The 110,945-nt window shown below is 44.3% G+C and overlaps 2 protein-coding genes across 14 annotated transcripts; one reads left to right on the top strand and one right to left on the bottom strand.

Annotated features, from left to right (window-relative positions):
• Positions 1-6,722: 6,722 nt before the first annotated feature.
• LOC110477800 (uncharacterized) lies at positions 6,723-91,324 on the bottom strand. Of its 13 annotated transcripts, none has more exons than XR_013340787.1 (11): positions 91,111-91,321; positions 66,297-66,418; positions 62,101-62,268; positions 42,178-42,288; positions 40,492-40,580; positions 24,590-24,729; positions 21,971-22,074; positions 21,614-21,732; positions 13,266-13,569; positions 12,433-13,160; positions 6,723-8,612 (listed from the first exon to the last, which is right to left on the bottom strand). XR_013340787.1 is itself a non-coding variant. In XM_077786490.1 (11 exons), exons 3-6 carry the CDS (start codon positions 66,371-66,373, stop codon positions 24,663-24,665), a joined length of 330 nt encoding a protein of 109 aa, XP_077642616.1. In that variant the 5' UTR covers positions 66,374-66,418; positions 73,558-73,635; positions 91,111-91,324; the 3' UTR covers positions 6,723-8,612; positions 12,433-13,160; positions 13,266-13,569; positions 21,614-21,732; positions 21,971-22,074; positions 24,590-24,662. The 13 variants fall into 13 exon arrangements, 9 of the variants coding, with proteins under 9 accessions (XP_077642616.1, XP_077642612.1, XP_077642611.1 ...); XR_013340786.1 differs by having other exon boundaries at positions 42,188-42,288; XM_077786490.1 differs by lacking the exon at positions 62,101-62,268 and adding an exon at positions 73,558-73,635 and having other exon boundaries at positions 40,496-40,580; positions 42,188-42,288; positions 91,111-91,324.
• A 991-nt stretch (positions 91,325-92,315) lies between these two features.
• On the top strand, positions 92,316-95,410 carry POU3F4 (POU class 3 homeobox 4). Its single transcript, XM_021543905.3, has one exon. The coding sequence runs from the start codon at positions 92,342-92,344 to the stop codon at positions 93,452-93,454; it is 1,113 nt and encodes a 370-aa protein (XP_021399580.1). The 5' UTR covers positions 92,316-92,341; the 3' UTR covers positions 93,455-95,410.
• The last annotated feature ends 15,535 nt before the right edge of the window (positions 95,411-110,945 follow it).

The following is a 110,945-nucleotide window of genomic DNA, read 5'->3' as shown; positions in this document are numbered from 1 at the left end:
TGTGACACTGATGAACATAACAGACTGAGCGGGTAAAAAAGTCATTTTTCCAGACAATGAGGCACTTTGCAGGCTCAGGGCTTGGCCACATCTCTTCTGGGACACTCACTGTCCTTGTTCTTGCCAAAAAACAGCAGCAATGCTGGTCCTTAAGGTCATCAAGGATGAAATTTTGTCAATCTTACACTTAAACTGCAGGTGCAAACATCATCATACTCCTGGGATAATCTCAAAAGATTCCTTCCTGTCCTTTAAAGGGTATGAAAAATGTCTAAACCCACCTAAATACAAAAACCTTCCCATGGTTCAGCTATCCCAACCTCCTGGTACAGTGGCTGAGGTTAGCAAGTTATCCCTGCTACAACCCCTGTGTTTTATCCCAAATATATAAAGCATCCTGCCTGGTTTTAACTGGAAGAATTCCAGTCCCCACCTGCTCTTTTCTCACTGTCCTAAAGCCTGGACACAATTATTTTGGATGTTGCTCCTCGCCAGCACACTCAGCTTAAATTCTGCCTCTTCTCATCATGCACTAAGCAGGAAAACTACTTATTCCAAATGTGATTCCCGTTCTCTGACAATTAATAATAACATTTTTTGAAAGCAAGATGAGCAATGCAACAGAAGGCTCCCAGGCTCAGTGCAGGGGCTGCCACTGAGGCTTGGAGAGAAACACATCCTCTCTCATCAGCTGAAAACCTGGGGAGCCAAAGCATCAACTACAACAAGCTTTTCTTTTCCTGGTGCTTTACTTGATGTTTTTTCAGACCAGCTGCAGTGCTCTCCTCACTGAATGGGAGGTCACTTCAGCACTGTTTCCGTAAAAGAGGCTGGAATCTCAAATTGGTGTTAAAAGTTCAAACTCATGACCCATCACATCCACAGCATTTTGTTGTTATTGTTGTGAGAGTGACAGGGTTTGGGATTTAAAAACTGCAGCTATATTTGTATGATCCAAGTGATTTTCTTCTCCTGTGATGATTTCATAGCAGAAAGCTTAAGACAACATTCCAGATTTTCCACCCTTTGGTGTGCATGTGTCTATGTACATGCACACATACACAGAAAATAGAAAACATTCCCCAGTAAGTTTTCCTTTCTGAAAGAATTTTCACCAGCCTTGCAGAGTAACAGCATATGCAATATGTGTGTCACTCAAACATTTCCCTTAACTGCAAAGTTTGTGTCAAAATCTGTTCTGGAACAACTCCACAACATGCACTTCACATAACCCTGAGCTGCAGGTTAGGCTCCACTTTAAGTATGAAATATTAAGTGAGCTCATAATAGCTAAATCACTCCATTGTCATTCCAGCACTAACCCAGGTTGGCAGAGCTCACGCTCCATGATGTCACCATTTATACCTTGCTGCAGTTGCCAGCAGAGCCCAGTTTGCATAAATTAGCTTTGATCGATGAAATGTGTTAACATCTTTTATTTTTACCTTGGAGCACACTTGGAATGAGCCTTTTTAGTGTTTTAAAAATGCATATGGGTGGCTTAAGTGCCAGGTTAGAATATACTGCCAGCTACAGAACAGTCAGAGCACTGGAAGTTGGAGGAACTGGGGACAACCAACACCCCTGGCCATCAGCAACACCTTGATAACATCCAAAAAGCCACCTTCCAACGTGCAGGTTGGAAAGACTTTTGAAGCCAGCCCTGAAATAGCAAGGACAGATGTAGGATGGATTTCACCATCCCTCCACACATTAAACCCCATCCCACCTTGCATCAACTCCCACCGAAATAAATAACTCAAGAACCATATAACATAAATAACAGCAGAATGGCTTGGGGTGGGGGGGGTAGGAAATCATCTCTCCATTTCCTAAAAATAGCTTCCTTTTGGCTACGCTGCTCCTTTATGCCTTTCCTTGAGAAAGCAGGGATGAACAGAATACTGATTGGGATTCACTGGCAGAGGCAGCCTCAGGAGCTGCATTAGAGGCACATTTCCCCCCCAGCCTGCTGGTTTTCAGAAGGAGAGGGTATTTTCCATCTCCTTTTTCCCTAGGCTGGCTCTGTGACTGCCATTCCCTGCTCCTCTTCATCTCAAGGCCGTCTCTGCCAAAGAGGTGCTTTGAGATTCTGAGCTCCCACACCAAAACCAGCACAGCCCCAAAACTCCCTCTGGGCTTGCATGGAACTCTCAGAAGGAGCTACAGACACACGTGGAAGTGCAGGTTTATCCACCCAGCCTTCCACAGCCCTTCCCTGGTCAGCTCTTACCACCCATTCTTACATTCACAAATGTAGCTGTCAAACCCTGACCAGGGTTAAGCTGAGGACTCCCGTCCTCGCTCTCTTCCATTTCCAAATCCTGGTGGATCAAGTGAAACCTCCTTCACATCAACGAGTTCAAGCTTGGTCACACTGAATTCACATAAATCATGGAATCAGAGAATGGATTGGGTTGGAAGGGACCTTAAATACCAACTAATCCAGCCCTGCCATGGCAGGGACACCTGCCACCATCCCAGGTTGCTCCAAGCCCTGTCCAACCTGCCTTGGACACTTCCAGGGATGGGGCAGCCACAGCTTCTCTGGGCAACCTGTGCCAGGCCTCACACCCCTAAATAAGCTCTACTCCACTGCTCAAAGAGCTCTGCCCCAGAGCAGAAGAGATTGTAAAGAAATCTTTCATTTTTTCTGTTTTTTACTATGTACTCGATTCCAAAGGCATTTGAAAGAAGAAATCCTCTCCCTCCCAGGGCTGAAGCCACAAAGACCTGGGATGCTGCTGGGATTTCACCCAGAGGATGTGAGCAGATATAAAGTTTGCTTTCCATCCAACCCCTCCAGCTCGTCTGGGGTAAGAGCTCAAGCACCCAAACTTCCTTATTTTCCCACATTGCCATGTGTTTGAAAACCCCTGACACACATTGAAACGAAGGGAAAATACCTGTGCTGGTGGTGTCTGAGCTGTACAGGCTGAGGGGAGCGACAGGAGTCATACACACACAGCCAGATGAATGGAGAAGAGGTCAAATCAAAGGCTATCCCCATCCAAGGTTTATTTCGGGACCCCTTCTCCAGCACTACGAGGGGAGCCCCAGCCCTCTCAGAACCAAGCTGTTCCTGCTATTGCTGGCTTGGGACAAAAAGCACACTGCTGCTAACCTCTTACATAAAGTGAGCAGGCAAACAGCTGAATTGCTGACCCCGCGTGGCCTTTTCCCCAGGATTTGTGGGTTTGCACAAAGAAGCCAACATTTTACATGCAGCCCTTGATGGAGTTTGGAATTGTGCAGAAACCCTGTTTGGAGTGCACACTCTTAACCCAATTGTTTGTGTACAATGTTCCTCCGCTCTGATGCCAAACACTGGAGGTCTCTGGGTTATTTTTTCTATTTTTATTTTATTTTTTTTTTAAAGCTGCTTGGTCATACACAACTTTGAGTGCCTGCATATACCTCCACTACCATTAGTATTGCCATATTATACAAGTCTGCTGTCAGGCATGATTTTTTTCTTAAAATCTATCCTTTCTTTCAGCTGAGCACTCAGAGCTCACTAGATATGAGCTCCAAAATTATTAAACACTTCTTGGCTCTGAGTTTTCTGTGCAGGCAGAGATACATATCAGGTTTATTCTATGAGTGGGAGATGCTTAGCAAGAGCAGTTGACTCAGTCTGCGTTTTGAGTAAACAATTCACTTCATCTTTACACGCAAATTGATTGATTTAAGATTTTTGGAGGCTTTTGTCAATCGTTAACAGATATAAAACATTCATAAGGAAGTGCCACTTCCCTTTGAGTGGGCAAAAAACCTCAGGCACGAGGTGCCAGCAGCTCCTTTCATTGAGCCAGGGGCTGCACTGACTTTCCCTGCCCAGGAAATCCTCCAGCACTGCCCCCATTAGATCCATGAAAACCACTCGAAAGCCTGTGCTGCAGCAGGGGAGTTCAAGGACCACACACTCCCCCTTCCCTCTGCTCTGGATGTTTAAATCATCCCCAAGTAATCAAGTCTCACACCTCGGAGGATGAGAAAGTGCCAGTGATCCGAGAGCCCAACTGGTGGATTACACAAGGGAGGGTGAAAGCACGGAACGCCACAATGCCCGAATTCAACAACAACAAAACAGCATTGAGGCATCCCAGCACAAAAATCCCCATTGTACGTTGGATTTCCAGCCATCCCAGCTCCGAGCTGCTAAAAACTACAGGATAAACCATTCCCTCCTCCCAGCTATCCCAAATCCAACCTTGGTGTTTTTGTTTTAATTCAAAGACACATTAATTGTTGTGAAGGTACAAAGTATTACCTGGAATAACACTTCAAATGCAAATTAAGGGCCATGTAAAATTATTGTAGTGCAAGAGTACCATGGTTTATTAACAGCAGATTTGCAAGGTTAATTTTCAATTATGTATTTCTTATTAGTTTTCTAGCTGTCTTGCTATTATTAAATTTAAAGAGGAAGATACTTTCAATGTGTCCAGCTTCTGTGGTGTTATTACTGATAATTATTCCTATTTTCCAATTTGTGTTACTCTCATGTCTTGCAAAATTTGTAATTAATGAGCAAATAATTATAGCAGCACTTACTAGAGCTGCTTTAGTTAAAGCTGTGTCAGCTTTTGTATTAGGATCCCCATTTTTCAAGGGTTTATAACTCAAGCATAAAAATTCACTCTGGGCAGAGCCTTGTCATAAGAGCTGTCTGCTGAGCATGATTTTTTGTTTTTAAATATTTCTAAGCAGCATTATTTTGTTCTTTTTTCTGAAAGTTATGGACATTTTATTATAGCTGAAAACTTCTGAGCGCATTAAATTTACAGCACTCTGTTTTCCTATGCTCCAACGCCTTGGAAGTAAAGACATTTTATTTTAAGGTGAAGGCATTCACTTTTACAAATAGGAAACGATGCCTCAGCATCTCCAAAACCCAGAACTGGGTTTTTAATGCCTGGTGGTCATTAGCTTTAGAAAACAGACACAGAAGAGAGCTTGACATTCAGGGATGTTTGTGCTGATCCCACCCAGTCAAAGCATTCAGGCACTGCCTCAATTAAGGCACACGAGTGGTCCTTAGGAGTCAACAGGGCTGGCCAGGCTCTCTGCGATGCCCAAAGCATTCACTGCCCAATTCAGCAGAACAAAGCTCTGCTTTTGAGGGAGCTTTGGGCTGTCCCCATTCACTGCCACGGCTGTCCACGTGCCTGGGAGCACCACAGGGATCTCTCCTTCAGGATGCTCAAACAGCTCCGCACCTCCTCAGCGAGGTGCTCAGAATCACACAGGGGCCTGGCTGGCACCAGTTTACAATTTAGCACAAAACCAGTGCTTCTGTTTTTGTGTGAAAGGGGAAACCCCAAGGGAAAAGCAGCAGATCCCGACACACCCAGGTTTGCTTTACACACTTGGCCACAAAATGAAATCGGAAATTGGCAGCTCTAGAACAAATATTCTGCAAAATTAAGCTCTACCAGACAGCCTGTCACAGCTGCCTCCTCCAAGAATTCCATGTGGTCACTCGTCCAGAAACACTGGGCACATTCCTTCATCACTCCTGCTCTTCTGCACCCTTCCTCCTGCAAAGGGCTTTGGAGCAGCCACCCAGCTCCCGGAGAGCCACTCTTAGAAATCTGAATCACAAGGGTGGGAAAAGATCTCCAAAACCATCAAGTGACTCTTGGAGTGTTTGACCTTAATCCTGACCCTGTTTGACCTTAATATTGAGCTTAATTAAAGCAAGACCACCATTACTCAGCAAAAACATCAGCAGTGCTGTGGAAATCAGCTTTAGTGCACTTTACAGAAGCTTTGAAGAGCAGGGTGAATTAGACATTTCCAGCAGCAAACGACCAGCACAAAACCCCAGTTTTACTGGGAGCCATAATCAGAGATGAGGTAAAACCAGAGAATGATGAGGTGTATCCATATCAGGCACAGCAAGTCACAGAATGCAAGGTTTGCCCTCTTGAGAATCCAGGTAACTTTTTCCTTAAGCCTCTTCATCAGGAAAGGAGGCTGAGCCTTCTCTGCACCTTTTATTTACTCTTCTATGACTCCCATCACATAGGTTTTTCACACCCTCATTTGGGGTAATTTTCTCCTCATGTTTGAGTTAATTGCTGATGAGGGGGACTCAGTTTTTAATCTGTTGGTTAATCCAGATCTGCAGTATTTGAAGCCTTTTACTGTCTAAGGAGCCCAGACAAGACTGGGCAAGGCCAATATTCCTCCTCCCTGGTGCCATCCTCATGGCCAAACCATATTTATGAGCCTGTACTTCATAGGCAAACCCCCCCCAGTCTCTTGCAAACCCCCTGTGTTACAAGAAATCTGATATCCTTACTTAGCATATATGCAGAGCCTGGTCCAAACACGGCTAATAAATATATTGTATAAATAATATAATAAATATAATAAACCCCTGTCATCTAAACCAACTGTTTCTCCTCATTTTAGGGAGTGTTTGTCTTGCAGGTAAATATTTTCCCTTACCAACCTGTGCCATAAGTTTCTCCCAGTTCAGATTAGTCTGCAAAACCAAAGGAATCTCCATGTGCTGATATTCCCTGGTTTGTGATGGCTTCCCATTTTGGCTGTAACCATGGTGCTGCTTGATTTATCATGGTTGCATGGCACAATGTGTATCTCATTATTCTCTCCTGGAAGCTTTGTATGGCTTTTATTTAGCTGTAAAAATAATTTACATTTTTTGTGCATCTGAATTAAAGATAGAATAGAACTATGACATCGAGAGCTGGCGATTTTATGCAAATTTATTTATAAATATAAATCACATTTAAAATACAAAATTACACAAATGTCTTCTACAGATCACCCATCTCAAAAGAAATTATTTCTTTACTTTTTCAAGGATAATGCCTAAACATGTTATCCATATATTTGCAATGGGAATGGAAACTTGGTTAAAAAATTCCAAGTGAAATTTGAGAACCTGATCGGATCAGTTATGTGACAAGGATCGTTTCAGCTCTACATCAGTGACTTGACATGGAGTGATGGCTCCATGTCACCAGCCTGTGTCACTCTGGGGTGGAATTCCAGCTCTGCTGAAGCCACTGGCAGATTCCAGGCTGGATTTACCCAGACCACGATGCTCCAAGGTGACATCCAGGAAGAGCAGTGACACCCCGAGTCCACCTCACAGTGCTCCTGTAGCCACATCACCCCCAGCACCTGTGCCAGAGCTTGTGTTACCCAAATACTCCAGAATAACATTCCCGGGAAAATCCAGCTGCTTGCATCTAATTCCAATACTCCCAAGCATCAGAAATCCAGGAGTTTTCACTGTCTTTTGGGATTTCAGAATGGAGTACACTGAACTTTTGAAAGTGGGATACAAGAGGTGAGGATTTTCTGACTAGACAAATAATGTGTCACAAATAATTTGACAGTAGTTCCTTGGATTTCAAAACAATAATGGATTTTAAATACAATTAGGACTTTATCAAATTTCTTTTACAAATTTTGATACCTTTCCTCTGCTCTAATTTCAGGTTTTCCCTTTTTCCCTCTTTTGGAGCCTGGTTGTTTTCTCATTTTCTCCTTTAACACAAAATCTCTGCCCTGGGGAAAAAAAAATCAGTGGTTGTTTTCGTGACTTTCCAACAAAATCATCCGTGAGGTCTCAGATTTGATGAACAGTTTCAGCATAACATTCCTTCTACTTGATGGAGGTGACATCCAAACCATCTCAGAAATCTCCATGCTGCTCATCCTTCTGCCACAAGGAATTCTCCACTGAGAATTCTTCTATGCCCATTGCACTTTATCCCCTCAAAAAGGGAGAATTGTTTCCTAAGGAAGAAAAAAAGGCATAAAATATTAACTGCCAATGCACTGCTCTTTCCTTAGCTCTGCTTCTACACTGAGGTTAAATACAACTCTGGAATCAAAATTAACGTAGAAAAGGGCTTTTCCCTAAGTCAGAGCAACTCCATGGGCTATTTGCTACCCTGAGCCTCTGTAATCCACACAAGAAAATTACAAAATCACTAAGTTTGGAAAAGACCTCCAAGATCATCCACTCCAACCTTCAGCCCAATTCCACCATTCCACTAAACCAAATCACCCACATTTCTGAGCCTCTTCTCACTATTTTACCTATAAAAGCTTTCAGTTGCATCTTCCTGTCATTTGGGTTTGTTTAATTCCACCTTTTGAAAAACTGAAAAGGGAAGAAACTCCAGGATTACAATTGAAAAACTCATAAAATGATCCTCTGAAATTTACCATGTTAGAAAATTCCTGTCGATGTTTTTAACCATGCCACAAAAATCCCTAAAAGACACAAAAGTTTTGGCTCAGTATCATGAAAAAGTTTTAACAATTAATAAATAAATTCTGGTGGATGAACACTGAGGACACATTTCCAATTTTATACATTTAGGGTGACAGAAGGAAAATACCTTTACTAGCTAATTATTGCTCCATCAGCATACTCAGAATTTGCCAAGGTGTTGTGGGCAGAATAAAGTCCCATTCCCCAAAATTTCCATTATCAATGAAATCTGGATATTTGGAAGACGGCAACATCTGCTGCGAAGAGCAGGAGAGTGATGGCTGTGGATGCTCAGCTTTGCATCCTGGCTGGTACTGGACCAAACACATCCAGCAGGGCATCAGAACTTTGGAGCAGAGATGAAGAAATGAAAAAGGAAAAAAGGAAGGTGTAAGAATGAGAAAAGTTGTAAGTAAGAAGAGCTGAGTTAACTGGAGACTGGTTTAACAGATGTAGAATAGTTTTACACTTCAGGAGGGAATTGTGCTGGTACAACCTCCAGTCCCACCTCAGATAATTGGATTTAAGCACGAATTTAAGGACAAAGCTGAGCTGGGATAGTTTGTGAGAGCACTATAAAAGCACAACCTTCCATTCTCCCAAACCATATGGGTTTGACTTCCCATATGGAGTGACAAAATAAAAATGTAGTCTAAAAATAGCTCTCAAAAGTGCACTGGCTGAAGGCTGCTTCCCGTGCCACAATTTGATTAGCCTTGTGTTTTATTTCTTCAGCAGCGATTTCCATTTATCTCTGATTTGGAGCATGAAAAGCTGCTTTTAGAGTTGTAAGCAGAGGAGAAAAAGGCATCCTAGAAACAAATATAGAGAGAGCTCTTCTGGCTTTACAGGAGCTGCAGGAGCAAGGAAAATGATTTCAGAGCAGCACAAAAGAAAGTGATGCAGGGAGAGGATCCCTCCTTGCAGTCTGCACTCGAGTTCCCTGTCAGCCCAGTGCAGGGCATTATTTATTCTGTGCAGCTCTGGAGGAACCCAAAGGAGCCAAAAACTGTCAGAGCAGAATCGCCCGTGCGGAGGGAGCGGTGCCAGCGCGGCTCGCCCGGCGCCCGCCCCGACAGCTCCTCCTGGGCACCAGCACAGCCCAGGGATGGATGGCACAGGGCACAAACAATCCCACTCAGGCTCTGCTGGAAGGTGCCTTCAGAGATTTGTTTCGGGGTTTTCTTTGGAGTGAGAAAAATCTAGACTGAAGTCCAGGAGCCTGTACTGGGCACTGGGCAGGCTCTGGACACCACATCACACCACGGCCCAACATCTGCGACAGTAAAGTTCTTCTATTTGATATTTTTTCTCTCTCTATCTCTTGTTTGTTAAAGCTCTAGGAATGATTTTCCCAATCTGAGCAAAAGCTCTGCACTGCCCCTTAAAAGAGGTTTTTGTAATATCTAAGAAATATTAAAATCTAAAGAGGGGAAAGAAATCAAGAGCGGGGAAAGGCTGAAATAGCATTGGCAGAGAAAGGATTAGAAACTAGCTTTTCTCTACAGAATTTATAGAGAGAAAAAAAAAAAATCCAGCACTTCGAAAACAATTATTTGCAAAGTTCAAAGAGTTTGGTACCCTTTGCTTGGGTAAGATAAGGGGCAACAAATAGCACCCACAGTCGCGAGGAGTTTAACCCAATTACTCCTGTCAGCAAAACTAATTTTACAAAGCACATTTGTGCCAGGAAGAATACTTTCCTTGCTTCCAATTCTTTTTTACATTGCTAATAAGTCTCTCAGCAGTCGATTAGAAGTGCCTCTTCAGCCAGGAGCAGGCAGATTGCCCTAAGAGCAGGAAAAATCCTGATTGCAGCCGAGGGGAATTTCACCCGAGGAGTTTCCCTGCAGGTGCCTGGTGCTGGGACTGGTGTTTTACAGCTGCTGCTGATGCTTTCTGCACACTGACAGCTTCCAGGAGCAGCATCTGGGACTGCTCTGACCCCTTTCCCTCGCTGACACCCAGAAATCAGAGGGTGTTTTAGGGCTACGTGTCCAGAGAAGGGAAAAGGCTCACAAAAAACCTTCGAAATCTCTCCCAAGCGATGCAAAATCCAGCCGGAACATCCCAAATCCTGTCACCTGCTGAGTCAAGGCAAACCCTTTAAGGCAATGTAAGTTCAGAAGAATTGAATTTCTTCTGAATCTAAATTCTGCTGAATCTAATAGGATGCAGCACCCCAACTCTTCCATCCCTGTTGGATATTCAGGATAAGGTGGAAAAAGAGGAAAACTCCTCCAAATAGCACTGCAGGCACAACAACAAAACATCAAATCCTTCCTCAACCACAAGCCACTTCCCTATGGAACGCCAGGATAAAATCCTCTCAAAGTGCATTAATGCAATAGCTAATATATTAAATTTCAGTTTAAAAAATGAGGCATGAGAGGCAAGGATGATCAAGGACAGCCCTCCCCGGGTGGGTGCCACTTTTCCAGCTCCACAGATGGGGAACATTTCCCGAGGAGATGCTGAAAACCCCTGGCTGTGTTCTCTGCAAGGAGGAGCACCAAGGCAGGAAGATGAGCACTGGATATGGGAGACAGAGAATTTAAACTTTTCGACTCATCCCATAACAATGTGAAAAAAAATTCAGTCTCTTTGTGGATAAATGCAATTTTATCAACTCTGCAGTGAAAAGCCCCAGGCAGCCCTTGGCACCTCACCTACACCTGGAAAATTACTGCAGTGTCTTAATTCATCCAGAGAAATGCTCTTATGCAAAGAAAATATTTAGAAGATTGAGAAGAGGATCAGCTTCCAGTTTTGTATATTCTGGGCAGCTCTGTGTTCTGTGTGTAGGCACCTCGCTGAAGAACAGGGATTGGAGGTGTCCATGTCCATCCCAAACATTATAAGAAATCTTCTGACATCTAAACGCAGCACACAGAAAATAGGCTAAATTCATTAAGTCAAGTTACTCCATTTTAATTCTTACTTTTTGGTTTTTGTTCCAAAGGCTTTGTGGCAATTCATGTCAAAGAGTCAAGTAAATATTTTCTTGTGCTGTGTGGAAAACAATGTCAGGCAGTGATGGGAGTGAAATACTGACTTTGTAAAACTCTTTGTACATCTGATAGGATTGACTGATTTTGTGAGATTATAGAAGATGCATTCCATGATTATATACACCCCTAGAGACTTCGTGGAGGTGAGATTCTGCATCTCACAATGTTATTTAACCAGGAAAAAACAGACTAAGTAAATAAAAAATCTGCAGGATGTGACTTCATCGTGCACTGTTGCCACCTGCTTCTATGATTTAAAGGATGTTACTAAGAATATCAGGGTTGCTAATGTAAATGATGAAGAAATCAGAGGTCAATCAGATAATAATAAATATTAGCATAGGTTTCCAAAGGCCAGAAGTGCCTGCAATGGTAATTGGAATTAAGATTTTACTCTTGAATTATGTGATTCTGAAAACACTTTGTTCTCTGCTGCTTTCCTGGAACTGCTCCATTAAAACCAAGAAGACAAACTTTCCAATTTTATTTAATCCAAGAACTGATGTCCCCTTTTCATGAGGATGCTTTTTCTTTTATGTAGGCACCCCCTCACCCTGTACATGAAGTTGTTGTGGTAGAGGGGTCCCTTGTGTTCCTGTGCTGATCTCAGGATGCAGCACCCCAACTCTTCCATCCCTGTTGGATATTCAGGATAAGGTGGAAAAAGAGGAAAACTCCTCCAAATAGCACTGCAGGCACAACAACAAAACATCAAATCCTTCCTCAACCACAAGCCACTTCCCTATGGAACGCCAGGATAAAATCCTCTCAAAGTGCATTAATGCAACAGCTAATATATTAAAGTTTATGAAAGACTGGTCCCAACAATATGGGTAAAATTGACAGAATACCTGAAGTTCATGGCACTATTTGCAGCATCTCTGAATTACTCTGGACACACAGCAAACACCCAAAAAATGTGGCTGCAACTTTAGAATAATTCCTTTTGGAGTTATTCAGCAACACCTTGTGCAGCAAAAAAAACAGCCCAGAAGCCAGGCTGGTGCTGGGAGGAAATTCCAGAGGGTGAGGGGCTGGCAGTGGCTTTAAAGCACCTCTAGACACCCCTCCTGCACTGCTGTCCCAGAGGAGTCTGAAAGTCAGAAGCATGAAAATATTTTCACTAATAAAGTTGCTGGGTGCTGCCTGTCTTACCTGGGGATTCCTGCCAGCACTGCAGAAGGCTTTGGAAATGCTGCTAAATCATATTTTTTGCAGGGCAAACCCCCACAAACTAATCTTCTAATGCTGCCTGAATATTGTTGGGTTGTTTTTCTCTCATGCCTGCGACTCCTGGCTGACAGGCAGCTCACAGAAGTCGTGTTGGAGCTGGTGGCTGAGGCTGGAACACTCCGTGTGAAGAAATCAGGATATGCCACGAGTGTTTCAACGCCATTACACAAAAGTCTAAAATTAGGTCATAAATTATATAATCTTGCAAGGAAACAACAAATTTAATGACTGTGCCAAACCAGAGATAAAAGCTGAGGAAGGAAATAGCATCTTTCTCATTAAATATTAAGGATCAGATCCTTCAAACATTTTCCAGTGATGAACTCTGTGGGAGCCTGGCATCTGTATTTGTGTGTGTTCTATAGAATGTGCTTATACATCATATACAAGTGCTGGGTGTGATTTATGGAGCACACACACATAGTAAGTGTATTTATAATGCATAAATACATTCCATCAAGAGCAGAGAGGTGATTAGTGAGAGTTTCCTAAGAGGTTTAATCAGATATTTTGATGGCTTATTTCCAGTGTTGCTCCAAAAGCATTTTTCATTATTACAGGGCACTGGGAGGGAGCAGGTAGAGGCATCTCCTTTCCCCACACAAAGTCTGTGTGCTTTCACATCACATCCTCAGTGGGATTGAAGAACCCTGTGAAGGAAGAAAGATTACCAAGATGCAACAATGGATTGGAAAATTCCCTGCAACCTTTGAATCCCTCCCCTAATGCTGCTGTGCCCCAGCCTTTCTTCTCACCTTACACGAGGCAAATCTGGTTTGATCTGTCTGAAACAACGCAGGGGCGAGGTCTTGTGCACATCCCCTTAAAAGTTGGAAGCGATTCCCTCGGGCTGTGCTGATGTCCTGAGGATGTTAATGAGAGGGAATGGGAATCTCTGATGGAAAAAGGCAGATAGCACTCCCGTCCTTGCTGTCCTCAAAGCCTCTCTGATAACCATGCCCTTTTCTTCAAAGATTTGAGTCATTTGTGGATTGACTACATAATCCTTGTGCTGGAGCCTGGGAAAACTGCTGTTGATGCCCTTGGCAAATTCTTAGCCTAAAAAAGCATGAAAAAGAGGACCAAGTAATTTCAATTCCATAAAATACATTAAATGCAGCACACAGGTATGTAAATGGGAAACTCCATAACTGTAATTTGCCCATTTAGAGTCTGATCTAAAGGCTATAAAAGTTAATTTGAAATCTTTTCATTGATTTTAATGGCCTTTAGATCAGGCCCATATTATGCACTGCATATCATGTTTGTTTCAGTGCAATAGTGTATTTATGTAAAATGTGAGTTATGTGGATTATAACACATGCAGATCGGCTGCTTATTGTGCAAGGACAAATCTTGTGAAATTTACTGGCTTTGGCAACACACATAAAATCCAAAAAACAAAATAAAGTCCCAAATAATGATTGGTCTTTTAAAAAGTGAGATTAAAAAAAAAAATGAGGAGGCCTTATTTCATTATATACTAATACAACCTAAATGTATTTTAAGGATCATGAAATCCAAATGGAAATTTGCACAATTCCTCATTTCTGACTGCAGCAGTTGAACAAAAAAAAAAAAAAAATTACATGTAAATGATTCAAAACCTCTCAAAGAAGCAGCACTTTTTTTTTTTTCTAATTTGGGGAGAAGAAAAAAAAGGGTTTCAACCCAAGCTCAGCAAGGGATAACAGCATTACAGGCACTGCATGGAGAATTTAGCCACTCATAATTCCAAATCCTTCTCAAATGCTTTATTGCTATAAGGTGGCTCATAGCAGCCTCTACACAACAGGACTCCCATAGCATTAACCATGAGAGATAGGCTTCCAGAAAGAAACTATAGCAAAGTAATTGTAAATCTCTAATGATGCATAAAACCGAGCTGAATTGGTCCTGAATTCTCAGCATAAAAGAAATGAACCATCAGAAGAACCAATTCTGGTGGCAGTATAACACACCCCAGTGTGGAAACTGTTTATGGTGTTTGCTGCAGTGGAAATATTCCCACTAATATGCAAGGATAGGAATTCATTAAAAAGGCCTGAATGCTGCAACTTCTTGGGATGCCACATGTGACACTGAAAACAAACTGTTAGCCAGAAAGAAAACCTCATCTGTACCAAAACAGACCAGGCTCAGGCAGTGCCAGTTTGCTGTACAATAAATTCTGTGGGATTTGTGGGGTTTTAAACCCACCTGGTAAGGGCTCCAGGGTGGTTTGGTGCATCTTGTGGGGTTTGGCAGCACCAGGCTGGGTTTTGTTGGAACTGTGCCCACCAAGATGTCCCCTGGACTGCTTGGACAGACCTGACTGAAGCCTCGTCCCCCTCCAAAAAATCCTGTGCCCAACAGGATGCCTGACCTGGGTGATGGCCCTCAAGGGACATGGCCATAGGCAGCTCAGAGTGCTGTCTGCATTAAAACCCAAACTCTCCATTTTCCTCAGAAAGTTTAGCCCATTCCCACCAGATAAGTACCCAATAAAATATTTAAAACCATAATTAACGATTCCATTTAATTAATTAACAACACAATCCACAAACTCTACTGACTGTACTCGGCTCATTCCGTAAACCTGGACCCTCACCAGTTGATCCCTCACTGTCCAGGGGCACCCTGCTCCATGAGCAGATCAGATGGATTATCTGGGAGCCCAGGAACGCAAGAACAAGAGGCTGCACCCATTTCCCCACACAGCCTCATCCAGGAGCTCCAGTGTGGGCACAAATCCCATTTTTTGAGGTGAGGAACTGTCGCGCTTTTGCATCCAGTAGATCTCTGGCTTTTTTTTTTTTTTTTTTTTTTTTTTTTTTTTTTTTTTTGGCACTGCCAAGAGGTGTGGGATCATGGGATGAAGATTTTCTGGCACCAGGGCATCTGTCCACTGAGAAGGAGATTGACAGGGCTGGAATGGTTGGGTTTGTTTGTTTTCTCATTTCACAACTCGGAAGAGCCAGACATCTGAGAGCTCGGATGCTTCATTGCACGGTGTCAAAACCGGCGGAGGCACAGATTTGAAATCTGCATACGTGGACAAAAAGAGGGCATATTTGAAATTAATTACAATTTCTAGGCACTACCCAGAGAACAATATTTACCCTTAATAAGCATGCACCAAGGAACGGCACATTTACTGCACAGCTTTTAGTGAAGCTGCAGTTTTCCACGCTTCCGTGTAGGACTCCAAGGCTTAACTAGGACTTTTCATTTTATAAAAACATTTTTAAGAGTTCTCTTATAAAAAAGAATTAAATGTCACTGATTTAAAGTCAAGCTAAAATGAAATGAAATGCAAGTGACCCACTGGGACTTCCTATGCTTGCAGTTGCATTTATCTGCATCACACACAACACATCAGTTGTAAAACATCCCATAACCCTGGATAGGTGTCACAGCCTTACCTATAATCCTCCTGGAAATTCTGGGAAGAAAAGGTAAACAATTTTAAAAGGGGAAAAAAAAGCACTGGTCTTACTCTCTTTCAATGGTAGATAAAGAAATAGGTGAAGAAATTAATTTTTCCTAATAAATAACCTCCTTGTGCATAAATAACAATAAAGGAATGGGAAAAATTAGAAAAGAGGGAGTGACCCACTGCAGGTGTAAATGAAAAATGAATTAATTCACACTGCTACAAACTTCCTTCTCACTGGTGAGGTGCTGGCAGTGTAACCATCTTTTTATTTACCTCTGATTTAGGGGTCTTACCCTGCGAGATGTTTATGGGTGTTCATTGTGGAAATAAAAATCCAAACTAGTCAACTTATTTTCTGAGGATCCCACAGCAGGAAGGGCTGTCCAAGATGCTCCAGCTGACACCTCTCTATTCCAAGGTACCTCCATTTTCCCCAATCAAATCAGAACAACTCTAATTAAAGGTAAGCAAGAAGCTAAAGTGAGATGAATGGTTTATAGGTGCTTCATGCTTCCCTACATTGATTAATAGATAAAGAATTCATCCCTCCACCAAATTAGTTGACAAACCCTGCTGTAATTACTCCCTGTACACGATGATCTGTAGGCACAGGGAACTCCAGCAGGGACCGAGCTCCAGCTCCCTCCAAAGATATTTTGTGCTGGTTGGCTGCACCCACCAGGTATTTACATCCCACAAATCTTGTCTTAGGATTCCAAGTTTCTCAATATGGTTTTAATTTGAAATTAAAGCAGGGGTGGTCACCCTTTCATGGAATGCCATTACTTGTGAATCAATTTTGCATCACAGGCAGTTGCCCTGGACTCTGCTATTTCTTGGCTTTGGGAATTTAATTTTTCCTTTCTTTTCCCTTGTTGTCCTGCATGTTACTCTGCTCTGTGAGCAGCAAACACACTTTTATTTCACCCATGGAAGAAATTTTGTGAAAGCAGTGCATTTGCCACCTCAAAATCAACCCCAAAGTTGATGCAGAAGACACGTGACCACTCCTAAAGCAGAGCACTACAAGAGAAAAACACTTCAGGCCTGCACCAAATATTGCCTGGCCACCATGGACCAGGCTGGAGGCATCTAGAGATGGGCTCCAAGTCCTGGAGAATGCATTGAGTTATTTTTAAGGAGTTTGCTATTGGAATAACTAATGGTTGGTAGGGTAGGAACTGGGGAGGGTGGGTACAGAGTTTAGTCTCATTCATTGATTACTTTCCAGTTCAAGTTTTGCAAGGATGATCCAGCCCTTGAGATGGAGATCCCCGTGCTGGAAAAATGGTAATCAATAAATCTATTGGGAAAAACATAATTTCATTTTCCTTCTTAACCAGAAATTGAGATACACACATTTCTCCCTCCCTGCTTTTCCCTGACTTAAATATATCCTGTGTTATGTAAGTAATTGCTTTGAACCCACTCTAGGACACAGCCAGAGACATGACTCCAATAACACATTATCAGTAAAACAAAGCAAAACAGTTTCATGTCCCTGCTGGGTTTGTATATCCACTCTTAAATGAGCAGATTGTCTCATTATTCACCCTGATCTGGTCATTGTATGCTTAGTCACAGCTGTCACAACAGGTGCCCAAGCCTCCCCCTCCGTGGCACTGCCTTTGCTCTCTGGAGTTTGTTGTCACATTCCTCTGGTGGCTTTGCTGTTCCTTCTCTGGCTCTTTCCAGGCTCACCTTCACCATTCCTGAAACCATCCAGGGGTGGCTAACTCAGGATATAACAAACTTTCATCATTCCTGAAATCATCCAGGGATGACTAACTCGGGATATAACAAACTTTCATCATTCCTGAAATCATCCAGGGATGACTAACTCGGGATATAACAAACTTTCACCATTCCTGAAACCACCCAGGGGTGGCTAACTCAGGATATAACAAACTTTCACCATTCCTGAAACCACCCAGGGGTGGCTAACTCAGGATATAACAAACTTTCATCATTCCTGAAATCATCCAGGGTGGCTAACTCAGGATATAACAAACCTTCACCATTCCTGAAACCATCCAGGCTGGCTAACTCAGGATATAACAAACCTTCATCAGTTCTTCACAAGCTGATGTTCCTCATGCCATCACACAAAACAAATTTATTGATCAACTTTGGCCATGGTTGTCTTGCCTGGACTTCTCCCATCTCTCTCAATATCTCCAGTGACCACTTCTCATGGCATTAGATATTCCAGGACAAGGCAGGGCTAGAGTCTGATTCCTTCACTAGACCAGATCATGCCAAGTGACAGCAGGAGTCTCCAGTGAGTTGAGAATTACTGTAGGCTGTTGTCCAACATTATATTTAACAAGAAAATTCTTTGGAAACGGCTTTTATGCCCCAAGATATCATCTCTTTCCTTTTATTTCACTTTAATGTTCTTTGGTGGTGGTTTGGGGTTCCCAGGGTTGAGTGCAGAGCTGCTCCCATCCTGTTCCTCTGCTCTCACTGCAGATTTATACATCACATTTTCCCACTGAGCTTAGCACTCACTGGGGATCTTTTACTGCCGAAAATCCTGTGAGTTCTTCAATTACCAGCACTGTGCCACTGTGCACTAACAAACTTTATCTAATACAGCAGCATATCAAACATTTTTAGCTCTGTAACAAATGTTTTCTTAGCTGGAAGCAAATCTCCTCTGATATTAAAGTACCTCCAAATAAAGAGACCATTTTATATGATTTTTTTTTTCTATTGTCTTTAAGGAATATATTGTGGGTTGAGGGAAAATATACACAATTCCAGCTCTTTTATGTTTTGTAGACATCAGAATTTAAGGCCTAATTCCTGAAATGATGAAATCCATCAGTCCCACTGAATTCCAAAGGCTGGTGAGGGAGAAACTAGACTGAAAGCCAGGAATGTAACCTGAAAGTATCAATCCCCTGAAGCACTAAAAAGACATCTATGATTTTCCTTCAATAAAATTACAAAGGAGCAAGGAAAATATCCAGCTCTTGATTTACAGAATAAATAAATTCAGTCTACTACTACCAGCACCACCACCACCATTTGTTTTATCTCTAAAATACAGAGTTAGGGGCTAAACCAGCCATTTCTATCTCAAATTTCATCCATTTGGGATTAAAATCTTCTTTTCTTCCTAATTTACCCTTCCTGCCCTGCCTTCCCTGTCCTGCAGCACAGGAAATCTCTACAGAAACACAACTGCCTACAGCTGAGAACAAAGTTTTGCCAAAATCTTCAATACATTGCCACCATTTTAAATGCAATTTTTTGCCTGAAAACCAAAAGTAGAGGCAGTATCATGTTCATCCAAATTTCTCTTGGTCACTTCCACTTTAAATAATTAATCTTCTCTGTTGTAACATTTTACAGCTCTTTGGGAGCATTAATTAGCACAAGGAGCTAAATTGACTTAAATTCTTGCTGCCTTAAAATCGAGTAGGGAATTAATTCCTCTCTTATTCTCCCTCTCTTCCCATGTTACTTAAAAATTAAAATAATTATTTCTGGTGTTTGTGACTTGAACTTTTCCAGGATGGTGAGTGCCCCAGGCTGGCATTGGGTCACCTGCTAAACTAAATGGGAGCAGCAGTACCTGAATGCAGGTATGGCCTGGTGGTCAAGAAAACATCAATCTGCAAAAAATGTAAATGAATTTGGAGGGAGGAACAAACCTGAGGGGTGATTTGGTGGGGAACAAACCAGAACAGAAAGCTGATATCCTACAAAACCATCAGTGTAAAGGATCTGAAGTAAAGTAGCTTGGCAACTGCCTTTTTTTTCCCTTTTTGTCTTTACTGTTTGGTTTTGTTTTTTTGGTTTTTTTTTTTTGGTGCTGGTGGTGGTTTTGGGGGATTTTGCTTTACCTTGTTCTGATTGCTTTATTTCATGGCTTTGCTTAACACACTTTCTCCAAAAATCACTGACCAAGCATAAAAGAAACCTCGATTGCTCCAGAAATCCCTTCACCAAAGGGAGCAGGACACAGCAAGGAAGCAGGAGTTTTGAACCCACTCTCAATTTCAGCATTTCTATCCTTACAAAAACTTCATCTTCCACATTATTTCCATATTATTAAGATCTTCCTATTCAAAGATCCCAAAAAGGTGGCTGTGTCAACTACCCAACCTGGAGTTCAAGGCCTTTATGGGTGAGGAGACATTTGGGAGCATAACAACAGCACAAAATCTTTATCAAAGATTGTCGGAGAGTTGGAATTACCAGTGACTATCAGTCAATAATTGTTGGAATAAGTGCTGGGTGAGGGATAACCCTTCCCAAGCAATTCTGCTGTGGGAATGAGAAAAGCAGCTGGAAGGAATTCATGACTAGAACGTCTCAGAGCTCAGAGAAATGTGATGTATAAAGAGATTATTATTTCCTGTGGATATTGATGATAAATGAACTGGATTTGGTATGGCTGGGAAATATCACCACCCTCCAAGCCACCACAGCTCCCTATGGCTGAAGGCAAAAACCTTCCCTGTAACTTATGAGGACTTGGGAAAAAAAGAAAGCACTGAGTAGTTGGGTCGTTGGAAATACAAAAGTTGCACATTCCTCCTGCACATTTTTCATTTAATTAGTATTTCCTGCGGGCTTTCAGTGTAATGAGTCATTGATTATTGCAAGGAGTGCTTTGTAGGGTAAATTAATTCATTTAAGAGAAACGGTAAGAAGTGTTAAGTAGCTGGATAAATAAATAAAAGGCAAAGTGTTTTGGTCATTTGGTTGCAAGTCGGGCCCAGGGGACCCCCATTTCTCTAAATCAGCTACTCAGTGAACACACCAATACCTGCCCTCCTCTTTCCTTATCTTTACCTGTACCTGCAGCTTTTATAAATCATGGAAAATCCCTACAGATAAAACAAAAATAAAGAAAACTCTGCTCCTCTACTGAAAATCAGATTCCTTTTACCAACCTGATAACAATTACATGAGAAAATATATGTAAAAGATTGAGTTTCCACCTAATTTAGAGAAAACTTCTATTTCTGCATGTTCATTTCAAATAATAAACAGAATTTCTGAAAATAAAGCAAGAAGAGTACATTAACATTTAAGGTCAAAAAGAGAAAAAGGTGATGTTTGGAAGAACTGGTTGTACCTGAGACGTTGATCTTAAAACATAGACCTGGGACAGGACGAAGGATATGTAAGGATATTACCTGGCTTTTCACAGGGATTGCAAAAAGATATTCTAAGGAAAAAGTCTTTGAAACAAGGAACATCTTCAATGCAAGCAGAGATGGAAAAGGAGTTAATTTTTCCTCCTTGGGACATCTCTGATTCTTCTTAGCTGAAGATATATTGGTATTTATCAATATATTTATGCAGGATGTGATTTACCAACCCAGTTAGCAACTGGCTTTTGGGAATTCCATACAGGGGAAAGAAAGAAACAATATAATTCCTCATGACCTTATCTTGAGCCCATTCCCACCACAAATGAGCTTGGATCACAAAAGATTTGGCACCAGTAAAATCTGGTTATAGTTTGTGAAGATCCCAAACTCCCTGCAGTGTTAAACTCCATAAATCCAGGGGAAAGGTTGCCTCATATTTGGACTGAACAAGGAGCTACAAAATCCACAAACATCATAGTTCCTCTGGTGGATTTTATTGTTGAGAAGGGTATCCAAGGTGCTGGGAGGAAATTTCTTTCCATTGGTCTCATTTTGTCTTTACAAAACTTGCCTTTTGCTGCCTCCTGCCTTGGAAACTGAATTTTAGGTGTTGGCCAGAAACACTCCGTGAACACCCAAACACAGAAAGGTAACAACCACCTCAGTTTCCAAACATTTCTTCAATTCACACTGTGAAGAAAGAGAGAAAAAAAAAAAGCCTTTATACAGGAAATTATTCATAGAAATCACAATCTAAGCAGGGGAAATGCTAAATTCGAAAAGTAAATTAGTCATTTATAATATGCAGTCAGATCTAGCCTGAGATGTGCTATTAACTCATTTTAAGCTGCAAAACTCCAGGGACAAGAGCCACATTTTCCATGTTGGAACTTGCAGAGTCAAATTTAAACCCATTAATGGTACTCACCAAGCACCAGCGCTCTGAGGTGGCCTCACTGAGCAAGGCAGAGCAAATTCCATTTATCCAAGGTTCTTCCTCCAGTGAGGAGCAGTTATCAGGCTGCATGAAAGCTGAATTAAAAATCTCAACTTAAAATAGGGTGTGTAAAAAGTAGCAGGGAGTCCTTCCCTCCCTGGAGATCCCTGTTTTCCCAACAAGCAGGCGGATTGTAAGGAGCCATTGTCTATTATTTTCTGCTGGTAAATGACTTAGTTCCCATGTCTGCAACGCTGTCGGGGACTCCAGCTTGGGGACACATCTCCAGCTGGCCCTGTGCAGGCACGGAGCCTCTCCCAGGGAACACAGGGAGCTCAGGGAGTTTCACTCCTTGGCATGGAAAAGAGGGGAAAGAAAGGTGCCTTTCCAGCATCAGCAGCCGGGTGAGTAGGAATGTATTTACAGACATGGATTTGGGGGTGACTTCAATGACTGAAATTTGCTTACTGGGAACTCGTGAAGCTGGGGGTGTCTCTGGGAAGAATGCAGAGGTGGGGAGGCTCTGGCACAGGTTTCCCAGAGAAATTGTGGCTGGCCCATCCCTGGAAGTGTTCAAACCCCATCTGGCTGGGGTTTGGAACAACCTGATCTGGTGAAGGTCCCTGTCCACAGCAGGAGGGTGGGAGTGAGGCGATCTTTGAGGTGCCTTTTAACCCAAAATCTTTTGTGACTCTATGATTTAGATTTTTGACTTGGGACTGATGATGCTGATGTTGAAATGGCTGATAACATCAGGCTTTTTTTCCCCAGACCTGTTTGGTTACTAAAAATAGCACAGAATCTTGAAATAAATAGTTTGGGTTGGAGGGCAGCTTAAGGATCACCTAATACCAGTATGCAGTGAGAATGTTCACAAAAAGAGCTGAGTTCTGCCCTATTATTATCTTCGTAAAATATTTTTTATTTTCTAGAAATTGCATAAGTTGATCCTTGCAATGCTTTACAAATAATGCATTTATCCATCATTTAAACTGTACATTATAATTTATAGGTTAGTTATTTTATTTTGGTGTCAATCAAAGTGGCAATCTGTATGAAAGAGCTTAGATTAGGAGAGAGATTTTTCATGGTAAGCTTTAATAAACTAACGATGACATTATAAGAGCTATCAAATAAAAACCTGCCATCTAATAATAAGCTTGTTCCTGTTTATTTAAATGTTCCACTTTGTGCTTGTTTGTAAAAAGTTAACCATTACAGCAAAGTTCAACCTGTGGAAATAGGTGAGTCTGTTTTGGCCAAAACCTGCAGCACTGAGCAGTGGAAAGGGAGTTGAAGATTTCAGCCCTTTTTATTGCAGAATAAAACCTCCTTCTGGAGATGAACAAGAGGTTTTGCCCAAATAACTCCTGTATGAGGCAGGGTGAGGGTTATCCCTGTCCTAGCACAGCCCTGTGCAACCTGACCTTGAATATTTCCAGGGATGGGGCATCCACCCCCTCCCCTGGCAGCTTGTGCCAGTGTTTTGTAAAGGAATTTCCTCCTAAATCTGTCTTGCCCTTACTCCACCAGGCTGGAAGCTCCAGTGGCTCCCAGAGATGACCCTGCTGGGCAGCCACCTGCTCCCTTGCATTCCACAAACTAAAACACATTCAAAATTTATTCATCAAAGTTATCCTTGAGGAACCAGCTCTCCCAGCATCCTGAACCCCAAAACACACCCACATTCTCTGATCCCAGGGGAGCACGTTCATCCTGGCTGCTCCTCTCCCATGTCTCCTAGCAGGGACAAAGCAGGATGCCCTGACTCCTGGGGGCTGCTCAAACACTCTGTGCCTGTGCCTGTGCCATGGAGGTTAAACCCTGACACTCCTGAGCACATGGCAGAGCTCTGCCAGCTGCTGAGAAATGAGATTGCAGCATGGGCCATGTTCAGTCATGGATTTTGGACTTGTTACACCCTCTCCTGCTGTGACCCAACCAACCACAGCCATATGGAGTGGTGGGAGCACCGCTGGCCACACCTGCTGGTGGCCTCAGGTCAGCTTTGGCAGCAGCCCTGCCCGGAGCCCCTCCATAAATCACACACTAAACCCGTGTCTCTGGCCATCTGGAGGCTCCCAGCTGGACCACGAGCTCGGATCTTACAGCTCTTGGCACTGCAGTGGTGGGCAGTGGCAGCACAGGATGCTGAATGTTCTCCACGGGAATGGGATGTTCTCTGTGGGAATGGGATGTTCCCTGTGGGAATGGGATGTTCTCCATGGGAATGGGATGTTCTCCATGGGAATGGGATGTTCTCCATGGGAATGGGATTCTCCATGGGAAAGGGATGTTCTCTGTGGGAATAGGATGTTCTCCATGGGAATGGGATGTTCCCTGTGGGAATTAGATGTTCTCCATGGGAATTAGATGTTCTCCATGGGAATAGGATGTTCTCCATGGGAATGGGATATTCTCCATGGGAATGGGATTTTCTCCAAAGGAATGGGATGTTCTCCAAAGGAATGGGATCTTCTCCATGGGAATGGGATGCTCTCTGGGAAAGGGATGCCCCCAGAGCAATGCAGGGCACCAGCCCAAATCACCCCAAGACCTAAACAAACTCTGCTCTTTCCAGCACCCTGCAGAGGAAGGAATCCACCTCACCTGCATTTCAATCCATTTCAGCATACAGGTGCCTGGAAAGCAACATTTCTTCTTTTGAAGGAGAAAATCCCTCTTAGCCCCACCTCTTCCACTTTTTTTCTGGTCCAGAGCAAACTGTTGTTGCTGGTGGTGCTGTTTTCCTGCAGAAAGGAGCAGGTTAACCTGTGTCATTTGGAAATACCATTTGCCTTCTTCTCTCCAGATGGAAACTCTTTGCTTTCTGCTATCATTAAACACACAACTAAATCAAGATATGATCTGCTAACATATTCAAAATAATGTTTGGCCTGAATATTTTTTTCACTTCAAACATCAATTTCATTTCATAATGAATACATGCTTCATCTCATAACATTTCATTTTTCATACATTTAGCAAAATTGCTTAACTGATATTTTTTCCCCCAAACAGCTTTATCCCTTCACTAAAGACATGCAAATCAAAGACTTGCACTCTTATATAATGTGCAGAATTCCCTACTGTTGGTTCAATTGCTAAATTCTAAAATATTCATAATAACTATATTTTTTTTACAACATTAACTCGGTATCGTGATTCTCTTTTCAGTGAAAGCACATTAAGATGCACAAGCAGAATTTTACAGGTATCTCTGTGCAATGTTTTTTTGGTTTTATTCACTCCCCTCTCCAGAGGGGAGCCTCCCCAGCACCCACCACGTGCTCCACATCCCGGGAGCGTTATCAGGAACGCCGGCAAGGCACATCCAGCCTCCCTTGCTAAGCCTAAAGCCCTTTGCAATTCTTGTCTGAGCAGTTGTTAGCTGGAGACAAGACGACTTATTTCCATTCATTCCCCGCATAATCCACCTTATGAATTTCCACTTCACCTACCCGCACAGCCAAGGAGCCAGAAATACAAAATATTTCCTACTGTGTTTTAAACCCACATCCTCCTGGATACACGATAAGAGCTTAATAGCTTTGACACTGCACTGTTTTCATATTCATGCCTAAGTTATGGATACAGCAACAGATCAGCACTTCTTTGTGCTTGGCATTGGCTCTGCTTCGCTGCCTTAAACTGTGTGAGTCAAGGCCACGTTTTAATGCCATAGAGCTCTATTCAAATACCAGTATGACCACATTTTAAAAGCCACCCTGTACCACTTCATTGCCGCAGATGTCCTTTACATCTGGCAAGGGCCGTTTCTCTGCGTGTCAACAGTAATTCAGTTTAACAGCTGTCTCTTTTGACAAGCTTAGTGTCAGACTCTAAAATGACAGGGTGACAGTTTTCCTTTTCTTTAACAGAACATAGTGAAAATTAACTGTTTGAATGCAGGAGCACCAAACGCCTCCCAAATACAGTTTGGAGTCAAGGGAATGGGGTTGGGAATTGTTGGTATTAACAACCCGAACTGGAAACCTGCACGGTCTGACAAATCCTGGCACTGTCCCTGGAACTGAGATTTTTACCTGAAATCAAAGTGATCAGCAGCCAGAAAAACTTAAATTGGGTTGAAGTAGATGTTGGAGAGAAACCCTGGGAATTTGCACGCTGGCATGATGAGAAATTTTCCTGAATTGCATAAAGACACAGGACGATATTTCATTTATTTAGTTAAAGTGCTTCTTAACACAGCAACTAAAGGTACCCCATGTACCTTTACATGTACTCAGTACATGTAAAAGTACTCAGCTTTCCAAAATTACTCCATACACACAAGTTTTCCACAAATTTCAGGTCTCCAAAAACACCTCAGCATAATTTCTGTAGAACTACAACTGTGCCTGGAGTAATGCTGTACATCTTCATGATTGAAACCTTTAACAGCAAAACCAGCTTGTGGACAGTCACAAAGTGCCAGCACGATTTATAAGCCACCAATAAATGCTACCAATACACTGCTTTAATCTGGTTTAAGAGTGAGCTTTACGAGGCTGCTTGTATTTGGCTCACATAAAAGCGAATTAAAAATATATAAACCTCACACTATCTGTGTTTAAACCATGCACTGGTGGCAGCTGTACAATGGGTCACCTCCTTGTGTCTCTGTTCTCCAGGACTGAGCATTGAGAATGGAAGATGCCTCCCCAGTTCAGTTCTTGGCCAACCTCAGAGTGGCTGCAATGACACTTGATTCCATCTCACACAATTTGTTTTAAAGAATTACAGAAGATTTTCTGTTGTCTGTTCCTGGGTAAGCAGGTACAGCTAAAGCATAACAGAATAAACAACAAAAGCCAAACAGGTTGAAAGGATGCAAAAACAAGCATAATATTGAAGCTCCTTAAGTAATTGCTTTTGTTGGCTTAATGTTGCCATAAGGAAGAATTTTCTCACCAAGGTGACAGAGCAGTGGCACAGGATGCTCAGAGAGGTGAAAGGTGCTCTGTCCCAGGGAACATTCAAGGTTATCTTGGACAGGGCTCTAAGCAACGTGTGTAGCTGAAGATGTCCCTGCTCATGACAGGGGGTTTGGACTAGATGGCATTGAGGGGTCCCTTCCACCCCAAATCATTCTCTGATTCAATGATAAATATTTATATATAATACCCATGACTACAACATGTGGCCACCTCATGATATTTAGAACAAATCACACACAAATGCCCACAAATACCTCTAAAAGCCATGCTCATTTTTCTGAGCTTGGATGGAGATTTCCCATTTCTCAGTCTCATAACACAGCCCAGCTCTTCCTTTTTTATTCCACCTTTTAAACACAATTGGTCACGACCTGCAGAAGTCACTGATTGTCCACCACTCTGTATCCAGGCCTCTCCTACAGCAAAACTTTGTCCCTGTGCTGCAGGGGTGGGACAGAGATGCTGACAGTGCCACCTCCCTCCCCACTCCTTCCCCACCCACACACCCTGTGCACACATTTCCATATCCCAGAAATTCATACTTTCATAGCCAGAGGTGAATCTCTGCAAAGGGAACACATTGCTGGGGTTTTATTAATATATCATGAAGCTCAGTTAGCTGCAAACACATATTTTTAGCACAACATCAGCCCCATGGGACGTGCAGGTCGCTGCCTTTGGAAGGGTGGGCTGTTCTTAGAATTGCACTCAGAGCTCAGCTACACAAAACATAGAGCATCACTTTAAATACTTCATCTCCCTAAAACCTCTCACATGCCTGGAACACTAATAATTCTATAACTTAAGCTGAACAGAGTACTATTCAGCTGTAAATTTTATGGCTACCCTCTCCACCTCTTATGAAGTGTGAAAAGAGGCTTCATATCTGTCAGTCTTTGCTCAGAAATGACTTTCGCTGATTACTTAAACTTTCGTTAAATAAGCTTTCCACAAGCTGTAAAAACAGAACACAGTAGGGAAAAAATTGGCTCTCCTTTAAAAGTGCTGTAAAGTCTCTTTTTGAATGAGTAATTAGAAATGTGTAAACTCATTTATGGATATGTGAGAAGCACACACAAAAAATTTGACATTCCATGGAAGTATTTCTGTGTGCTATCAAATTTCATTGTATTTCACAGAGACCCAAACTATACAGACCCAAAATACACATACATTAGTGGACATGGGTTATTTGCCAAGGAGGAATTTACATACAGTACAAGTAAAACATCCTCATTTAAATATATGACAATGGATACTCACATTCTTAAAGAGAAATCACAGCTGTTTGTCTTTCCTCTCATATTTATACAGATTGCAAAGCTGTTGACAGAGCATGATTTGAGCTGGGCCTTTCCAACTGCTTACTGTTATTTTTATTGCCATTGTCAGCTATCTTTTCCATATCAAGATTAAGTTTAGATGAAGAGGTTCTGATATCCCAAACCCATACAGGAACACCCAGGTGGTCAGGCAGGGAGTGGCAGTGACAGATCCCAGGTCCCACTGCTGGTCCTCATCCCCCTGAAAACCCCAAACCCTTTTAGTTAAACCAAGTTTCCATCTTCATTTCCCACGCACAGACAAGCTGCCCATCCCCAAACCAGACTCTGCAGACGCTCTGCAGCCCCCCTATACCTTCAGCTTTTGAGGCCCTTTCCCTCTTTTAAAACTTGCATTTGTGCTGAAAACTTGCTTTGCCTCCGAGCCTCGCGCTCGTGGCAGGGGGTGAGCATCTCATCTCATCTCATCTCATCTCAGCAGAAGAGAGAGACAGGCAGAGCTGAGGGTGATGGGTGGTGTCCCTGTGTGATTTCCCACCTCCCTGGGAGAGGGGACAGGCCATCCCGGGGCCAGGGAGATGGAAAGCATCCCACCTCCAGACTGGTAGGACGTTTGCTGGGGGATGTCCCGCTGGGCACACGTACTGTGCACTATAAATAGTAATGTCTTCCATGCTCCTCTCAACAGAGGAATCTGCAGGAGGGGAAATAGTCTCAAATCTGTGTCATTTTCTAGGCAAACAGAGCCAGCCTCATTCCCTCCTCGGCAGGGAGGCTGGGGGTAGGGGGTGCTCACCCCCAGTCCTGTGGAATTAGGAAAAGCAGGGCCCAGCTGATGACTCCGGGGGTGAAGAGCTGCCCCACCACCCACTGCCAACCTTCCCATCCCACTTGGTCCCACAGGTATTTTCCTTCCCCTCCACGGGCAAGCTCAGCCCCTCTCCCAGGAAGGTGCTGGTCACCCTGAAAGGTTTAGGGGGTGACATGAGGAGGTGGCATTAACTGCTTCCCAAAGCACCCCTGCTGGAAGGGACTGCCAGATGCTGCTCCCCCTCTGAATCCCATGGATTTCCAGCATGGAAATGGTGCTGAGGAGAGCAAAGAGCACTGCAGTGCTCTCTGCCTAGAATATATTAGCAAAATACCTCTCCCAGTAAAGATATTAGGTTTATTATTATTATTATTTTAATCCCCCAGAGTCCACCTGCAAAGTCCAACAATCCTGTTGGTAGCAGAGCAATGCCCCTGCTCCTGCTTCCCACCACTGCTCAGAGCCAGTTCCCTGGCAAAGCATCCCCAGGCCCAATTTGGTGCCAAGTCTGTTACAAAACCAACCACAGTGCAAATGTTTTCAAGGAGAAGAACAAAAGTGTGAGAAAGGAAAAGGCTTCACACATCTGCACTGTGGAGAATGTATTTAGTGCTCCCAGAACCTATTAGATGGGGTGATCCAGGCAATTTATTGTTTTGTCAATAGCTTTTATTTTGATTTAATAACTTACAAACCCCACGGTCTATCTGTAGCGCAGCCTCAACTTTCTTTATACAGCCCCACTTAACTTCCAAACACTTTAACTTTCAGGTCAAATCTCTGTCATATTGATAAATGGGTCTATTTAAATTTTTATCACCGAAGAATTCTCCCTGGTGTGTTTTTCACTATCAGATTTCACGCCCAAAATAATAGGATACTTATTATTTTTGTTATCCACCACACACACAAGAAGAGTCACTGCAGAAAGCCCAGATGTGGCAGGGAAACAGCTGTAATTTGTCTGCAATTATCTCATTCCTACAGGCATTTCATATGGAGGGTGGTACAATATTTGCAAGAATTTTGTGGAAAAAAAGGGGTGGGGGGGAGTCCAATATGGGGTATATTCACTAAATTCACTGTGCTAACAAATAATATTTTACCCTCCCACAGCATTTCTGTGCACAATGTAAAGGCCCTGGACAAAGTTTAATCTGATTTGGTCATTGCCTCATTAAGCAAACAGAGAAAAACTGCTACAAAAATCAATAAGTTTTTAAATATTATTAGAAATAATCACCTGGTTTTCTTGCCAATAATCAGGACCAAAACTACAATCCTTATAGCCCTAAGTAGGCTACAGATGTGCTTAACCTCTCCTTTAAATGACATTAAACGCTGAATTCTGTGGCTACTGTAAAGATAATAAAAACAGATACTGCAGGAATAGAGAAGTGTTTAATGACAAGTCACAAAGAGTTCTACTGAAAGGAAAGCAAGAGCAAGAAAGGTTAAATAAACAGAAACCACAGTGCCTCCCATCTTTCTTACATTACCTTTCAATAACTCTAAGGGAAAATTTCTACTAGCCATGATTTGATTTCCCAGATCTGCGCATTAAATATTTACTTCTAACTATAAACTTATAGGAGATGCAAACAAAAACTAATTTGCATTATTAATGATGCAAGAAATGTGATGCTTAGTCCCTTAAGATTCATAATAAAGCAGGAAATGTTAGAGATTTACTTTCTTTTTCATTTTAAAAGGCAAGTTAAAATGATAAAACTTATTTAATTAACAGAGAGTCTATTTATGAATTAGTTGTTTCTGCCAGCAAGAATGTTTTTTAAAAAAAAAACTGTCTGAAATGAGGCTGAGACTACAAAGAGTCCATTTTCAGCTTGGGAGTCTCAAGGGAAAAATCAAAGGGTTTCTTTCTTTCAACAGTTTGGGTGAGATGATATTTTGAGATGTTGACAGCTGCCAAACTGCAGAACCAGTGAAGAACTACCAAATTGAAGTAATTTTTATCTTTTTGAATTTTCCTCAATATTCAGCTTGACTTGCTTTAACAGCTCACAACTGAAATTTCTGCTTGGTTAAAGGGTTTTTTCTCTTCCTTCAGCACTCATGTCAACTGCTCTGGGATAAAAATGAACTCTCTCTCTTCTAAAATCAACCATAAATAATAGAGAATGATTATTATTACTTCTAGTTGTGTTTCTCTTTTAGTAATTCATTAATTGGCATTCTTTTCTCCCTTATATGCCCAGTGTGGAACCAAATTTCAGTGGTTCATCATCTTTATCATCTCTATCCCACTGAATTTCCTCACTCTGTTTACTTACAAGATATTAGTAAAACAGAACTAATGGCCCCTAATAAACAGGGTAAAATTAAAAGTCAACATTTAAAACTTGTTTTCTCCTTTTCTGACAGAAGCTGTTTGTAAGATTCAAGTCAGCCTTTAGTTAATACAATAATAGTAATAATGATACTAACAAAAATTAATAATAACAATAAACAATGCTTTCCATGTGGTTCTGAGTGGTTTTAATTTTCCTTTTTTTTTTTGCTAATTCCTGTTTCTACTGCTGGAGCCACCCCTCCTTTTCTAACCCTTTCATTTGTGCCAGGCCCATGACCAAGCTTCTGGTGGTTTCTCCTCTGCCTCAGACATCTGCCTCGTGTTTCCTCTTCAAACCTCCTCCTCCAGATAATCAATCTGTGCTTCACCAAACATTCATCGACCAAACCAAGGTGGAACAAACCCCTTCCTCTCATTGTTCAAGGTCTCAGCCTCAGCTGCAACCTCTACTTCAGCTTCCTCACCTGCTTCTGCCTTCTTCTCTCTGTCACCTCCGTGTCCTGAAGAAAAGCACTTTCATCTTCCTCCAAGCCACCTTTTCTTTCTAAACTTGTCCTTAAGGTCTGTCCCAGGTGTCCCTCTGTCCCCTGTCACCTCCTGGGCACCTTGCCTTGGCAGGACTGGGGTGGCCTCAGCTCATTTCAGTTTGTTCCCACCAAAACCAGCTGAGGCCACCCCAGCCTGAGCAGGGAGCAAGTCCAGAGCCGTGTCCCAGGAGGGGAAGGGCAGAGCCTCTGGCACTGCTTTAGCACACCCAGTTCCTGATGTATTTTGTCTTTCCTGCACCGAGCATGAATGAGCATCATTTGTGCCTGATCCCCACTCAGGGACAGAGGAATTTCTGGAATTCTGCAGCCAACCAAGCCCTGCTCTGCTTCCTGACATCTGAGGCAAATATTAATTGGAGATATCAAGAGTGACTGCTGCTGGCACTAACACCTCAGAATTTGGATTGACTGAACTTTGGATTAACTTTCTTGTAAGTCATATTTAGTTTCAAAAAGTTTCAAGAATAGAGGTTCAAGTACTGATCACTGCAGGCGTCAGCTTTAAAAAAAGGGATTTTTATGAATTATTATAAAAGCTTAATGTCCAGCAAAGGTAGTGGTGTGAGAGAGAATTACATCCCCAGCTGTACCACAGACCTGTTCCCATCAATGACCTAAGGACTAATTTACAATTATATTAGGAATTAGAATGGATTTCTATAATTTTTTTTTCACATTTTTTAGTGCAAAAAGCAGCACATAACTTTTACTGGGAGAGCTCCTGTCAACACTAAAGAAAAACATTCTCCCCTTTCCAGGAGCCCTTCCCACACCATTCTGCTCCTGAACTGTTGAGACACAATACACAACGTCTTCCTTAACTCAGAAAATAAGAAAAGTATAAATACAAAGATTACTAATCCAATGCTTTTAGGGTTAATAAACCACATGAAGACTCTCCAAATGATGGCTCTAACTCAGCCAACACAGATCCAACTGGGCAGCCCACACAAGCCAGGTGGGTGTCCAGGGATGAACCCAGCCTTGCCCTCTGCACTCATTAATTAATTTTGTGAATATCCTCAGAGGATGATCCTTCTTTAGCACAGACTCAAAGCAGAGCAGTGCCTGCATCTCCCCAGGGCCAGGAGAAGCTCCCCATGGCCAGCAGCAGCACAGACCACCACTGGATCCCAACATTTCACATCCACAGGAATCCAAGTTTTGTTCACTGCCCCTTCATCCCCGCCCTGCTCTGAACATTTCCATTTGAAATCAGGATCTGTCACTCCTCCAAACCTGGTATTTTTCTTTTCTGTCTGAACCTGAATAAAAAATCCTGAATCCCTGGGTGCCTGACATCAAAGTGGCATAGAAGGGAGCTACTGGGATGGTGTTGTGGCATTAATGCTGCACTAGAAAGGAAGAGCAGATGGGCAGCAAGGAAGCAAATCCTGTTGAAATATGATTAAGTGACACTGAAGATAAGGAAAACCATGAAAACTAAAGGGCAGGTAAGGAGATTTTAAGTGCAATATAAAAGGGGATTTGTGGCACGTGTAATTCTTCCTTTAAATGTTTATTAAACACAGATTTTTTTCTGTCTCTCAGTTATAGCTACAGAACATTTTGTTTCTCTCTGTGCTGTCTGCAGGGATTAGCCAAAGCTGAAGGTTCTTGGTGCTTTTGTATCTACTGGATGTTTGTTTTATTTTCTCTCACAAAATACATTTCCAATTGCAGATGAAAACAGGATACAGAAAGGGAAGAATGTGCCACAAAGTATCTCTCAGATTCCCAGAAAAAAAGCCGATGATTTCTTGAAAGATGATGGCTTCACTTTAATCATGCTCCAAATCAAGATTTATCCATCTCCATCTTTGACCAGACAAATCTAGTTGCTGATCATCCTGTTTCTTACCTGTTGTTTGCCAAATTAGAAAGTCTCTTGTAAGTATTATGGGATGGAGAACACAGATTTTTTCTTTTTCTATTTTTTAATTACTTGTGATGATGCAATCAGTCACACCTTTCAATAAATTACTAATTGTGGGCGAATCCTTGTTCTCAGCACCAACAGAAATAGGTTTTGTTCTCACACCCCTGTACATGCCCATGGCCACCAACCCCAGCCCTCGCTGTGCCAGTTTTCCTGGGAGCTCATTTTTAGCCCTAAGTGACCCAGAGCCTCCAGCCCTCCTGCTTCTCAGTGGGACAGCCTGCTCCAGAGGTGGCCTTTCATCACGTGGAGCTGCTTCATCTCAGCATCTCTAAGTTTTCTTCTGCCTCCCAGAGAAGATTTAATTGAGCTTTTAATTCAACTGGATCCTTGGTGGAAGGGGAAGACAGGAAGGGAGCAAGCACAAGATGGAAGGATGGATGGAAGGAGGGATGGAAGGAGGGATGGATGGATGGATGGATGGATGGATGGATGGATGGATGGATGGATGGATGGATGGATGGATGGATGGGAAAAAAACCACATGCCTTTTTTTGGCCAATCCTATGTATTCTCCTGTACTTTTCCACAACCATAAATCCAATGGGCTCTTTCAATCCCCTCTCTAAGCTGTGCTCTAGCACAAACTTGGGATGAAGAGGAACAGGGAAAGGCAGGTGAGTGCAGATCCAGCACTTGGGAAGAGGAGACCTCCCCACCAACCCTCCCAAACCGACACTGAACTGAGATAAATATGCACCATTCCCTGCATATAAAATCTGCATTTCTTTTTTATTTGCATTGGAAATCCTGGCTCAGGCATGTGGCTGGGATTGGGGTGGTGTGTGTTCCTCTCATATTGCTTGTGGCCAGTTAAAAAAAATCACATAATCTACAGCAGGTTTAAAACATAATTTAAACCTGCCAAGTCTCATAACTTCCAAGAAGGCAAATTTACCATAAAAAAAATGGTTTCCACTTACTTGATTTTATATTCACATCTCTGGCACATGGGCCTGCCACCAAAGAAGCCTTTTATGCAAGCACATAATCAACGGAAGCCTTCATTTTCACTGTGGTTGCATTTAATGTGATAATGAATATTCCAGTGTCAGCTCTGGGTAAATGGATGGGGTTTCACCTCAGATTCCCTCCTTTCAATATCTCACGCAGGCACACGCTTGCTGAGTGGTAAATAATTCAGCAGCACCAGCAGAAGGACACCTGAGATGCGTTCCTGAGGCGGGCGGATCCGCCGCGCTCGTGTCCTGCCCCGTGTTCCTGCTCTTGTAAACAGCAGCCGTGGAAAAGCTTTATTACCTATTTATAGCTGGCCCTTGCAAAGGAGAACTCCTGGAAAAATGCATGGCTTCAGCCAGCTGCCTGGGGAAGGATCTCCCTTGGGTGGCCCATGGGCACTGGGAAGGTCCGTGGGGCAGCACACAGCTCTGGGCAGGGAAGTTTGGTAGTGCATCCCAGACCAGTGCCACAGCCATGAAGAGTGCACGAAACATTTATTTTATTGTCATTTGCAGAGCTACAGCTGATATTTCACATTCATTTGAGAGTGTCTCTGCAGTTTGCAAACATTTACCCACCCCATATGAGGCAAATCCTTTCATGCTCATTTTCCAGACATGGAATGTGATGAAATTAATGTTGCTATAAAACGCTTCCATTCCAGATTCCCCAGGTTGTCCCCAGATCTAACCCTTATTACTCAGCCAGGCATGCCTGGGGGAGCAGCTTTCCAACAAAATTGTTAGGGATCTGCTCTTTCTTTGGGCTTCTCACCTCTTTCCCAGTCATTGGCTGATGTTTTTCCTCTCCCTTTTGCCAGTTTCAAGTTTCCACTCCGACACCAAATGCTTCCCTCCTTTCCTACTGCTGTTAACACGAGGCAGATCAAACAAACACAAAAGTGTTTTCTCAAAAAATAATCATTAAGCTTATCGTGGAGTTTGGTTCCAGTGACAGCTGAATATTCGTTTCATTAATAAGTCATTTGCAATTAATTCCCAGAGTCATTTCTAAAAGAACATTGTCACGTTTCCATGGTTTTAAAGTGGCAAAACACCAGTCATTCTTTGACAAAATTTCAGTGCAATGTGCTTAAAGGCATCCACTGGAAAAACCCAGCCTCTGATGAGGAGTGCCCTGTGATATGGGAATGTGGCTGCCAGTAGTGGTGAGGCACCTCTCACAACATGCAAATACCTGCAGAATTCAAGGCTTGAATTTCAGGTGCATGGGTGCTCCTGCTGCTCCATTCACATAATTAGTAATGAAATGACTATTAATTTCTGTTATATAGTAACTATATAGCTATTACATAGTTATAACTATTATAATTATAACTATTATCATAGTTAAGGGCTTTTCTTCCATTTAAGGCTCATAAACAATTTCCCTATGCTGGAAACATAAAATCTCCAATACAAATGGTTCGATGTCTCTCTTTTCAATCAAAAGGCTGGAAGAAGAAATAATTTTTATCCTGCCTTCTGAAGCTGAAGATGCTGCAGCTCACAAAGGTTCCTGAGGTTCTAAAATCAAACCAGGATGAGCATCTCTCCTTGGAGATCCAAGGGGCTCCATCCTCAACCTACCAAAGTCACCTTCTGCTGGGGATGGGATAGGCACCATTTGCATTGATGTTTCATTAAGAATTAAACAACAATTTATCCTCCTTCACAGTGCTCTTTCTAACCTCGTGAACTGGCATGATTTGGGAATAAATAGCACAAGAAAGTGTCTCTAATCCTGGGCATCAGCTCCACTTTCACTCTAAATCCCGAGCCCTGACACGTGGCCAGCAAAGATGAAGGACAAATCTAAGCCATAGAAACAATTACAATTGTTGTCATCTCACCTTGTCAATAACCTTCCCCCAAAATTACAGGTTAAAGAGGTGTCTGTAATCATTAACAGCCTGGAGGAGAAGCACATTACCAAAGCAACAAACCTCTAATCAACAGAGTGGGAGCAGTGCAGAAGAGAAAAATAACTCCTTAACGAGCCAGTTGCAATAATTGGTTTTTTTAAAAAAAATAAAGATCTTGCTTGGTACATATAGTTACCACCCCACACTGGCAAAATTGACATGTTGGAAAAAGTGAACATCATAAATTTCTGCCTACTTGGGAATGTAATTTGCTGGAATTACAGTTTTAGAGGGAAGTGCTTGCCGGTTTTCATATTCAGCAGCAAGAGGACTAAATCTGTCCATAAACTGACACAGCTCTGAAGTGACATAGAGAGCTGGCAAAAAAAAATCGTCAAATATTTGGTTTGCAATCAAAAATTAAGAAAAAATATTTTTAAAATTTAAAAATGCCCATTCTCAACATATTAATGGAGATGAATAGATAAACTCGGGGTCTGGAAAGCAAAGTTCTAGAACCACCCACAAAAATCCTGAAATGGAAAAGTTTTTAATTTGTCATGAAAAACAGGTTAAAATTAATATTTTAAATTTTATTGCAATGCTATAAGTTACGAGCTAAAAAATTAATAAAGTTGGATAAGAGAATCTATAAAAACCCCCATAAGAAAAAATGGAAACAATCAATTTTGCACCTTTCATCAATACCCCAGGAGTTGCTACACAACTATTTCTATATTTATAAGATGTGACTTTGCCCTGAATGCAATTTGCAATCTATTAACTTGATCCAGTTTTCACTGAAGGAAATGAAAAGATTACCATTGACTCCAGTGAAAGCTGGATTAGACTCTGTTCACATTCACAGTGGGGAGGAAAAAAAAAAACCTTAATGATTATTTATGCCAGAAATTCCAGTGTAAAAAGCAAAACTGGTGCAAAAGCGTTGAAGAACTTGAAGAGAAAAATGAGCACAGTTGATATAAAATATAATTCCACTAAAAAGTAGAAGATTACTAATTGCTCTGAATGCACTTACAGAGACGCTATAGATGTAATTAAATAGCACAAATATACTTTGAAATCCAATTATAGCAATGGAGCAATGATTGCACAGTTGCATGAAGAGTTAAAATAAAATATGATAGCAGATAAATGGGTATATTAGAAAGGCATTATTAGATTTCCTTGCATTTATCCACCACTGAGTGCCACCAACCCTTCAAGCCAGGGACAAATAGGAGAAAACAGATAGAGGAGAGAGATTGAGTTCTCCTGCTAAATATAGATGGCAACAACTGAGATATTTCTACTAAAAAAGATAAAAGGAGAGATACCAGCTACCAACACATGACATACAACAAATCAAAATCCTGAGTCTTATTCACAGTCCTGCTGTGCCATCAGAATTGTCAACTTTTGTAAACACCAAACCATAAAAGGAGTAAAATTCGAAAAGGATTTACTGCAGGAAGTTGAAAAATCTCCAAGAAAACACAATATACCAATAAAGAGCCAATTATTGCACCATCAATATTCAGCAGTGGACTATCAGGGCAAAGCTATGCAGATTCCATTAGGAAAAAATACAGCCATGCCTATCCTTTGGCAGGAGAACATTACTTAGAGATGGGAAAAGGGACCTGCACTATATTTGTGGGTTTAAATAATAATTTGATACTTTACCCATTATGTTGAGGAATTAACATTAAGAGGAAACAAATGCATGTCCCTTTCTGATTTAAAACTAAGTCAGTTCTTGCTCTGCTTTCTCTTGTCCTTGGAATTCACACTGCCTTAAAATATACGGATATTTATGGTTTGTAAAAGGTATTTATAGAATATTCAAGGTTTTCCAGCTTTTAAATTCCAAGGGAAGTATTCACCAATTGACAGTAACTTGCTCATCCCTCTTACAACCTTACCTAATTTTAAAATTGAAACATAAACCAGGCACAACTTGCAAGAGGTTTTTGTGAGAATTCCTCTCTGGTGTGTTGGTAAATGCTTCTTTGGAAGTTTCCCCATGAATAAACACCTGCAATCAGCCCTATTTCCTAGTTTACCCCCATTTTGCAGTCACAGGGCTCATAAGGGGTTTTATTTTGTGAGGTCACACAGACTGTGTCTGCCCCTTCCCTGGTACAAGTTGGGTTATTAGCTTAATCAAAGAGAGGGGAAAAAAGAATGAAAATAACCCCTAAAAATAGTCTCTTATTCTGCTTTTGCTGCAACACTACAAACAGAAACATCCACATGCTCAGCTCTGCCTTGGCTAAGCAAATCTCATAAATGTCTGAATTTCCCATTATGGCCATGATTTCTAGAGGGAGATGAAATCTTTACCTCTCTCTAAATTGATGGGAGTCTCCCTCCTCCCTTCAGATGCCAGAATATGGAAGTAGAAAACTCTCCCTCTGAAGGCTGTATTTTATAATACTCTGATGAGATGCCTTTTGATTTAGGGTTGGCATGAAGGAAGAAAAAAACCCCGTGTAGTCTGCCAGCTCATCTAACCCAACTTTAATCACTTACTGTGTAGACAGCTATATCTGAGCCACTCATCTAAAATCCCTTTAAAGTCAATGGTGAGAAATAGATGTTTTTAGGATGCAATTAATTGATTGGAAGGAAGAGGGATCTATCACATATGGAAAAGAATTATGGCCCAAAGGGTTCTGCTTTTCCTCATTTGCTTTAGAGAAGTTCACACGTCTGCATTTGAACAGTCACACAGGACAGGTGAGAAGAATATCTCCAACCACTATTAACAAATCTCTCTTGGTGTTTTTTTAATCTGTTTTCCTGTTCCCTTCCCTTCTGTTCCTACACCCAGTCTCTCCTGAGATACCAGTTCAATTTTTTTGCATTACAAGCCCATTAACCCCTCAAAGAAATGGGTTCATCCATCTGATGCTAATGAAAATTTTTGGATCACACACTAGGGCCAGAAGAACTGATCCATCAGGTTTGAAAAAGACACTAATGGTTTTTTTCATGTCAATTGTCACAGAATAAGACAAATAACAAAAATCTTCCTCCAGCTGTGCCAGTCCCCCAAGGGCCCTCCAGCTCCTAGGACTGTGGGTGGTCACCACCAAAATGTACCAAAAGATTATGGTGGGTACAGAGAGTGTAAGGAGCTGGGGTGAGAAAAACATTCCCCCTCAAGGTGATGTGGCACGTTTATCACCTTGAACACACAGCAAACTCCTGGAGGAAGCAAAATTAATAATAAAAAATTTCCCTTCATCAAGTGAGACCCAACAAAGCCAACTTGAAACAAGTCCTGCCAGAATATTTTGGAGCCCCCCAGAACCTTCCTTTTGCTGCTCTACCACCCAAAGCACAGCCCTGCTTTGCCATTCTGCTCTGCTCTGACAAGCTGGTGAACCACAGCCCGTTTCCTCTCACCCACCAAAGAGCACCATTGTGCTGCAGGTCTTTGAGGAATCTGCTGCTCACTCTGACATAAGGGAGTAAGTTTTGTTTCATGTTTCCCTCATTCTGGGCATTCATCTTCAAAGTGTTTCAAACACAACCGGGGAGCCTCAGAAGCCTATCAGGGGCAATTCAAAGAGCTTTGCACAGAGCAGGAGGGGGCTCCTGTTCAAAGCTGCAGCTTTGCATCCGCCAGAGAGGAGCAGATTCAAACCCAAAGAGGTCACTTCACCTACCTGTAGTGGGATCTCATATTCAGAAGACTCTGAGGGAAAATAAGGGATATTTAGGCAGTGTGATAACTGAAGCCCTCGAGGCGATGCTCTTTCTCTCTCCCTCACACACAGAGCAATGTCTCCTTTAGAGAAAACCTCCAAACTCTGGGAGACATAATGGCCTCCAGAAAACTTACTCACGGATTAGCTCCAGCTGTTAGATCCTCCTGGTTTCTGTACAAAACTTTCCAACGAGCTGGACCACCACAGGCCCCTGTTCCTGTGCCTGAAACAAGGAAACTACAATAAACACTTGCTCAATACAGCATGGAGTAGCAAAAACCACTGATTTCTTTCAATTACTCAATTTAATGCAATAGAGAGGGAATATTTTGCTTGGTTCAGAAGTTACCATGATCAGAGCTGGAAGCCCCTGCATAACATAAGGGCTCTGCTTGGATGGGCACTGTCTAAACACAGAATAATTCAGAGCTGCTGGCCTCAGAATTTATCATTTTCACAAGAAACCCAGGAAGGAAGGAAATATTGTTGTCTGAAATTTATACGCGGAGACCTGAGACAAGAGAAGATGCAGGTTCAGGTAGAGATGTTTAATATCATTAATAAGGGTAAGAAAAATCAGAAAAGGATTAAGAGAAAGAGAAGCATAATGGTTTTATGGATTATATGCAGAGTCTTTGCATCAGGCACTTGGTATTTTTAAAAACAATTTTGATTAAATCACTGTAACACCTGATTTTATGAGATGTAGCAGCTCTGCATCTGCAAAGGAATCTCCTGTTTGCTACTGGGAGAAGGCAGTGCCATCACTGGGGTTTAACCCCACTGTCCTGGGTTAGCAGGGTCTCTCCCTGCTCCCACTGCCAACACACACCTGATGTGGCCACATCCTCCTCTTCCAACATCCACACCACAGCCACAAATGCCACCTCTGCACAGTTTCTCCCACCTGTAACAGTTCTCCAGTTTTTGTTGTCTCCAAGGACCTTTTTCCCCTTTTTTTAAAATACTATGCTAAAATGCACATCATCCTGCACTGCTTTCTCAGCCTCCTCTTCTTCACACAGTATTTTTATTAAAAGCTGTAAAGACTTAGGGACAGCCTGTGCCTGAATGGCACTTCACAGATACACTTGCATTACTCCCCACACCAAATTTTTCTTTTTTATTAGTAGTCTCTGGTTTTGTTTTGTTTTAACCTCAATTTCAACATCCCCTCCATTGCCATGCCTCATTTTGCTGCAGTGCTGACTGTGGTGTTTCAGGTTCACTGTGCTCCCTCCACGTTTGGGTTATAACAGCAGGCCAAGATGGATCATAAACTTTATGTCTGATTCTGCTCCTCACGTAACATTTGTGGGGTTTTTCACATTTTTCTACTTACAAATGCATTATTCATTTAGAGCATCTGATCAAGTATTCTGGGTTCTGTGAGACAAGGCTAAAATTTAATTTAACTGCCAAATTATTCTTGTGCTGTGCATAGCCAGGTACAGCCCAGTTTGGACAAGGCATCTCTCCAGAAGAGCTGAGCATTTTGAGGCCCTTTCTCACTGTAAGGAACACACTCTGTGCTCAAATCTGCTCTCAGAGGGCTTTCTAGCCTGCTTTTGCACCGTGTTCCCTTTTGTCCATGTTTTATCCTCACTCCCATTGCTCTTGTGCTGACCTCACCTGGAGCAAGGAGGCTGCAAGATCTCCATGGCTCTTTGCTGAAAGAGCAATTGATTTATGCCCTGAATGTTTCCCAGGTTGTAAAACAGCAAAAAAGGTACAAATGAAGAACCTCACACTATTTTTCTTCCTGCTGTGTGCAATCGAGCCAGAGAGTCTCCCTTACTCCCAAAGAAACTGCAAATTACCTCAGCATACCTGAGCCACCAGCAGCAGCGTGACATTGGGAATATTTTCCCCCACTTGTTCTCCTGCTGAGCTCCTCCACAGGTCTGGGATGCTGCCTGCTTCCACAGTGCCTGGTTGGAAACAAAAATCCTGCATGTGAATGAAGCACTAAACATTTGCCACCAAAATATGTGAATAATTTTTAAAGAACTTCACATTCCTTCATTGTGGAGTTGACCCCATCTATCTGTGGAGTCTGAAAGGGAAATAGATTTAACACAGCCAAGAAATAATCACGGAAAGCATTTTGGATTCAGCCAAGGATGAAGTAAGGCAGTCTATTTTCTTCAAAGCAAGCTGAGGCCACTGCTCACTACATTCAAATACATCAATTACACAGAGCTTTAATGGAAAAGGATTAAAAAGTACAAAGGTAAAACAAACAGCATCACTGCAGTGTCCAGGAGGATGAAACAGCTTCCTTCTGTGGTGGGTATGATTACAGAATTGCTAAAAAGAGAAAGGGAGGAGAAATGGAAAAAGGTTTTGTGTACCTTGAGCAGAATTGCTGTGACAGTGACGAGCCCAGGCCACTGCAGCATGTGCACTGTGGAATTCAGTCCCTATGGCCCCAGTCTCACTGCCAGTGCTCAGATATGAACTCCAGTTCTGTATTTCCTCTTTTCTAGCCAGGGAAGTATATTATTTCATCAGTGCAAAGCTTTAGAAATTGTTGTTTTTCCTTAAATCTCCTCAAATGATGTCTGTGCTGTCCCAGGTCATTGCAAACTGTTTCCTCCAACTACTTCTATCCACATTCTCATTTCCAAGACCTGTGCCATTCAGCTCCATCTTCCTTAAAAGTTTGGTATTGAGTTTTTCATATGCCTAATTTGGGCTTAATTTGAGCCTGGGGTAAATCGTTACAACTCAGATGGAGTCAATAGGAGCACAGTGACTTACATCAGCTTTGTGTCAGTAAATACTGACAAGATTGATCCCAAACTTTTTCAGAACAAAAGATTTCTGAAGATGGATTAAACAACATAAATGCTGAGCTGTTTTGCCAGACTGCAAATGGCATAACACAAGCTTTGTGTGACATCTCTGAATTATCCCGTCGTGGTAATGTTGACATTACATGGTATTGACTCACGGAAGAAGCTTAAATACCCTTTTAAGTTTTCAAGACTCTTTGACAAAGCACTATTTCATTAACAAAATGTTAATGGAATCCAAGAAACCTCCAGAAGAGCCTGCTGGCTGGCCAGGGGATGTGGCAGCACAGAGCAAAGCAATCCTGATTTTTAGACAAAGGAAAGGAAGCCTTTCATGCAGGGCACTCTGTGGTTGAGGGAGGAGGACCTGAGGGCACTTCCACAGCCCTTCACTGAAGGACTACCACACCTTCTGCTGGAGAAGGTCAAAATAGCACAAATTAGGAAATGCACAGAGTGAGCTGGCAAAAGACAGCAGGGTTGGCATCAGCTTGGAGAAAAAGCTTCTTTCTGGAGAAAGGAGAAAGGTCTGGAGAACATTGCCAGGGGGTCGCCTGCTCTGGGGTCACCTCTGGGCACGGGACATTTATGTGCCCACAGCTGAAACTGCTGGCTCTAAGGGTCCTGCTAATCACAGAACCTATTAGGTTGGAAAGGGCCTCTAAGACCATCAAGTCCATCTGTTAATGACACAGTGGCTCTCAAATAACTACAGGGTTTATATTTTATGGATTTATTATGCTCAGGACAGAGCCATGCTCCCAACACTGACCTCCATAGAGAAACTCTTTGTAAGTCAAAGAAAACGTAACAGACCTTCTAAAGAGTGGAGTTTTCCCCCACACTGAGTACTCAGATTTTCAAACTTGAACTTTTCCACCATTTTTTAGGTCTGGATTTGCTTTATGTAATAAGGCAACTCATTATCCAAAAAGATTGGAAGGGGTGGGCAGAGAAACACTAAATCTCTGTCCACTTGATAGCATTTTGCACACCAGCAGCACATTTCCTCCCAATAGTTCATTTTTTCTGCTCTATGGACTCACATAAAGCAACAAGTGCAAGAGAATAATGTAAAAAAAAAAATAAAAATTAAAAGTTCAGTGCATAAATGCAACACTTGACTGAGGCACTCAAGGGCCACCTTGCTGCCTGAAACCACTTCTTTTTAATTGTCTACATTTCAAGTTGATAAAATTCACAGTAGTAAAGATAACTTTGCCTGACTTCCAGTAGAAGCCATGATGAGGAGTTGATGGGAAGGGGGGGAGGCCTGGGAGATGTTTGTGTGCATTTGTGCAACACATTAAAAATAAAGAAATAAACAAAGAAAGAATCACACAGAAATAATCACACAAAAATCACACAGACTTTGCACTCTGTTCTAGTAGCTGGATTAAGGGGGAAGCAACCCAGGTGTTAATGAGGGGGGAGCCTCATGGCACTGCACTCCACTTCTGTCAGCTCCAGCACGGACCAGGGATTAAAAAGGAAGATAAAGATGCTCTGATACCTCTGAATGATGGACAAAAGGCTGGTTGAAAACAGGCATTTTGGGGCAATAGCAAAAGCTGTTTCCCCAACCCCTACATAACCAAGTGTGTGAAGTGATGCTGATGGTTCCTCCTGTCCCCAGGGTAATGCTCCCCTCACAGCACCTCCCCCTCGTGGGTTTGTTGGTTTGAATTCAAGGCAAATGACCTGTGCCTTGAGGGGTGAACAACCACAACATCAGCCCCAACAAGAAGACAAAAACTCCTACAGCAAGGGAGGAAAGATTTTGTGCCAGGAGATGATTTGTTTTTCCAAGTGCCTTGCTGCTCTCCAAAGGAGAGGAGGAAAGCTGCACTGTCTGGGGGCTGCTTGGCTGCCCTGCACAGAAGCCAAGGATCTGCAAACCCTCTGCCCAGGGCATTTGCTCCAGCACAAGGCAATCCCACCTCTCCATTCACCACCAAAACACAAGAGAAAAGTACCCAGAGCACACCTCTGGCAGGCAAACCAGCTCCCAAAATCCTCCAGCTAAGAGACTTTCCTCAAATACTTGATGTAACTAAATTGGGAATCAAAGATTGAGGCTCTTTCAAGGATAACCAAATAAAGCCCTGGATGGCTGTTTTGGTGATAATGGCCACGCCAGAGCTCAGCCTCTGCACAGGATGAGCACAGCCCATGAGCAGAGGAGCCAGGTGAGCTTTCAAGGCTCCATATTCCCAGCAGTGTGGAAATTCAGTAACTTAGTAAAAGAGAAAGGGAGAACACCCAGAGCATTCCTCAAAGTTAGCTTGGATAATACTGTAGGTTTCAGTATAAAATAATTTAAAGGACTTTCAGGAAAATTAAAATGTAAGGGAATTCAAGTGAGAAAGACATTTTGATCTTGACTGCAAAGTGTGGCACTTGCTCAAGGACACTGAACTTTGTGATCTCTCTGGGGTCACGAATTTTCCACATGAATTAACAGACGTCCTTTGAGCCACAGAGACCAAGCAGGATTTTTATCCCAGCTGAAGATCTGCCCCACGATGTTCACATCCCATTGCCAGGAAAGCATCTCCCACCCTCCAGATAGCCTTGGTCAGAGCCCTCTGTGAATAAGCACTTTATAATGTGAGACACTTGCAGTGCAGTGGGTCACTGGCAGCAGGGTTGAGAAAAGGACATTCACATCTGAAGTCACAAATCTCCACAGTCAACGCTGAAAAAATCAGCTCTGTCTCAAAGGCTCTTACAGACCTAAGGGACTCAACATACTCACAGAATAATACATTGCTGCAGTGTGTTAGCAAAGGTTAGGGAAAGCTGGAGACCCTCAGGTTTTGGAAATCAATCTGTGCATGGCACAAAAGTTTCTCTTTTTAAACCTGAGACAAAGGCAGGTTGTGTTTGTTGTACTCTCAGAAAAACCTGTGATCAAAACCTCTCGCTCATCTGAACAGGACAAGAACACTCAGAGGCACAAAGACAGCAGGAAGGCAGCAGTTCTGCAGAAGGGGCATTTTACTTCTAAAACTCCCCTGCATGTATGCCCCTGGTGGTTACACACATTTCTGCCCATTCTCTACACTTGCACCCATTATTTTTTTTTAGCTGCCATGTTTAGCCACACCTGCTGTGACCATAAATTTTAAAAAAAGCATTTTAAAGACCCCTCCAAAGAGCAAACTCAACAACACTTACAATTGCACTAATATAAAATTCACTAGACACAACTGGCACCACACAAGAGGATTTTTCTTTGCCAGTCCTGGGATGGAGTTTAGTTGAGCAGAGCTGGATTTAACTGAGCTGAGCTGCTGCCCACACTCCTTCCTGCTACTCAGGTGCTTCTCCCCAGTGGTTCCCCAAGGAAAACATTCATTCCTCCAGAAAGAAAACCCCTGTGTGGTACCAGGCACTGAGGTGAGAGGGTATTTACTCTCTCTGCAGGATAATTCTAGGATTCAGCCCTTTTTTTTAAATCTCTGGATGGATCTTTAAATCAAAAATTAAATAAGTGAGAAAAGCTTTACAAAAACTGATAATCCCAGCCCAGACATCTTCCAATCATAAATAATTGTCATTCTTAGCATAATATGCAACCTTCAATATACTGTTGTTTCAGGCACTTTTAGGTACCCTATAGAAATGACTTTATGCTGCCATTATTCCTAAAAAACTTCAGATGGCTTTGGATCCATCATCATTCATCATGTCAGCCCCTCTACGGGTAGTTACACACACTTTGTCTGCTCGGGTTTATCTAATAGCCAGCCTTGGGTTTTATTAATTTCCACTGCTTTGCAGAAACTACAGAGCTCCTACGCTCTTTTATAAATTATCTCTGAACTTGTAATCATTTTCCATGAAAACCCAGCAGTGCTTTAAAGCTACTTCAGCTCTTCCAGGGCTGCTACTTCCTTAAGAAGGGCATCCCAAATGCTTGATGTGGTTTGGATTTCCCTGCTCTTTGTTTGCTGGGATTTAAACTTGAGGAAAAGCAGTTTTTGGGTGCTGCTGAAAAATGGATTCCCAAGGGCAAAAACCTGATTTGTGTGGTGTGAGCATTCATCTTGAGTGTTCAGCAGCCTGAGCTGAGCTCAAACCTTTTACTTGTCAATTTTGCATCTGTGGGATTAGGGAGCATCCCTACGGAAGCAGAGAAAATCTGGATTTCCCCTGGCATGATTACCTGGCCCAGAGAAGCTGTGGCTGCCCCTGGATCCCTGGAAATGTCCAAGACCAGGTTGGACAGGGCTTGGAGCAACCTGGGGTAGCAGAAGGTCCCTGCCCATGGATGATCTTTGAGGTCCCTTTCAACCCAAACCATCCTATTATAGTTCTGTGACTGAGGAAATAAATTCATTTATCGTGTACTATTGATCTATATATGAAGATATACAAAATATCTGCTTATGTATCAGACATAAATCACATTTTAGATACCCAGGTGTAAGCACAGAGATGTGTTACTTCTCTACGATTTTAGTTTCTGTAATTTCAGTTGAAATCCCCTCAGTTCACTGCCAAACCCATAACTGTGAATTTAACAGTTCTGCTGCAGAGAATGAAAACAGAACAAATATTTCATGTGTGCATACATGTGTGTATATATATATATCTATATTCAGAATATTGTCTATCTTTCCTCTAGAATGTTACTTTATCCTGGTTTATGGAGGATTTCTCTTCTCCTCAGTGAGTTTTTGCTCTATGAAAGCTGTGTAAGAGGCAGTGTAGGTCAGGGCAAGGCTGGTGCAGGAAGGAAGGATGCCATGGCACCCAGAGTCCTGCCCATGGGCACAGCCACAGCCCCGAGGCCACACAGGCCCCGTGTGGCTTCCACAGCACCAGTCCCACCAGCCAAGGCTCCAAAGAAACAGCTCCTGCTCAGCATGGAGACCCCACTGGGGTGGCCTGGGCTCTCCTGGAGCATGTCCATCCCTTGGGAGCCTCTGCTGGAGCTCCTCCCTGCCCCGGCAGCTCCGTGGGCACGGAGAATCCCAGAGGTGCTTCCCATCTTCAAACGCTTCCCTTTGGAGCACTCCAGCCACCTGTTCAGCACAGCAAAACATCCAACCCATTTAATGAGGCTTCTGGTAAAAGCATCCCTTTGAAGTCCCCCCGACCATGACAGCAATTAACTCCAGAGCCATCCTCGTTTCTGTTGTTTTACCTCAGATCATTCAAGATCAACAACATCACCGAGGGTGCAAATTATTTCCCTGCAGAATTGGTGAGGGAATGTCTCACATCCAGAGGTTCCAGTCAGCTGCCAGAGTGACCTGACTGCAATCACAGCCACAACGTGGGGGTCCTCCAGCATCCCTGGGCTCATCCAGGATTTTTAATAATGTCCCTCGTGCAGACTGAAGCCTGTGAGGAAATTCATTCTGCTAAGACTGCTGGCATTTAGGGATCAATCTGCTGTAGGTACAGAGAGAGCAGGTAAGGATGGCATCACAGGACAGCAAAACACACAAATGGGATCATGAACTGTGGCACCTCTTAATAAAACTGTCCCCATGCACATCCCACTTCAGCATCACGTGTGCATATGGATATTCACAAGCTTTTCCCCAGATCTGCACAATGTGGATTATTTCCACATTTCAAATTGCTTATAACAATGCACATTAAAAGCAAGTATGACATCAAGTGGACTATAAATAATATAATTTTGAAAAGGAAAATTTCTAACTGAAATATGAGTTTCTCCACATTAGAAATGGGAGAAAGAATAAATGAGGAAGATCATGGGCAATAGATACACAACCAGAGGTCATTAGTCTAAAATTACCCTTGGAAGAAACTTCTTCAGGGTTTTCTGTTTACTTTATTTCTGTTTCCCTTTTTTTTTTTTTATTTTATTTGCTTTGGGTTCTGTTTTTAAAGCGAGCAAGAATAAGGATAAAAGGAAAGTAATTCCCCACTAAAGGGCCTCCTACGGCTGGAGAGGGAAGACCTGCTGGCTGCAGGAACCTCTGCCAGGGGAGGGGACACACAGCCCCCAAACGGGGCTCCAGGCAATGATCCTCCCCAGTGGCAACAGGGATGTCACAGGGAAAACTGCAGAGCATCCAAATCCTTCCCCTGCTCTGTGTCTGTGGCACCCCCCATGCCCTGATCCTGGCCAAGGCCGTGTTTCCAACCAGGACACGCCACTCCCCGGTTAAAAAGGCAGGAGAAATGGTCACAACCTGGAATTCTGTGAGAAATCCCAGTATTTTCCTCCGTGAGGAAGATTAAATATTTCTTAAAATATCTCTGAAAAGGTTCCTAAAGTGATTCCGGCGAAGTTGAATTTGGGAAAGCATTTTATGGAAATGTTCCATTTTAATGAGGTGCAGTGGGAGGTTGAAAATGTTCCAGTTGCCCAATTGGAACAAAATATAAGGCAAAGCATTGGGAAACGGGAAAATAACACTATAAACAAATAAACAAAAATTACAAGAATCCTGAACATGCTAAAATATTACAGCATCATCAAAACTAAACACCTCAACATTACACCAACAGAGATGAAAGTCAAATGGTGTATTGGAACACATTTCCTCTCAGAAATCATTGTAATCAATAAAATTCCAATAGGAAATGTCTTTTTTTATTCAGACTGGGGTTTGGACTCTGAGCTCTTGGAGCAGGTTTTGAATCCTTTTCTGCTGCCATCCCCACCTCCTTTGCAAAGGTGATGCAGGAGAATAGAACTGGTACTCATTCTTACTGAAGAAAACCCATGTTTTCTATAAAATTGGTGCTCTTGGCTGATTTCTCAGCAAAAATGCTTGAAGGAGAGGTAAAGCAAAGCTATTGTTACCCAGACTTTTTTCCTGTAAGGACCCATCCTACAGTGCATTTACTGGTATGCTCTGAAATACCATAAATCATTCTGACAACGTGATACTTGTCAAAATAAAGGCATAAAATACATCTTGGAATAAAATCTCCTCAATCATATTTATTTGTTTGCTCGCTGGTGCCATTTGGCTTTTCTCAGTGGGTTTCCCAGTCGTTAGGGGGAATTAGTGAGATTCTGCTGGAAAAACAGCCCCATGTGCATATTCACACACTGAATTTCTGCATCCAGCTCTGTGCACTCATTCAAGAGAACTAAAAATAAAGCTTTCAAAGGACACTTCAGCTTTCTTGCTGTATTTTTTTTCCCCCTTTTCCAGCTTTTCCCCCATCCCCCTCACCAAATATTCCACTAATGCTCAACGGTGGCGTGGTTTAAGGGAGTCCTGCATGGAAAGCTCCTTCAGCTGCTTAGCCCAACAGCATAAATTTGATCTCGTAATTAGTATTCAGCTCAGCATCTTGGATAGAAACCAATGTTACAGCCAAGAGGTGGTTTAAATCACATAAATCATAGATCAATGACAGAACTCTAAGCACTGGATAGATTACAAAAGTAAGCTTTAGTTAAAAATAGATTAACCATTTCCCTGCAGGAATTCCTTCAAAAAAGCCCTGAATATAAAACAAATAAAATTAAATCTGATAATTTTTTTTCCTAATGTATGCATATACTAGATGAATTGTTCTTTCCCCTGACAGTTACACACTGATTAAAGAAATGTGTTAACATGCTATTTCAATGGAAAATATTGTAAATTGTGAGGACTTTAATTTTTTTAATGATCCCTTAATAGCCAAAAAGTACATCCCAGTAATATTGTGTACAGCCAGGCTTATAGAACATATCCCAGCAGATAACATATACTTCTTCAGCTGCTGGCTTCATAAAAAGGGCAAAAATCTTTCCCAAGCCAAGAAAAATGTTTTTAAGGAGTGTTTTTAAAGCATTTTGTGTTGCAAATTTAACCAAGGAAGCACCCAGTCATAGGAAACATCACAAACCATCAGCTGTCCTGGTTAAATGCTCATAGGGGTTCTCAGCATCTTGGAGGATCGTGCCCAAGATCACCAAATTTTCAAAAGTTAAAGGGAAGAGGAAATATGAGTCTGAATCTCTTGACTAAGAAATGCAGGAGGATTTGGCTTCTGCAAGGTGATTCTGCCAGTGTAAACCCCAGACTGAGGTGCTGCAGGATGGAAAGTGTCACCCAGGAATCTGCCCTGCAACCTGGAAACTGCAGCTATAAATTAAAAGTGTGCTCCTGCCCCCGTACAGTGCTCTGTGTTTGCCTCCCATTGGGTCACACATTATTCAAAAGAACAAATAAATAAAGAAAGAAGAAACAGTTGAAAAGAAAAAGACTTTGCAGCATCTGAAGGACAATTTGCATGCCTATTTTGTTGGTTGCAGAATTGAAAGCCAGGGATGCCTCAGCAGCACCTCAGCCATTCCTCAGGCCAGGGAATTGCAGAATTCCAGGCACAGGTCTGGAATAACACCCTCAGGTTCCTCCTGGTGACCAGCACAGGGAAAGAGCCTGGAAAATTCCCATGGCAGCTCCAGCCACATCGGAGAGGAAAAGCAGCCTGAGCATCCTCACCAGCCCTGCCACCTTCTGTGCCCTTTTCCAGGCTGGAAATGCAGCTTCAAATCAGTAAATAAACAAAGGGAGAGAAGCCCAGCATTTCCTACCCCTGGACTAATAAATTATGATCGAATGGAGAACAGAAAATACAGAAACTCACCCCAATAAAAAGTTGCACAATTCTTCAACCACTAAATAACTTTTATAGCCATGATATAGTGAAGCCAAACTTCCTAATCACTGATACCTGGCTGTATATTTAACTTCCTACAGATGACAAAAATGTGAATGTAATTGGTGTTGTCACAGCTTGAATTTTAAAAAAATAAGTAATACTGCGTTTATAGACATTAACATTTGTTTTCAAATACTCCAGCTCCTTCAAAAAGAACATTTTTAAACTTTGAGTGCTTTATGGAAATGACTACTTTCAATTTCCAAGGATATTTTTTCAGCGTAAGAAGAAATAATAAAGCTAGCTGCTCAATGGTTATTTGAGGAACAACATTCAGATTTCAAAACTGGCTCCCTGTGTGATAGAAGACTGCAATATATGCAATCAAGACAGAGATTCAAACAATAATAACTAGCAGAGGCTCCAGGGCATTGCAGAACGTGTCATTTACTTCAGCCCCATTCCTTTAAACATCAGTCCTACGAGTAGTTCAGTGGAAAATAGATGGGCTGCTCTTATAAGTATAGACTATTCATACAGGGAAGTTTTCAAAGGCTCTGCCTTTTCCAAAGTGCTGAAAAATGCATATGAAGTTTAGTAAAACTAAAGAAGAGAAAAGAAAAAAAAGAAGAGGGAAAAAAAGGATCTCTTGTAATACGCCAAATTGTCGGAGAGATGTCAGGGTTAATTTTTAAAGGCACATTTCCCTCCAGCAACAATTCTCTTTAATTATTTCAATGTGAAACACATTATCAGACATGTTCCTTGCCTGTTCTCAGCTTGCTGACACAAGATAGGTACAAGATGTTCCCTCTCCTCCGCCGATGCTCACACACGGTGCTGGGCACTCTGGGGCTGCCTGGAGGGAGCGTGGGGCTGCACCTCCAGCCTCCAGCCCCTTCTCCCAAACCCCTGGGACCACCTCCCCACAGCCACGGCACCAAAAGAGCGAAGGAGAAAGTTGAGGAGAAGTCACAGGACTTCAGAGTGTGGCCCTGGACACATGCACCAGCACCAAGAGCAGCACAAAGCTTCAGCCACAGCAGCTTCAGAGTTATCAGGTAACTATAACACACAGGCCAGCCTTCCAGCAGGTTTAGATGGGTATTTAGGCAGATTTGGGTTTTTTTTCCTTTACTTTCATGTTTAATATCATGTAGAATAGACAACAGGTCTGGCAAATCCCAGGGAGGGAGTTGTAGGCTCAGAGTAGCACGAGATGCTGCAGGACACTGTCCTGTTGGATTCTTCTCCAGGAATTTATGAGAAACACTCTATGTTCCTCCCAAGTGGGAAAGGACACTGCTCAGAGACCCAAAATAAAATATCAGCTCAAAATCACGAGGGACAGTGGTTTCAAATTTAGACATGGAGAAGGAACCTTGATCTAACTCATCGGCTCGGTGTCGCACGGCAGCGTGGTTGGCCAAATATTCCAGCTGGGAAAGGGGACTTCTGTTTTCCCACATCATTTCAGGCTTGAGAGATATGTATTTAAGGTTCTTAAATATGCCAGAATCACATCAATCTATTCAACCCTTGTTCTGGTGCAAGGCAAGCCTAATCCTTTTCTTGGGAGGGAAGAGGCTTCAGACCAACTCTACCAGATCGCTGCAATCTAACGGCCTTTTTTTTATCCCAGCTCCAGTAAAACTCACTATAGAGCCAGTCGTGAGATTAAAAGCTTTTTTAAGTTGCTATCTTGGGAAATTTCTTTCAAGGAAATTACTACAAAGCCTTGTTTTAGTGTGTTCCCCTACTGTGAGTCCTACTGTGTTTTTTTAATAAGGAAAGCCATCCATCCATAGAGGTGTATCCTGTTCTCCATGCTTGAGTGTCTAACAGCAGGCACATACAGTAGACACTCTGATGTTTTGCCTCTTTAATTTTCACTCCATAATGTTGGTGCCTGGCTCTCCTGACTGCACCTTTCAGAGCAGTTTAATTACGGGCATGCACAGAATTTCGAGAGGGGATCTTCAGCGATAATATTCAGATGTTAGGGACAAGTTTATTACAGAAAGATATCCAGATGAGTTGGTGTTTTTTTTAACCATAAAATAAAATCCTTCTATGCACTTATCACGGGATGGAAAGTGAGATAATATTGCCAAGGGAAAAAAAAATAAAAATACTTCAAGGCTAAACCAGAAAAGACTATGGAGATGCTTCATTTAGTCTTTAAAAGATGCTTCATATGGAGATGCTTCATACAGATATAGAGATGCTTCATATAGATATAGAGATGCTTCATTTTAGTGTTTAAGGAGACAACCTTATGCTAAATATGAAAGTATCACCGAGCTTTCAAGCAACCAGGACACAGCCATAGGTTTCCACACTTAAATTCCCAACCAAATGGAAATAGCTCATGCCACTGAATTTATTAGCCCAAGGATTTTACCCCTGATTTTGATGAATTTTTTTAATTGAGCCAAGCAGCTCCCTGATAAAAGGTTACTGTAGCACTCAGATATCAGGCTTGGAATGTGTTTTTATAATAACAGGCCAGGTACAGGGTTATAAATGAGCCCTGCTCCATTGACTCCAGACAGGGTTTGAAAATTGATTCAACGGAGCGCCATCAGTCCTCACCAGCTGAGTATCTGTCCCTCTAATCACAACTAAAAAGATTTCCCGAGTCAATTAAGGGCTTGAAGCCTTTACTGGCTCACACCAAATCCCTGCTAACAATGCTTTCATTTAAAAGCTCACACACGGAGCACACGCTCTGCCTGGTGCCATGGGTGCTGCTGGAGATTGAAATCCCCGCTCATCCCAAGGCTCACGTGGGCCAGCATCACACCTGGCTGTCCCCGGCCCTGCCACCTTCCTCGGGTGTCTGACACAGAAATTAGCACATTCGTTATCTTCCCAAGGGGAGGGAGCACCAGCCTCACCGAGCAAACGTGTACCTTTGCTGCCAGAGTGGGAGTACTTTAATTTCCAAATTACACCCATAAATAAATCAAGCCGCAGAAGCTGATAAATGAAAGATTATGAAAATAGTAATATCCCGCAAAATCTTGAAAGGCGTCATAATTCCTCAAACAATTATCTTCTGTCATATTTGCGAGTAGCCCGTGTAGTTCAAGAACAGAAAATACAAATGTGCTCCTTTAAAATTCATGAAACCACTCATTCTGTCATAAAAGCAGGCATCTTTCATGGCTACTTATTTCACACAGTCTCATAACTAATACTGACAGATACTTGGAATGCAAAAAAAAAAAAAAATAGAGCGCTGGACAAAGAGCTCGAGCTGCTCAATTCTTACATTTTTATGCTTGAAATGGAAAATAAAATCATATATTATAGAGGGCTGCAGAATTTCTGGTATAATTAAATCAAAATTTGTAGATAAAAATGAGATTGTACAAAGACTGGTGGTGTAGTGCTCCCAGGATTGGGCTGTGCTGCATCCATGACAACAGGATGGAAGGTTGCTTTTAATACTATTATCTTACATACCCACAGCTGAATGCTAATGCAGCTATACTGAGGAAATCAAGTTTCAGATCTGTATCCACTGAACTTACATCCACCAGGCAGGGACTTTAAAAGCCAGGCGAGCACACAAAGACCAATATTATAGCTCTGTCAACTCCCCAAAGGTCACAGATTTCAAAAGGTATACACAAATATTAATTGTCAGGTAGTTCTGTGCCGAGGAGCAGAACTGAGGCAGAAATCAGGTTTTGTGGCCATAATTCCCTGCCAATTTCAGTTTATAAAATGGAGGTGCAGAAGGAAGCAGGGAAGATTAACTGGGATCACTTCATGTTCCCTGCGCTGACACTCGGTGACGTGTCCCTTGTGAACATTGTGTCAGAAAGGCTTTTCCCTCTTTTCCTCACTGAAGGAGACAGAAAATGTGGAAGAGCAGCTGGGCAGCCTCGTTTTCCAACACTTCTATTGACCCAACCTTTGGGCTGTGGGCTCCCCATCCCTGGGAGTGTCCAAGGTCAGGTTGGACAGGGCTTGGAGCACCCTGGGATAGTGGAAGGTGCCCATGGCAGGGGTGGAACTGGATGAATTTCAAGGCCCTTCAAACCCAAACCATTCCATGATTCCATCCTGGCTGGGGGACAGACAGAGCATCTTGTCCCTGCCTGCCCTGTCCCTGCACAAGGAGCCTTCTGCTCTCCCATGGAAATCTCCATATCTGCCCAAGCTCCTTCTTCAATCACCTCTAACTTCTCAATTAATCTTGTCCTGGTTTAGTAATATTTTGCTGTAAAATAATGTATTTACATTAAAGACATCTTTTTTTTCTTTGTTATAAAATCATAAAAACATTAAAAAATATTTATTTACTTGGGGGTAACAGGGGTTGTATTCCTAAAATTACAGAGCTCTGAGCTGTCCTGTGAAATCAGGGCATCCTTTCTCCTTGGTGCCAGCAAAACCAAAAGTGTTCTGTGAGTTCCCAGGTGAAGAAGTCCTCTCATGCCTTGTTCTACCAGAAGCAACCCCACAGCACTGATCCATCAGTGTTCCAAAGGGGAACACAGCCCCACCAACGCTGGAGCTTCCCTTCAGCACTCAGCTCATTTTCAGACACTTCACACTATTTTTCCTTCTCCAACTCCTTACACTTCCAGGTGGAGAACTCCAAATTAAATGAGCTACTGACCACTCTCCTAAAATAGGTTGTAACCTGTAATTATCCAAATCCTTCTTGATAAACCATTGGCTCACACCCTGAGCAATTCACTTTTAGATGCACTATGAAATTCTGATGCACTGCAGGAAATTCTGGATCTCTGGTGCTCTGGCTTTATCTCACACAGTCAAGCATGTGGACAAGTAAAAATACCCTTTTTATTTGTCTGAAAGCATCCTTACAGTTGCTGTACAGGAAATAGAGATGGCAAAATGAAAAATTTAAAAAGAAATCTTAAAAAAAGTGATAAAGTAAACTGAGGCAACTGAGATAAAATATTGAGAAGAGACACATGTGAAGCATTTGCAAGTCCATCGGGATTTTCAGATCAAGCTTATGGAGTGCAAATCCCTGCAGGAGTTCAGTTCCCATGGGGTTTTTTCTCTGTTTTTTTTTATTTTTCTCCACAAAATCATGGCTTCAGTGGGGGACCAAAAAGATGCTTCGTGTAAGAAAAGTAAAAAGCAGGAACAACGCTCACAGTGATGAAAGCTCTGGCCTGCAAGTGGCAGAATGTCAAAAAAGTTGTAGCATTTTATGGTACTGTAATTGAAAAAAGTATTAAGTTGTTAGTGAAAGTGTATTTAAGGGAAGCCCCACACGTGGATATAATAGAAAATTAATCCTCAGAGCTTAAAAAGTCCCTGAGGATGTAGAATCCATCATGAAGTTACCTCCTGTCCCAGATTTTCTTGTTGCTTGCCCCTGCTGACAACAGTTGTCTTTTCATTAGAGAATTTGATATCAATTTACTCAGACACCAGGGGCAAGAAAGGATTTCACTTTCTTCATCTGAAAGACACTGATGCACAGAATCAGGACTTGGAACGGATGCCAGAGTGAAATAGTGACACATCCTCTAAACCCATAACACAGGTGGCCTCAGCAAATGGTCCGAAGCCTCTCAGGGCTGCCCAGACAGCAGAAATCCCAAATTTCTGATGCTTTCAGGAGGGAGAACCTCCCTGATTGCAAAGATCTCCTTCCAGGCAGCTCCTGTTTCTAAACCAGCCCCACAGAGAAATGTCCTGGCTGCTGATGCTCTCCTCCAGAGCATCACAGGGTAATGGGCAAGGCTGGAGGCACCACTGCTCAGGCAAGGTCCTCCTGGAGCAGCTGGCACAGGGTGGAGCCCAGGTGCTCCTGGATTCCATCCTCCTGCAGCAGAGTGCAGGGAGTGGCTGCTCCCAGGGCATTTTCAGGGTAAAATCCCTCAGAACCGGTTTGTCTCTATTTTGAGCGTTAAATTAACTTCAGATGATACAACAAATGACCCCAGCAAGGGGGTCTACCTCCCCTAATCTGAAATTAGAGCTGGCTGCCCTCTGCTGCTCACTGATTCCAGAGCTGCAAGAGCCAATGGGACAGAGCACCAGGAGAAGTGATGAGCCAGCAGGTTATCGTGGAGATTATTCCCACCTAACTGAGCATCTGGTGAAAAAAGAGCTTTACCCCAAGCTCATTGTGAAACTCTCCCACTTGGAAATGTTTTCAAAGGCTTTGACTCCTTTATTTTTCAAACCTGGCTTGCATTGAGGATTTATCACAGAAATCTTCACGATAAAATGAGCTGCCTCAACAATAAAATTGCCATTCAATGACTGGTTCTGACCCCACAGGGGATCGGATTTGGGTGCTCAGTGAGAGCCCAGTGGCCTGGTGACAGCTCTGGAGGGGAACAGCCCTGTCTGAGATGTGGAGCTGCTCCCACTGTGCTTTCTTCTCCAATGGAAAACTGACTCTGCAACTGAAGAGACTTGCAGCAAGCAGAGCTTGTGCTTTGTTACAGCCAGGAGCAACCTAAATTGGACATCTTAAATTAAACAGCGGGAATTTTCTCCTGAACATCCCTGCATCTTGCTGGTGAAAGGGTAGAAAATGAAGGTGGAAAGCTGAGAGAACCAGAGACAAACCCTCTGTTTGCCAGCAGCCTCCAGGGCCTCTGTACTCAGCACATCCCTGACCTGCCCTGATCCCTCACACCCAGCACAGCCCTGCCAGGGTTTGGACTCAACCACGCTTCTAATAAGGCACAAAATCACATTATTTTTATCAAAAGGCTCAGGGATCAAACTGAGACAAGCAATTTATTCCAACAGAAACCAAGGCATCACCTGAGAATGCTCGCATGGAAGGTTTCTCTCCAGAAACAGGGAGTGAAAGGAAATGCCAAGCCATCAGTGGTTGCTGTTCCTCCATCATATTTTATCATATTCCTTTGGTGCTCCAGTGAGGTTCCTCACCCTGAGCCCCCCTCTCAGGCTGGTAATTCAGCACTAGATGTTAAAGCCAGCCTGAAAAACTGCGAGACACCGGGCAGAGCTTCCCCTCAGTTCAGCTGCTTCACTGCCCTCACCTCAACTTCAGCAGAGACTGAGCACCAGACCCCCACTTCTGCCCACAAACCCCACTTTCCACCCATGGGGAAAATATAAATACTCCTATTTTATCCCACAGTCACTTTACAACATGGCAAACACCCAAACCCATTAATCAGCTACATTCAGATCATAACTTCTTGTCCTCACAAGCAGCCCTGATCTACGGGCAGAAGAGGGAGTGATGGTCCCAGTAGCTGCAAAAATATGCTCAAACCAACTTGATCTTTGCAAGATTTGGATAATCTGGACATGCAGGGATGTAATACACTGAATATTTTTATTGGAGATTTTAAAAATAGAAATATGGGCTGGCTATGGTTCCTTGGAATTTATTTCAGCAAAATTCTGAGGTCACGTTGTTTGTTAAAAAAAACCCAAAAACTTAGAATGGTTTCATTTGGAAGGGACATTAAAGCTCATCCAGTTTCAGCTCCCCTGCCATGGGCAGGGGCATCTTCCATTAGACCAGGTGGAAAAATCACATTCCCTCAGTCCAGGAGTGCTCCAGCTGTCAGCAGTTAATGCTGCCTTCAACTCAGGTGCTCAACTCTCATTTTAAAAGCTCTCTCTCACATTCTGCTCTTTTTCTTAAACACATATTTCTGTTTTGCCAAAGACACACCAAAATCCGTCTGGGTTTCTGTTAGCAGGACCGAGGTTTAGCCAGGCAGGGACTTAGAGGGGCAGCTCTGGCTGCTGGGGCTGAGGCTGAGCTGAAAAACGCCCTGCACAAACCTGGCACTGGCACTGCTAGAGCAGCACAAAACCCCAGTCAGACCCTGTGGACACACAAATCCCCGGGCTCCTCATCCCTCCGTGCCTGCAAAACCACACATTTGTTGCTGGGAGCTTCTGCAGCCCCAGCAGCAGAGTCCAACCTCTCCCCGTCCCTGGGAGCGAGCTCAGCCCAACCCCACCTGTGCTCAACAACTTCTGACACCGATTTCCCATTTTCCCCCAGTTTTTCCACCAATTTCCTGATGGGCTTTGCCTCAGCAGTGTTTGCAGGGCGGGCAGGGCTTTCCCTCCTCCTCCTCCTCCTCCTCGCTGGCAAAGAGCCCATCTGGCATCCATGTGGCAGCCCTTGCTAAGTGGGATCTGGAGGAAAAGTGCCACGTTCCCAGTGGCAATCCCAGCCACACCAGCACAGGGACACACAGGGAAATCACTTCCAGACTATTTCTTTTTTTTTTTTTTTTTTCCCAAAGTGTGGAGCATCTCATATGCATAAAATCTCATTTTCCTGCAACTCACAGCAGGGACAATTCACATGGAGAGGCAGGGATGTCTTTTTAAACCTCTCCAAAGGCTTAAGGTCTTGCCTAAACCTGGCTTAAGGTCCTACCTAAGCTCAGCTCCAGCTGCATCATTTGAAGGGCTCAGTGCACAACACTGATGGAAGAGCAGGGAGAACACATTTGCTACACCGAGTTACCTCAGTTAAGAGCTGTTGGGGTTTAATCCATCCCATTTAGGACCTTTTGTGTTACAGGGGGAAGGGAGTCTATACAGAGGTGGAAAAAAAAAACGCATTGCTCACATTTTTTAAAAGTTGCCTTGGGCAGTTATAAGTTACATAAAGTTGCTCCTGTTCCTGTTGTAGATATGCCAAAGTTATCTGAGGTGACGGGCATAAAGTGACCACTCCAAACTTGGGAAAGAAAAGATCCCAAACGGGGCCTTTTCACATACACAAAATCAGAATAAAACCAACAGCCTGCAAATTCAGAGATGACCTTACAATTTCATAGCAATCTAATAAAATTCTAATATTTTTTACAAAAAATATATATAAAATACTTAGATTTAAAACCAGAACAATAACTTGTAGATAGCAGAGTATGAAAGAAACTATTCTTGTTTCCAGTAGTTGCAATCATGAACTTCACTTAGCTTGACACTTGTGTAATAATGTGAATATTTAGCTTTCCTGAGTATTTATTCCCTAAACTCATGACTTCTAGAAATCCTTCAAAATCTATCACTTGAGAAAGAGAAGTTAAAATGAGAGATATTCTGGGGAAAATTACTCCCTTTTCTTAACATTCTTCTTCCCCCCACACACACATTCCCAATTTCCCACACACATCTTTAAGGCACTGCAATGCAAGTTTTCAGGAGCTAAATCTACGAGAGAAATCAAAAAGAAAGGCTATTTTAAAACAATCAAGACAAAAATAGAAGTCATCCTTAACTAAATACAATGGCAAAAAGTTGGACATCTTTTGTGCCTTTTATGAGCGACAGAGAGAGGAATGATTAAAAATGTACCAAGAGCCCTGAATGCCATTTTACCGTCATTTCCTTTGATTAACCTTCACCTGACCTCAATCCCTAAGGCAATTTCAGTTTCTTTTTGTTCTTCCATTTAAATTCTCCACTCCAGCAGGTGAGTACAGCCCCGTCACTGCAGATTGGTTTGGGGGAGGATTGCACAGAAAATATTGGGTTTTTTTTCTGGAGAATCATTTGGAAAAAACTCAACAGGGAAAATAATGGGTCACATTTACTCCAAAAGTGAGATTTTCTTACAATCCCTGTGGAATTATAGAATTATTTTTTTAGGTGTTAATTAAAGCAGAGTTGAATCAGTCACACCAGTTCCCACCAGTGCAGAACTTGGTGTTACTTGTCCACCAACCACACTGTGCTGGAAATTCTCACCAAAATCTTCACTATCCATCTGCAATGTCTGCTTCCACCTAATTCATAAATGGAACATATAAATGTAACATTCCCACTGGAATGGGGGAAAAACAAAAGCCAGCATGAATAAAAACTTAAAAAATAGATTATATACTCTCAGCAGAAGGAATGGATCCAGTGTTTGCACAGGAATCTTACATTGCAAATTTTTCCTTGCTTTTAAAACTATTTTCCAACAGGTTTTATGATCTCAGGGGTTGAGTAGAAATCATGGAATGCTGCATACTTAGACTCTGCTCTTTAAGTGTTAATAGGATAATAAAAAAAAAAAAGAAAAAGTGGGATTCGGCAGAAAAAAATAAAAGACTTGATGGTCTTAAAGGTCTTTTCCAAAGAAATATTTCCAGGGTTCTCTACAAAAATCCTGTGAAATCTGTAATTTATTCCTGGTGATGAAATGGTGAGGAATTTTCTGACCTATTTACTACATCACAGACTGATTTAAGGGATAAACCATCCTCATCCATAGGAATTGATGTGATGTTGAAGCTTCTGATGGCACATTTTTATCAGCAAAAAATATGAGATTTAACAGTCAAATTAAGCCTAGAACCAAAGTGCTTCATTTCAGCTAGTGCCACTGTACCAGCTTACCTTGGGATGAAGAGATTCTTCACTACACATGGCCTTTGTTACCATCCCCAAGTATATTTTATTCCATAAGCAGAAGTTATGGGTTCAATGTAGGCTTTGCTTTCTCTGCTGTCGGCCCAAAGTGTGATCCGACTGGATTCATAATATCTTAGTTCCATATTGTTCTCTCTAGAGGGATTTCAGGACAAAAAAATAAAATTAAATTGTCCCAAGATGACACAAACATCAGCATTTCTTGCAAACCACAAGGTAAAAAAAGCTCAGTTTGGAATAACTGAAATTTTTGTAGGGAGGAATAATTTTGAAATGCTTTGTTTTTTCTGGGCTTCCTAATTTTCATTTTCTTGTTATCTGTAGATAAAAATTGAGATATTAGACAACCCTGGCAATTTCAAAATTCTGCTGTTTTTAGGAGGTGACTTGTTAACTCTGACCCTCTCCTGGTCCTGATTTTATTTCTCCACGAACTGGCCCTTCCTGACAACATGAAGGAGTTACAACAGAAAAGTCCTGTAGATCTCAGTCATGAACCTTTTATATAATATGCATAAAACACTTAATAGACACTCTTAAAATTCAAGTTTCTCCACCTGCTCTTATCCGAGCTGCGCTTCCTTTGTGTTTCAGGACACGCCCAGCTCTGGGCTGAGTAATTTGGGTCAAATTCTGCCCAGTTGTCCATGCCAGTATCTCCAGTGGGTTCCCCAGGAGCGTGTCCAGCTCCTGAGTGACAGAGGCACTCACCTGAGAGAGCACCAGGCTCCAGTGGAGGAGAAGGGGATGGGAAAGCGCCTGGGGGAGGGAGGTCAGGCGAAGGTTAATCGAAGGAAATGACAGTTTGATGGTATGCACGGCCCTGGAGATCACATGTGGGATTTGCTGGGGAAATATTTAACTGTTTTATCTCTATTTGGGAAGAAAGCAAAGTAAAGTGCACCAAAATGCAGAAGACACGGATGCCTCTTAGCCTGGCACGGGTGGGATGCAAAGATTCCAGCTGGGAGGCAGAGAGAGCCAAAAGGTGCCAATTCTTCACGGGGTTTTCACTTACATCAAACACTTCCCTCCCACAAAACACAGCACAGTGGCTGGGGAAATTCAATAAACCTTTCATTTACCTCGCTCCCATATTTATCCCAATATTTATTACTCTTCTCCCAAAACAGGTGCTGGAGGTAAGAAGGAAAACTTTATGGAAGCCTCAAACTTATTTGTGTCTTGTAATAAACTTGTCTTGGCCACAGTCCTGCCTAATTTGCATTTCCTTTCCAACAAATTTCGTGCACTCAGATTTTTACTTTCAAGAGATCTTTCCAAACCTGATTTTGAGTATTTGTGAAGGTGGAAAGGGATTTTTAAAAACTATCTCCTCAAATATTTAATAATGAAATTTATTCTAGTATTTGTCCTCAATTAATTGGGGAATTAAACCAATACGACCTGACTGATCAATCACAAATACATAACACAGCCTGAATTCTGATTTCTACTATTGATTAATAAAAAAACCCCAATGAGTCACTAGAAAAATTTTGACAACTATTTTTTCTTCAGTCTTCCTACAGAATAAGAGGCAAAATTCACAGAGTGAATTATTAATTCTGAGTTATTCATCCAGCCCTACTAAAACCTAATCTGTTTCTTTTTTTTAAGCATCAAAAAGGTCTTTCAAACGGAGGTTGCAATAATGAAATATGGCAGCAGATCTTGAAACGTGCCCTTAGCCAGGCTGCAGATATGGAAAAGGTTACAGAACCAGAGTTATTAATCCCCATCACTCTGACAATTGATTTTGAACACAGTCTGTTGGAGTCTTTATAATGCAAGATCATAAATGTTCAGAACTAATTTATTGCTCTTTGTTCCACCTGGCAAAAACACACTGTCAGATTGAGTTGTGTTGATGCAAGGACGCAGATGAGGATTTAAGTTGTATTTTTATCCACATTTGTAAATTTGTTTGCCATGCCTGTGTGTGGTTAGAAGAAAAGGATTTAGACACATTCATGAAGGAGTTAAAAATGTCCACAAAGAAGCAAAAACAGAGGTTATGCTCTCTTTCCTAAATGGGAAATGTTTGCACAAATAGTGGTATATTTGAAATTTAATAGTGAAAAGTCCTTATTTGAACTTGTCAGTATTGATATTTTTGGTTTGCACCCTGTTTCCTGGTATCTCTCAGATTTCCATAAGTAAACGTGTAAAAACATTTCCTTTATTCACATATTGACTTCCACACTGGGCAAGGATTCCCCACACACCAACGAGGGAGATGCAGAACCTTCCATCCTACCTGGCTTTTTCCATTTTTTAATCAGTCTTTTCAAAGCCTGAACCTATTCCATTTATCCCAAAAATTCCTCAACTTGTCTTTTCTGCTCACAGTGGTTGCCACCACTCCTGCCCACGCCAGGGAAGGGCCAATCCCAAAGAGGGACAAGTGAGGGAAGGGAGGGAGAAGGATCCCCTTTAAAGGGGCATAAAACACTCATTTGTAAAGATTAAGGGTTTTTTAAGGATCAAAAAGAATACGTTGCAAAAAAAGCTTATTTTAATAATAAAATCCTGTCCCATAGACCAGGAATTCCAGAAAGGATGAATTACAAGGCTTCCAAAGGCCTACAGAAGCAGGGAACTGAAATACGAAAAGTAGAGAAGGGGAAGAAAAATGGAGGAATGTTTCCACATCAAAAATGCTCCTATCCTGTCGTCTCCGAAGTATTTTTCCTCAGTAGAAAGACAAACTTGTAAAATTACATTCTTTTCAAAATAATCACACAGTACTTCTTTAATAACACTTTTCCCTCTTACAAATTTTACAGCCCAAGAATATAAACTTCATCCTTCCATTATCTGGGGGTAGAATCATTTAATTGTCCTGGCAACTTTATTCCTTTTGAATTCTTATTTTTACCACGATTATGAACTAGGGGAGCTGTGGCTGCATGCTAAAACTGCTGCATTCAAGACTTGCAGGCATTTGTGTGATATTGAAATTAATTTCTAGTATAAAACAGTTAACAGAATAACCCTAGATAAAGGCAAATATAATATTAATTCCATTCTTTTTGTTGGCAATGTTGTAAAGTCCATTGCTCAAGTAAAGAGCACTTTGCTGAGCCACATACAAATTAATTTTAACATTCTTCTTCAAATAGGAATTTTAAAAGTCAAGTAAAGGCTGCATTAGCTTTGAAACGTTTCAGTGATTGTTTTAATTACCTATCATAGAGCTGTGAGACTGCAGAGGGAGGGTGCAGAGGGAGGGGACAACAACACCTGGCGTACTCAAATGCTTTTTCTGACATAAAGAAGAAAAAATACTTTCCAAGCCCTCAGACCAACAAAAAGCTCAACAAAGTCAACACAGATTGGGGTTTTGTCAGTGTATTAATGTTGTGATTTTAGCCTGGACTTTGTGCTCTTATTCTGTCAATAACAACTTTCACTGTTAAATAAACCCACCAAATCTCCAAACATGAAATGTATGAATTCTGACAGCTTTAAAGCTTGTTTTTCCACCCAAAGCTGATGCACACGTGGGGTTTCTTGCCAGGGTCTGGCTCTATAGCAAATAAAAGGTCGCTTCGCTTTTACCACAACCACACAAAAAAACCTCTATTTTTTGTCATTCCGACCCTAAATAGAATTGGAAACTGGAGGTTATTGGGACTCCTGCTGGCCTTTGACATCCAGCACCTCGGGAATCAGCAGTGCAGGGGGAAAAAAGCCCCCTCAGATGCAGAGTTGTCATCCCCACCCTCCATCTGTGGCCGTGCTGGGAGGAAGTGCTGACCCCATCATTCCACCGTAAACACTGCCGGAATCAACAACAACAAATCCAGAAATGAAAAAGGAAACGGCGTGTCAGGAGTCAGGTCAGCCCATTTTATTTGCACATGTGTCAGTAAAGATAGAAGGAATCGCTGAATTAAATTAAATCAAAGCAAACCTGCTAATTAAAACAGCTAAAATTATGTTTGTGAAGATGTGTGACTGGTTTCCTGCTTATCTGCAAATAAGCCTCCCCATAATATAAACATGTTTCCATCTCCACTTCATTTATAATAAGTCTTTAGGCAGATTGTAATTAGTATTTTGAGTTTCTAATAGAAGATCTATTGTGCTGCTGGAGCAATATTTTTCCTGACCATCAAAATACTGATTATTTCTGCATCAGTCTCAAGGGTTCTCACCTGTTCTTCTCATGCTGGTCAAAGTCTTGCATCCAATTTATCAGAATCAAATTGGGTATTTGTCTGAACACCATCATCTTCAGAACATATTGCTTGCAGTTAACCACTGCATTCAACTCCACCTACAAGCCAAACCAGAAATTATTATCAGTTCTGCTTGAATTTATCCTGCAGCTGGATTTTCATTCAAGATGTAAAGAATTATCATGATAGGGAATAGAAAAACAGAGTCAAACAGAAGTTCTGAATGTAAAAAAATGGTACTATTTACAAAAATCAACTTTTTGTTTCTGTTTTACTTATTCCCAAGTTTGCAGTGCATAATTTTATACAAACCCAATTACATAGCTCAGTGATTTACTGGCAAAGCTGGCCAGGAGAAAATTATCTGGCTTTAGCTAATGTGTGTGCCTATTTACAATCAAAACAAACCCGGAGAAAATTGCAAAATGGCCACAGAGAGAAAAAGAAAATAGTCACGTCAGAAATGTGCCAGAGGTGACACAGCTTGCAAGATGAAAAAAGTTTCACCTTGTATTTATTATTTCACTGGATGAGCAACAACTGTGGTTTTGGGTACAGATTCAGCCTCTCAGATCATGCACTATTTATTTATTTCAGTATTTACCTTGAAGCCTGGCTGGGGTCTCAGTGGGTTGGAAAGTGTGGTGTTTTCTTTTTGCCCTTTCCATCATTTTTTTAGGGATTACTTTGCACAGTTGTGTGGGCTCGGTTCACCAGGATTGCTCAGCTGTTAACAGCTCCCCTGGCTCTGAAAAGATTTTGGGATGCAGGTTTGGGATGCAGGGTTTGGGATGCAGGTTTGGGATGCAGGGTTTGGGATGCAGGTTTGGGATGGAAGGTTTGGGATGGAGGGTTTGGATGCAGATTTTTTTATGCAGGATTTGGGATGCAGTTTGGGATGCAGGGTTTGGATGCAGATTTTGGATACAGGATTTGGCATGCAGATTTGGGGATGCAGGGTTTGGGATGCAGGTTAGGGATGCAGGGTTTGGGAATGCAGGTTTGGGATGCAGATTTTGGATACAGGATTTGGGATGCAGGGTTTGGGATGCAGATTTGGGGATGCAGGGTTTGGGATGCAGGTTAGGAAATGCAGGTTAGAAAATGCAGGATGAAGATTTGGGGGTGCAGGTTTGGGATGCAGGGTGTGGATGCAGGTTTTGGATACAGGATTTGGGATGCAGGTTTGGGTTGCAGGGCTCCAAGTCCACAGAGCTGTGTGCACATCCCAGTAATGGGACCTGAGTAGATTTTGGGATCTTGGAGATGAAAATCATAACCAGCAACACTGCAACAACATCTGGGTGTTATTTATGCTGACAAATCCTGTGGGTTTTGTTGTTGAAACATTTCTGACCCAACACAGAATGCCTTGAGGGAAGCACAGGTCCTTTTTTCATTTGTAGCAAGTGACATTTATAAGACAAAAATATAAACCAAACCTTTACAGTTTTTTTTTAATCACACCACAGATTATATCAGATTATTATATGATTTTCCTGACACTTGGCACAATTCTTCAGTCTGAGATTTTGCTGGATGTGGCCCAGAGTTCATTTACTCACTCACCTCCAAGCAAGAGCTTCCTAAAAACACAATAAATTGCAAATATGCTAAACCCCAAATTTTGCTGTAATTGCATGTGCCAGCACTAAATCCTGCATCAATAAGAAACCCCACTGATGTCAGCAGGACTTGTGACAACACAAGATTTCCCTCCCTACAGTACAGCTCTGAAACTGGATCGTGGGCGAGCACATTTGAGTTATGTGGATTATATGTGATTAAACAGATTTGGATTAAATCACAGCACTGGTTGTCTCCTCGAGAACACCCTGTTGGGACCACACTGATGTGCAGCAATCCAGGTGACCTTACAGACTTGTACAACCCAGAGCAAACTCTGAACAACTTCAGGGAACAGGTTTTTTTTTTCTTTTTTTTTTAGCTCTGCAAAGATCAGGTTGTAAAATGTAAGGAGTTAAAATGCTGCTGTCTTGATGAAAGTTTTTCATGCTTTAAAATTATCATTTGGGTGACAGAGAGAAATTTTTCTTGCAGGGGAAGCCAATCTCAGCTCAGCTCCTTGAGCTCTGTTCCATTCACCAGGATGGAAAGCATGGCTGCCTGTGCCTTGTCCTAACTGCAGGAAAATTCAAATAAAGGAGAATAATGTCTGAATATAGAAATCCACCAAAATGCCACCAAATCCTAGCTCGCCCTCCACTGCATCACTGCACTATCTCACTTAATTTTTAAAATGTACCTCTGTGAAACCTTGCTTTTTTATTACTAGTCTTCATTTATCCCCAAAATAAAATCTATAATTGCTTATATAAATGCGCAATAGGATTAACCATAAACAATAGAAACTGATTTCTTCCTCTCTAGAGGACACAGCTGAGAACAAAACTTGGTGAAATGACTCTCTACAGCAACTTCCAGCTCACCAGAGCTCAAGTTGAACTCCAAATGCTTCACACAATTCCAATATTCTGGAGTTCTTCAGTACTCAGCAGCCTGAGAGCATCTGCCCTGTGGATGCTGATACACAGCCTCATATCGAATTTGGGGAACTTTTGGCAAATGCAGCCACGGAGGTCATGAGGGAGGGAACAAAAAAGGCCTAACGGATATAAAAAGACCCAGGTTGCCAAATTCTGAGGGTTTGGCAGAGCAAGAGAGATAAAGGAATCAGCAGCACAGCTTTGCTGCACCGAGGCTTTCCCAGCTCCATGCAGAGCCCTGTGCCTGCCTCCTTTGGATTAGGCAGCCCGGGAGTTCCTGGATCCATAGATAACATTGAAGAGAAAATAGGAGAACGAGCGAAAAGTAATGGGAATACTCTTCTGAAGTTTGCTTCAACTTATCCAGCAGCTCAAAAAGGTTTTTAGCCTAAGATACTTCATAAAATTTTCCAAAGGCTTGGAAAAGCTTGGGGGTGGGAAGCTGTTATATAATCCCTTAACACCTCCAAGAGTTTGTGCTGCTTTCTCTCCCACGTGGACGCTGTAGTAAATAAACATTGTGCTCTGAACCTCTGGATTCACATTTGAGCTGCAGGACTTGGCTGAAGCAGCCAAGCTGTGCTGAAGCCACGGGTCTGGAAACTTCCTCCCCTTTAGCATCCCTCCTCTCCCACCCCGTCCTCTCCTCCACCAAGGACATTTTTAGTAAGATTGCTCTGCAGCTAATTACATTGCCATGGCATCCAAGTACCACACAGTCACGAGACCTTCTTCTTTTAACAGCCCTTGGCTTTGCAGAGAGCAGTTCATGGGGAAACATCCCTATATTTGGAGAGCTGAGGCACCAGGTCAGAGCCTTTGCCCAGCACCCTGCAAGGGAGGCACTGCCCCGTGCCAGCGTGGCCAGGGTGCCAAAGCAGCTGCGTGGCCACCAACTCACCCTGTGCCCTCAGGGCTGCTCCAGGAGGCAGCTCTGGGATTCCAAGAGGAAACCTTGAGTAAATAGAGCCAAACACCAGCTCACCACCAGCAGCCTCAGCAGTGCCAGGCTCAGTGGTGGCCCCAGAGTCCTTCTGGAGGAGCCCTGGTGCCCTGCTCTGCCCAGCAGGGAGGTGCTGGGGCAGCCTGGCCCCGGGCAGAGCCCACCCTGCACACAGACAGGGGATGCCCACGCTGAGCATCCCAGCCTGTGGCTCTGTTTGCTCTGCACCAAGCAAATTCCTGTGGCAAACCTCAGGGAAGCTGGACTTTGAGCAGGGCCATCCTCAGCAGTCCTCTTGTCTGGGGCTGGGGTTGCACTGTGTGTTACCCACACGGTGCTCCCTGACTCCGAGTTTCCTACGGGCAATGGTCTGAGCTGAGACAACTTGTCAGGGTTTCCCTCGTGTCCTCACTCCTGTGACCTTGCCTGGAACTTGACTTGCCCCAGACAGCTCCTCTGATCCCTTTCAGCTCTTCAAGAGCAGAGCACTGACTTGAAGATCTATTTTCCCCGTTGCTATTCCTCTACTCAGAACCGAATTACTCTTCATTTCTAATTTCTCTCACCAGTTTCTCTCATCTGTTTCCATTTGCCTCCTCTAACAGATTCTTTAGTCACGTCAGTGCTACTGCAAGAGTTTGGTCATGACTTACTGCAGCCTGGTGTTTATTTGCCTGTTCCTGCCATTAGATCAGATTAATCCTGTGTGTTATCTTTGGTGTCACCACCTCTCACCACTCCGATGTTCACATATTTCTTGCACAGCGTTTTCACTCATAATAATTTGAAAAATTAATATAAATATATAAAATAATATCTAAAAGAACCACAACAAGACCTGGAGCGAGGGGATTAAGCCCCACTCATGGAAAGCACAGTCCCACCTCCAGGCACTCCACCAGCACAAGTTGTATGAGGGAAACAGGCTCAAGCACAGCAGTTTGACAGGCTCCTAATTTATTCAATTAACAATAAACTCACAGTACTGCGTCCTGAACCTGTCAGCCAGCTGAACTGAGACAACCAGCTGAATACTAAAATCTACTCTGCCACTCAACTACCTTGGAGCTGAGGGCTGCTAAAATGGAGAGTGGACCCAAAGTAGCCACGAGAAAAGGACTTGAGCCAAAGGTTTAACTCACTAGAGAGCTCACAGAGGTGACAGAACTTGTTCAAACCTGTGCCAAAAAACTGTGGACGTCACGTTTTCTGTCTGCTCTACATCACTCAACATGCAATACTTGCTTCGGCAGACAGATTAATTAATAGAGATAACAGAAACAGTAGTATATAATCATAAAAGAGAGAGCAGAAACCACAAAGGACTACAGCTCCCCTATGGCACAGCAGTGATTCTTTTTTTAAAGTGTCCAGTCCCTTTTCAACAGCATTTTTAGAGGAATAGCAGTCAGCCAGATACAGCCACGGATAATCAGTGGTGGATAAAGAAAACCCTTCTCCTGACAATCAGCATCTGCACTTTAAGCTGCAGAAGAAACAGCTGCCTCGCTGTTCATTAGAGAAGGGATTTGCCAAACACCCTCCCTGGTGCTCTGTTATGCAAGGTAGCACGATGTGTGTTCTCTCCTTCCTCAGAGATGGAGCCTAAAAGCATCCGTATTTAGTCCTCCCATCCCCCTAAATCTTCTCCACAAAGGACACTGTCACCACCAAAGCTCTGCAACAAGGATCGTTTATATATCTGACAACCTTTAAACCCCCAAAGAAAGGCAGAGGGAAGCGGTAAAGCTCTCTGAAGAGCTCTTTGGTGGAACAAGCAGAATTATGAGCAGCAGGAGAAATATGAGTAATTAAGACAACAGTATATCTATATCTTACAGCTGACAGAGTGAAGCTGCAAGTTAGCTCTGGGCAAGATGTTAGCAGAGGAAAGAACTGAGCAGCCTGTTTCTAATGTTAGTGTTGAAAAGCCAGCCCAGGAAAAAGGCTAAAGGGACAATTTCATTAAAAAGAAGGAAGTAGGTTGGATTAAGAGAGCAGTTAGATGCAGACTTGTAACATTAAAGGAGCAGGTCAACAGCTCTCTGTCACAAGACAAGCAATCATTTGGGGAATCAGCCGATGTGCCACTCTTGCTGTGCTTAAAAGAAAACGCTCTCAAATTATCTATGGGTGGCTTATACAGAAAATGAATGCTGGGGAATTGCACCACGGCACAAAACAAAGCCCCGGGGTGCACGGAGGCTGCAGGAGAGCAAAGCACAGCAAGGCAGGATGTTTGCCACCAAACAGCCCAAACCAGGGGCTGGTTTTGGGCAGTGGGCACCGAGCAGAGCCGGCGTGGTGGCCAGGACACAGCTCTGGCCCCTGCCTGTCCTGCACTGACCGGGCTGAGCCAGGGCTGGAAGCACCCCAGGAAGGGCTGGAGCTGCTCCCACAGCACAGCCCCTCTGACAAGGGCATTCCCTGGGTTTGAGTCCTGCCCAGCTCTGCATGCTCCAGCAGCTCCCAGCTGGCAGGACAGCCCTTTGTGGCTCCAGCAGCACGGTTTATAGCAGCCCCGGGGCTGTGTTTTCCATCTAGGATATATAAGTGAATTAGTGGAAAATTCGAGCTTGCACAAATCACGGAGCCAATGCTCAGTTTGGCATGGCCAGGCAGCCTTTTCTCCGGGCTGAATCCACGAGGTGTGGGAAGAAACTGGGGCTGCATCCACGGGTCCTGAGCCACGGCTGGGTTTGGAGCTGGGATGGGAAGTGCTGCAGATCAGAGGGGAACAAAACACCAAGGGCAGCTCCCTCATCCTCACAGATGAGTTGTGTGGCTGGCAGAGTCACCTGGGGCTCACAGGGCAGGATGGGGATGTTGGGAAGGAGCTCCCTCACCTCCCAGGCTCCATCTGCACAAAGCAGGAGATGGGAATTGGGAATTACCCCGAGTGCAATATTTGCACTGAGAAATGGCAGAGGGGCTGCTCCAGATTCCCATTATCATAACCAAGAGCAGCATTTACCCAAATGATAAGAGCTGGAGCCAAGGCAGAGCCAAAGGGCACCAAACGAGGGTCACCAGCTGCAAGTGCTGCTGCCACCCAAGGAGAGGAGCTCCAGCCTGCAGCAGGGCGGGGACAGGGGAGCCTGGCAGGTGCCAAAACCCCTCACTGTGGGTGTCAAGGGGTTGTCCTGATGTGTCTCTTCCAACATTCAGGATGTCCCAGCTGGCTGAGCTCCTTCCTGCTGTGCCTTTCTTTATTTACACCTACAAGCCCCAGCACTGCTCAAGCCCTTCCCTATCAACACCACAAAAACTGATTTAGATAAAAATACACCTGGAATAGATGTTTCACAGTGAAGCCCAGCACAGGTATTCCCTATTTTCCTTCCCTGCTTCCTCATGGATCATGCCATTCCTGACCATCCCATCACTTACTTGGAGCAAAGAGCCTGAGGTGAAGGGTTTTCTTCCCACACAAAATTCTCGGCCATTTTTTTCATCTGTTTCCTACACAAACCTGCATATTTCAACCCACAAACTCTAATGACTCCTTAAAATACACGTTTATATTCAGCCCATAAATCAAAACAGAAAGTTAAATCCTGCCTGGAGATCGAAATCCTCCCATGTAGCTCTGTTCCATGCCCAAGGTGTCACAGTGCTTGTGGATTTCTGCCTCCTGCTTCAGCCACATCCTCACACTCATTGAGAGCACCAGAGGATGGAGCCCTTAAAAACATCACAAATTTCTCACTTTCCCAATGCAGATAAAATCAGGGGAGAAATGGCCTCCTGTCATTTTGTTGACTTGCCAATGAGTTTATTTACTCACCCATCCCACAGAGCAATTGGAAATGCAGAAATGTTGATATCCCACCACAAGGCCAGGAACAGGTACCAAACTTTCTCCCTGTGCCAGGAAAAGACAATTGTGAGGCTGAAACTGCTCATCAGCTGCTCTTCCCATAAAGGTGAGCATCCTGACAATTCTTTGGGGTATATTGTTAGAAAGAGAGCTCAGAATTTCATGTTATTATCATATTATAGACAGCATTCCTTTGATAAAGGGTCAGAGATCAGGAAGACAAGAAAAATAAGGAAATAAAGCCCAGCAACAGACAGATCTTTAGCTGGCATAATTGGACACCCAAGTCCAAGGGAACTGTGTCCATTAGCAGGAGTGGGTGATCTGACCCATATGCTTTGCCACTTTTAAGTATAAAGATTAAAACAAGGAACCTAGCAGCAGAAATGGGTTACATTCCATTTCAGAGAGGCTCGGGTTGCCTAAAATTCCAGAGAAATTTCCAGCCTGCCATCATAAAGACTTCAAGGCTGTTTACCCAAACTTCTCAATAGCTCCTTCTAAAAAAGGATGATGAGCAACCATGTTGGGTAAGACAGATTTTTAATGTAATCTGTTTATAGTTTTAGAACAATTTCCAGAATAGAACATTTTTTTAAATGTCCTGAGCCTTTTGCATTCTCACTTTGATCATCTCCCATCACGTTATCGTTCAGAGCAGAACGTGATGGAGCCAGGCTAATGAAGGTGCCAGAAATGACATCAGAAAGCCAAGTGACCTGAAAAAAAAGTGCTCCATTTGAGCACCATGCTCTTCTCCAACATTTTCTTTTTTTATTTTTTTAATACATTTTAATTAATGTTTTACTTTCACTGGATTTATCTTACTTGCATGAAAGCTCAGAGCTTGGTCTCAGAAAAAAAGTCCTATTGAAAACAAAAAAAGCTTTATTTGACCAAGGGAAGGCTGTAGGAGATCCTCAGATAACAATTACTAACAATTCTTTTTGGAGTTGAACAGTTTCAGCAAGGACCACTTTCTGAGGAGGTTAACTCTAAATAATAATTGTGGATTTTCTAGCCTGTGGAAGGCAGAGATTGCTCTCTGACAGAGTTTATATTACTAACCTGATGCCAGCAGACAGCTGCAAAAATGAAGTGGTATCAGTGATAAAAATATTCTTTCTCTGTGCAGGCAGGAGGAATTGCATGGAAGCAAAGGGCAAATCCCAGTGGCCTCTGTGCACACCAGATCCAGCACATGAAGACAGGGCCTGGCTGACGTGGCACAGCTGATCCCTGCACGTCCTCACTCACTGAGTGCTTGCTTTAAATATTTTTTTAACTCCTCACATTAAATTTCTCAGAGATATCTTGCATTCCGTAGAAAAACTTTATCTGCACAAGATCATTTACTGCCCTTTAATTCAAGCTGTGTCAGAACTGGCAAACAGCTTGGTTAAAAAATAAAATATCATAACGATGCCCCCACACCCCCCCGCCCCGCGCCTTCTATATGACGTAGAAATAGATAATTTCTAGTGCTAAAAGTGATTAAATTTGGTGCATTTCCAACTTGTATTTTAACAATGCATTACCTCCTGAATTGCTGCATAAATATTAATAGCCAGCCTGCTAAGGAACTTTTGCCCGTGGTGCCCTTGGAGAACCATAATCACGGCGAGGGGAGCAGAGGAGATGAGAGGGAGCCCTGAAGATGGAGGTTCTATCCCCAGCTTCACAGAGCCACCCCGGGTCAGGCACTTTCCGTGCAGTCTCACAGATCAGCACTACCTCAAAGCCTCCACTTTGTCTGGTAGGAGATGAAAATCCTGCAGACATTAATCTGCCCCGTGCTCATCTGAAATGCAGCCACAAAAACCCCGCTGATGCCAAGAAGAGCCGCACCGATTTTCCCCCAAATTAGCCAGACTTTATTTTTGACGTAGTGAGTGCTTTTAAATTTCATCTGCAGATGTTTGCTCCTCTAATCACCTCCAAAATGGGTGCATGGCATTTATCTACCTGCATTTCCTCCCTCTGATATAATCTCATTAAAAGTCACGGTGGCTCCGGCTGCCATTTGAAAGAGGCCAAGTGCCCACAGATCCCCTGAAGTCATGCTCAGCCTTCATGAAAATTGGCCAATTATTTAGTTCCCTAAATATGGACTTTGGGGGCTGAAATTCAGAATATCCTCTTGGAAAACCTTTCTGGTCTGCCTTAAACCAGCTCTCTGAGAAGACAACACTTTTGATTTTGTCACTCTAATACAAGAACACCACTCAAAACCTTAAAATGCTGGCAGTAAAAGGCACAAGGAGAAAATATTTCTGCCTGCAAACATCAACTACCCAGCTGTGTTTTGGAACACAGGTGGACTGTGCTAAGGGTTAAGTTAATTTAACTTTCACTAAGTTAGAAAGCTCTGAAAGTTTAATCACAAATGAACTCCAGTGGGCAGTTTGGTAGCTCCCAGACAAATGTTCTCATTTTTATTCTTTATAGGCACTGCTCAAATCCTCATAAACCATATTTAAGGAGGGAGAAATTTCATGAGGGGAGGGAACTGTTTTATATGACAGAATAAGAGAAAAAGGCAACTTACTGTTTTAAAATTTAAATCCGGCCAAATTACCAGAAATGCTGCTGGAAACAGAACGCTGAGAATTCATTATTTTGTTTCAAAGTTAGTTTATCATAAATCTGCCCTCTGACACGTAATAACTAGTAACATTTCGAAGGTTATTTGATAGTAAGTTCAACAGTGTAGGTGACTGAACATGTGAGCTGCATGATAATGAGTCCCAGGGGAAATCAGGCTTTAGGATGCAGGGTGAAGCATCCCTAGGCTTGTATTCAAATGGAAAAAACATATTCAAAAGTTTATTGTTTATCTCCTAAGAACATCAAATAATACACAGGCCTTTGAATCAAATGCATAAAGCACACTGGAGGACTATTTGCTGGGGGGAAAATGCCTGATTTGATCCAGATTCAAAAAAACTAATAGCTCGTACACTGAGATGCACAGAGTGGTTTTGATATAAAAAGTGGAGGGGAGTTTTTGGGTTTGTTCTTTTGCAGAACTGAGAGGCACAGCCAGTCAATTTGCTGCTGCAGCAGGCTCCTGGAAGAGGAGCTCGACAGCTTTAAACCCAGTTGTTCTCAAATCCTCTGCCTTTCCGTACAATAGAGTCCCTTAAGTGTGACAAATACAAATTGCTCTGCTCGGCCTGAATTTCATCTCCAAAATACAGTGGCGGTAATTGATTAATTTGTAGTGTACAAACTAATTTGAAGCCAATACTGAAAGTGAAAGGGTTTGTTTCTCAGCAGGAAGGTGGGGTGCAAACACCCCGCTCTGCCAGGATGACGCAGTCCCACCTCTCAGCTCGTTAAGCTCTTACCTAATGAATCCTGTGCTGCCTTTATCAAAGTCAGGGGTAGCTTGGGCATTGGCTGTGCTGGAAGAGCACGTGAGACAGAACTTTTTTATTTAGAAGCCCTCTGCGAGGCAAATGGAGAGGGCAGGGACATTCCAAGCCCGTAACCACGCAGCCACCCTGCCACCCCTCTGGGAGCAGGGATGCAGGGATGGGCACGGAGCATCCATCAGCTCCTGCCCCCTGGGCACCACCCATCCCCAGCAACTCATCACTGCTCACCTCCAGCAGGGCTTCCAGGGCAGGGAAAGCTTGTGGAGGAGGCATGGTGCTTAAGGATCACTGAGTGTGGCTATCTCAAGTGCTGGGTTTTCATCTCCAGGGAAACATCTGCCCCATTAAAAGCGATCAAACAGGACTCCTGCTGTTCAGGTGCACAGCCATACCTATCCGCCTTGGAGAATTACAGAGGGGCTGAGGTTGGCAAAGACCTTTAGGATCATCCTTTTATAGCTACACAGTCCCCTCTGCATCATAGGCTGTTATTTCATAATTTGGACATTGAGAAGAGAATTAGCCTTTAATTTCAAGGTCCCTTTCAATAATAAAATCTATTTTTCCACACATCTTTTTAGCTTTTCCTCCTTTTTTTAACTCATTGCTTAAATCGTTATATACCATGTGCTTGAACAGTGAAAAGTTGCACAACATCTCTCTTACTCAACATCACCCTATCAGTCCTAACTCTTAATATTATGATTACTTTTTTCAGAGATGCAACTGGCAGAGCTTTCCTGACACGCCACAAATCCTAATTATCATCAAAACTCTAAATTCTATGTTAATGAATATCAGAGGTTGAAATGCTCTTATCTTGACAAGTTCTAAAATATACACTGAATGTTTGTTTATTCATTTCCTATATCAGTATATATTCCCAGACCTTAACTTTGGGAAAACAACAGCATTTAAATAGGCAAAAGCAAAGATAAATAAAACCAAGAAAACAGGCAATAACTCTGTCTAAAATGCTTTCTACTATATTTAAGAAGGAATTACCACAGAGGAGATGATTGAACCCTAAGCTACCACATCTTAAAGAAAATAGATTTAGATGGAGAACTTTTTGGCTCATTCCTTGAAACATAACCTTACCCACTGTCCAACTTTTCCTAATGTTTTCACGTGGAAGGTGCACTGAGGAAATTGGGTCTGTATTAAAATAAGACCCAAAAAAGAACCCCGGAGCTGTTAAAAATGAAAATTAACTAAGAATGGGCTGAACCAGATCAACCTCAAACTTTGGCTTTCATTCCAGAAAAGAGTTAAAAATGCCCTTTGGAGCTGGAGCAAGCCCTGCCCAGCGCTGGGATATTAAAGTGTGCATAAATCAGGGGCTCCTTTTCCTATCAGGCGTTAAAGCTGCCGGCCCCGTTATCGGAGGCATCCGCGGCTCCACGCCGAGCGCCTCGGCTCGGGCTCCGGCCTCTGTGTGGTCTTTCAGAACTGTCGTTATCAGCTTTCTGTTTATTATTGTGCTCAGTTTAAAGGGAATTTGCCAAGTGATCCCTGGACTCCAATCTTTAGGCCTGTTGTCAGGACAAATTAATTTCTGTGGAAACCCACTGTGCCTCAGATACCATCTAGGAAATGTAGGATTAATGGAGTCCCTGTACAACACGCTTTGTAGTGCGCTGCTGGGGGAGGGGAGCGGGGCTGCCGAGGCAGAAATCACACAAATAAAGCCCCTGCACTTTGGGGGACTTTGGGGGGACTTCATCTTTTTTTTACTCCATCAGCTCACATCAGTAATATTTAAAATAAAGCCCAATCGTCGAAAGGAACGGGCAACTTTTAACAAAAAAAGCAGTCAATGGAAACTCACAGCTGCCAAAGATGAGGGACCTGAGGTCTAATTATCAATATTTGATATTTTACCCGCTCAAGCCAATCTCATCAGTAGGAAAAACAGGATATTAAAAGAAACAGTCTCCTGTGAATCTTACTAGAAAATAATGAAACTCCACACATGATCCTTTGGAAAAGAGGTATTAAAGCTGGATATCCTACAGGGCTGGGTCATTGCTGTGCTAGCTGACATTTGGAGCTCTTTTTAACAAATGTGTATTATTTCATTGTTGAAAATGTTTGTCTGTTCTTGCAATAAGTAAACTTATAAAATTATTTTTCTGTGGGGGGGAAAGGAGTGGTTATGTTTCTTAGTGAGGAAAGAAGAGAAAAGAGAAGAGAAGAGAAGAGAAGAGAAGAGAAGAGAAGAGAAGAGAAGAGAAGAGAAGAGAAGAGAAGAGAAGAGAAAAGAGGACTCCAATATGTTTTTATCAAACTTCTCTCCTTTTCAAGAGGATGACTCTGCCCATGGCGAGATATCCAGTTTTTTATCAAACACATTGGGAATTCTTGCCCTTATTCTTTTCTCTCCAAAGATAAATCAGTTGATAACACACAGGACAAAGGCAGCAGACCCACAGGTTCACATTCTCCGTGGTTTTACATCTTGTGACTCCTCTGTTAGCCTGAAGTGGCACAAAAACACCAATGAGATCACAAAATAAAAAGAAAAATTAAAAAAAAAAAAAAAGCTACCTCTCCTTTCCAAACACTAATGCAAAATCTGACTTTCTAACTCGTTGTTCCAGTATTACCCTGTCAATAGCAGGGCTAATTTGGCAGCAGAGCATTTTTAGAGCACTCCTGCACCTCCCAAGCCTGGCAGATGCAGAGGCTGCAGCTCTTCTACCATGGCTCTCCAGCTCACAAACACCTCCACACACACAGCTTTTCCTTCTTAGAGCATTGCAAAAATCCCTGACATCTGTGTGACCCCCTAGTTTGGAACAGCATTTATGGACAAGGTTCATTTTGGGAGGTTATTTCATCAGTCATAAGCTCACTTGCATATGAAAACTGCTTTTGTTTTATTCAATATTCCAAAAGAGTTTGTTCTTCCCTAACTAAAACATTTAATCTTGAGAGACTTTTATGTGCCCATTTTTAACTATTGCAGAAATTCAATTAACTGGATAATTATGAACACAATTACCATGGAGTGTTACATGTGATTTGGTGGTAGCAGTTACATGGCACACATAAACACTCAGGTTTGTGATTTCAAAACTTACAGCAATGATAATAAAAGCCAAAAATTCCCAAATATCATCCTTATTCTTTGGATTGCATGTATAAAATGTTTTTTAAATGCTGTTCATAGTTTTTTCCCCTGCCCATGGCAACAGGATTGGAATGAGACAATCTTTAAGGTCTTTTCCAACCCAAAACATTCCAATAGTCCATGATTCTCGTGATGAAAGGTTTTATTTTAGAAAGCACATTATTTGCAACCAAATAGGCTGGACTACCAGCTGATTAAAGTCACCCAAACTGTGACAATTCACCTTAAACCTGGCCCCATTAACTTATTCCACTGCAAGCTCCCAGCAAGGGCAGTAAATGGAGCCCCGGCAATTTTTGCATGGAGAGAGAAAGAGAAACTAAAATAACTAAGAAAAAGAAAGGAAAATACATAAGTGGGAGGGTGAGGAACTCTAAAAAGTCTTCAAAACTTTGCACAGGGGCACTGCCAAGGAGCTGAGTGCCCAGCTCAGCGTGGGGGCTCCAGGTGGAGGTGGCGGCTCAGGATGTGCCCGGCTGTGCCAGGGGCTGCCTGGCAGGAGCCTCCCACAAACCCTCTGCAGGTGGCCAGGAGCTGGGGCTGTGGCCAGGAGCTGGGGCTGTGGCCAGGAGCTGGGGCTGTGGCCAGGAGCTGGGGCTGTGACCAGGAGCTGGGGCTGTGGCCACGAGCTGGGGCTGGGGGGTGGCTCCTGCCAGCCTCAGCCCCAGCCCTTCCCTCGAAGGGTTAAAACACGCCGGGGTTACCACCCGCGATGAGGAGCAGCAAGGGCTCTGAGGATGTCACATTTTGGGGCTTTAGGGCTGATGTGGCTGAAAGGAAAGTTTAGGACGACAGGCTTGGTCAGGGAAACAGCAAGTTTAGGATGGGCTCAGGCTGAGTACAGAAATTCTCACCATGGTCACCATGCAAAGTCCCCACTCGCCCGCTGCTGCCCCACAGCTGAGGAGCTGTGCCACCTCTGGGCACAGGAATCTGCTGGCTCCTCACGGGTCCCCCCTGCTCACACCCTCATCACATCAATTTTGCACATCCAGGGCATGGCCATGGCCAGGCAAAACCACGAAGGAGGACACGGATCTTCCAGAAGCTTTGATTATCTCAGACATTACCCAAAATCATTGTGATGTCACTCGTGCAGCCTTTGGTGGCACTACACACATCCCTTGCTCCTGGAACCCAGCCTTGCTCCCCGAATTTCAGCACCACCCTGCGCAGGGATGTCAGCTCAAGGTCCAGCCCCACATTCTCCTCTAGTCTAGCCCCATTTCTGCTGACACAGCAATATCTGCAGAGATCTCCACCTCACCCACCCCTTCTACGAGAGCTTTGTTTGCACAGGTGGCAAAGCCTCCCTTGAACTGCACCCAGGGTTTCATCAAGAGATGCCCATGGACCCCAAACACACAAGGAATCAACAGTCTTTTACCATAATCACTCTTCAAGTAATTGAAAATCAGAATTACCCATGTGGTTTCTCCACATAAAAAGTGATCTGCAACCTCCAAATCTGAATTCCAAACATGTTCGTGTGAAACATTCGAAATACAAAATGAAGTTCCAGCTCGGTCCTTGGTGGATGTCAGGCACGGCTGGAAAACTATTGCAGGTGTTATTTTAAATGAAAAAAAGTGAAGGGTGTAATAAGAATGGAGGTCAAAGCATTTCCAGACTTGCCAAGGGTTAGATCTCACCAACAGAGTAAAATATTTAAGCTTTAACAGAAAGCTATAAATGCAAATATATATAAAATGAAGCATAAAATAGGCTTCTTATAGAAATTCATCTCTCCTAACATGAACAGTACAAATATTTCACAACATGTCAAACCCACTGTATCTGTACATTCATGCTTTCCTCACTCCTGGCTCTATAACCACACAGAAATGTAATTTAACAGCGCTGGTAACAGATTTCCAATCTTGGGGCATGGAACCTTTATGCCAAGGACCTGGTTAATAAATGGCAATAAATGGAAACAAAAGGCAGAAGGAGGAGACAGCAGCAGAGGGCTCAGACCCAGCCCAGCTGCCCTCACCCTCAGCCACCCCCTAAAACCACCCCAGATCCATCCCTGCAGATCGAGCTGCCATGTGGCTGTTTTCTAAAACAACATCTCACTCTGCTGTGGAAGAAATTTAGTCCCTATTCCTCTTTAATATTCATATGGAACAGAGCTACATTAACACTAAGTTTTAATTTCAGAAACATTCTGACATTTACCGAGAACAGATTCCAGCCCTGGTTTCACACCAGGGTTTTTTTCTTTCCATTATCACTGTTATTACTGGTATTAGTATCACTGCAGAAGTGATTAAAAGGTCCTGGATGTCTCATTAAAATAGTCTGGATCTACCTCCCTCTTCAGCACCAAGATACAATCTGTTGTTTTATAAATGGGAACCATCTTCCTGGAAATTTAATTTGATGTATTGCCTGTTCCTCTTTTCCTTGTGAAATGAGGGCACTTTTTGCTGTTTACATTGAATCTAAGAAATATTCTAAATATTTGAAGCAGAGGAAAAAATATTTATTACTGAATGCTGAATGCTCCCCAGATCTACTCATAAAATATGAAAATAATAAAAGAGCAGCAACAAACCAACTCCTCAAAACTCTCAGAGAGGTTGAGGAGAGAGATCCCTCATGGAAGTTAACAGTTTAGGCCCCTACATCTATTTTCAGGTGCTCATTTCAGCACAGGTTTATGATTTTCCGAAAGGGTTGGTTTAGCTGCAATTTTGGAAAAACACATTTTTGTTTCCCGAGATAGCCCAGCGGTTTAAGTAGAAATGTTTGTGTCTCAGAGCTCTTTTCCATATCCTCCACTAAATAGGAATTCAAAGAGTCTTAGGCGCAGATTAAATGCTTTCAAAAATCAATTCTAGGCTGGCACAGAAGTCAACCAATCTGACCTCGTGATTACAGACTAAACACTTCCTTAGGAAGCAAAGTGGAGAAATATTTCGTGTTTCAATGATTATTTCAGATAGCACCACCACAAATAAAAAACGGAAACCACAGCAACATTTTAAGAAGTTTATCTAGGAATAATTGCATGAGGAATTAAACGAGGCCTCATCAGAGGGGTGGGATACTGTAGCATTAAAATCCATTAACAAAAGGGAGGATTCAATAAACAGCTCGTCCAAACTCTTAACAGGCACTTTGGGTTTCATAGAGTTTTGAGAAAAAAGAGAATAATATAACTCAGTCTGTACCTGATCGCTCTGATATTTTTACTTCTGGAACCTTAATCTCAAGACACAAAATGGCAAAGGAAGCAGCAGTGAGGTATGTACTTATTTAATGGCTGAGGAGCCTCTTCCAGACTACCTTGGGACTGATACAAAAATAGGCTCCTTCAGCTCCGTATTCCTGAGGACAGAGCTCAGATTTAATGCCCAAGCACTCCTGTGCCTTGCAACTGCATTTTTATTTTCCTTCTTACCAGTGTCAATAGCAGGGTAACCCCAGAGCTGTCACATAAACGTTTGCCTTGGTTTGATCCTCTAAATGTGCTACCCAGTAATTAAATCCAGTTTGTATTTTTAAAGTGCACATGAAGAACTGCTCCACGCTGAGCCAAACTGCCTTGCATTTGTCTCCACCATCTCTCAGTTCTGGGAAATCCATAAATTCATTTGTCAAAGGTAAAAATGCTCCAGCAAAACTCCTTCTAAATCTTTTGAAATGGTTTGTTCAAACTCTTGACATAGCGTTTTGCTCTAAACAAATTTCTAGACAACCCTGTGATTTTCCATCTCAAAATATACTGTTTCCCTGCCATGAAACTGGAACAGAGGGTCTGAGAGAAAGGAAATTATTAAGCATTCTAGTGGGTTTTTTTCCAACAAAAACTAAGATAGAGGTCAATGAATAAGTATGTGCAGGCTGGAACTTAAATCCTCTGGGGTGACTGTAGGCTAATTAATAATTAATGCCAGAGACATGGTGTTTGAAATGCAGATGTGATAACTGGAGGCCTGGCAAAGCTGTTCAGAGGAAGCAGATTTGGATGCTATAGGGAATAGGCACTCCCTTGCCGGCTGGCTCTGAAAGCAGACCTGGGTGCAAAGCAGGGCCTATGGTTTAGATTATATTCCCCTCAGCTGTTAATTACCTGAACCTACTTTGAAGTTTTTCTCTTTTTATCCTCTGCATGAAAAGAGATTGGTTCAGCCAAGGGACTTGAAAAAATGATCAAATACATGGAGTAGAGGAGGGGAATAGAACTTCAGATATAAAAAAGATAAGGAAGAAAAACACTCAGGGAAACACACAGGAACATATTAGGAAGTGCCCGAGTGTGGCTCAATGTTTCAAGCGGGTTGTGCTGCTCTGAGTTATTTCAGCCATTAAGCAGAACCCCCCCGTGTTTTAGGAATAGATTTGTTAAAAAGGATCTCTCGCTGTATGTATAGAGTTTACAGTAATTATTTGATGAAAGTACCATAGGTGATTTCCTATGCTATTTTTAATTCAATAAAGTCATTTAAACCTCCTTGTGTTTGGGGCTATTTAATGAGGTGTGCAACATTAGCAGAATCACCAATGAGCTGTTACTGCAAGTATTCAGATTTTGCTAAAAAACGCTCATTTTTGCCAAGGAAGAGACGGGCACGGGGTGTGCTCCTGGCTGCTGCTGCAAGGAAAGAGGGAATGTGCCCTCAGCACCGCGGCTCCCTGGGCTTCCAGGGGGCACCTGAGGGCAGCTGAACATCTTCACTGCGTGGGCAGTGGGGTGGCCCAGCAGGGCCTGGCGGGGAGGCAGAGGGGTGGGGATGAAGGCTGGGGAGGCAGAGCTGATGGGGATGAAGAGAGAGGGACGCGGGAGGGATGGGGATGAAGGCAGCAGCGGGAATGCTGCTGGGAAAGCACAGGTGATGGGGATGAAGGCGGGGTGATGGCGATGAAGGTGAGGGGAGGATGCTGCCGCATCCCGCGGGCGGACGAGGAGTGTTTGGTCATGGGGTGTTTTCCTGAGCTCAGGGGGGTCCTCTGCGTTAGCCCAAAGGGGGTGTTGGGTGCCTCCTGCGACGCCGCTGTCCCAGCGAAGGAGCCGCGGGGTGCGCGGGGCCGGTCCCTCCGCTGGCCCGGTGCCGGTGCCCGGTGCCGGTGCCCGGTGCCCGGTGCCCGGAGGGGCCGCGGAATCGCCTCTCGCCCTGGCTCGCTTTGCACAGACACATCGTTCCCTTTTCAAAGCGACTCCAGAGTGGCTTTTTTTGACGCTCTTCCCCGCTCGTTAGAGCCCGCCCGTTCAAAGGGGAAACTTCCCAGCAACTTCACTAAAACCCTTTGAACCAGGGGGAAGACAGTGGTATAATTTTTTTTTTTTTTTTCTGGCTCTACCTTTTTTTCCTTTTTTTCTTTTTCTCTGCAATAGGGTGAAGCAATCTCTGATGAACTCAGAGCTGGCTGTGCTTAAAAATTAATTCGAAAATGCCCGTCTGCAAGGCGCAGGCGTCTCGCGTTTACACCTATCACCTTGGCATCGCGGCGCAGCTTCTCCTCCTGCTGAGGAGAGCCCAGCTCGGCCCAAAACAAGGATTTTTATCCGTTTTTCTCTTTCCCAGCAGCGTCTTGCACCGTGACGTAGGAACCACGCGGCTGTACTACAGCCTCACGCATAGGTGCACACCTGGGTGATGCTCTGGCTCCTTGCAGGGGTAACTCCCGGTGCCGCCGGGTTCTCCAGCCCTGGGACAGTTCCCTGAGGCCAAAGCTCCCAGGTGAAGGGATGAGCCCGTCCCGGGGTGGAAAATGCCTCGATTTCCGCCCGAACGGGCGTGGGAAGAGCCTCCGTGGCCGCCTCACGGGCGTGGGGTGGGCCGGGAGAGCCACGCCTGGGGGGAAGAGGGGCTTTTAATGGAATCACAACAGCCACACGGCTCCCTATTAAATCCTGCTAATTTTCTAGGTGAAGGCTGTGAAGTGAATGTGAGGAAGCATTAAAAGGGAATTGAATTTGCATTCCTTATGCTACAGGCACATGTTTACATGACCTTTAAAACAGAATTAAAGCTGTATCATCAGCAGCTGTAGGCAATTCACATTACTAAGGCAATCAAATCAGAAGGCTAAACTAACTATAAAACATAAATTAAACTGATAGAGAATCATCCTAATTCACTAGGTTTACTTGCAATTTACTTATCCGCTACTAGTAATTTCTAAACAGTTTGGAGAAGAGGCAAATAGGAAATACTTGGATGTGGCACTTCAAGAACGTGCAGTCCGAGGGGGAGAGCCAGCTCTCCCGGGGTTCTCCATCAGGGAGCGCGGGGATGACACGGGCCCCTAGAGCTCCACGAAGGGACTGCAAAATGATACCTGCCTGGCTGAACCCCAGCTCTGTGGGTTGGCTCAAGCCACCCCCCCGGAGTCCTTTCCTCTCTGGAGAACCCTCAGAGACACCGTTGGTTTTCTAAAATATGAAATAACTCAATATCCAATACAGCTCGCGTTGCACCGCTGCCTTCTGCCCCCTCCCCCATCCCCAGAGGGACACTTTCCAATGTCTGAAGCACAGTAAAAAAAACCCACAAAAATCGATACCGCCGGTGATTTCATTAAAAGTTTGCAGAGCGCCTTTCCCCGTCTCCGCTGCGGCGCTCCCGGGCGGAGCGGGGCGGGCCCCGGGCACCCCCTGCCCCGGGCAGCCCCACTTTGATTTATTCCCATTTCTTCCTCGCAGCCGAGGGCTGTCTCCCCCGCTTTGATGGGGACTCTCCCGTGTGCGCTCCCGGGGCCCGCGGTGATTTATCGCCCGTCCGCCTCCCCCTGAACTTCTCCCCCGCAGCCCCGGGACCCCGCCACGGGCAGGGCACGGAGGGGAAGGGATGCTGCAGCCTCCAGAGCCTTTCCCCGGCAGTCTGCTGGGCGGGGGGGAGAGAAAAAAGCTGCCAGGAGGTGCCAGGGAACCGCACACGCTGGAGATGGAGCGCAAGGGGCTTTGGCAGGGGCTGCTGGGGCTTTTTTTGGGGGGGCCCACGGAAGGCCACGCGTGAGCGAACGACACCCAGCCTGCTCCAGCATCACCGTCCTGCGCTGCCCAAGCTCGATTCACGAAGGAAACATCTTTTAGCAACGCAGCCTGGCCTGAAAGTTCATTTATATAACAGCTTTGGTTGGCGCGATCAGAAGGGAGCGGGGAGGAAACTTTCCAGCGAGCCGTAAACACGCGAAAGTCTGTGAGAAAACCAAGAATTAGCAGCAGCATCTACGTATTTATAAACGTAAATCTAGGGATGACGAGGCGCTTCAAAATGCAGGAGGCGTTTCAATCCCTCTGCGAGATCAGGAGCATCGCTGGATGCTTTGCACGCCGACAGCTACAGCTGGAAAAGCGTATAGTTAAATAAATAATAAATAAATAAATGAAAGGGAAAACACAACACATGAACTCAAACCCCACATGGAAATTGCTCGGTAAGCTACCAAACAGCAACGCAGGTATTTGTCATCCGAGGAACAGAGCGATTTGTCTTCAATGTCTCATTAGTCAACAGAGGTTAACTAGCCAGCCAGTTAGTGCGTGCTCAAATCCAACCCATTCTCCTTTAAACATGTCTGAGCAGAAATCTGTCCGTTCGGGAATTGTATTTGGATTATTTCTAAAGCACAAGGCGGGACGGCCTCTGAGGTGGCAGGAGCTGGGGGTGCCCATGTCTGACCGCATCCCCCCGTTTGCTGGGAGAAGCTTCAGCGGAAAATAAAATTAAATTAAAAAAAAAAAAAAAAAAAACAGCAACAAAACACAACCAACGACCTAAAAACCACGGGATTTCGGTCCGGGATGAAACCAGCGCGTTCTTGTCATCACGCCCGTTTGAATGGCACGGTGAGGAAAGTGCCTACGTAAAAGGGAAGGGATGGGGATTGTTGTGGGGTCTGTTAACTCCTGCCGTGACCTCGGGAGCTGCCGCGCACCGCCCGCGAGCGGAGGCGGCGGGGCCGCAGCCCCGTCCCCGCCGCCTCTCCCCGTCCGCGCTTCTCCGCTCAGCGCTACAAACCCCAATTCCTGCATTTCACAGACGGCGACACCGCTCCCGCGGCGAAAATGTGAGCTTTGGAGAGACTTCCCGCAATATTTACGGTTTTTTTTTTTTTTTGCTCCGTCAACCAAATGTTCGAGACAAGACCTCCTAAAACCGACCCAGCTCAAAAATAACAGTGACCTGAACATGACGGGGTAGTGCAAGAATGAACGACTTTTTTTTTTTTTTTTTTCCCGCAGCGAGTACATTTTTCAAACATCAACAACGTGGAAAAAAAGATATTAATGATAATAATAATAATAACAACAATAACAGGCGATTCGAGCAGAGGAGCAAAGAGTCGCCTAAACCGCTTCGGAAATCGCAGCAGTTAGAATACAAATACTATTTACCTTGTGATTTTTCCTGCCCGGGATTGGCTTTATTGTCCCTCCCTGGACCAGCCCAGCCGCAGCCACGCTCCCTCCGTGCCGGGCTCTTTGCTGCCGGGCTGGTGCTGGGAGAGATTTGGGGGTGGGGGGGCCGCATTCATTCGTACATTAGGACTAGTTTAATTTGCAATCTGTCAGTCCATCTCCTGGCTGTGGCTCGGAGATGGCTGTGTGGCTCTCTCCCTCCTCTCTCCCTGCACAGCATTTACTCACGTTCAAGAGCAGCCAACAGAGACCGAAAAAAAAAAAAAAAAAAAAAAAAAAAAAGAACTAATTGAGCTTGTGTCGGTATTGGCTAATTTCTGCTAATACTCTGTAAATTCCTTTTTGCTTCCTAAGCATCCCCCACGCTGGTTAGGTGTTCCCAAAGCCTCTCCGGAGCTCCAGGAGCCGCTTTCTCAGCACTGATGGGCGGCTGGGCTGCAGCAGGAGCCCCAGCGCCTGGATGTACACAATGCAAACCTTAACTCCTGGCTCCAGAAACGGTTAAATTGCCCTTTCCCAGCCCCCACCCCCGTTATGATTGACTCTGTTTTTAAATTTGCACTTGTTCCCACCAAGCGCAATCTAACTCGTCCTGTCTCTAAAGTGAACTTGTGTTGAAGGTGAAGTTTTCAATATAGAGGTCACGACACCGAGGCACAGCTTACCGCTCCGAGCTTCATGCTGTATTAAACACAATCAAAACGAACCCCTTTTAGACCTTTTTTTTTCTTTTCCCTTCTCTCTCCTTCCCCTCCCGCGGATGAACAATGAGAGGAGTGGGGGGAGAGAAAAAAAAAAAAATCTTTTAAATATAATAAAATCAGCTCTGTCACGATATAACCGCGTTGGTGGGTTCAGGTGCCAACCTCCAGCCCCCTGGAGCCGGTGGGGAATAAACTCATCCCGAGCGGAGCTCCCAGAGGGGCTGCAGCGGGGACAGCCAGCCCTGCCCCACGCGTGGTGACACCGCCGCGGCCACCGAGGGGACGGCCACGGCCGAGGCACGCAGCCGGTGACCCCAGAAAGCGCCGGTGCCGCCGGTGCCAGGGGGACTCGCCACAATCCCGGCTCCCGCACTTCAAAGCGGGGCGTTCTCCATAGCGACTTCTCGCTGCCCCAGGACGGTGGCTGCCTCCAGCTATTGTGCGAGCTTTTTCACGCCAAAGATTTAGCAGCAAAAATAGATATTAAAGGCAGTTATTTGCTGAGGAAACGCGGGTCCCTCCGGGGCGGGGGCACCCAGAGCCAAAGGGCTCGAGAGCACAGTCCGAACCCAAAAACTTTTTTAAATTTCTTTTTTTTAATTAAAAAAAAAAAACTTTATTGGGTTTCGGTCTATGAAAAATAAGTTACAAATTCTTGCAACAGTAGCTTTGCATGTACTTATTTTTCTCCCATGTCCAGACGGGGTCGGCTATTGAATAAGGCTCTTTTATTCTGCATGGGGCAGGGGATTTGTGGCCATGGTCCCCCTTTTATTCCTCTCTCTATGGAAACCCAGATCATGGGGAGAAAAATGCGAGGCTGAATAAAGAAAAGCAGCAGAAAGGACCGCTTGAGAGCGGCATCTGTTACACTTGGGAAGTTAGACTGACAGGAAAGAGCTAAAGAAACCCTCTCCAGCAGATTAGTTAGAACAGCAAGAAGATTTAACTATATGCAGATAAAAACACTATAAAATCCACCATACTCTGCTATAGGCGAGGTGAGAGCCGCCTCGGCAGGAGCAGAGCCGGGCTCTGCCTTAGCTACATTTGCAGCAAAGATTAAAATGGGACGTTCGGGGTTTTATTTCCCTGCCAGAGACTCTGCCTTAATTAAACGGCGGATCTGAACATCTATTTTCACGGGCAATGGGATTTGAAAAATTGTTTCGGAAGTTAAAGTGCAAATTAATTTTAAATAATTTAGTTACGTTTTTATACAGTGCGGATTTGATATTGTTGGGGGGGGGGGTGGTGGTTTTTTTTAATTTTGTTTATTTTTTCCCCGCGGGCTGCGGTGATGTTTATTTCGAGGAGCTTGTGAAGGCGGAGAGTGGGGAAAAAAAAAAAAAAAAAAAAAAAGGAAAGAAGGAAGGGGGGAGGAAAAAAAAAAAAAAAAGGAAAGGAAAGGGGAAAAAATAAAAAGGAAAAAAAAAGACCAACGAGGAAGAGGCTGCTGCTATAACTCCTTCCCTGCCCTCCCCGCGCTCGGGCGGGCTCGGCCGCGGAGCTGCGCGCCCCGCACCGCCCGCACCGCCCCGCGCGGGCACCGCGGCTCCAGCGGGGACATCCCCAGCTCCCGGCCCTCCCGCCGACCCCCCCGCCGCACACCCCCACCGCCGCCCCTCTGCCCGCAAACTTCATTCTTTTATTTACTTTTCCTTATTTTTGATTTATTTTCCGAGCCGCCCCCCCCCCCCCCCCATCCCCGCACCCCCGCGGGCGCGCAGCGCAGCGCTCGCCCGGCGGGGACCCGCAGAGTTCCCGATATATCGCGATTTGCCCCAGACCTCTCTGCTCCTCACCCCCCCAGCCCTGCCTTTACCCCTCTCACACGCTGCCCCGGCGAGAAATTATTGTGATTATTATTATTATAATGAGGAAAGCGATGGGACCCGGCTCGGAAGGAACCAGAGGAGCGCTCACCTTATTTAGATCTATTTTCTCATTTTCTTGAATTTTCTTCAGATCTGTCTTCTCAGAGAAACTAATGCCTTAATGACTTTCTGGTAGCTGCAAGCCTTCTTTTATTTCTGCTAAATATATGAAAATGTATGCAAATTTAAATCAAGCTTAACCTAGGAGCTCTTGCAATATATTTAATGGAATTTCAAACCAATAAGGGGACTCTGATGCAGTCTTCTGGAAGTGCAAATATAATTACGCAGCTCGGTTACCTCCAAAACGATGCAGGGAAAGGTCATTTTGGAACTCGGGAGCGGGTCGGGGGTCCCGGGGCTGCGCCTCCGCCCGCCCCGCCGGGGCTCCGCGGGTGCGGAGCTCTGCCCGCCGGGCCCGGCCGAGCCGGGGGCTCCGCGCTCCCCCCGCTCGTCCCGCGGGGGGGTCCCGGGCATTTCCCCCTCATTCTTTTCCCTTTTCTCACTTTTTCCCCCTTTTTTCTTCCTTTTTCCCGGTTTTGCCCTGCAGCCCGCCCGCCAGGCGCGCAGCGGCGGCGCAACGCGCCCGCGCTGCCAACTTTGAGGAGCATCCACCGGGATTTACCGGCGGCGAGGTCGAGAACCTCCTTTTTTTGGGGCTGTTTTTTATTATCTGGGGCTTTTCTCCGTTTTTTGGTTTTTTTCCCTGCCGAGCACGGCCCGGGGCAGGCGGGGACGCGCGGCTCGGGGCAGCCGCACCGGGGGAGGAGCGGAGCGGAGCGGAGCGGAGTGGGCTCCGCGCACCGGAGCGCGCCCGGACCGGCGGGCGGGGGCAGCGCCGGGGTGGTCCCGCGGGGCTGCCGCCGGGGCGCCGCCGTTTAACCTCTGCCCGCCGCTAATCGCTCCCCATTTAAGCCGTGCCCCCCGCGCCCCCCCGTTCCCAGGCGCTCCCCATTTAAGCCGTGCCCCCCCCGCGGGCCCCGCCGCTCCCCGCCCGGCGCGGAAGGAGTTAAGCGGCGGGGCCGCCTCACGGCCGGCCCCCGGTGCCGGCGGAGTGATTCACTTCCTGCCTCGCGCCCGCGCGGCCCCGCGGCCCCGCCCCGCCGCCGCTCGCCCCGCCCCCGCGCCGCGCCCATTGGCCGGCTCTGCCGGCGGCGCAACCCCATTGGCCGGCGCGGCTGCCAGTCGCGGCGCGGCCGCCGCCGGGCCGCCGTGCCGGTGGATGTCAAAGGCTGGCGCGGCGGCGGCGGCACAGTATAACTCGTGGGGCTGCCGCGGCCATGGCCACAGCCGCCTCCAACCCCTACGGCCTGCTGGGCGCCGGCGCGCTCGCCCACGCCGAGGGCGCGGGCATGCAGCAGGGCAGCCCGTTCCGCAGCCCGCAGAAGCTGCTGCAGAGCGAGTACCTGCAGGGCGTCCCCGGCAATGGGCACCCGCTGGGGCATCACTGGGTGACCAGCCTGAGCGACGGCGCGCCCTGGCCCGCGGCGCTGGCGGGCGGCCCGCTGGAGCAGCCCGACGTGAAGCCGGGCCGCGAGGACCTGCAGCTGGGCGCCATCATCCACCACCGCTCGCCCCACGTCTCCCACCACTCGCCCCACGGCAACCACCCCAGCGCCTGGGGCGCCAGCCCGGCGCACAGCGCCTCGCTGGCCGCCCCCCCCGCCGCCGCCGCCGCCGCCGGGCAGCCCCTGAGCGTGTACTCGCAGGGCGGGTTCGCGGTGGGCGGCATGCTGGAGCACGGCGGGCTCACCCCGCCGCCCGCCGCCGCCGCCGGCCAGGGCTTGCACCCGGGGCTGCGCGGCGAGGCCGGCGGCGAGCACGGCGAGCTGGGCGGCCACCACTGCCAGGACCACTCGGACGAGGAGACGCCGACCTCGGACGAGCTGGAGCAGTTCGCCAAGCAGTTCAAGCAGCGGCGCATCAAGCTGGGCTTCACCCAGGCCGACGTGGGGCTGGCGCTGGGCACCCTGTACGGCAACGTCTTCTCGCAGACCACCATCTGCCGCTTCGAGGCCCTGCAGCTCAGCTTCAAGAACATGTGCAAGCTGAAGCCGCTGCTGAACAAGTGGCTGGAGGAGGCCGACTCCTCCACCGGCAGCCCCACGAGCATCGACAAGATCGCGGCGCAGGGGAGGAAGAGGAAGAAGCGGACCTCCATCGAGGTGAGTGTCAAGGGCGTGCTGGAGACGCACTTCCTCAAGTGCCCCAAGCCGGCCGCCCAGGAGATCTCCTCGCTGGCGGACAGCCTGCAGCTGGAGAAGGAGGTGGTGCGGGTCTGGTTCTGCAACCGGCGGCAGAAGGAGAAGCGCATGACCCCTCCGGGCGAGCAGCCGCAGCACGACGTGTACTCGCACGGCGTGAAAACGGACACGGCCTGCCACGACCTCTGACCGCGGTGCGGCCCCGGGACTGCCCGGCCGCGGCACTGCCCGCCGCCTTTACTTTAACTTATGCTTTCGGGAGACGCGGCCAGGGCTCCCCGCCCGCCGCCGCCTCGGCAATATTTTTTTTTTTTCCTCTCTCCGACCTTTCCGCTGGTCACACACGGTGTTTACTCGCAGACAAGGTTTGTTTTCGGTCTCTGCTAGGACGAAGGAAAAAAAAAAAAAAGAGACGCATAAAAAAAAAAACCCAACCGACCAACCCCACCGCAAAACAAAACCCAAACAAAAAGGATGAAAAAAAAAAAACCCCGAGAAAAACAAACAAAAAAAAAACGAACAAAAAAAAAAAAAAGGGGGAACCCACGGAAAAATAGAAAATTAAAAAAAAGATAAAAAAAAAAAAAGAACGAAAGACCCGACAGAAAAGGAAAGACAGATGTGTGCCTATGAATAACCTTCCAGCGCCTTGGTTATATCAGCTGTATTTCAGGTGAATCTGTTTTACAATAGACTAGTTTTGCATTTTTAAAGACTTATATAGCGTTTTTAAATGTCTGAGGTGTTTTACTACAAACTGTACACAATATTTGTGACCTAATTTGTATCGAATTGAGCAGTCCAAACGTTCCTCCCTTCCCCAAGCAGCGGCAGTGTCACCCAGCGGGGCCGGGGCAGGGCGGCCGCGGCCCTTCCTCACCCCCCCGAGGAGATGGGGCTCCCTCCGCGCCCGCGGAGCCCCGCACCGATGTGAAGAACAGGCTTATTTGTTGCAGCTTTTTTCTTCCTTTTCAAGAACTTCCCAACACCGTAAAACGGTCGGGTCACAAGCCTGACCTCCCCCCTCCCTTCTTCTCACAAGGAAAAAAAAATTATATATATATATATAAAATCATTATTTCTAGGAGAATTACTCGAAATTAAGCATCACAACCAAACCCGTGGCATTTGCCAGTCTTTTTCTTTCCGAAGATGAGTTGGGCTTTTTGATCAGCGCCAGACTGAGAGGTCTGTAGTAAAACACCTTTATCCTTCTGCGCTTTCGCTTCGGAAATCGGTTTCTCTGTATTTTGTTTCGATAGTGAAGAGGAATGAGGTGTCGGGGGGGGAGGGAGGAAGGGAGGGAGGGAAGAGGACAGAAAAACGCCCGCATTTGGTTCACGCTGAGCTTCTTTCCGCGTCGCAGGGAGATGCTGGATTTGTGGAAAAGCTTTTCTACGGGGGAGGGCGGCGGGGGGTGGAGGGGGGGGTGGAGAAGAAAGAAAAAATAATCATAATAATCACCGACAAAACAAAACAGGGAGAGAAACAAAAAAAAACAAACCCTCAACCACCAAAACAAAGTCACTATAATGCAAACGCCGTTTTTCGGGCGCAGGGAAGTGCTGAGCTGCACCCGCCCCCTCTCCCCCTGTCGCTCCCAGCCCGGGGCTGTGTTGTCCCCACGGGCGGGGGGTCCGTGTGTGTGTGTCTGTCTGTCTGTCCGTGTGTGTGTGCGCACCCCCCGAGCCCCCGGGGCCGCCGGGCAGGGCCGGGCTCCCCCCCAACCCCGCTCCCGGGGCTGCACCCGCGGCCCCCCGAGGGCCGGGCCGGTCCCCGCTCCGCAGCTCCCGCACAGCATCCCCCCCTTCTCCTTCCTTTCCTCTCCCCCACCTTCCCTCCTCCAGATTTTTTCCTTTCGACATTTATATTTTTCAAGTATTTTTCAGTAAGCGCTAAAAAAAAAAAAAAAAAGAAAATAGGAGAAAAAAAAAAAGAAATTAAGATAAAAAGAAAAAAAAAAAAACTCGACACTGAGGACCTGCCTATTTCTGCCAACTTTATAACTGTACAGTTTTGTATATTAAACGTTTTTTGGAAGTTATTAATTTAAAGAAAGATCATTTAGTTTATTCATTTAGTAACTGATGTATAATAAACGCTATTTTCATTAAAGGTTGCTTTTTTCAACTATTTTATCCAAAATTGCCTATTGCAGTTGCCAACAATTATTTATTTTCAATAAATTCCGCATTATGTTTAAAAAAAAAAAAAAAGAAAGAAAAAAAACGTTTCAGAAAGAAACAACAAAAAAAAAAGAAGCCTAAATGAGTGTCGGATAAAAATAATATCGAAACACACGAGTGGCTGTAACGTTTGGTTGTCGACCAGTTTTAGTCAAGGGGTTTATATTGACGCAATATTTTATTGTTGTAAAAGGAAAAAAAAAAAAAAAGAAATTAAAAAAAAAACCCAAAAGGTTTAAATAAACATTTTTACGAAAGAAAAACAAAATAGCTGTAAAAGTGCGGGTGCGTGGTTTGTGCGCCGGCCGAGCCGGGCTGCGGGGGCTCCCCCGGCCCCCAGCCCCGGGCACGGCCGGGGGGGCTGGAGGGGCCGATCCGGGCAGTGCCGCTGGCACCTGCCGCGGCTTCGGGCTGGGGGGAAAAAGCGCTTTTGGGGCGGAAAAAGGATCCGTGCGGCTTGGGCAGGGCAGCGTGTGTCCGCGGCCGGAGCCGCGCCTCGGTGCGTTCCGTGCGCGGGTATCGATATCCGTGCGCGGGTATCGATATCCGTGCGCTGCCCCGGCCGCGCACCGAGCGCGGCACCGAGCGCGGCACCGAGCGGGGCATCGAGCGCGGCACCGAGCGGGGACCGAGCGGGGACCGAGCGGGGCACCGAGCGCGGCACCGAGCGGGGCACCGGGCAAGTTGCTTTTGTTCCGCCCGTCCCCCGCCCACCGTGCCCGGCCGCGGCCGCCGGCAGCGGAGGGGCCGCAGCCCCGTCCCCGCCCCGGGCCGCTCCCCCGGCGCGGAGGGCGGCGTGCGGAGGAACAATGACATTTCACAATCGCATCTACCGGGGGTGCGGGGGGAGCCAGCAGAGCAGCAAAACTTCAAGCGATGGCCAGCGAAACCGGCTTTTATTTATTTTATTTTTTCTTTTTTCTCCCCCTTTCTGAAGCCGAACCTCGGAGAAAACAATACCCAACCCTTCTGCCAGCAGTGTAGGGTGGGGGGAAATTTTACCTTTAGGAATCCTGAGCAGCGCCCGAGCGGGGAGCGAGCCCTCGTCTTCAATAAGCAGCAGCACGCGAGTGGACAGGCGCCTTCCCACCGCACACCAGCCCTCCTGCACCGGGCAGCCAGAGGGATTTGGGATGTGAACAGTGGGCCGTGCATTGTTTCTGAACCGTAAATGTGATTTATTTCATTGGTGAAGCCCTGGGAGCTGCAGCACCGCGGCCCTGGGGGCAGCGGGCCCGCGGCCGCCCTGCGCTGGGCAGCGGAGCCCGGGCGGCTCCGCAGCGGCACCGCGACCTCCGGCTCTCTCTGCACGAGGATTACAGCAGCAGCAGAAGGAAATATAACCCCCCAAAGCCCGATTTTTCAGTCAGCTCCAGGAACAGGATGAATGTGGCGTGGGCACCAAAGCAGGAGTAAAGAGCCGCGGTTTGTGAGCAGCCCCAGCTGAGGACACGGAGGAGAATCCAGGTTCAAGCAGCCCAGTGCTCACGGTGGCTCTGAGCGTGCAGGACACAGACAGGCACAGCTCCTAAAGGCAGCCTTGCTTTGGAGGAGGGACAGAAGGCGTTTCACTGAAATTAGCCCGTTTTAGAGCCCTTTGGCTGCTCTGTAAATACAACCACAGCAAGGGCTGGCTTATGGCTTATTTTAAAACAAATTAGGTTGAGACAAAAGAGATGCAATGAAAGACGAAATCAAGTAAGTTTATAAACAGAAGCACTTCAAAGGCTGCTGGAAAGCTGGAGAAAATAGGAGAATTTCGTTCAAAAGAAAAAAAAATCTCTGCTGGTTGTTGCCCATCGATTTCAGTGTTCCTGCGAGCAAAAGGAAACTCTTTTGTGCCACCTAATGTTAAGTACAGATCACTGTTGTCTTCTTCGCTGCCCATCCATGGTGAGCGTGGGGAGCCCTCGGGGTGCTGAGCCCATCAGGGTGGAGCTCAGCATCCCAAAGTCCCACCAAACCAAGGGGAGGGAGAGAGAAACTTCAGCTTCACAGTTAACTTCTGAATTTAGGGATTAAAAAAAAAAAAAATAGCTCAAGAGGGGGTGGAGAAAAGCACGGGGTAGAATCATAAGAATGAGAGACTCCAAATTTGGGCTTTGTTATAAAAAAGTTGCAGCAGAGCGAGCACATCCAGGGTTTATATAAGCTGCCCACCCCCAAGCTCCATCTCAGCTGCCTCTGGGCTTGGGGGAGCTTCTCCCCCTGCTCTCCTCAAGAACCCAAGTGGCCTGGCCTTTGCACACCCGTGTCTCCCAGCTGGAAGAATTTTGGTGTGTATTTAGCAGCCATTCACATTAATTTAGTATGTAAATATCTCACACAATCCTTTAAAGAAAGGGCTGAAAGCAAGTGTTTCTCGGATAACAATAAATTGCATCATTTTTGTGATTTTAATGGTGAGTGTTAAACATCTTTAGTAATTTTTGAGGCTGAATCTTCCATGCTTTTCATATTATACTGAAAGAAAAAAAGAACAAGAGGCTTCATTTGGGTTAAGTTTTAAATATTTGTAAGCTGTGCTCTTTAAAGATGGCCAGGACATGGGAGAGGGTTCTCTTGAAAGCAAAAAAATTACTGGAAATAAGCAGAGGTGCCATTTCACTTTAGGTTGGTCACTATAGATCATTCAAAATATGAACCAGCCAATCCATACCTAGACTACATTTGACCAAAATGTTTTTAAAATCTCTCAAAATCTAGTATTTTGAGTTTTCCTTTCAGTATTTTTAGGTGTTGATTCTCTAGGTTTGGGCAGAACAGATGAGAGCAACCTGGTCCTCTTGGGCTGCATCCATCTACCAAAGCCACCACTGATTTTAGGGCAGATCCACATGTGGATGGAGGCACATTTATAAGCTCAGTCCTTCTCCCTGGAGCATGTGGGGCTGAGGGTGGATGCCCTAATCCCAAAACCCAGACAAAATTCATTGTTTACTCACCAGAGCAATCAGTGAGCTCACCATGCGAATGGAATTACTCATTCATCTTTGCACAACTGAATTCCAGGGTTCCATCCTATTAAAAAATAGGTATACAATATTTCAGGCAGGTGACCAATCTGCTCAATATCCCCCCAAAATACCCACAGACATCAGGGCCTACATTTGTGCTCTCTTCCCCTTTTTCCAGCATCCTGTAACCAATAGACTGGAAAGGCTCCACAGCAATTACATATTTAGGATATGTGATAGCTGCAGTTAAGATCTTTATGACTGATTGCGGGATAAAATTTACTTCAAATGTGCAAGAGCCCATTTTTAAACCTCAGTCTTTCAGCTGCTTTGCATTAGAGATATTCCAAATAATCAAAAGCAATTAGAGCGTACGAAGTCTAAATGGTAAATAATTTCCAAATCAAAACCTTTATTAAAGCAATAAGCATCTATTTTTGTTAACACTGTAAGAGATGGAAAGGGCCAACGTAAAGAACTTTTGGTTTTATGTCATGGAAAGAAAGCCAGACTTCTATGCTGAAGAGCAGTATAGGAAATCTCACCTCAAGTGGGTTTTGGGTGAAGTTTGAAAACTTGGGAAAGCAGGACAAGCAAAAGGATTTAAAAGTCCCATTTTTGTGGTGGGGATGGGAGTGGGCATGGTTTGCACATGCCTGAGATGGGATCTGTGGCTGCATCCGTGGCTCCCCATTCCCAGCGAGCGCCTCGGCGGCTTGCAAATATTTGTAGAATCACGTCCTTAATTAGAGTGGTAAAACAGTATTAAATCTTGGAATGGGAGAGAAAGAGGAGAGCGAGGAAGAGCTGTCACTGGCGAGAGGCTGTCAACAAGAAGTTAAAAAGCCAGTGGTAAATCTCATTTCTGGGAGCTCTGGGTTTGCAGAGCCATCGACCGGCGGCTCCGGGCTCGACGGCCCCTGATCGATGCTCTGCTGGCACAGAGCACCACGCCGAGGAGCTAGGGGCTGCTGAAGGACCTTTGAAAACAGGGATATTTCCAACAGGGACTCTGAAAAGCTGGGCAGCAGCTCTCCTCCCCCCTGGTGTTATTTCGACACCCAAAATGCTGCTCCATTATTCCGTCACTGGATTTTATTTTATTTTATTTTTTTTAAATTATGCCGGTCCTTCTGCGCCTCGAGTACAAATAATATTTACCCAGCATAGAAGCGCCATTTCTGAACCCAAGTTGTTTTTCTTTTTGGCCGAAGCATGAAGTTTTGTTTTGCATATTCATCTTCAGACTTTGGGAAGGAAAAATCAAATCAAATCAAATCAAATCAGCCCACAGATCTTACTCACCAAAAAATGGCTGGGGGAGATGAGAGTGTCTCAGCTCCCCTGCCATCACTGAAGGGCAACTGGAGGTAACACGAGCTGCTCTCCATCCAGGGCTTGTACTTCTGTCCAGATTATGGGATTAGTCTCTGTTACATCTATCTACAGTTGGGAACTTGTGATCCAGTTAAAGCAGCTTGAAAGGCGCCCAGCAGGTGCTGGGGGTCCCACTCCACGGCACAAAATCTGTGAGTTACAGGGGCAAAGCAGGGTTGGCCTTGTGCCGGGCTTCCCAAGGCTCCACACGGCTGGGGGAGACAGGGAAAAAATCAAAATCCTGCCAGAAAACACTCCCAGACGGGGAAAATCAGCCGCAGCCTCCTTTTTTCCACCCTAAATCTTGAAATGGAGTTGCTAAAGCTTAAATACAAACACTGTCAGACGTGAGTTTATGATTCTTTGCTGCTCCACACACATCACACGGACACAGGGGATCTCCTACACCTCAGAAATGCTAATTCAGCTCTGGAATTCTGAGTTTGCAGAAACTGTCCTGTAAATGTCACGGGGGATTACCAAATCTACAAAGATTATAGCTCTGCATACGTTCAGGCTATTGATTTAAAACTTTATTATCTTTGATATAAATTCTTCACAAAGGAAACCATTCAGCAGTGGGAATTCTGTCCATGTCATGCTTTTGCAAGCTTGGAATCCTTCTGCACCATCCTGCTTTTCACTAGAGTGGGCAGATCTCTGTAGGTGATGCTGCACAAACCCAGGGCAGGATTTTGTGTTTTTATAGACACAAAATCCTGCCCTGCTCAGCCCAGACTTCTCCCAGCTGCAGCAGGGAGAAGATGCAGCACACTCCCAGTTATTCAACCACAAGGAGTTTCTAATGGAAAATGTAATGATGTGGGGTTTACTCTCTTATGTTCTTCGTAGTGTAGTAAAGCTGTAGTAGAGCCTCAGAAAATCTGCCTTTGTAACAAGATCTCTGCAGAAATGGATACATGGTGATGTGGCTGGCAGTGGTTTGCACAGAAAAACATGCAGTTGCATAGTAAGATATTTATAACAGGATTAGATTTCAAGTACAAAGCCCAGTTCAAAGAGTTTTCAGGATGGTGCACGAGAAAAATGACAAACTGATTTTTTTTTTTTTTTTTTTTTTGAGTTCCCAGTTCTCTGTGGTGGAGAACCTTTGTGGTAAAGCATCGCTTGGAGCTGTCTCAGCTGGACCTGGGAAAATCGTGGCCCCTTCCCAGCCATCCCAGAATGGGATGCAGATGAGCACAGCAGATGCTGGGAAAGGTCCTGGGCTCCCCTCCCTGTGATCTGCTCTTCTGCCTCTGACTCCACAGGGTTGGGTGTTCAGGGCACAGCAGCCTGCACATCTCATGCTGGCTCTCAGCCCTCTGTGCAGGAGATTCCTTCCCTATGGAATCTCTCTGGATGCCACTCCTCAGACAGAAACTGTGCTGGAGCAATTCCAGGCCAGCCCAGTGAGAGAGAGTATCCCTTACATGACCTCCATCCTAAATCCAGGTTAAAAACTAAACTCTGCCTTGCTACCAGGACCTCCATCCTAAATCCAGGTTAAAAGCTAAACTCTGCCCAATTTTATGCCCATTTCCTGTGCTGCACACCAGTTTAGATGATCTCCAAGTGTCAAACTCACTGTGAATATTTCCTCCTCTGTAACATTCTTCATGCTTGACTATAAAATACTTCTTTGCTGGTTTGTCCAATATAAAGCATATCAAACAAAGAATACCAAACAATTCTTTTAGCAGAAAAGACTTGACTGTTTTTTCCTTAGTTCCTACAGAAAACACATCCACCTCTCATCCTGAGTTGTTGCTAATTCTTGTGGGCACAGGAGTGGTAAAAGGGATGAGTTCAGTGGTGCCTATTTCAATCCCCATCACTACAACTGTCTTCCCAAGGGATTTATTCCATGCCATTTCTTCCTCTTGCCCCAACCAAAGGCAGGAAAACATTCAGTGGGAATTTTAACGCCTCATATATTCCAAGGGAGAGAATAACAAACCAGGCTGCTCTGACCTTTTTGGGATTGGTGCTGATTGATCCCTGGTGTCCACAGTGGTGACCTGGGGGATGCCGGGCAGTGGGGCCAGTCCAGCTATGGCACAGCAGAAAGGTTAAAGTCAGAGTTTATGTGGCTATTAAATGTTTATGGTCTTTCACAAGGCATTAAAATGATTATACTTGTTCCCATAACAAACACTGGAATAAGAAGGGAAAATGGGGGCAAGGGGCTGGTTTGAGGTGCTGCTCTGAGGGCACTGAGGAGGGACTGTGTTGTCCTCTCTGTGCTGCAGCTGGGAGAAGTCTGGGCTGAGCAGGGCAGGATTTTGTGTCTATAAAAACACAAAATCCTGCCCTGGGTTTGTGCAGCATCACCTACAGAGATCTGCCCACTCTAGTGAAAAGCAGGATGGTACAGAAGGATTCAACCCTGGAAAAGCTTGACATGGAGAGAATTCCCACTGCTGAATGGTTTCCTTTGTGAAGAATTTATCTCAGGGTTGTTGCAGTGAGGGCACAAAACCAGCACAATATTCACTCTCTGCTGTGGAACAGCCAAAAACAAAGAGGTGACATCCCACCTGAGCCTGAGTGACATCCCAGCCATCACCCAGCACCAAGCCCTCCCAGCCCAGCACTGAGCAGCTGCAGAAACTGGGGAGCCCAGACAGAGATTAGCTGTGCCCATCATCAGCCCTCAGAGATTTTAAGCTGAAACAAAGAAAATGAAGCATTTTGGAGGCTGCCAGCACAGAGCTGTGCTGCTGGGACACTGCTCCTGTTCCAGCCCCTGTGAGCTCCCTGCTTGGCTCTCACATCTCACCGTGGGCTGTACAGCCCAGACAAACCCTGCACATATTTTTGCTTTTTATCTGTTCTAAATACCTCACATCCCAACGTCACTGAGTGTCTAAGATGCCCGGGGTACATCAATGAGTGCCCGTGAGCAGGGACAATTTACAAACATCCAGACAGCCTCAAGGGTCTTATCCCACCCCTGTAAAACCTCTGCTTGTCACCACAAACTGCTGGATTTACACTGAATTTTCCTGGCAGGAAAAGAAAGTTTCTGTCAATTCTAAAGGATGAAGAAATTCAGTCTGGAGACAAAACCTCCCAAATCAGGAGCAGCCCTGGGCTACTGAGAGCTGCTCAAAGACTGAGCTTGAGGTAACTCCTGTTTAAGAAGAGCTGTGAAAGTAAAATATGAAAAATCATTAAGTGCATTATTTCCTACTATTACCCCAAACAGATTACTCTGGAAAATTACACTGTGTTTTCAAAATCACTTCTGATCTGATAGCTGGTAATGAAAATAACAGGTCATTAAAGTGGCAGTTATTACAAGTGCATGAAAAGTAAAACCAAAACATTAAATATAATGATGTCATTGATATTTTTTTTTATTTTCTGCTATATCACTAACACCATTTTTTAATTTGTTTTGTAATAGAGTATTAAAATATAAATATACGTACATAAAATGTTATCAGTTGCAAAGAATTAAGAATGTAGGGTAGGCACCAAGTTAGGATTAGTATCACATAAATAGAAATACATGATTTAATGTTAACTTATAGGTGGTACCCAGCAGGGACTGAGACACCTGGACACAGGAGAAGAGGACAGGAAGAACTGGGCTGATAGGTGAAAAAAGATATGTGGTTAAATCAGTTATCCCAAACCTTACATCCCAAGTGCTTTTTAGAAACCAAAAACTTAAAGAAAGAAAGGAAAGGAAATTAAAAAAAGAAGTTCCACCAGGTTTCACAGCCTTTTAAACATGGCCACAGGAATTCAATGGTATTTCTTGGGCTTTGTCCATCACTCAGCTCTGTGTTGAAATACACTGAAATACCCAAAAAGTGCCAGGTGTCCCCAGGGCAGCTCCTGGGGTGACATCCCAGCCCTGCAGTGATGGGTTCCCATTGTCCTGCTGGGCAAGGGAAGTCCCTCCTGTCTGCAAAACAAGGGAAGAGGGAAGGGGAATGAGAGGGGTGGGAACAGGGGAGCCAAAAAAGGGTCAGCCAGGAGGGTTTCAGCCTCACCTGTGCACAGCTGGGTGTGCTTTAGCACAGCACAACCTAGAGGAGGTAAAAATGAGAAAGATTATTAAAAAAGAGAGAAAAAAAAACATTAATTGGGGTGTGGACTGAAGTGTGGGGGTGCCTTGGTGTGTAAGGGCAGTGCTGGGTTCAGACAGCAAATTTTTGGGGCTGTTACTGAGTGCAGAACTTCCTGAATTTCCATGGTGCTAACACAGCCTTTGCACTCCAGAACCACCTGTGCAGTAAAATCATCACTGAAGATCCTTTTAGGGGTAACTATTCTTGTACTACAGAAAAGAGCATTTACAAATTCAATTAATTGAAAAAAATAAACTAAATTCCTCATGCAGGATTTTTTTCGCTCCATTCCGCGTGCTAAATATTTGGTCTGCGTTCCAGAACAGAAATTAATTCTTTTTTTTTTTGTAAATTTTTTGCGGGGGGAGTCTCTGAGCTCTTGCACAGAAAACCTCAGGCTGCCCATGCAATTTTTGCCGTGTTTGAACATGAAAACATTAATGCAATGTGTCCCCACAGCAAACAGCGCTGCGGATGGAGGCGGTGAAGGGCGAGCAGCAGCGCTGTTGAGCTGAGCGGAAAAGCTCCTGATTAGACAAAAAATTGTGTTTTTTTCACAGTGCTGAACACGGTGGGATGTACCCAAGCAATCTGCTGGGGAACTCTCTGGTGCCCCAGCAGCAGCAGCAGCATCCCATGGCTGGGGAACCAGGCTCGCTGCTCTCCCAGAGAACGCTCCGGTGCCCAGCCCAGATTCCAGAGCTCCCAGATTCCCCCCGTGCCTGCCTGGAGATGCAGGAGATGGAGCAACTGGGAAATCAGCAGAGCAGCAAGCTGAGCACCACAAATTGCTAAAAATTATTTAATCCTGCGAAGCCCATCTCGTCACCCCCTGGTAATTCTGTCAATTAAGCAGATGGAATTAATATTAATTATCAGCGACGAATTGTTTGCGAGTGTAATAATGACTGGAGGATGTAGAAACACGGCATATTTATGATGCGGAAGTGTTGTCTGTCTCTGAATATTTCCTCTGGAATCCCTTTTGGTTCCATTAAAAAGTACTTTTAGAAATACATCTTTTTTACTGTTTGAGTTGCAAATCAGCCTGGACAGATTAGGAAGTGCCACAGAGCAAATGTGTACACTGAAATTCTCTCTGCTCCAAGAAGTTATATTCACTTTAAAAAAAAACCCAAAAAAAACCCCAGAAAACAACCCACAGAGATGCTCAGCAAGAGTAGTCATCCTTGAAAAAGAGGGAAGAGCAGCGCTTGGAAATATTTTAACTGGAGAAGTAATCATTAGAATATTGTTCCCACTCTGTGCTGATGCCATCAACAGATTGCAATAACTTTCTTTTCATATTAGGAAAAAGAAAAAAGTCAGAAGGAAATGGCAAACCTAATCTATAAGCAAAAAACCTGAATCCCTGAGACATCATTTATAATTAGTTTTCACTGATAATTTTGATTAATCTCTGCCACTTTGCTGTGCACCTTCAAGGTGCCCCCTTGGCAGCTGTTGGGGAATCTTCTCCTTTGCCATTAGAGCAGGAGAGACCTTGGTTAGAGCACCACTCACAAGGGCATCAGCTTTTGGAGTGTTTGACAGCAAGATTTGCACAAAATTAATCCCTAGAGGATTTTTTCCCTCCAGAACAACCTTCTTCCATCCCCAAAAGCTTTCCAAATACTCCCACTGGCAGATGGGGCAAACACAGGCAGATCCACAGGCACGGGAATTGTTCATCACCACTCATGCTGGGGTTTTGAAACTTGCCAACAAGACCAGAAATGAAATTTTCTCTACTTGGGATCATTTTCCAACTCTTTCTTACCTGAATTGGAAGGTGATAGCAGTTTCTAGGTCGGGAAAGAGAATTCTATGTAACTTGTATGAGCTCTGGGAGATCCAAGACAAAGGAAAAGGGAGCACAAAAGGGGTAGGAGCAGCAATGGAAAAAGGGACACAAGCAGTACTAATCCTTTTTTCAGAGCTGTGTATAAAATGATGGATCCATTCTGCTGCTTGAGGGACATAAATATCAGTTATTAAGACAATTGGGATTTGTTCCTTGCAATTACTTTTTAATAGAAACATGAATCTCAGTTAAAGCCAGATTTACACTCACCCTTGCCTAACCCAGTGCCAGGATCTTTGATCCCAAATTATTTATGAAGTGGGGAAATCTCTCCTGCATGGAGTGTTTCTGCTTAAAATGGGCAATAGGTTCTTCCCAAAGGCCTTTGCACCTTTATTGCATAAAATAATCTGCTGCTGAAATGCATTTATAGGTGCAGCATACGGTTATTACAAAAGCAGTCAGCAATAAAACTTAAAGGTTTAGTGCATAAATTGAATAAAAACGTCATTCCTAGTTTGAACAGCGAAAGTGAGACAGTGGGATCCCAGCAGGAGGATTTGGGCAAACGCTCTTCCAGTGGGAAACACCCAGTGCCACTTCCACAGTGAAGGGTGGTGAAAGCCCAGAGGCAGAAACAGGATGCTGGGGAAAGTTCCCAAACCCAGGGGCTGCAGGGAGCATCCTGCTCCTGTCCATCCCACTGCCCAGCAGCTCCAGCTGCCCCTTTCCCATGGATCTGCATGTCAGACACCAGGGCTTCTGCAAGAGGCTGGTGGGATTTATCGTGGGCTTTTCCCCTTTTTTTTCCTTTTAATTTTCTGCAGTAATTTCTGCCCCTCCTCCCCATCGCGTCTTGAAGCATCACAAGAGATCCCGCTTGGTTCTGTTCTAACTAGAAATGATCTCTAAGTTAATTCAGGCAGGGATTTGGGTGGGAAAGCCAGAGCTCACTGGGATTTGGGTTTTGGGTTGGTCCAGGGTAAGGACCCCATGAGGGAAGTGACCCCAGTCCCAGCACCCTCCCCAGCCTCTTGTGCACTCCAACAGCTTCTGGTTTGAACCAAAAACCCGATTCACTCTTTTAATGAGTCTTTCAGGGTGTCAAAAGGCGAGTGAAGGCAGACTGAAGTTCTTGGGGAAAGGTTTCATTTGGGCAGGGAATACAGGGGTAACAAATTAATGTTTCCCTCCGAATGGAGCAGGGGCAGGTTTGGCTCCAGGAAGCAGAAATCATTTTGCACACTCAAAGCAGCTGCAATCTTTTGAAATTCATATTCAGCAAATAATTCTGAATTGTTCAGGTCCTTTGAGATTAACTTAAAATTAATTTTTAAATAAATTGAGTGTGGTTTTATTTGCAAGGCCAAGCTGCCTGCAGCTCCCAGCCCCGCTCAAGTGGGAGGAAAACCAACTTTCCACTGGTGTCAACTGGAATTTAAAGGAATTGGGACTCTGAATGCTCAGTGTGCTCCAGAGTGCTGCTCAGGATCGCATGAATCCCTTCTCTTTGAGGAGAAAAGCTGTCTGAATGTCACTCACACTGCCCTTTATTTTTATCCATTAGACAAACAAAATGAATGATCACATTTATGTGGAAAAAAAAGCAGACCCCACGGGCTATACGGCGTGAAAAGAACTCTTTCTGCCCAGCAAGATAATGCTTGAAAAGGTGAATGAAAAGATTTTAGCAAAGAGGAAAATGTCCCTGTAGGACCCTTCCTAATTCTGAGCTCTTCAGCAACGTCAGCCTCGCTAATCCATACCTAGCTGTGAGTTCAAATGAAAAATTCATTAACTTTGTGTCCTTTAATTTATTAGGTGTAGCAACACTCCTCATCAGGGGAAGGGCTGAAAGGAGGGGACAATCAGGGCGCTTTTATTCTCTTGGCAAACCCACGGGCTCACAAAGGGAGAGGACCCGTTTGGGAGGAATTACCCTCCCTAATTAGAAGCGCCGCCGTTGGCTCTCGCCGGGGCCGAGCAAAGGGAAAATGGAAAATCTGCCATCAAAGCCCTGGAGCAGCCACAGCCACGGCAGGGCAGGCAGTGGTGGAGGCTCCTCGGTGACCAGTTCATCCCACAGCAGTGCAAAAAGAGGGAACAGGAACAGGAAAGTCTTTCTTGCACAGAATTAAACCCCAAAGGTAGATTTTCTGCCCCACGGCAACGCTGGATGCTGCTTCACATCCCCTGCACTCACTGCTGATCCATCCCTTCCCTGGGTTATGGCAAACTGGAGAGGCTTTTCCCAGCAAACTGCCCGAGCTGGGATGCAGGAAGGGAGAACTGGAAATATAGAGGGTATTGAGTGATCACATCCACGGTGGAACCTGGGATAGCAACCATTCCTGCCTTTCTCTCAGGCTGATAGGATTTGGTTTTATTCCCAGTAACACAATATTTTGTCCTTACGTGACCCTCCCCAGTGTCCCTTCCTTCCCTTTTTGGAAAGGAATAAATAATTATCCTTCTTTTCTGCCAGGAAGCACAGATAGTGAGCAGGGTGAGATGGACAGCAGCCAGGGCAGCGCCAGCAGCAGAGCTGGGGGCCCGGGCCCCATTAACATTAATGCTTAATTAGTGTTTACATCTTCCAAGCAAAATGTAAACACGTATCTGCACCAGCCAGTGCCAGCTGTGAGGGAGGCAGTGATGATATCCAGCAGCAATTTCCTCTCCTTTCAAAGGGGCATCTCCAGTAGGTAGGACCACAAAGCAGCACCTGAATCGTGTCACCTCATATTGTGCCCTACAAAGGACACAACAGGGTCACATCACCAGTTCTGAGGTAAGACCAGCAAATATTTGGGCTGATGAGACAGGGGAAGTAGTAGGAAAACAAACAAAAAAAATCATTCCAAAAAGCCCAGCCCCTCTGAGGATGCTGCAGCAGTCATCTGTGATTTCAATTATGGAATTACAAACTGCCTTGATAGCCATATGGATACAGGCTTTGAAGTCAGGAATTATTGTTCCCCAAATTAATTGTTCTTTGCAACAGCAGAAAACTCTGAACAGCTGTAAAAAAATGTTCACAATGAAATCTGAGCGTAGTGGAGGCTAATCCAGGTTGAAATTTCTTTACAGATATTGAAATGAAGTTCAGCTGAGCCAGAAGTTCATGAAATCAGCTTCTCTTGCTCACAAAAATGACAGAGATGCTCTGGCTGTTGGCTCTCCACCCCTCCAAGGTGATGCCCAGCTTACCCAGACACAGAACACATCCCTCTGTCAGCACTCATACCTTCCTGAGCTTCTTCCAAACCTCTCCTTCCTCATGGTCCAAGTTCTCCCACTCCAGGGATCCCAGAGACAAACAGCTGGAGGAGAAAGTCACACAGCCAGGGATTTTCTGCTGCAGCGACTGAAAAACAAATCCACAAATGCTCTCTGTCACTGATATCTGTAAAAATTCTGCCACTGGGGTGTTGGGACAGCAGATGTTTGTGGTTCCATGGGGGATGGCTGTGACAGGGACAGGATATTTCATGTCTAGCTATCATCAAGGGCTTTTTCCAATATTGGAATTAGGGCAGTGCAACATCACCTCCTCCACAACCTGAGAGTCACATTTGGTCTCCCTCCTCCTTTGGAATACTCCTGGAAAGAAGCCCTAGGGGCTGGGGAAGGTGAGAACTTTCTTGGGCAGTGGAGCTGGAACGAGATGCTTTTCCTGGAGGGAGGTGCACAGGCACCCATTTCCCACTCAGTCACTCTCAGCAGCCACTTCCTGTGCTGAAAATCAAATGTAAATGTTGATTTTGTGCCAGAAACTGAGTCCCTCTGGAAAGGTGAAAAACTACCAAGGAGAACAACCACAATCAATGCAAAAACCAATATAACTGTAAACTAGGCATAAATGCCCATCAATGTACATCATCTCTGTCAGGGATGATATAGAGGGTGTTAAGGCAGCTATTCAAAGAAGGAAGACTTAAAAAAAAAAAAGTGTGAAATTATCCCTGTGGTTGAAGACAACTCTCCCACAGTGTTTCCTAAAAGGTGCATAACCTAAAATTGTGAGAACTGCTTTGGTCACCCAGCAAGAACAAGAGCTCAGGTGAGCAGCACAGAGCTGGCAGGACATCACAATTTGTTCTAAGAACAGTAAATAGCACAGCTTTATAACAGCTTTACCCTCTCTTATTTTGTGGCAGGGTTCAAGTTTTGGTGCTGTGACAAGGAAAGGAGCACCTGAACATGAACAGCATCGCCGTGGCTTAGTCACTTTTAGTGACTTTTCTTCAAATTCAGTCACAGATATTTTTATGTGGAGGAATTCCTCTGGCCACTATGGACATATTGATGACCCCATGGCCCCCAGAGCAGCCCCTAATCCCTGAGTCAGGACACGAGAGGGGCTGAAGGTGCAGGACTGTCCCTGCAGTGAGATCAGTGTCACCAGACTCATCTGCAGGTCGGTGCCACAGCTCCCAGTGAAGCACAAATCCCAGGAATTTCTGTACAAATACACCATTACGATTTTTTAGGATGCATTTGCATTTTTTTTTTTTTCAAAGCTTAAATAGGAATTAAGCTCTGTGATTTCCCTCCATGCAGGGATGACTTCAGCACAGGTGTCATCTGTCCCTGAGGCACCAGAACAGCCAGGCTGACCTCAAAGCACACACGCAAAATTACACAACACACTGAAAAAGGGAAATTTAACCTGGAAGAACAAAACAATGGGCAAACATTGCTGTCCAAATAGAACTCGATTTGTGGTCAGTGCAGCCCCCAAAGGTCTCACCTGGGGAAGTTCAGGTGACACCCAGAGGCTCCGTCCCCTGGATGCTCCAGGAATTCCCAGTCCCTGGGAGGGAGCAGCCTGGAGAGGCAGCAGGGAGGCACAAGAAGCTTCTCTTTGTGTGCCACATCAAGCTGGGCTGGAGCATGTGAGGGCACAAAGGGTGGAAGTTATTTATTATGAAATAAACTTTGCAAAGGCTTAGCCAGACACCTTTGATGTTTCCAAAGAGCCCATCTGAGCTCAGTTTTGGAATAAAGTAGCTGGCTCAATGATATCTTAATTTCTTGAAGACAGTTGTTCAGTCTCTTTTCTATACTGTATGTTCCACATTAAGTCATTATCTATGCTGTTCACTCCATTAATTCTGCTAGTTTTATTAGCAAAGTTCTGCTGCCTGGTCCTGTAGCAGTGACAAGCATTTCTAAAAGCTAATCTGACAGATAATGACTCCATTAAGTGTTGAATACTAATTGGTTTACATCAGGGGCCTGAAATTAATTGATGTAAATAAATTAGCA

The sequence above is a fragment of the Lonchura striata genome, chromosome 14, assembly GCF_046129695.1.
Source record: "Lonchura striata isolate bLonStr1 chromosome 14, bLonStr1.mat, whole genome shotgun sequence".
Taxonomy (NCBI): Eukaryota; Metazoa; Chordata; class Aves; order Passeriformes; family Estrildidae; genus Lonchura; species Lonchura striata.
This window is presented reverse-complemented; position numbering and strand designations above follow the sequence as displayed.

Excerpts from the sequence above, each read along its gene's own strand:
- LOC110477800 (XM_077786490.1), bottom strand. The coding sequence starts at position 66,373 with ATGATGGTGTTCAGACAAATACCCAATTTGATTCTGATAAATTGGATG. Across the intron at positions 40,581-42,187 it reads CGCTGCTGCTGGTGGCTCAG|GCACAGGAACAGGGGCCTGT; the intron begins GTATGCTGAGGT and ends TCCTTGTTTCAG. Across the intron at positions 24,730-40,495 it reads CTAACAGCTGGAGCTAATCC|GAAAACAGCACCACCAGCAA; the intron begins GTGAGTAAGTTT and ends TCCTTTCTGCAG.
- POU3F4 (XM_021543905.3), top strand. The coding sequence starts at position 92,342 with ATGGCCACAGCCGCCTCCAACCCCTACGGCCTGCTGGGCGCCGGCGCG.